General features: G+C 54.7%; 6 protein-coding genes across 10 annotated transcripts in view; 1 reads left to right on the top strand and 5 right to left on the bottom strand.

Moving 5' to 3' along the window:
* Positions 1–14,247, bottom strand: part of RASA4B (RAS p21 protein activator 4B) — a 23,260-nt gene extending 9,013 nt beyond the window's left edge. Inside the window, 14 exon segments of the mRNA XM_036824392.1 lie at positions 189–278; positions 280–299; positions 621–685; positions 1,002–1,152; positions 1,408–1,491; positions 1,493–1,526; positions 2,841–2,932; positions 3,142–3,273; positions 3,858–3,939; positions 5,831–5,960; positions 7,109–7,170; positions 7,690–7,803; positions 9,187–9,243; positions 14,052–14,247. Of these exon segments, the coding sequence (XP_036680287.1) occupies positions 189–278; positions 280–299; positions 621–685; positions 1,002–1,152; positions 1,408–1,491; positions 1,493–1,526; positions 2,841–2,932; positions 3,142–3,273; positions 3,858–3,939; positions 5,831–5,960; positions 7,109–7,170; positions 7,690–7,803; positions 9,187–9,243; positions 14,052–14,116 (1,178 nt within the window). The 5' untranslated portion in view covers positions 14,117–14,247.
* Positions 14,248–32,141: 17,894 nt separating this feature from the next.
* Positions 32,142–36,287, bottom strand: UPK3BL2 (uroplakin 3B like 2). The gene is given in 8 exon segments (XM_036826788.1): positions 32,142–32,250; positions 33,100–33,118; positions 33,121–33,219; positions 33,513–33,583; positions 34,158–34,192; positions 34,194–34,377; positions 34,540–34,696; positions 36,137–36,287. Coding segments are annotated over 8 exon segments (756 nt in total). The 5' UTR covers positions 36,219–36,287.
* Positions 36,288–48,576: 12,289 nt separating this feature from the next.
* On the bottom strand, positions 48,577–53,677 carry UPK3B (uroplakin 3B). Its single transcript, XM_036824332.1, has 6 exons — positions 53,455–53,677; positions 53,155–53,304; positions 52,684–52,921; positions 51,385–51,464; positions 50,522–50,651; positions 48,577–50,050 (listed from the first exon to the last, which is right to left on the bottom strand). The coding sequence occupies exons 1-6, from the start codon at positions 53,534–53,536 to the stop codon at positions 49,891–49,893; spliced, it is 840 nt and encodes a 279-aa protein (XP_036680227.1). The 5' UTR covers positions 53,537–53,677; the 3' UTR covers positions 48,577–49,890.
* A 2,285-nt stretch (positions 53,678–55,962) lies between these two features.
* Positions 55,963–89,879, bottom strand: DTX2 (deltex E3 ubiquitin ligase 2). Of its 5 annotated transcripts, XM_036826592.1 has the most exons (12): positions 89,727–89,840; positions 88,364–88,528; positions 87,672–88,221; positions 77,526–77,882; positions 74,644–75,280; positions 68,735–68,835; positions 63,737–63,877; positions 61,278–61,351; positions 59,979–60,137; positions 59,131–59,292; positions 57,817–57,906; positions 55,963–57,168 (listed from the first exon to the last, which is right to left on the bottom strand). In XM_036826592.1, the coding sequence occupies exons 3-12, from the start codon at positions 87,694–87,696 to the stop codon at positions 56,941–56,943; spliced, it is 1,974 nt and encodes a 657-aa protein (XP_036682487.1). In that variant the 5' UTR covers positions 87,697–88,221; positions 88,364–88,528; positions 89,727–89,840; the 3' UTR covers positions 55,963–56,940. The 5 variants fall into 5 exon arrangements, with proteins under 5 accessions (XP_036682487.1, XP_036682490.1, XP_036682489.1 ...); XM_036826595.1 differs by lacking the exon at positions 87,672–88,221; XM_036826594.1 differs by lacking the exons at positions 87,672–88,221; positions 88,364–88,528; positions 89,727–89,840 and adding an exon at positions 85,269–85,404.
* A 10,159-nt stretch (positions 89,880–100,038) lies between these two features.
* Positions 100,039–107,184, bottom strand: ZP3 (zona pellucida glycoprotein 3). The gene is made up of 8 exons (XM_036826357.1): positions 106,859–107,184; positions 104,738–104,856; positions 103,924–104,027; positions 103,670–103,847; positions 103,457–103,574; positions 100,868–100,959; positions 100,604–100,731; positions 100,039–100,268 (listed from the first exon to the last, which is right to left on the bottom strand). Exons 1-8 carry the CDS (start codon positions 107,165–107,167, stop codon positions 100,051–100,053), a joined length of 1,266 nt encoding a protein of 421 aa, XP_036682252.1. The 5' UTR covers positions 107,168–107,184; the 3' UTR covers positions 100,039–100,050.
* An 18,941-nt stretch (positions 107,185–126,125) lies between these two features.
* SSC4D (scavenger receptor cysteine rich family member with 4 domains) lies at positions 126,126–134,720 on the top strand. Its single transcript, XM_036826963.1, has 10 exons — positions 126,126–126,291; positions 127,729–127,764; positions 128,037–128,342; positions 129,073–129,150; positions 129,936–130,250; positions 131,339–131,416; positions 131,991–132,065; positions 132,181–132,492; positions 133,378–133,446; positions 134,077–134,720. Exons 1-10 carry the CDS (start codon positions 126,126–126,128, stop codon positions 134,391–134,393), a joined length of 1,752 nt encoding a protein of 583 aa, XP_036682858.1. The 3' UTR covers positions 134,394–134,720.
* Positions 134,721–139,046: the final 4,326 nt, after the last annotated feature.

Below are 139,046 nucleotides of genomic sequence, written 5' to 3'. Positions count from 1 at the left end.
CAGGGGCACCCGGAGACACAGGCGTAGAAAGACATCAGCCAAGACACGGACACAGAGACCACGCCCAGGTGGGCAGTGCAGACGAAAGGTAGACCAGGCAGAAAGAGCGCTAAACACACACTTGAAGAAAAGGGCCTGACCCCCCCGCCCCCCCCCACCGCGCCTTCAGGGATCACCCCTGGCCTCACCCTACATCCTTGACCTCCACCTTGCTGGGGTCCAGCTCCACGTACTTCTTCTCCTCAAACACCCTGTCAATGATGGGGCCCAGGACGCGTGCAATACCGCATTCCAGCCACCTGGGGGCCACCGCGAGCCCGCATTGGTCCCGAACTCCCACCTCCAGCTGCCCGCCATCTTCCTTGCAGCTGGCCTCCCTGCCACCTTGGGCATCTATCCACCCGGAGAGAGCCAGGCACACAAGGAAGGTGGCTCAACAAACTGCAGCTACATGAATGAATGAATGAATGAGTGAATGAATGAGTGAATGAAAGTCTTATCCTTAAAGAGCCCTGGACGGGAGACAGAAGAGTCAAGTTTAAGTTTCAACTCTGTCTCTTAGCCTCTCTGAACCTGTCTCCTCATCTATAAAACAAAGACAATATACTATGCAAACTCACCTTCAGAAAAGACTCCATGGACTTGGAGGCCAGAGAATTGCTCCGAAACAGGGTGTTGGCCTCACCTACAAGCAGAGGTTCCCATGGGTAGGGGGTTGGCACAGGGACAAGGCTTTGGGGAGGAGGATGGAGGACCTTGGGGCTGGGGGCTCTGTGCTGGATGCTCAGTAAAGAGCCTCCTGGCCACCTCCTAACCCAGCACCCCACCTCTTGCCTTTTGCTCTTTCCTTTGCTCCTAATCTGACCCTTCTCCCTCCTTAATCGGACCCATCAGCCTCCTACAGGAGGACTTTGAGATTTCTCTCCTCCCAGCATCCCTGGAGTCCTGGGCTCTCGTCCCCCACCATGCCCTCAGACGGGCCACTCCCTCCCAGGCCTCACTGGTGCGACTCAGCCCCAGCTGAAAGAGCAGGTCCAGGAAGTCTTTGGCCAGTCCCTGCCCCAGGAAGAGCTTGAGCAGGGTGGTGGCCACGTCCTGGCGGCATTCCGTGCTTGTCGTCTCCTCGATGAGTAGGATCAGCTGCCCTGGGCTCTGCGGGAGGCAGCAAGGAGAGGTGGGGCTGCAGGACGGCATAGGGAAGCCAAAACCCTTCACTCTGAGGACCGCAGAGGACCATGGGGAAGGGGGGGCACTTTCCCAAGGGACGGAGGGGCCCTGGGCACTGGCTGGTTTCTTTACCATCCTGACAACTCAGATCTCTGCCCTTCAGAGTGGGTTGAGAAGGACAGGGAGGACACACCAGACTGTCCCTGGACCCTCCCACCTTCCCCAGGGGCCCCCCCTCACCTGGGTGCCCAGCTTCACCTCACGACAGAGCAGCTGCACCAGGGCTGGTAGCAAGCCGGAGGGCAGCACCATCTCGTCCCGCAAGCCGCACCTCCAGCTGCAAGGAGCCCAGGTTGCCCCTGGAACAGGGCAGCCTGTGACCTCTCCACCAGGGACCAGGCTGCCCGGGGCAGTGCACCCTATCCCCACTGCCTCCGTTTTCCCTGCAGTCTCTCCGCACGTGCCCTCCACCTTGGTTCCCTGCACTGCCTCTCCTCCCATTTTTTGCCTGGGATGTTCTCTCTGTTTGGAAAGCTTTTCCTGCCTCCGTCCTCAGGGGGAACTCCATCCATCTTCAAGGCTGGCTCTCCCCGCCACCTCTAACTCCGTGGATCCAGGCTTCACCCATGTGGACTCCCCAGCCTTGAGCCTGTCAACTCCCAGAGAATAGCTCCCGCATATATATATTTTACACTGGAAGCCAATCAAATCCCCAAGCTTCAAAACAACCTGCCAGGGGAAACTGAGGCTCAAACAGGTAAGCACCTTGGCCCCATTGACCCTAACTTCCAAGCTCCCTTGCTCTGACCCTTCTAGGGGAGGCCGATGACCAAGGACTTGACAGTCTCTACGGCCCCCCGCTGCCCACAGCACAGCAACGGCTAAGTGACACATGGCTTCTAGAAGCCATCAAGTCTGCCGTGGCTGGTTCTGTGGAAATGCCTTGGAGCTGGACACAGGCGTGCCGCCCAGCCTCTGCCTGTGAGGGTGGGGATGGTGGGGGGGCTCTGGGGCCTCCTGTGGAGAGACAGAGCTGAAGCATCCGAGGTGGGGGGACACTGCTGGTTCTCCCACTTCCGGGCTAAGTAGTGGGCAAAGAGGCCAGAGGGCTTCCTTGATAGGGCTGCCAGATTTACCAAAACAAAAATACAAGACACTCAGATAATTGAGTATTTTTAATATAAGTTTGTCTCAGATATTGGATGGACATACACTAAAAAATTATTCAAGGTTTATCTGAATTCAGTTTTACTGAATATCCTATATTTTATCTGGCAATCCTATTCCTGGAAAATTGGGAGGAGCTCTGGCTCAGGGAAACTGACTCAGAGCTCTGGGGACTTGAACACTGGTCTGAGGTCTGCAGAGAAACCCTTAAAGGGAAAGTATCTGAAGGCTTGTTCTAGAATCTGCCAGAAGACAGAACGCAGGAGACGTGTATTGCCTTGGAGCTCTGAGGACAGGGCTGAGTCCAGGACTGTGAGAAGGGGGACGAGGCGGGATCTGGCCAGATGGAGAAGGATGCTGGCCTGGTGGGCGAGGGCCACAAGAAACCTGGGGCGGCATCACCCACCCCTGACCAGCACACCTGTCTCCCTGCTGGCACCAATGCTCTGCCTCCCAGGGCCCAGAGCCAGCCCTGCCAACCCTGCCACCGAGCCACAGGCACTCACTCTTCCCGCTGACTCTTGGACTGGTCGGGCTGCAGCTGGAACCAGCCCTCCTCCTGCTGGGCCGCCCGGAGTCTCTGGACATTGAACACCACCTGGGGGTGGGGCAGAGGCATTATGGGTCGGGGGGCATCCTGGGGCTGGGATCCTCAGGTCTCTTCCTTGCCAGCTACTGTTCTTTTAAGAGGGGGTACCTTCCGAGGGTCCCTGAGCACCAGTGGCTGGCTCTGGGGAGTCCCGGGCCTCCTGGGGATGGCCGGGATGGAGGCCGGGCGGGTGCGGCCTGAAGGGGCAGGGTGCTCACCTTGCCCAGGAAGTCATTGCGGCTGACAAGGTCCCAGTCCCAGGCCTCCACGCACAGCGCCTCTGCCGCCCCCTCCTCCAGCTCGAATTCAAACGTCTCATTCCAGCGTGGGTAGCGTGACTTCTTCACGATCTGCCCAGAAAAGGGTCAGCGGCGGCGGGGCTGACGCCATGAGGCTCCCCAGGCCCAGCCAAGGACAGACACCCCCCACACTGCACCTTCCCCGCAGGGGCCCTGATGCAGCTTCCTCTCCTCGGTCCAGGCAGAGGCCCCGAAATAGCAGAGGTAAAAACTTCCTGTCCAAACCCCTACTTGGTTCTCAAGTGGGGAAATTGAGGCCCAGAGTGGGTAACGCACTTGTCCAAGGCCACACAGCAAAGTGGTAGCAGGTTGCACTGAGAACCCAGGTCTCGACGCCCTCCCCGCCGGGACTGAGCTCACCACCCTGGCTGTTCCCCAGAGGTGAGAAAAGTCACGTGGGCAGCTGTTGGACTTTGCAGATTAACCCCAGGTGGGCTGTCTCGGCCCATCTGGGCCAGGAGTGAAAGGCAGCTGAGGCCACAGGAGCTGGCACCAGAAGGGCTTGGACCCACTGTGCACTCTCGGAGAGGTGGCCCCACTTTTCTGAGCCTCCTCTGTAAGACTGCAGGCCCAACCTGACCTCCCAGGTGATGGTGAAACCCCCCTGCCCCCTCCCGGTCCCCCAGCCTCCTCACCGAGGTCTCCTGCGTCCGGCCGTTGTAGCGCACTCGGACAAAGGGGTCAGATGCACCATTCCGGTCCTTGGGGGCTAGGTCCCTGTGAGGGAGGAGAGCATCCACTTGTCACCAAGCGTCCCCTGGGCTAACACCCCACCACTGTGGGGTAACCCCACGCCGGGCTGGAAAGGCCTGGGCTCATCCTGGGCCTGGCAAGCTGGGTGGCTGTCAGCTCTCCAGCCATTCCCACCGCGGTCACGCCATGGACCCCTGGGGCGGGGGCGTCCTCCAAGGCTCCTTCTGACTCGGCCGCTGCACCTCCTCTGGTGGGCGGGGCAGGCAAGGCAAGCTCAGCCGTGGGACAGCCCGGGCCAGGGGCGCCCCCCTCCCCCTCCCAGTTTCCAGGGCAACGGCCACCTCCCTGAGCCTCGGTTTCCGCATCAGTAAAATGGAGAAGATAATCCCTTGAATTGAGATGATGGGCTTCTAGAAGGCCTGTCCCCGCAATATCCCCCCTACTTGAGGGAGGCCTTGGTGAGCGGCCCTGACCACCATCCTGCCCTCTCTCCACAGATGGTCCTTTATGAAGCCCAAGGCTGGCCGCGGTGCCCCCAGCTTAGAACCCTCTGGAAGAACCACAAAGCCCAGCCCCGTTCCCTTCCCTGGAAATATTATTTTCTGCTCCTTTCCGTCTTTTCCATTTTATGCCTCTCGTGACTGCTTTTCTTTCCTCCTCAGAACTGTCTAATAAAATTCCAGAGTTTGGCCTTGAGAATCTGCCCAGAAAGACGAGGAGGAAATGTCCTGTCTGTTTCTGCCACAAAGGCAGCTCCTTACAGGGGTTGGAGCCAAGGAGCCTGGGGGATGAGTCCCCTCACACGCCAGACAGAGGGCTGACCGACCACTGCCCCCCACTCCCACCCAGGCACTTGCTAAGAGGAGGCCAGGCTGGCCCAGCCGTCGTGTCCCCGACAGTCTGGGCAGCGTGTGTGCACGTGTGTGCGTGTGTGCGAGTGTGCGTGAGCGTGTGAGCATGAGGGTTACAGAGAGCCCGGCCCGGGCGAGGCTGAGGAAGGAGGAAGTGGGTGAGCAGAGGCGTGGATGGCCCGTGAGGATGACAGAGCGTGAGGGACGTGACTGTGATTCTGCCCAAGGCCAGCCCTTTTCCAGCTGGCCGTGCCTCTTCCACATCCCGGCCCCAGGACAGACAATAAAGCCGGGGGAGCCATAGGCCTCATGTTCAGGAGGGAGGTCTTCCTCCCAGAGTGGCCCGCTACCCCGCGGCTCCTCCCCAGGTGCCGGCCCGCTGGTGTGTTCCTCCAGGGGACGGCAGGGGGAGGCTGGGGGCCCCCGCCTGCTCCCACCCCAGAGCCAGGCAAGGAGCCGGAGGAGGGGGGTTGGAGCCAGACAGGAAGGTGCTTCTCATGGAGCGTGTGTGACTCACACTCGGACCCAGATGGGAGTGGAGCCTGCAGCTAAAAATACCCTGGTAGGGGTGGGGGGTTCCCTGTCACAGGTGACAGGCCCATCTTCCCACCCAAGTCACTGTCGCTCCTGGAGAGAACCCCGCCCCTCCCATCTGGAGGTTTTCAGCCACTCCTTCCACCCCCCGACCCCACCGAGGACTCCCGCCCACCTCACGAGTCGGGCCAAGTTCATATTGAAGTTAAAGCCAGGGGAAGCCCAGTCTTGGCACTGGGGCGGTATGATCAGGGTTCAGGGTCCCCTGTCGCCCATCACCCCCACTGCTCAAGGACGCCTGAATTTCCAGCATTAGAACATCATGCCTTCTCCTAAGAGACACAGCCTCCTGAGCGGGGTCATCTGGGAAACGTCTTCAGGTCAGAGAAGCCAGCCCCCTGTGCCCAAGAGCCCGCTTTCCAGGGAGGAGACATGGGGTCAGGAGGTGGAGTCGGGGGAGAGGAGGCCCAGCAGCCACAGTGGGTTTCTCTAGTTTCGTGGGGCCCACTGCCCAGTCTCCCAGGGCTCACCTGGCCTCCAGCACAGAGCAGCGCAGCCGGCAGGCCCGGGTCCCCGGCACCACTTCCAGCCGCAGGTGGATCTCGCCCTGCACCTCCTCATCAGGGTCGACCTCCGTCAGATGGGCCCATCCACTGAAACCTGAGGGGCCGCGGCTCAGCCAGGGCCCTGGCCCTTCTCTCTCAGCCCCGCCAGGCACCACGGGCCCCTACACAGTCCCCTCGGAAGCCTCTCAAGCTCCCGTGAGGCAGAGGCTGCTGTCCCCAGTGACAGGTGGGGAAACTGAGGTTCAGAAGCTGAACAACAGTGGTTAAAAGAGCCTGGGTCAAATTCCAAGTCCTCACTATTGTGCCACGCTGCATTTGGTGGCCCTGACCCTGACCCATCCTGGGACTGGCCTCTCTGCCTCAGTTTCCTCATCTTAAAACAGGGGGAGAGTGGCTGTCACCCAGGGGTGCTGGGAGGAGGGCCTAAGCCCAGATGGGGGTGCGACGAGGGAATGGCATCATTAGGGCCACTGGCCCCCAAGGGGCTGGCTGGGGCCACAGGCAGGACAGGCCTCAGGCCTGGCAGGGCCCAAGAGGCTCCGTGAGTCAGCAGACGCCCCCGCCCCCAGGCCTGCCCCAGCCTCACAGACGGGAGCAGGTGTGTGCCGGGGAGGCCCCTTGAGAGTCACAGGGGCTCCGGCCAGCAGAGCCGGAAGCATCTCAGAGCTGCTGGTCTGAACCTGCGTTGGCAGATGGGGACTCAGTCCAGGGGGGGCAGCACCAGGTCACACGGTGAGGCTGGGGCAGGGCTGACCCCTCCAAACAATGTCCGCATCCCCAGAATCCTCCAAGGCGCTCTCCAGCCTAGCCCCGCTCCAGGCCGACCCCTCAGGCTTAGGACACTAGGACCCAGGCTGAGGGGACCCCGTGGGGTACAGAGCCAGCCAGATTGGGAGGAGGGGTTCCCACACCTTGGCCACGCAGCGTAAATAGGCCCCTTCCCCTGCCTGCAGAGGCCTCAGATCCCACCACTAGCAGCCCCTCTTTGCCCTGGGGGGATGTGGTCCCAACTGAGGGCGGGGACAGAATGGGGCACAGAGGCCGGGGTGCAGGAGTTAGAGAGGGCCACAGGCCCTTCTGGGGAGGGTAGAAATGGCTTTTCCTGAGCATGGGGGCCTGAAGGAGCCCGGAAGAAGGGTCTCAGAGTGGAGGATGGGCCGGGGACTGGGCAGACCAGTGGGGGGACAGGGGAGGGAGGCCAGGGGAGGAGAAGCAGGAGTGGGCTCCCTCCCGGGATCTTACCCTTAGGGTGAGTAGCCAGGGTGTCCCTGGTAAGGCAGACCTTCCCGATGACGTCGTCCCGGCTGGAGGGTGGAGAGGGAGCCAGAGCTGGGCGGGGCTCGGTGCGGAGCCCAGGACCCCCTCCCGCGCAGTTCAGGGCCCCTGGCGGGAGCAGGGAGACTAACACTCCAGTCACTTATAGGAGCCCACGGAGCCGGACCCATGACCCTTCTGTAGGCCCTCTCATGGGCGTGGGATATGTTTCCGCACGTGGACTGACACACATGCCCAGAAACATGCCAAGCTCTTCTCTCCGGGGGCCTGTTTCCTAGCTTGCATCCCCGTGCATGTGCACACGCCCAGTGCATGTGCACACGCCCAGTGCACGTGCACACGCGTGATGTGGTGGGAGCACAATGAATCCACACACACATACACAGACACCGCACATCCAAACCCTGCACCTTCCGGATCCCCCCGGGCTCCCCCTCCCTCCAGACTGGAAAGAGGATGCCGTGACCAGCAGTCCCAGCAGTGAAATGGGCCAGAGAGGGACAGGTGGCGGGGTCTGGGCCCCAGCTGAGGACTGGGGTTCCACCCACCTGAGGGCATCCTCGTCCATGACGTAGAAGGCCACCGAGTGGAAGGTGGGCGGCAGGTGCACCTGATACTCCTCGCCCCAGAAGGGGCACAGGGTCTTCCACACAGTGGCTGTCCTGCAAGAGAGGACCCTCGGCACTTGCCTGGGCCGCCCGCAGGCCCCGGGCTGGGACAAGGCGGGGCTGTGTGGCTTGAGCCCACCTTTCCCCACATCTGCCTCCATTCCCAGGAAAAACTGCTCTGCTAGGTCCCGGACCCACCGTCCATCACCAATCATTCCCTCCTGACCTTCCTCTCTGCCCTGGGTGGGGCACAGGCTGCGTCTATCAGGCCATTTTCCATTTGAGGAAACTGAGACCAGAGTTGGCAGTAGCTGGCCTCAGGTCACACAGCAGGACAGTGGCAGAGCCAGGACCAAAGCCTCCCCCTGGCTCCTGATGCTGAACAGACTCACTGAGGGTAGAGGCAGGGGGATGGCCAAGTTGACTCTGGAGACAGAGAGTCCTCCTGGGGGCCCTGAGAGCCAAGGTCTGGGTCCTGACCCACAGAGGTCCTGTATGGGCAAAGCCTCACCCAGTTCTGGCTGAACTCCCCAGGACAGAACCTTCAACACATAGGGCTCAGCAGGGTATGTGGGTGTGGGGAAGCTGAAACTCCCCAAGGACCCAGATGAAGGCTCCGGGGATCACCTTCACCCCAACCAGTTCTTGGACAGGTCACTTGAACTCTGGGGCCTTGGTTTCCCTGTCTGTCATTGAGACAATCAGAGCATGCATCTCTCCCCCCCTCATGGTGTCCATGCTCAGGAGAGAATCTGGAAAAAGGTGTTTGCAGTGAGAAGAACTGTGAGTCTGGCAGCCTTGGCTATCCATCAGCAGTGCACACCCAGATGGGCAGAAGAGCTGAGCGGCTTTGGCCATGAACTTGGAGGCACAGGCCTGGGTGAGAGAGGGGACCAAACAGCAAAGACCCTGCCCAGAATCATGGAGCCCATGGAGAAAGGGATGCCCAGGGGAAGTGGCCCTTCTGGGCAAGTTAGTTCTTCTGTAAATGGGATGTGACGCTATCGTACGGAGCTCACTGGAAGTATTAAACGGGGTGGAAAAGGTTCCTCACAGGGCCTGGCACAGACCACATCCCCTAAGTGACAGCGGTTGTTACTAGTCATCATCTGTCCCTCCTGCGGGTTGTAAAGGTTGTAAAGAGCAACAGAGTCGGTGAGAGGCCCTTGGCTGAGCACCCAGCCCAGGCTAGATAACCACTCCATGGGCGTTAAGGTCAGTAATTAGCAAGACTTGTGGGTCTTTCTTACCTCCTAGCAGGCTGTTAGGGCCCGATGGGCTCCAGGGAATCAGATGCTCCAAGCCCTCGCCACGCAAATTTCACACACACACACACACACACACACCCTGCCAGATGTGTGAGCTGGAACGGGGCCGGGGGAATGGCGAGCAGCCCATCTCACTCACCCTCAGGTGGGGGCGGGGCGAGGGCGGTACCTTATGATGGGCTCGTTGTCCACCCTCACGATGCAGTAGGGGTCGCTGCTGCCCGTGCTGCAAGAGAGGGGCGGGGAGGGGCTGACTGATGGGGCGGCCGGCCGTGGGCACCCCTCCTTCCTCCTCCAGGGGCTCCCAGTGACCCCAGGAAAAAGACAGTCAAGGCTGAGGCACCAGGTCCTGGACTGAGACCCAAAGAATCCTCAGGCAGGAAAGTGTACCTCCAGCCTCGGTCTGGGAGGGGGCTGGTGAGGCAGAGGCAGGATCGTGCACCAAGGCTCCCCTGCCCGCTGCTTCTCCAGCTCGGGAAAGGGTGCTTCTCCTTCCTGCCGCCTCCCACAGCCCACCCCCCTGCCCCGCCTCAACCAGGGAAGACAGAAACAGCAGTCACAAAAGCCTACCCTCAACCAAGTCAGCCCCTCACTCTCTCCTCTCAGACTTGGTTCCTCCCGTTCCTCCCGCCTGGACTGCCTTCCCACTCCTCCCAAGACCCCTCCTCAGTCCCCTTCACTAAGAGCCCTCTCCTGTCCCAGAGGCCCGGAGTAAGGTCTCCCCTGCCATCCCACTGCCAGCCCCCTCCCTGGCACGTCTCCCTCCATCCCAGCACTGCTAGTGATGTACTGTCACCAGCTGCCTCCCCTACCTGTCTATGAGCTACCTGAGAGTGGGGACCACTTCTGTGTTGACAGGGCTTGGCACAAGACGGGGTCCCGTGAGTGTTTATTGGATGAGTGAATGAATGAATGAATGAACGAATAAAACCATCGGCCTCAAGCTCCCAGCCATCTGGAAAAGAACGAATGGGCCAGGCAACCCAGGACCGCTTGGTTCCTCCTGTCTCTGTTGGTGGGGAATTGATTCCTGGGGTTGAGGGCAGCCCTGGCCAGGCCCAGGGCCACTACTGGGCAAGAAGTGGGGGCGGCCTGTCTTCAGAAGTGCCCTTCAGGCCTGGCGTCCATAAAAAGGAACTGTTTTTGCATGTTGGAGGTTGGGGAATTCCAAGCCCAGCTTCCCTTCTCAAAAGGGGATCTTCCGGCAGAGGAAGCTACTAGAGACAAACATCTCCAAAGGCTCTCCTGACACTGATGCGAAATGTCTCCTAAGACTTGGTCCCCCCTCCCCGTAGAGTGGGACCTGTAATGCCAGCTCACAGGGTAGGTTCCCTGGGCCCCTGGCATGATGTGAGGCCCAGCCCGTGGGAGGTGTAAATGTTATGTAAATGTTAGCACTGCCCTGGACTCCTCCTTCTTCCGTCTGTAACCCTCTCCCCTATCATTCAAGAGCCCTTTCCTCCAGAGAGCCCCTTGGGAACATCCCAGCTTGCATCCCACTGCCTCAAAGCCAGGGGACTCCGGGCCTCAAGCAATCAGGGCCCCGTGCACCGCGGGAGCTGGGCTGGGTGGCCGGGCCCAGGAGCTGCATGTGTAACTCGGAGCAAGGAGGGAGAGGTCAGGGTGGGCTGAGACCTCAGTGGCTGCCCCCCACCACAAGGCCTCCTCTGCCTCCAGGTCTGGGGCCTCCTGGCAGCCCCAGGGGCGAGGAATCTCTTGCTTTTCCCTGTAAGCCCCGCACTGCCCACTGCTCAGCTCAACGAATGAATCCCTACTGAACAGTGAGGTTTGGGGCTCCTGTTGCAGGCGGGGTCACTGGGGTGGGCAGAGGCCTGCGGGCAGGAGCAGACCTAGCGTGCAGGGCAGCCGTGAGCTGGGTGGCTGGATCAGAGGGGCGGAAGGGGGCAGGGTCAAGAGTGGGCTGAGGCCAGATTTAAGGACCTGAGCCCAACTGTGGCCCCTGGCCAGTTGTTGGGACTTGGGCCTTCTGCCCTGATGAGGCCCTTGGGCTGGGCCCCTCTCCCACTTCTCTTTCTCCAAGCCACTCACAGCCGCTGCTGGCCCAGCCTGGCTCCTTGTGGGGCCTCTATATTTAGGGCCTTGGCAGTTTCCAGGCTGTGGAACGGGGAGGATCAGGGTAAACCCCGAAATAGTCCCGGGCCCGTCCCCAGGGCCACTGGGCGTGGGAGCCAGTTGGCCACTGGTCACCATGAGACTCAGCTCCTGTATGGCTGACCCAGGCCCCCAAGGATGGGAGGAAGCATGACAGAAGCAGATGGGTTCTGGAAGCTGTTGGTGATGGGGTACACAGCTGTGCTCTGTGCCCTTAAGGGGACTCAAAACCCATGAGTGGAAGTGGCTGGGAGGCCGGTGGTCACTGTGTGATGACTCCCTTCCTCAGAACTGTCTCAGTCAAGATGGGTCACCATGGATGAAAGTGAACTCCCCGTCCTCAGAAGCATGCAAGTCCCAGCTGGAAGGGATGCTGCTCGGGAGACAAGCTGGGGCTGATGAGGCCCAGTGGGGCAGGCTCACCGCCCCCCGTGCCTCCAGCACTTGGGGAGGGCCTCCTGTGACCTCCAAACCCCCGCCATGCCTAAGCCAAACGCTCTGCGTGACATTTGCGAGGTTCGGTCCCCACTGAGCCCCCCTGGCAAGCTTGCAACCTGGGTCCAGCTAGGTTGCCCTGTCAGCAGCAGAGTGGGTTTGAATCCTGACTTCTCCCCCTACTGGCTGTGTGGCCTTGGCAAAGGACTTCCCCATCCTGAGCCTCGGTTTCCCCATCTACAAATGGAGCATATCTACCTTATAGGGTTAATAAGAGGATTAAATGGGAAGGTCCTGGACACATCTGAATCTCCCCTACTGTGGACCAGGCGTCCCTTAAGGGACCTGGCATGCCAAGACAAATGAGTCATGGTTCCTGACCTCAGAGTCACGTGGTGCAGGCAGCCCACGAAGGAGCAATTGCTACCAAGGGCTTCGTCCTAACTCCAGCTGACCCAAAGTGCTGGAAGGCATGGAACAGGGGCAAGGAACCCTGCCCAAGGGCACCAGGGAAAGTCCTGAAGAGGAGTAGAAGTTTGGAAGAGGTCCTAAAGGGTGAATAGGAGTTTTCCGGTGAACCCTGAAGGGGAGTCCTTGAAGGCAGAAGACGCACACGTGGGCAAAAGCAGGGCTGTGAAGGCCAGTAGCCCAAATGTGAGGGGCTGAGGTGGCGGAGTTTCACAGCTGGATTTAAAAGATGGTTGACGGGTCAGAGCTGCGCACACCAGCCTCTATGGGGAAGGCAGAGGAAAGGAGGTAGGGGGAGGTGAGGAGGCAGGAGGGCAGGGCAAGGAAAGAGATTCTGGAGGCAGAACCCTCAGAACTTGGTGGCCGCTCCCCTGGGGATGGAGGCACTTGGTGGAGTCCCTCAGCGGTGCAGAGGCAGGGCTGGGCAGGGAACTGGGCACCATGGCTCCCAGGTAGGCAGAGTCCACAGTTTCACCGCCCTATGCTGGTGAAAGCCTAGAGTCAGGCACTAGGGCCAGAGCTGCAGGGATGGGGAGGGAGGCAACAGATGGAGGGGCTGCTCCTCCCAGCCGCCACCAGCCACAGGAGGCCAAGCTGACCTAGATACCAGTGCCCGCGTGGGGGGTGCTTAGAGGCTGGGCCTGGAGGCTGAGACCCTTCTCAGAACTCATCTGCCTTCCCACCTCAGAGACCACATTCCCAGCTCCCGCCCCAACTCCCCCGCACGCAGCGAAACCCACCTTGAGACAGCCCGCCCAGCACCCTCCCTCACCCATTGCCATGGCAACGGCTGAACCTGGCCTCGTCAGGCCCAGGGGGCCTTGAACTGGAACTGCTCATGGCGCTGAGGGTGCTGGGAAACTCACAGGGGCCACCGTGCGCGCGAGGGAGATGCCCTTGCCCCGTCCTCCTGCACCCCACTCCCCAGTCCACCACCTCTCTGCATCCGGGAGCGCCCTGAGGAGCCCGGGGGCGGGGGAGGCGGCCAGACTTTGGACCGTATGCTGCCTCCGGGCTCCCCCGCCCCCGCCCCCTCCTCTAGGCAGCCAGGCCCCTCAAGCTTCGTACTCTCCACCGCTCTTATCTGAGAGGGATTCCCACCTCCAGTTTACAGCAGGGAAACTGAGGCTTTGGGCACAGTGAGCTGCCTAAGGCTCATACAAGGGAGCCAGTGATGGGACCAGACTGCTCAGCTCTGGCACCTATTGAGGAGGGTGGGACCGGGGCTTCGGAAACCTCCTCAGCTCTGGCCAGGGCCCAGGGAAGGTCCTAGGTGTCAGTGTTTGTTAGGAGCCCTAGACTCAAGACCTTGCTCCGCCACTTGGAGCCAGCATTTCACATCTCTGAGCCTCGGTTTCCACGTCTGTAAAATGGAATGGTGAGAACGACCTTGCTGGGTGGTTGTGAGGATTAAAGGCAACGGCTCAGGTAAAGCCGAGGGTACAAGAGCAGCTACGACCCAGCCCCCCATCCTGCACCGGTCCCAGCCTCCTGACCTAAGGTCCACTCTTCAGGCAAGCCCCTCCCTTCCCAAATGCACAGCAGGAAGCCCCAGGACAGCCCGTGCACACTCCCAGGTACTAAGGGTTCCAGAACTACTGAGGAAGACCCCTCGTTTCTAGGGGGGGCACCCCACACCCTCCAGCCACACCCCGCCCCCCCCCCGCCGGCAGTGCATGGAGACAACTCCTTTTCGATGTCTCCCCCACGCCCAGCTCCTGTCCTATCAAAGTCCCTTCCCCTCTTGAGCCGCCGTTCTCTCTCTATTCACTAAGGCCCCTTACAGATCCCCGCCCCCTCCCCAGACCCCGGCCCTTCCCTGTCACCCCCTGTCCGGTGCTCGCAGCAAATCTCACTGTCCCCATTTCCCTGCCAGTCTCCTACTGCAGCCACACTCGGCACACCCTCACCACTGCTCTATTTGTGGGCGGGCCGTGTGGACCCCAGAAAGGTCAGGCAGGCATAAGGGGCAGCGCCCCTCCCCGGAAAGTTGGGGTTCCCTCCTCCGGCCGTGCTCACATATCCTTGGCGGGCAGGTTCTTCCCCTCCACGATGCGGATGAACAGCGAGCTGCGCTTGGCCATCGTGGGTCCGCGACGCGGGGTCCTGGCCCGGGGGGAGCCGGACGCCAGGGTCCAGGGCAGCGGCCGGCGGTGGGGCGGGCGCTGGACTGGGCGCAGGGGGGGCGGGCCCCGCTGGGCCTGGTAGGTAAGCGCGGGGGCGGAGGAATCGCTCCCACTTCATTCACCCCGCCCCCGCCCCATGTGAGGAGGGGGGGGGGCACAGCGCCAGGGCGGACCAATCGGAAGCCGGGGCTCCCCGGGGTGGGAGGGGCCGGCCCGAGCCGCGGCGCTCATTGGGCACCTGGGGCGGTTTAGGGGAGGGGTCTGCACTGAGGGGTTGGGGAGCGCAGGCTGGAGCTGAGGGGCGATGGGCGCCCCTCTAGACTAGTGGAGCCGTAGGGCCCCCGGTGACTTGCGCCACGGGTCCTTGTGGGCGGAGGGCGTGGTCCGAGTGCCTGTACCCAGGCGCTCAAGGGCTGTGAGCCCGAGTGTGCTCTGGGACGCGTGAGCAAGTGCGGGGATGCGCGGGTGGGGTCGTGAGAGGAGGATAGCCCTGGCCACCCGAGGCTGACGCTTGGAGGCCCTGCAAAGGTGTAAATTGAATGGATGAATAATCGGATGAACTTAGTAAACAATAGGAGTGTTTGTGTTAGAGTTGCGTGGACCCAGAAGGAGGTGAAGCAGGACAGCTCAGAGATTTGGGGGATCCAGAGGTGCGGGGGCCAGTCTGAAAGACCTGGATTATTTGGGTGAACCTGCTTGCGAGGAGGGAGCTTTCTCAGTCATCACCTCATTTAAGGCTTTTACATCCCCTCAGTGGGAACCTGGATGAGGCGCTCAGGTTCACAGAGGGGAAATTACTTGCTGGAGGTCACACAGCTCTCCCCTGGCAGGGCTAGGCCTGGCTTCCCCAGAACTCCATGACTGAGGGCCTTTCCACAGGGGGCACGATCTTTCTCCCAGCTCGGTGTCTAGAGCTGAGTTTCTAGAATTGTCCCCCTTCCCAGATCTAGAGGTCACAGTCCGGGGCTGGCACAGCAACGACTGGCCCTGGGCAGCTGGCTCCCGGTGAAGGTACTGCCCCAAGCATGACTGCAGACTTGGGTCCTAGCCCCAGCCCCACTACTCCCTTGCTGGGTGACGCTGGGTGGCTCCCTGAACCTCTCCGAGCTGGTTCCATTTCATCACCTGCAAAGAGGGAGCAGTGACACCTGCCCAAAACACCCAGGACACACTTTGTGTCAGAGTGCCTAGCAGGTTCTATTTCCTGTCACATTTTGTTTTCTTTTCCTATTTTGTTATTTATACACTACATGCATGCTTTTCCAAATTCAGAAGGTATTGAAGGTTTACAATGCCTTCAGTGAAAAGTCAGTCTCTCTTCTCTCCCAGCCGCTCCCCTCCCCTGCGGCAGCCACTATTCCTGATCCCTTGTGCATCCTTCTGGACACAGTCTCTGCCTACAGCGCATCAGCAGACATGCAGTTTGTGTTTTTTTCTTTCATACACAAATAGTAGCTTAGTGGTTACACTGAGAGTTTCACTTATTTTATCTTGGAGAGCCGTGCATATCTGTACACAAAAAACACCCTTGGTCTCTTTGCCGCTTGCCCAGTTTTCTGTTGTGTGGAGGTACCATCCATCATCTCTTTGATGTCCCCTGTTCGTGGATGAGCAGGTTGCCGCCATCATTTGCTTTCACCGAACAATAGCATGGCTCACACGTCATTTTGCACGTGAGCAAATGTAACCAAGGATAAATTCCTAGAAATGGAATCCCTAGGTCAGAAGACATGTGTGGGCGGGACTTCCGTAGGATTTGCCAAATTTCCTGCTGCAGTGGTGGTTTCAGTGTACACAGCCATCAACATACAAGAGAGTGCCAGCTCCCCTGTGTCCTCGCTAGCACGCTAATTATCAATCTGTGATCTTTGGCTAAGTGATCAGTAGGAAAATAATGGTTTCTCAGTGTACTTAGGGCTATTTTTTCAGGTGGTTTATCAAGGCCCTTATCAGTCATCCTCAGTTACTGAGATTTGCCCCCTCTGCCTGTTCATCCTTCAGGCATGTGCCCCCATCCCTGGGTTTGGGCGAGGCCCCCTGGGGAGTGAGAAGAAGTTTGTTGGCTTCTTGGTAAATTGGGGGCTCACTCCCCACCACAGTGGGCTGTACTGAGGCCTGGTTGGTGGGTGGTGGGCAGGGAGGGCCTCTGCCAAATCTAGTGTTTGGGTGTTGCTGCAAGGTATTCTCTTCGGGGCTTCCCTGGTGATGCAGTGGTTAAGAACACACCTGCCAGTGCAGGGGACACGGGTTCCATCCCTGATCCGGGAAGATCCCACATGCCGCAGAGCAACTAAGCCTGCATGCCACAACTACTGAGCCCGCGTGCCTAGAGCCCGTGCTCCGCAACAAGAGAAGCCACTGCAATGAGAAGCCCCACGCACCGCAACAACAGAAGCCACTGCAATGAGAAGCCCCACGCACCGCAACAAGAGTAGCCCCCGCTCGCCGCAACTAGAGAAAGCCCGCACACAGCAACAAAGACCCAACACAGCCAAAAATAAATAAATAAAATAAGTTAATTAAAAAAAAAAAAAAAAGATATTCTCTTCACTGAGCTGGGAGACACACCCCAAAGCCAAGCCAGGGAAGCCCAGGCTAGGCTTCTTTTGTCTGCTTCAGGACCCAGTCCTTGCTTACCTCCAATGCTGGGGAGCTTACCCCCTCTAAAGGCAGCTCTGTCCATTGTCAAACTAGTCCAACTGTGAGCAAGGCCTGGACCCACACCCCCTGAGCTGCCAGAGCGGTCCTTGGGGCCTAAACCATGGCAGTTCTCCCCAGAGCCTTCAGCCTACTCAGCTCCAAGCCAGGCTCCCCTCCCCCCTATGAATTCTAGACCCACGCTGACCTGGTCATTGTCCCGCAGAAACCTCCACTTTGTCACGAGCCTTTCTGGAGTATAGCTTCCAGAGTGGAGCTGGGCCTCCCTTCTGTGCTTTGTGCTCCACAGAGCAGACATGAACAGATCAAACCCTCCCTTCTTCTGGGCACTAGATCTTTAATGATGCTACCCACAATCCCCTTAGCTTTTGGGGGCCGCACTTCCCAGATTTCTGGTTCGAAACAACAGAAACCAGTTCGGACTAATTTAAATAGAAAGGGGTTCATTAGAGGCTATTGAGTATGTCATGGATTCTCCGGGAGAGCCAGAGAACCAGGCCCAAAGGCCACACACAGCCAGGGACAACGCCCCAAATCACATGCCAGAAGCGGCTTGGTGCGGACACCCCCACTGACGCCCTGGCCAGACCCCTCACCTCATGCCAACTCTGGACGCCAGGTGCTGCCACCACAGCTGTTACCCAGCCGCACCCCCTGCGTCCCCACGAAGCTGGGAAGGCTGGGACAGCATTGTCAACATCTGCGCCGGGAGGGGCCTGCCTCCGAAGATGGGGTGGGGGGAGGGAGGAAGGCCCTGGACAGAGGAAGGGGGCTCAGGTGCTGGGCATCCCCAAGGGTGACAGTAGTCCCTGCAGGGTCTTGAACTTCTCCATGCTGCACCCCAGATGACATCCCTTTAGCACCCACTAGATGCCCACCTGGACTCTGGGCACCCATGGTTTTCTCATTTGGTTCTCATGACAACCTGTGAGTAGGTGCTGTGATCCCTTTTTTTCCCGGTGGTTCCCGTGGTGCCCGGCATCCTGCATCACTCCACTTCAGAAGAAAGGGAGGAGCCTCCGTGGGGGCTGCCGGGAGGGCCTCAGGCTGCTGTCCACCCCGACCCCATCCCCCCTGACACGCGAGGCCCTTTCCTCTGCACTGCCTGGTCCCTGGCCCAGTGTCCTCAGAGCACAGCCTCTGAGCACGGGGACTCCTGGGGCAGAATGGGGTCTACACAGAGGATTCAGCCAGGGAGGCAAGCCGAGCTTCCAGCACTTTCCCAGAAACCAGTCTCTGGGGAGGGGGTGAGTCAGAGGATGGGACGGGGAGGGGAGCTCAGCCTGGCTCCACCATCAGTCCAGACCCTCCATCTGTAGGGGGGGGGCTACAGAGGGGCAGCCCCCCGCTGCTCTCATTTCCTATTTCCCTCATTCATTCATTCATTCATTCATCTGCTTATGTAGTCAGCATTCAAGGACTGGTGCTGGGTGCTGGGGATCCATGGGAAAACCAACTGCCCTCAAGGGGTTCACAGCCTGAAGGGAAGAGATGGACATCAAAGGGCAGGTAAGTGCTACAGCAGAGAAATGAATGAGGAATACGGAGGAGGGAGGGGGCCCAGGATCTTCAAAGAGGAAGTGACATTTGAGCTGGCTTTCAAAGGATGCACAGGTGTGCATGATGTGGTCCAGGTGGGAAGGGGATGCTCCCAGTGGACGGGGCAGCCTGAGCAAAGGTGTGTGGGAGTGATGAAGGCTGGGGTGTTCTGGAAACGTCCAAGAGGGAGGTGTCAGAGGCCTATGGTACCTGAGCCTGCAAGGGCAGATGAGAACCAGCCAATGAAGGGTCTTGACTGCTGGGAGGGAGCTCAGATGTTCTCCTGGGCAGGGTTTGGAGCAGAAAAGTGACGTGGGTGGACTTGGGTGCTGGAAATTCAGTGGGTTGACATTTTGAAATGTTAGCATGTGGGTCTCCTTCCCACCCTGAACTTCCTGTGCCCCTAACCCACGTCATTTGAATCGAGTATCCCTGCCCACATATTTTTAGGGACCTACAAAATGTTTCAATTTCTCTTAGAATTAGAAGGAAGAATGAATAGGAATGAATATGTAACAATGAATCCAGCCTGGATTGCATCCATCTCTATACCAAAGTGGTCGTAAAATATAAGTTTTAAGATCTTGACCCACACTAGCAAAAGTGCCTAAGCCTCGTGAAAGTCTTAGTGCTCCTGGCACAGGACAGGAGGCAGCTCTTGAGTTTCGAAGCATGTCTATGAAATTCACGGCAAATCAGTAGCATAGAAAGAAAAAAGTGTTTGAATTGCAGCGTCTGGGTTTTTGAGCATCAGAGGAGACTTGGAAGGGCCGGGAGGACCAGCTACCCCTCCAGCCTCTGCCAGGGATGGGGAAAGAGGCTTAGACAAAGGTGAGCCCCCTGGGTGCTACCCCAGGGAGGGGGTCGGATCCGAATTGGCTGAGATGAGAAGTGAGGGTCTGATCAAGATTACATGGAGAGATAGGAAATTAAAATTTTATTTCTGGATCTCCTGCATGCCTTGCCCATCACACAGGACTATTTTTGGAGCTGCATCAGCCAGGGCTCCACTCCACACCCCAATAAACATTTTAAAATGCACCCAGTGGGGTGTGTGTGTGGGGAAATGAGGGGTGGTCCAAAGGTACAAACTTCCAGTTATAAGATAAATAAGTCCTGGGGAGGTCATGTATAGTGACTTCGCTGTATTGTATGTTTGAAAGTTGCGAAGAGAGTAGATCTTAAAAGTTCTCCTCACAAGAAAAAACTTGCAACTATATGTGGTGACGGATGTAAACTATTGTGGTGACCATTTCCCAGTCCATACCTATATCAAATCATTAACCTACAACAAATGTTGAGTGTCAATGATATCTCAGTAAAACTGGAAAATAAATTTTAAAAAAGGCACCCATACCATGTTCCTCAAAAGAGTAAAGATAGGATTATCATATAATCCAGCAATCCCACTTCTGGGTATATTTCCAAAAGAAGTGAAAACAGGGGTTTTCACACCCTTGTTCATTGCAGCTTTTTTTCACAGTAGTCAAGAGATAGAAGCGGGGCTTCCCTGGTGGCGCAGTGGTTAAGAAACCTCCTGCCAACGCAGGGAACATGGGTTCGAGCGCTGGTCCAGGAAGATCCCACATGCTGCAGAGCAACTAAGCCCGTGCACCACAACTACCGAGTCTGCGCTCTAGAGCCCGCAAGCCACAACTACTGAAGCCCACGTGCCTAGAGCCCGTGCTCCGCAACAAGAGAAGCCACTGCAGTGAGAAGCCCGTGCACCACAATGAAGAGTAGCCCCCGCTCACTACAACTAGAGAAAGCCCGTGCGCAACAACAAAGACCCAACGCAGCCAAAAATAAATAAATAATATAAATAAATTAAAAAAAAAAAAGAGAGCTAGAAGCCATCTAAGTGTCCGCTGATGGATAAATGGATAAAGATAATGTGGCCTATACACATACAGTGGAATATAATTCAGCCTTTAAAAAGGAAGAAATCTGGACACCTGCTACAACAGGGATGAACCTTGGGGACATTATGCTAAGTGAAATAAACCAGTCACAAAAGACAAATGCTATACAATTTTACTGATATGCGATGTCTAGTGCAGTCAGACTCAGAAATAGAAAGTAGGGGCTTCCCTGGTGGCGCAGTGGTTGAGAGTCTGCCTGCCAATGCAGGGGACACGGGTTCGAGCCCTGGTCTGGGAAGATCCCACATGCCGCGGAGCAACTGGGCCCGTGAGCCACAACTGCTGAGCCTGCGCGTCTGGAGCCTGTGCTCCGCAACAAGAGAGGCCGCGATAATGAGAGGCCTGCGCACCGCGATGAGGAGTGGTCCCCACTTGCCGCAACTAGAGGAAGCCCTCGCACAGAAACGAAGACCCAACACAGCCATAAATAAATAAATAAATAAATTAATTAATTAATTAATTAATTAAAAAAAAAACTGACTTTCTTGACCTCTCTTTAAAAAAAAAAAAAAAAAAGAAATAGAAAGTAGAACGGTGGTTGCCAGGGTTCGAGCCTCAGGGAGGGAGAATGGGGGGTTGTCGTTTAATGGGTATAGAGTTTCTGTTTTGCAAGATGATAAACTTCGGAAGACTGGTTGCACAACAATCTGAATGTACTTAGCAGTACTGAGCTGTGCCCCTCGAAATGGTTAAGGTGATACATTTTATGCTACATGTTTTTTGTTTTCTTTTTTACCACAATCAAAAAAATGCAAATATGCCCCAACTTTATATGCATTTCTGTGGCTGTAAAAATATTTGAAAATAATTTTATAGTTTAGCTTTGGAAGCTCTTTGGATTCCAGGAACTCATTTGATTTGCTGCTGGCCTTGATTTCTCCACAAACATAGTGCGTTCTTAGGAATCTTGGGGATTCTTCCAAAGTGAGAGAATGTAATGTGACCTACAAATTGTTTTCAAGCACAGTGACATGTCTTAAAATGCTAAATTTAACAATGGATGAAACTGACATTTAGAAGAAATTTAAGTAAACATTTACTATTTTAAAATTTGGAGGTTTTTTTGTATTTTGGAGCCAGTGCCCTTCCCCTTCCCCAGACTTCAAGGATTGTAATGAGCTGGAGGCCCGTTGCCCACAGGGCCTCCCGGGGAAGCTGTCCCTGCCCAGAGGAAAGGCCTTCTCATGCCGCCCTTCTGTCCTCCCCCCTCCCAATGCCAAGTCTCCGCCGGCACCTAAGAGAGGACTTCTGGGAGGAGACAGGACCCAGGAGAATAGGGCAGCGCAGGCATTGCTGTAAGTTAGAGAGAAAGCCAGAGACAGTGGATCATAGGGAGGAGCAGGGCGGGGGGAGGGAGCTGGGTGCAGGTGCTGAGGCGGGGCAAGGGCACCCCCACACACAGGGGTCAGAGGGGCCCAGCTATGGACCCACAGAGGCTGAGTGCAGAGCTCTAGACCGAGCCCGGGGCCACTGGGGAGCCCTGCCTGGCAGGCTCCAGGCCGAGTGACAGCAGTGTGCCAAGAGGTCTGGACCGGCCAGTTGTGAGATGCCTGGAGGGGGCCGGCTGAGAGTCATTCACAGGCCGGTCAGGTTCTGTTCCCAGCTTCCCCCTGCCAGGCCAATCTCGACACCCCCGCCTGCCCCATTTAGTCAGAGAGCATTAAATACAAGTTTAAAACCGAGGCCCACAGTAAAGCATGTGGGCCCTGGAGCCAGACCACCGAGTTCAAATCCTGGCTCCACTACTACAATAAGACCTGCTGAGTGACTGTGGGCAAGTAACTCAGCCTTTCTGAGCCTCATTTGCCTAATCTGTAAAGTGGGGCAACGGTAGCGGGGCACCTCATAGCATGGCTATGAGTAGAGCTCGCTGATGTCAGCAGAGCTCAGGAGGCACTTTTCTGTGCTGAGACCTTCGGGAACATCCTCTCACTAGTCCTAGCAGGAGCCAGGGGCTGTTCCCATCATCCTCCTTTTACGGACGAGGAAGCCACAGACCGAGCGCCTACTGTGTGCGGGCCGTGCCTCATCGTCCTTGATCCTCACCGCAACTCCGGGACAAAGGGCTGGTGTTATGTCTGCTTTGTAGACAAGTTGCTGCAAAGGCATTTTGACAAAGTCACCCACTCCTAGCATGGCCCCCAATCTCCCTGGGAGGACAGAGAAACAAGTGGAGAAAAACAGAAGCAGAGAGACAGACAGACAGGAAGTCAGAAAGAGAAAATACAGAGACAGAGAGAACGTTCTAGACCCTGACTGAGCTGGGGGCAGAGCGAAGTGGAATGTTGCTCCCTGCCAGTTCTCCCCAGGGACCCCTTGTGCAGGGGCCGGGGAGAGGCTGCAGGTCCCTCGGGGCAACCCAAGGTGGCCCAGAGTGGTCTTGGGCCGAAGCCTAGGTGGGCAGGGCAGGCACACAGCTGCTGACCGGTGTCCCTGAGGTGCCCTGTGGGCATGGGGGTCCCAACAGTGGCCGAGCAGGGCTGCCAGGAGGAGCTCGGAGGTCCCCTTTCTCTGAGGCCTCCCCAGAGCTGCAGTCACTTAAGCCCCTCAGCCCCAGCCCCTGTGGGTGAAAACTGCCCCTTCCCAAAGTGGAAAAATGAGGCAAGGCAAGTGGAAAACCAAGAGTCTTGGGTTTTGAAAGATGAAGGTTGGGAATCCAGAGTCTTGGGGCCAGATCTCTACCCCAGCCTCTCGGAGCAACCAAGGGCACCCCCTTTCCATGGAGGGTAGACATGTTCCGAGTGGACTTCCTGGAAGAGGTGGCACCAGGCTGGACTTGAAGGATCAGGGCTGGGGCTGGGAGGAGTGGGCACATGGGCCAGGCACAGCTCTCAGGGCACCCCTGAGCAGGATGGCCCACGCTGGGGGGCACGGCATGATTCTGAGGAGACCCTGAGCTCCAGAACCCTGGCTGAGCCTCTGCCAGCTCCCAGGGGAGAAGCATGACTATGGGCAGGACAGGGGACTTGGCATGGGGCCAGCACAGCAGGAGCCAGAACATAAACTTGTCGTGGCTTCTGGCGCCACCGCCTCCCTGCTCCAGCTCTGGACAGGCCCTGGCTGGGCTGACAGACACCAGGAGCCTTGGAGCCACGGTGAGGTGAGGGGGTGGGCGGCTGGCGGAGGCGGGTGGGACAGGATGGGGAGGCGGCTCCTAGAGGGCTGCAGCACACCCTTCACCCCTGCTCAAAGGGCTCTCCACCGCCACCACGTCAGCTTCTCCACTTTCACAGCTTCCGGTGCTCTGCGGGTGTTACCGAGTCCGAGTTCGTACTGTTCACTGCAGGGCAGGCCAATAAATCAAGAGATGAGTTGCTGGGGCAAGGAATAGCGACTTTATTCCAGAAGCCAGCAGACTGAGAAGATGGTAGACTCGTGTCCCAAAGAACCATCTTCCCCAAGTTAGAAATCAGGCTTCTTTTATACTAAAAGGGAAGGAGGTGAAGTCCTGGTTCCCGCCAGGCTCCGGAGGGGATGTGTTAATTTCTTCCTTCCTACAGTCATCCACAGGTGGGCCTGGTCACGATGTTCCCGGTGAGCTAATCAAAGGTATTTTAGCTTAACGCTCATTACCTGGGAGGCAGGGTTCCCAGAGATGGGCCATTATGTATAATATGAGCGTATAAGCAACATCTCTTTAGTGATTAACTTGTAATAGAATACAAAGGTCCTTTCCTATTACCTGGGCACTTGGGACCCTGGCCTCTGGGCGCCCTTCAGCCCTCAGCTCACCGGGGTCCCCCTGCCCTACCCGCCCTCAGCAGGACCTCCACTGTCCCTCCTGGCATCCCCGGGACCTTCTGTGTGACTGTCCCCTCCCTCCCCTGCTGGTCTCCACCCATGTCTCTCTGGCCTGTGCCTGAGCGGGGGGCAGCCCGGCTGACGGTGTGCTCCGTGAAGAAGGACCAGCCTCCCAGGGCAGCAGACAGCTCCCCACCCCCCAAGCTCCCCAGGGGCAGAGGCCTCTGTCTGTTCCCTGCTGTGGCCACGGTGGCACACAGTGACAGATACTTGCTGAATAAACATGGACTCCTTTTCTTACAGTAAAACGTACATTTTTTTAAAAAATTTATTTTTGGCTGAGTTGGGTCTTCGTTGCTGCGCGCGAGGGCTTTCTCCAGTTGTGGCGAGCGGGGGCTACTCTTTGTTGCGGTGCGCGGGCTTCTCATTGCAGTGGCTTCTCTTGTTGCGGAGCACGGGCTCTAGGCGCACGGGCTTCAGTAGTTGTGGTACACGGGCTCTAGAGCGCAGCCTCAGTAGTTGTGGTGCACAGGCTTAGTTGCTCCGCAGCATGTGGGATCTTCCTGGACCAGGGCTTGAACCCGTGTCCCCTGCATTGGCAGGCGGATTCTTAACCACTGTGCCACCAGGGAAGCCCAAACACACACACATCTTAAGTGAACAGCTTGATGGATTTTTACACAGGTATACACCTGGGTAACCGTCACCCAGATGGAGATCTAGAACATTTTTTTAAAAATTAATTAATTAATTTATTTATTTATGGCTGTGTTGGGTATTCGTTTCTGTGCGAGGGCTTTCTCTAGTTGCGGCAAGCGGGGGCCACCCTTCATCGCGGTGCGCGGGCCTCTCACTATCGCGGCCTCTCTTGTTGCGGAGCACAGGCTCCAGACGCGCAGGCTCAGTAATTGTGGCTCACGGGCCTAGTCGCTCCGCGGCATGTGGGATCTTCCCAGACCAGGGCTCGAACCCGTGTCCCCTGCATTAGCAGGCAGATTCTCAACCACTGCGCCACCAGGGAAGCCTGAGATCTAGAACATTTGCAGCCTCCAGCAGACTTTCTCGTGCCCCAGTCCAGGGACAACCTCTACCCCAGCTTGATCACCCCTGGTTAGTCTTGCCTGGTTCTGATCTCCCTACGGATGGGATCACACAGTGCAGATTCCTCCGCGTCAGGCTTCTCTCAGTGTAATAAAGTCCGGGAGTCACCCACGTGGTTGCCTGGGTGAACTCTCCACACTTCACCATTGCTGAATAGCATTCCACAGTGCGGATGGAGCTCCCACAATGCCCTTTGCCCATGGACGGACCTCTGTACTGTGTCCAGTTTGGGCCTGTTATGAATAAGGCTGCCATGAGCATTCTTGGATATGACTTCTGGACAAGAGCGCAAGTTTCTCTCTATGGAGGAAATACCATGAGCAGAACTGCTGGGTCCTAGGGGGACATGAGAACACTGAGTCCTAAGCAGGTAAGTTCCTGCTGTCCCTCTGTGGGCATGTCACACCTGTCCCCACCCTCTCCGCAGTGGACCCACCATGTTGCACCGCCCAATAGCAGAAACTCTAGATCCTTTGGTCTTATTTGGGAGAGCTGGACAGCTGTCCTGACCTCACTCCTGCCATCCCTGTGGGCCCAGGGGCCCCTTTCACAGCGGAAGGGCCCACTGGGTTGGTCAGCAAGGAGAGAGCCCTCTCCCCTAAGAGGGCACAGAACTTTCTTCCTGCAGGCTGGGAATGCTTCCCATGGCACTTCGGGACTGCCTACGTGGGGTCTGTCCCTCTGTCTTGGCCACCTTGTTCCCACAGGACAGGGGGCTGTGGTCAAGCTGTTCCTGTCCCTGGTGCCCAGCACGCAGCCCGGGCAGGACGACAGGCAGCGGGGATGCACAGAAAGGTGGGATGGGCGAGAACAGCCTGAGATAAATGTCCCCACCGTGGGGACTGAGCCTGGAGGTATAGGCTCGAGGTCCAGTCCGCCTGCAGCTTGTAACTCGCTGGGGCTTTGCTGTGGGCTTGGCGTCCCTCCGGGGTCCAGGTGGCATTGAGAACCTGCTCTTCCCTTCCCTTCCCTTCACCCCGCCAGCTGCGCCTTAGACTTCAAGCAGCCCAGCTGGGGACAACCACAGCCATATCGGCTGCACTCCCCAGGCCCCAGGAGTCCACCTCCCAAACAGCCCAGGCTGGAGCAGGTCCACGGTGGGAAGAGAAGGGGTCTCCTGCCCTGTCGAGGCAGAGAAGGCCTCCGGTCAATGTCTCTGACGTCCTCAGAGAGTCCTCAGGGGCCTGGTGGCCGGGCAGAAGGGCCAAGCTGTGGCCCTGGGACAGCGGGCGGTCAGGCTCCGTGAGCAGAGGTGCTGCCGCCCGCCCTGCCCTTGGCCCTCAGCCCAGATCCAGGTTCCTCTCTTCCCAGAACTTCATCCCCCGAGTGGTGTTACGTGCTTCGCCCTCATTAACCTCCGGAACCTTCCAGAAAGAAGTGGAAATGCCCGGCCTCATCCTCCCCTGAGGAAGCTTGGGGTGGGGGGGGGAGAAGGACGGGGACCACCCTGGCTGCTGCCCAGATCAGAGGCAGGGTTGGGGAGCTGGCCACCCTGCCTTCCCACCAGGGGCCCTGCAGCCCCCTCTCCTCCCCTCCAGCGGAGTTCTGAGACCCCTCCGTGTCCACCCCAGCTGGATTCCCATCCTGTGTTTTCTACCCTGGTGGCACCTACCACAACCCCCATTTCTTCATCTGTAAAGTGAGGCTAACCATGGGATCGCCCCAAGGATTTGGGGGTTCACGCACGTGAATTGTTCAGGCCAGTTCCCGGCGCCCAGTAGGTGCTGGACAAGGATCTCCCCTCCTGAGTCCCTGTGCCCTCTGCGCGTGGCCTTCGCTCTCTTGGGCCGGAGTGACTGGGTGGGGCGCAGGGATTGAGGAAGCGGGGGCTCTGAGCATCCCGGTCTCTGTTCCCGCCGTTCCCCGTCTGTCTCTCTCAGTCCCTTCATCCCACGAGGGATGGATGGAGAGGCAGCCTCGTGAGCAGCCAGGAGATATTCTTGGAGTCCCGAGATTCAAGGGAAAAAAACCTTGTGTCCCCCAGGGAGCTTAGGCTGATGGGGTCGGACCCGGAAGCAGCCCACCCCCCAGACTCCAGATGAGCTGATTCCTTCCTCCCCCGGGCCTCCTAGCCTCTCCTGCCCGCCTGGCTTCCAGCACCGCCTAGGTCTTCAGACTCTTCTGTGTGAGGCAGCATTCCCAGGAGAGCCCTAGATCCATGCCAAAGAGGGGGTGCAAACACACATTTGTGGGGAAGAGGGGGCAGAACAGTCCACTGGGGCCACCTGGGCTCCTGTGCAGGGGACAACCGGGTGTCTGGAGAGGAGCCAGGGCATGGAGATGGGGAGCCTGGAGGCTGCAAAGGGCATTGGGGGAGGGGCCCGGGGTGACCCCCTCTGTACCTGCCGGTTGGGGTGATGGGCTGTGAACCGTCCCCATCCCTGACACACATAGTCTTCCTCCCTCATCTTTCTGCTTCATTTTTGCCCTTTTCCCTTACTGAGCCCAAACCTGGAACAGGAGCCAGTTTTCTGATTTTATCTTTATTTATTTATGTTTATTGGGAAACGGTTGTGTCCACCTCTGGGCCAGCTCGGACGGTTTTCCCCCAGGGAGTGAGAGAGTTCCCATGGCTTGTCAGAGTTAAAAATAGAGACAAAAGAAGTAGTCAGAGGCAGAGAAACCTAAGAGGGGAGGATACAGAGAGAGAGAGAGAGAGAGAAAGCGCCAGAAAAACAGGCAGAAAGGCAGCGGGATACAGCAGGCCCTCTGCCCTGATGTTTGTCCAGTTATCAGGTTGACAGCAGGTGACATGTGGTGCCACTTCATGGCTCAAGGCCATTGTCCCTGAGTCTGTTGTCCTCAGGTTTGTGCGCCTGAGAGCTGGAGGGCTGAGTGGGTTGATGTGCCGCACCCCGTGGTCAGTGTCACCCCACCAGCCCCTGCTCCCGGCAGCAGTGTCAGCGCTCTCCGTCCCATGACGGCCCCCTTGTTATCTCTGTGCAAGTCTGCCTCTCACTGATGCAGTCCTTGAGGGCCAACACTGATGTCAGTGGCTGTCCCCTGAGTGTGGGAATGAATGAATGAATGAGTGAATGAATGAACACGGAGGGACTGAGTGACTTGAGGTCCCTACCGCTCATCTCTTCCATCCTTTTCATGGATGAGAAAATTGAGGAGGGTCAGACAGGATGTCAGGGCTGGGGCCCGGATACGGACCCTCCTAGGGCCCTGGCAGCTCCGTGGCGCTGCCCCACACAGCTCTCCCTGAGAGCAGCTCCCACGACACGGCTCCGGAGCCGAGGCTCCCTCTCTGCCCCATAGGGATCACCATCAGCAGCTCTATGGGGCCAGCCACCCTGGCTCGGGCCTTCCCTTCCAGCCAGTCCTGGACTCCCAGGCCCCAGAAGAGCCCAGGGAAGCAAGCCCAGGCACAGCTGAGGTTCCACGGGGAGCCTGGGTTGGTTGAGCATGTGGCACCCCACCAGCCCCGGGCTGGGCTCTGAGCTCAGCACTGGGCATGTCCCAGGGAGCTGGCTTAAACTTTGTGGCCAGGGTGTGCCTGTCACAGAAAGTGGAGCACGTCCCCTGTGGGGGCCTGTGGTCCAGGACAGAGGTTGATCGGGGTCTTCTCCAGAACTCAACTCGGGGGCTGGAGGACCAGGGAACCAGGAGGGGGTTTGGGGCTGGGGGCAGCTCTAGGTTTGGCTGTGGGGTACGTAGTGGCCTGAGGGCCCTCGGGGATATCCGTCAGAAGCAGCCAGGATTGCTGTCCTCCACGACTCAGGGTCAGCTCCTGCAGAGGCCCCTCTGCACGCCCAACCCTGGCCTCAGGCAGCCCTCCGTCTGGGACGGGACTCTGTGGCCCCTTTCTCCAGTCTGGAGCCCACAGAGGTGGGGATAGATCTGATTCCACAGGAGCAGCACAAAGGCGGCCTGTGCCCCCTCTGCGATGTTGTGATATAATAAGTAATACATATTTGGTCTTTGTCCCGGCTTCTGGCACAGAGCTCTTAAAACCCTTGGAATTTTCTGAGTGCTGGTGTGAGAGGAGCATCTTTTGTTATCCATAAGGAGCCCCTTTCAACCATGCCTGAGTTTATGCTCATAAGGTGACTCTTGGTGGGCCCCTAGATAGCTTTTTTTTTTTTTTTAATTTTTTTGGCTGCACCACGCAGCTTGCAGGATCTTAGTTCCCTGACTAGGGATCGAACCCGAGCCCTTGGCAGTGAAAGCGTGGCGTCCTAACCACTGGACCACCAGGGAATTCCCCCTAGATAGCTTAGGATGGAACCAACCCATGTGACTAAAGCGCTGGAATTTCAGCCCTATCCCCCCCACTCCTCCTAAGCAACCTCCAGGGAGGGCACTTGGGCTGGTTCAATCATCAATGGCCAATGATTTAATCAATTGTGCCTATGTCATGGACCCTCCATAAAGACCCTAGACAACGGGGTTTTGGAGAACTTCCGGGTGGATGAACACACAGAGGTGCTGGGAGGTGGTGCACCCAGAGAGGGCATGGAAGCTCAGCACCCCTCCCCCATGCCTCGCCTATGCGTCTCTTCTAGTTGGCTGTTCCTGAATTGTATCCTTTATAATAATCCAGTAATAGTAAGTGAACTGTTTTCCTGAGTTCTGTGAGCCGTTCTAGTAAATTATGGAATCTGAGGAGGGGGTCATGGGGAATAAGCTATTTGTTACCAAGTTGAATAGACGTGTGGGCACCCCATACTTATTCCTGGCATCTAGGTGGGGTGATCTTGTGGGACTGAGCCCTTTACCTATGGGGTCTGCACTAACTCCAGGGAGTTAGTGTCAGAATTGAATTCAATTGGTAGGACACCAGTTGGTGTCCAGAGAGTTGGAGAATTGGTTGGTGTGAGAAAAACCCACACATTTGAGGAGTTCCCTGGTGGCCTAGTGGTTAGGATTAGGCACTGTCACTGCTGTGGCCCGGGTTCAATCCCTGGTCAGGGAACTGAGACCCTGAAAGCCACCTGGCATGGCCGAAATAAAAATAAAAAACAAACAGAAAACCCCCACACATTTGGTGTCAGAAGTGCTGTGAGTAAAAAACAGATCATAGTACCCTCTAAGGCCAGTCTTGGCCCCTCTCTGTCCTGCTCTGGACCCACCCAGGTCCAGCTGGCACATGGACCACACCGTCCAGACCCCTTGCCCTCTTGCTTCTGGCTAGGTGTGGTCAGCACGCGATCAGAAGGCCAGAGGAGAAAGGCCGGGGTATTTAGTCCCCCGGCTCCCTCTACCTACAGCCCCCTGCTCCTGCCAGGCAGACCCTTGCCCATGGCTCCAGCTCACTGGCTCTGGAAACACCACCAGCCCTTCAGGGACAGGAGTGCTTATGGCCCCATCGGTGCCCTGGGTTCCGTTAATATGCTGCCCACACCTTTGTAAATGCTTTCAATTGCCCCATTAGACAGCATACCATCTGTTTCCTGCCAGTGTCCAAGCCATACTGGGTGCTGGTGGAGTGCAGGGCCTTAGAGTTACTCAGTTCAACCTTCGCTTTTACATTAAGGGGAAAACAGGCCCAGAGAGGGTAAGTGATCTGTCCAAGGTCACGCAGCCCCAGGGTCGGGGCTCATGGCTGCTCTGGAAAGGCTGTGGAGAGATCAAGGCTTAGCTGGGCAGAGGCTGGAATTCTGTGTGCCCCCCTCCCCTCCCTGCCCCTCCCAGGCTGGTCATGTGACCATTTCCTCCACAGCAGAGCCAGATGTGTGTGTACCGGCTTAATAACCCAGTAGAGCCATTGCATACCACCCAGACACAGGCACCTGGGCGTGCAGCCAGAGCCCTCCTTCCCTGCCCCATGCCCCAGAGGGTAAGGCCTTTCACGTAGCAAGGGGCATCCCCTGGCCTCCTTGCGGTCCCTCACCCCACCCTCTAGCTGTCCCCAACCTGCCCACCCAGCAGTCACCGTGGTTTCCAGGCCTTTGTACACGCTGTTGCTCCTGCCTGGGTCCCCTTCCCAGGTCCAGCTGCCACAGTGCGGCCCCTTCTCCAAGGCCACGCCTGCTCAGGACGCCTCCTCCGGCTCTCAAACCTCTGCACTCCCTCTGTCCCTTGTGCTGGCTGGTTTCCCGTCCTCTCCCACACAGCGGTGTGTGACTTGAGGACAGAACCTTGCTGGGTCATCTTGGCCCCAGGGGGGCCTGGCCTGGAGTGGAGTGGATGATGACAGGTGCTTGGTGCCCTGCGTTAGGTTTGGGGCCCGAGTCTGAGCTCAGGCACCTCCAGGAGCTGCAGCTTCTCACACACTTCCACGCCCCCACCCTGGAGTGAGCACAGAGGTCGGGGTGAAGCCTAGAAGCTCTAAGTCCTCCAGCCAGGAGGAGAGGCCAGCTGCAGGGAGACCACAAAGGGGGGGTGGGGGGACTTCCCTGGTGGTCCGGTGGTTAAGACTCCGCGCTCCCAATGCAGGGAGCCCTGATTCGATCGGGGGTCAGGGAACTAGATCCCGCATGCAGCAACTAGGCCTGCACGCAGAAACGAAGATCCCGTGTGCTGCAACTGAGACCCGGTGCAGCCAAATACATAAATAAATAAATAAACATTTTTAAAAAAAGAAGAAGAGGAGGTGGGGGGGGGGGGGGGCGGATGGCAGCAAGTGCCAGACACGCAGGGCAGGTGAGCATGATCACCTCTTTGGTTTAGCCTCATCAGGCCCAGTGGGACCACTGGAATCATCCTCACTTTACAGACAGGGCCATTGAGGCCAGAAGAGAGGCTTGCTCTGCCCCAATGGCTCAGCTGGCCCAGGACCCTGGGCTTCACCCCCGGTTGCTGTGTCCTCCCAAGAGGAGCTGGGGACAGGGATGCAGGGAGACTGCCCAGGTGTACAATGACACAGCCATTCAGAGGGCTGTCCCCAATAATGGGGACATTTATTTCTGACAGGGACAGGCCCAAGCTTTGGACTAAGGACACCCTCCCCCTCTTCCTTATTTGGAAACACTCTCTCCCAGGGCTCTGAAGCAGCAGGGCGAGCCCCCAGCCCATGCTCTGCAGCCTGGACCAGGGGCGAGGCAGAGGGGCAGATGGGGGCCCCTTGGAGCCTCTCAGAAGCCCCCCTCGGCTGAAGGGCTGAACATGTGGTGGGTGTTATATCTTCTCATGCACACCAGCTCCCCTGGGCCAGAGATGGACATGCTCCCACAGGTGTCATAGCTGGGGGGAGGGAGGAGGGGAGGAGAGACGGAGAGAATGAAGAATATAGGGCCTGATGGAAATCCGATGGCTATTGCCTAGAGCTTGGAGCGCTATTCCTCTAAACCTCACAAATCCAGCTCTGTCTCCTGCCCTTTGTCATCACCCCACCGCAACGCTCCCCTCCTCCACGCCCCACACCCAGGGTGCCTCTAAAGCATCATCTGCCTGTTTCCCCTGATCACAACTGGCCCCTGGCTCTCTCTGGCCTTCAGCATACAGCCCATTTCCTCAGCTGGGAATCAAGGCCTTCCTGGCAACTCTTCTGCCCCCAGACCCTCCCCACCTGCTTCCCTCCCCCTCCTCTCCAAATCCTCGTCAGGGACCAGATGTCCCTTTCCTCCAGGAAGCCTGGTGGACACCCCCTCCCCACCAGGCCCCACATGAAGCCTTGAGCGCTCAGGTCAAAGCTCAGCGCTTAGATTAAAAGCAATTCACCACCACCTGGATGTCTTCCACCTGGAGCATCTGCTCTGCGCTCCCACTCGCAATTCCAGCTCTTGCCACCAGGGGGCAGATGGTGCGCACTCAGAAAATGTGGCCCCCCCCACCCCCGCTAATGCCTCAGCAGGTGTCAGGCAGAGGGACAAGAGAGGGAGGGGTTAATGCACACACACACCCCACCTAGAGGTTCTAGAACCTTGGGGATCCCTTGATCAATAATTGTTACCCCTGTTCGGCCTTCAGGGAAGACCCTTCCAGCAGAACAAGCTGGGCTGGGGGCCTGGGCTGGGGCGTGGGGAAGGGATAGAGGTGGCCCAGGACAGGGACTCCAGCCCTCCCAGGGTAGTCCCGACCCTGTCCACTTACCAGGTGTAGATGAGCAGGGGAGGAGGGCGGTGAGGAGGATGGCCGGCAGGACCGACAGGATGGCAATAATGACCACGGTGCCCGCGCTCTGGGGCCCTGGGGCAGCCTGGAGTGCCTCGGCTGACGGTGTGAGGGGGGCCCCACAGGCAGGTGGGGTGAGAAGGAGGCAAGCGATCTGACCTGAGAAGGGGGACCTGGAACAGCCTCCAGACCAACCGCCTCTCACCCCAGCCCAAGGGGGGCGGGGCATGCGGGCGGCCTGGGGAGGGGCACCTGCAGACAGCAGGATGGTAATGGTGGCTCTGACTGACTGGGGGCTGGCCCATTCCTCCCCACCCACCCCCAGTCCTCAGGAGCCCCCAGGTCCCTGGGCCCCCAGCCCTGGAGTTTGACCTGCACACCTGGCCCCCTACCTTGCTGCAGGCGGGTCTCACTGGACCACTCTGTCTCAGCCATGGGTCCCCTGTCTCTCACCACCAGAAAACTTCACTCTGAACAGGAGACCCAGCATTGGGGGTGGGGGGGCCCCCAGGACCTGAACCCTCCAACCCTGTGCCTGTCAGTCTGTCCCCCTGACTCCCAGGGCCTGGGGGGAACAGCCTAGAGCTAAAGCACAGTCTTAGAGTCCACCGGAAGGGGCTCCATCCCAGCTGTGACATGTCTCAGCTGTGTGGCCTTGGGTGCATCCCTTGCCTTCTCTGGGACCCTTAGTGTCCTCACTTGGGAAATGTGTGTGGAGCAGACTAGATGCCTCAGCACAGAACATCAGCGAATCAAGCCCTGAATGAGGAGAGATGGGGCCAGGGCCCACCACTCTGCCTGGATGGGGAGACTCCACCCACATGGTCCCGATGGCCCACGGGGGCGGGGGCTCAAGTTGGGGGCCCTCTGCTCAAGAAGACGGAAGAATTCACCGCGGACTCCCTGGCCCCAGCCCCCGCCTCCTAATGGCAGAACTGGAGCCAGGAACCCAGGCACTCAGCTGGGAGCCCACCCAGGCTCAGGTCCTGGACACAGGCAGGAGCCCTCCCACCCCAGCCCGGGGCTGGCCGCGTCACCGGTAGGGGCCCGGGCCCGGCAGGGGGTGGTTGCAAGCCCCTTGTCATCGGGGAGCAGTGGGTATCGTTGCCGACATGGAGGACCCAGAGCTGGTTGCCGGGCTGGCCGCCCGGGTAGACTGCGCGGTTGGCCCTCAGTGTGACGTAGTAGCCCGTCTGGGGGAAGTTGGCAGGGACCGGGGTGTCCTCCACCCTCCGTGGGGCAGTGAAATTCTGGTGGCTGAGGGTGGCACCAAGGGTCAGAAGGTGGGGATGCATGGGCTCTACCCCATCCCACCAGGCCAGACAGCCTCTGGCCACGTCCCCGGCAGCACCTACCCCTGCTCCCTTCAGGCCCGCCTGCCCATTCACAGAGAGGAAAGCGAGGTCTGCCCGGCAGCACCCACCATTGCTGTGGGCCAACACCAGCCAGATGGCGTCAAAGTCGGAGATGTTAAGGTGACTGAACTGGCCCCGCGGCTGCTCCAGTGTGAAGGTGGACTGGGTAAGTCTCCCTGCCAGGGTGGCGCTTGAGAGCTGGGGCGCATAGCTGATGCACTCTGGGGCCGGTGCGGGCAGAGAGAAGAGGCTCAACAGGATGACCAAGTCCCCAGCGCCTAGACTGGGGCGGACGGGCTCATGGCCCTGGAAGCCCCAGTCAGTGGGAGGAGTTAGGGCTTTTCCTGGGAGCTCTGGTCAGGCGTGCTCCTTGGCACTTCCGTGTCCAGCCCCTGGCCCCTGCCTTGGGAGCCTATTAGGGGTGGGCACCGTGGGAGGGGGTCGGAGGGAGGCTTGCCCCCTGCGTCCCGGGGGTTCTCAGTGATGGGCAGGGCCTGGGGAAGGAGGGCAGGTGGAGGCACAGGAGACCCTTCCCCAGCTGCACGCACGGTTCTGCTTGGGGAGGCGTCTTAGGTCCTGCTGGGGTGACACTCAGATTTGGGGGAGCCTGAGCCCAAGCCCAAACCCTAGGCTGGACTCTTGACAGAGCCCAGTGACCTTGAGCTCTGACACTCTCCAGGCCTCAGTTTACCCACCTCTCAAGTTCCCCCCCCAGCTCCATCCACACGGTCCAGGTTGGTTTGCTTGATGAGAGGAATGAATGGCTTGGTGGTGGTGGTGGGGAGGGTGACACAGGAAGACCCTAGGCCCAGAGGTGGGCCTTGAGGAAGTGTCCTGGCTCAGATCCTAGGGCGGCCTCTCCTCCCCACCCAGTGCTCTGCACCTCCCGCCCCGCCCCAAGGCTCCCTCCCCTTAGAGAACTTGTCCCCTCTCAGCCCTCACAGCCCTGTCTAGCCTTGCTGCTCTGCTTGGAGGGCTCAGAACCCCTAACTCCTCTCCAGGCCCCCTGAGGTGTCCCTCAGCCCCAGATACTGGAGAGCAGAAGAAAGATGAGGTGAGCTTTATGGAAGTCTCCAGAACCCTCTCCCTCTTTCAGTTCAGTTCAGTGCAATTCATTTCCATTTAATTCAGCTCAACCCCAAAGGTTCAGGGCTAGAACCCTCCTCTCTCAGAGCTCCTGGCTCTAACGCTGAGGCCCAGGGCACACCAGCATACAGCAGGTACTTAATATTTGCTTAAAAGAGAGGAAGACACGGAGCAGCAGAGATGGGGGGGATGGGGCTGTGTCTCTAAGTCCCTCCACTTTGACAGCCTGACAGTGAACAATGCCTGTAGACCCCCTTGGAGAGCTTCTTTTGGGGTAAGTGTTACCCTTGAAGACTTCTTTAAACCTCTCCTCGGGGACTGGGGGGGGGGAGGGGGAGGCACGGAGATGAGAAGCCCAAAGAGAGGGAGGACGCATTCCTTGCTCCCAATCTTGGGGCGGGGGGTAGGGGGACAGGTGTCTGTCTTGTGACCTCTTCTGGTGGGCTGTCTCCCCTGACCCACCTGGGACCCAGTCCCCAGACTCGGGGCTCAGGAGGCGGCCAGGGGAGGTGGGGTCTGTCTTCCTGAAGCCTGAAGCACAGTGGGCACCCCTGCCCTGCCCGACCCTCACTCACCCAGACTCACCCCCGGATGGAGGCGGGTCAGCAGCAGCAACAGTGCCGTCAGAAGAGAAGACTGTCCCCCCCTGAGCCTCATGGCCAGGCCAAGCGTCCAACTGTCTGTCTGTCCGAGGGTCTGTCTGCAGCATACAGAGCCCCAGAGGCTCCGCTGTGCGTGCTGGGCTTGGGGAGGCTGCTTCTGGCACCTCCTGCTGCCCCTCCCACGTGCCCCCTTTCTCCCAAACAACTGGTTGGACAGGCTTAGGGGCTGAATCTGCTGGCCCCAAGGATTTGGCATTGCACGGGAGGGGTCTGAAGAGGAAAACTGCACCCTGCCCCCGCTCCAGGAGGGCCTGGCTAGGGAGGGGCCACGGAAAGAGGAGCCAGCCCTGGGGTCCAGGCAGCCCCAGGGACGGTCCTGCGGCGCCTTGTGGAATCTCCTCGTCCAAACAGTCCCCCAGCCTGGCAACCACGGCTCCCCACGGCCCCCCTCTGCAGAAGGGAGTTATTCTCATTTCTCAGACGAGGCATAGAGCGGGGAAGGGGGCTTGTCCAAGATCACCCAGCCAGCCCAGCCGGGCCAGACCCAGAATTGGAGGATCACCCCCCAAGGCAAGCCTAGGGGCACTCCCTCCCTGCTGTCCCCCTACCGCCTGGCCCCGGAAGGGGGCTCCCCAACATCACCCTCCCTCCTCTCCTTAGCCCGGTGACCTGCCCTCTCTCCTTCCTCCATCTCTGGCCACTGCCAGGGCAGGGCAATGCCTCCTCGAGACAGAAGGTGCCCAGATGGGGCCCAGGGCCGGTGGGCAGAGCGTGTACCGACCACCTCTCACCTGGACCGGAGCAGCAGCCCCTCCGGGGGGTCCCCTGCCCCAAGCACCAGCCCCCACCCCCGCCAGCCCAGCTCCATACCTGACTGGAGCCACCCTCCTAAAACTCAAACTCCTTTGGGGAGCACTTAAAATTCTTTTTAAACAATTAATTATAAATATTTGTTAGTTATTAAAACGCATTTAATTTATATCTCTATATAATCAAATATATAATCTATTTGATTACCAGCCCACCTGCATTATCTTCCTTTCCCAATACACTTAAACTGTGCAAATTGTTTATTGCAGTGAACTTCAAAAAAGGAAAATATTCCTACCCACACTATGTAATTACCTAGTAGGTTTTTTGTGACCAACTCTTTACTCGGACGAGCTAGTTCCAGACTTTTCAAGATTGAACATTACTGTATTTCACCAGTGATTGACTCAGCCCCAAAGGAACTGGGGGCCAAGAGCAGAGCGAAAAACTCGGGAAGGCAGACGAGGTCGGGGGAGTTCAGGTGTGCGCCTGGAGAGCCTCAACCAAAAGGCCACTGAGGGACTTCCCTGGTGGTCCAGTGTTAAGAATCCGCCTTGCAATGCAGGGGAACTAAGATCCCACGTGCACCGCATCGAAGAGCCCGCACACCGCAACAAAAAAGATCCCGCGTGTCCAATGCAACCAAAAATAAATAAATAAATAACTATTTAAAAACAAACAAACAAAAAAACACAATAAAACCAAAGGCCGCTGGGACCCCTCTTCTAAGGCTTCTCACCTCTCACGTGGCTCAGGCCAGGCTCTTCCCGGAGGGCCCTCGCTGCCTTGCAGTACCCAGCGAACTCTTGTCCTTCAGTCCTACCTACCCCAGGGTCTGGCACCACTAGAAACTGTCCCCTGGTTGGCTTTGGTGGGTCCCCTAACGTCCTCCCAGCACCTGGCATGGGCCTCCATCTTACAACCATTGCAATAAAATGTATTGTTGTATCAAATGCATCCCTGTGCACACCTGGCCCTCCTCCCGCTGGAAGCTCCTCAAGGCAGGGACCGCCCCTCCTTCCTCACGGGGTGGCAGGGAGGAGGGGGTGGGCTCGCAGGGGCCGGCACAGGGCCGTCCACAAAGCAGCCACTTCAGCGTGCTGGCGGTTACGTGGATGGGCTTGAGATGCAGGTCATCCTGCGATCAACGTTTAGTCATGGGACACGGAGGTCGCACGGGTAGAATTTTAAGCAGGTGTGTGGGCCTCTGAGACAGCAGGACCAGTGCTCCTGGACCCAGATGTGGAAGAGAGGGGGACACGAGCAGGTCCAGCTGGGGCCCAGCCAGCAAATCCCGGTCAGACCCAGCCCTGGAAAGGCTTCTTTATCTCGCCAGCCTGTTATTACAGAAATGGTCACACCTAGGAGAGTTGAAAGCATATAGTACAAAGAATGCCCATACATATAGCCTCCACCCAGATTCAACAACTGTTAACATTTTGGTATATTTGCTCTCAAGCCTCTCCCTCCCATATATGTATATATTTACTATATATACACACACACACACTATGTTACTCTCTCTATATCAATATATACTTATACGTATATATAATATATACATATATGTATATATAATACATATACTTATATGTAAATATAATATGTATACTTACAAAACATATGTAAATATAATATATACTTATAATACACATATTTTTTAATATAATGTTTATTGATAAGTATATAGATTTACTTTTTTCCCCTCTTTTTGTCTTTTGAAAGGCAGTTGAAAGCAGACATCATAACATGGGAAGAGCTTCATCCTTCTGAAAGTACATTCTTGCCCATCGACTTATCTCAGATCCCCAGAAGCGGGCAGGGCAGGCACGATTATTAATCTCATTATACAGATGAGAGAACCAGGCCCCCACAGGGAGAGGAACTTTCTCAGCCCCGTGGATGGTCAGTGGCAGGGCTGGAAATCAACCCTTGGTCTTCTAATACCCAGGCAGGACTCTGTCTTTCCCCTTTTCATCTGTGTTTAATTGGGAGGCCTTGCAGGAGCAAAGGATTACGTTTCCTTCTCAGTTTTTGTGGCACCATTCGTTACTGCTCTGCACAAGGTCCTGCTTTTATTTTTTAATTTTTTCTCTTCGTGCCCATCTCTATCCCACTCCTGCCCTCCCCGCCCAGGCATCCAGTCTCCTCAGTTTGGTATGCGTCCTTGTATCTGTTACCTATGGCTACTCTGATATATATTATAGTCTTTGTCTGTGGTAGCGGCCCACAGCTCCTAAAGGAGCATCCTTTGTTCCCTGAAATAGCTCCAGGGTGATAAAGGTGAAATGGGAGTTTTTTTGCTTTTTATAACAAGCCCCTTTCAAGCACACCTGAGTTTATGTTGATGTGGTGATTCTGGAAATCCCCTACATAACCACAGGAAGGGGGCGGCTGGTTGCCAGGGGAACCAGCCACGTGATTAGAGGGTTAGAACTTTCAGCTGCATCCCCCCTACCTCTGGGAAGGGGAGAGGGGCTGGAGGTTAGATTAATCATCAACGGCCAATGGGTTAATCAATCATGCCTGCTTAACGAAGCCTCCAAAAAAACCCCAATACTGAAAAAAACCTAAAATACTGAAAAATCAGCCCTTTCCCTACTGATTTGAAATGCTATTTTTAATCACACACCACAGATGTAGGCAATCCTCAGTGTCCCCTCTCAGCTTGATCTGGGACAAGTTCCCATGGGTACCAGGGGTGTCCATACCCACAGCCCACTTGGGGCCCCAGCTGGCTCCGTTTGTCCCCCCAGGCCCAGGTATGAGGGCTCCTTCCCAGACCCACAGGGCTTGAGGAGTCCCTCCTGGTTCTGCATTCAACCAGGGCTGCTGCAGGTGGCCTAGTGTGAAGAGAGTGGGACCAGGATGACCAGAGGGGCCAGGAAGGGCTGGGGGTGGTGGTGAGTGGGACACACCAAGCCCTGGGGAATAGTCTATTCCCAAGGACCTACCTGGCTGTGTACCTTTGGGGTGACTCATGGGACAGGGTGGGGTTCCGAACAACCCCCCTCCCCACACACACACACACAGGGCAGCCAGGTAATGCTCCCAAAGGCCCACCTGGCCCTGTGTTACCAAACAAGGCCCCAGCTCCATGGCAACCATCACACCTTGCCCCGCGGAGGCGAGGCGCACAGGGAGAAGCTCTGGGCTCCCGCTCCCCAGCAGAGCGAGACACCAGATCTGCAGCCTTGGGTTTCAGGCAGAGAGGGAGAGTGCAGGTGACCTAGTCCCTTCCCCTGCCACCAGCTTGACCTCGGGGCCACTCACCAGACCCTAGCAGACACCCGTCTGTGCTAATTTCAAGGGGAAAAGACCCTACAGTTCACTGACCCCACCCTGCCCCGAATCTTTCTACTGCACAGTGTTCCAGCCCCTTCCAGGTCTGCTTGTACACCCCTCATGACAGGCAGCTCACCACCTCTCCTGTTTAGTTAAAACATCGTAAACCCAGAATCATAAAGCAGAAAGCTCTTTTGGTAGAATGCTGCCTCGGAGTGAAATCTCACAATTTAGGGCCAAGAGGCAGCCACTGTGGCTCTTCCTTGATCCATGCAAGCCCAGGACCAATTCCTTCCTGCTCTGGACGCTGGGTGGCTGAAGGTCAGAACGCTGAGTCCTTTTCAGTTGTTACATTCAGTGCAACTGACACACTGTTTATTGAGGGTCTGCTATGTGCCAGGACCACTGTGGGCACGGGCTGCGGGCAGAAGCTCCAGAGGAGTAGCGAGGGCTGGGAAAAGGGTGGGCACTTTATCTATGCACTCCTCCAATAGGCCATGATAGATCCCCTGCTCTGTGCCAGGCTCTGGGGGAACCTCAGGGAACAAAAAACAATCTGACATCCTGGTTGGGAGGGACAGAGAGTAAATAAACACATTCAAGTATAATGGAGTGTCTGGTAGTGATACAGGCTTCAAGGAAGCAAAAGCTGGGAGGTGAGAATTATGGAAGGTGGGGGCTGTTTTAGGCAGGGAGAGCACAGAACCCTGACAAGGTGACATATGAACAGAGCCTGAATGGACCAGGAGAGGGAGAACCATGGGAGAGCCTGAGAAAGTGCTCTCCTGGCAGAGGAAGCAGCCGGTGCAGAAGCCCCAGGACAGCTGTCTATCGCTCTGTAACAAATGTCCCCAAAGCTCTGAGGATGAAAACGGTAACCACTTTAGCATCTCTCAGAATCCTGTCGGTGGAGACCGGGCTCTGCTGGGTGGTTCTTCCGCTGCATATGGAATCAATGGAGTCGCTCATACGGCTACGTCCAGCTGGGAGCTTGGCTTCACTCACGTGTGTGGGGTGGCTGGAGCAGCTGGGAGCTGGCTGGGCCTCCCCATCCTCTCATCCTCTGCCCCCACCCTTTTCCTCTCCATGAGGCCACTCATCATTCAGTGGTCCACACTAAGTTTCTTTACATGGCAGCAAGAATCCCAAGAAGGCAAAAATGGAAGCTGGCAGGCCTCTCAAGGGCAAGGCCTGAACATCAGACGGCATTACTGCAGCCAGCCTGTGGCGAGAGCAAGCCCCAGGACAGCCCAGGTTCAAGGGGAGGGGAGGGGATGCCACCTGGTGGGAGGCACAGCATCCATACAGGGAAGGGTGCAGGTACCAGTGCCCGTCCTTGGAACAATCCACGTAGGCCCCGAGGAGGGAGCCTCTTGACGGCGGTGGGTTTGCTGGGGTCAGTGTGGTTGGGGGATTAACTAGGGAGAGAGGGAAGGGGTAGGAGGTGAGGTCCTCAAGGTCCGGGGGCAGCACAGATGGTGTGGGGCCGTGCAGGTCGCTGTCCAGACTCTGGCTTTGACCTTCAGAGAGATATGAGTCTCGGCATAGCGCAGAGGAAGGGTGTGGCTAGGAGGCCTCGGGCTGCTGTGGGGAGAACAGACTGAGGTGGGGGAGGCGGTGGGGGGGGTACTTGTCTCCTGGGGCTGTTGTAATAAGGGACCACAAACTGGGTAACTTAGAACAACATTATTCTCTCGTGGTTCTGGAGGCCAGAAGTCTGAAATCAAGGTGTCACAGGGCCACGCTCCCTCTGAAGTCTCTGGGGAAGAACCCTCCCTTTCATCTTCTAGTTTCTCATGGCCGTGGCCTTCCTTGATGCCCCCTGGCATGACTCAAGTCTCTGCTTCCATCTTCACACACTGTTCTCCTCTCTGTGTGTCTGTCTCTGTGGCCAGATCTCCCTCTTCTTAGAAGGACCCCGGTCGTATTGGGTTTAGGGCTCACCCTAACCCAGGATAATCTCACCTTAACTGCAAAGACTCTATTTCCAGATAAGGTACATTCATGGGTTCCAGATAGACATGAATTTGGGGGGACTCTATTCAACCCAATAGACGGGGGCAAGGGCTGTGGCGCGCCCAGTGAGGAAGCTGCTGCAGTCGTGCAGGGGAGAGACAAGCGTGGTGGCAGGAGGACCCTCTCTAAATTCATTCCCCCTGCCCCCAACCCCGGCTCCACGGAAGCCTCCCTCAAGAAGAAGCCTCCACGCTTTAGTTTTTCTGAAGCTTGGAAGCCCTCTGCCCTGGAGCCCCGGTGGCTGAGGCCAGCCAGGGCTGCTCGCTGCCGGCAGTGTACTACTGGGGGACAGAGGGTGGAACCCAAGTCCTACCAGGCACCCCCAGTGTGCCCACACCTGACCTTGGGAGCAGTGAGGGGGCGTTCATGGAGACATTGTCCCCCAAGGCCCAGCTCAGGTAACCTCCCTGTTCTGCCCAGGGCTCACCTCTCCCTGCCGCTCACTCCACTCTGACCACTGAAGGCCTTCCCAAAACCCAGTCTGCTCCCCCTCCCTTGGACCAGCTCCTCGGGTGGTGTTCAGGGCCCTCCACGCTTACCCCAGGCCTCGCCTCCTCCCTCTTAACCCCCCGGCTCCACACCCACCTCATTCCAGCCAGCTGAGCCCCACTGTGATGCCGTGACCCAGCTTTCCAGGCCTCCTCCTCCCTTCCCTGATTGCCTACCTTCCTCCCTTCCATCCTCAATGAAGTCACCAGCTCAGATGCCACCTCCTCCAGGAAGTCCCCCTGGTGCCTCCACACCTCCCCAGGCTGGGCCGGATGCTGCCCTTGGGTCCCACCACTGCCTTGTTCCCCATCACAGGTCCTGTTCCCTACCCTGTACTTTCTGTGCCTGGTTTTGTCTGTGCCCCCAACCCCGCCCTGCAGAGGACCCTATGCAGAAGAGGCACCCAGAGATGTCTGATGACCTGAGCCCACTCTCAGCCCCCTACCCCTCCTGCCCATCCCCCTACCCCATCCCACCCCTGCCCTGGGGGCTCTCCCATTGCCCTGGCCTCATGGAGTTGGGGCTCAGACAAGGACAGGGCTCCAGGCACAGGGATTGGAGGGCAAAGCTGAGCCCGGAGCTTCCATGAAACACTGGAGGAGACTTTGGGCCACCTCCACCAGGGAGCGGGGGTGGAGGGCTGAAGACGGGGAGGGAGAGGCCAGGATGATTAATGGGACATTCCTCTCTGTCCCTCAGGGGAGGAAGAATGGTTGTCAAGGGCAACACATTCTTCCCGTGGATAACTCCAGCCTGTGTCACCCACAGGGAGTGGGGTTTCAGGGAGGTGGGGACTGGAGTGTCTGAGCCCAAACTGCTTAGAGAGCGTCACTCATCTTACAGGGGAGGGGAAACTGAGGCCAGCGGAGGGGGGCAGGGCTGCCTGCGAGGCTCATCCAGCAGTTGAGGCATAAAGGGTGGGGGTAGCCCTGGGCTCCTGTCTCACTCCCGGGCTCTGTCCCTAGGAGTCAGGGGTGTCCAGGCTGGGACCAGTGGTGGAGGCCGAAAAGGGAGGGCCAGGACGCGGCTGCAGTGGCCTCTGGCTTCTCCACAGGGAGGGGAGGAGGAGGCCCGGAAAGCTGGGTCAAGGGGCCAGCGTGATGGCCCTTCCTGCCTCCAGGCCTCTGCACACGCTGTTCCTGCTGCCTGTCAGCTCTCGTCACTGACCCCTGCCCTGTGCACTCCGCCTCCGTCACCGCTCACGTCCACAACACCGTGATGGTGGGTGGGTGGATTAGCCTGCTCCAGCCGCCGGGGCAAAGTGCCCCAGACCAGGCTGCTTAAACAACACTTCCTCACAGTTCTGGAGGCTGGAAGGCCAAGATCACATCAGCAGTGTTGGTTTCTTCTGGGGCCTCTCTCCTTGGCTGGCAGACGGTGGCCCTCTTGCTGCCTCTTCACATGGTCTGTCCTCTGCAGTATCCCTGGTGTCTCTGTGTCCCAATCTCTTCTTATAAGGACACCAGTCAGACTGGATTACATCCCACCCTCAAGAACTTACTTAATTACCACTTAACTTCATGACCTCTTTAAAGACCCTCTCTCCAAATACAGTCACATTCTGAGGCACTGGAGGTTAGGGCTTCAACATAGGAATTGTGAGGAACACAGTTCTGTGTATAACAGGGTGTGTGCCTCCCCCCTCCCCCCACCCCCGGCCCCTCCGTGAGTGGGACACTCTCTAAGGACAGGGACCGGATCGGAGCCCTCTCTGTGGCCTGGAGGGTCTCTGGGCTGGGTCTCTGGGTCTGTTGTCCTGCCCAGCAGCTGCCCCCTCCCTCCTCCACTCCGACACCTCTCTTCCCCCTCCCCTCCCCACCTCCGTGGGGACACGGTGGGGCGGCCAGGTTGCAGAGTGAGCAGTGAGGTGTGGCTGTGTCCCTCTGCTCCTGTTTCACGCTGGCCCCTCCCGAGAAGGTGGTGCCCGCCCTGCCCTCTACCACTGGCCTGGCGGCTTCCTGGGCTGGGCTGGGCTGGCCAGGAGCTGGACGTGCCCTCTACGCCCTCCAGCTTCCTCCTGCGGACAGTAGAGAGAGGCCGAGCTCTGCAGAGGGTTCTTGAGTCGCCATCCTGAAGAGGCAGCAATGAACAGCCCCTAAGGCTGTGACACTGGCCCTGGGGCCCTTCCTAGAAGGCAGATCATCACAAACCCCAGCAAGGCTCCGAAAAACTCCCAGCATGAAATGAAATTGTGCTCCCCCAGTGCCTGGGGACTGGCCACCTTCCTGGGCATGACAGATGATTGCCATTCTGACTGCCCAGCTCCTGCAACACCCTTATTCTGTCGGGGACATGGCTTTCTTGCTGCCATGTCCCCCCACCAGCGCTAGCCATATGATGTCTTTGTAAGAATCCCAAAAAGGTGTCTCTTCTCTGCACGGACTCGGCCCCCTCACCCCACCCAGGAACCCCACCTGTGGCAGAGCCTGAGTCTGCACCTCCCACTGTAGCAGCCAGAGGGTGGGACATGCCAGGCTCCTGGGCAGCCAGGGTACCCACCGGTCATGCACCCGCACCAGACAAAGAAGCAGGTGCCCTGGCCAGCCGATTGCGGTCAGTGTGAAGACGCCTTTTATAAAGCATTCAGGCAACAAATACTTATTAAGCAACTACTGGGAGCCGGGCAGTGTGCTAGCTGTAGGAGTGCCCCGGTGAGCAAAGCAGACGTGATCCCTGCCCTCCTGGAGTTTACAGTTTAGTGGAGGAGACGCAAAAGTTCACCGTTTTAAATGTCTAATTACAAAATGGAAAGAAAATGTGCTGAGGAAGAAAAGAACACGGCTCTAGGAGAGCTGAGAGAGTCAGGAAGGGCTTCCTTGAAGAAGCGACAGTGAAGCTGAGGAATGATCTAGAGGAAGGGGAGCGAAGTGGAGGAATGGTCTACATTGAGGGAAAAGCAAGTGCAAAGGCCCTGTGGCACGGGGGCTAACGGAGGGTGTGTGTGGCATGAATTCAGGCATCAAGGGATGGATCATGGGGCCTCAGGACTGAGGTGATGAATCTGGATTCTGTTATTGCAGCAGGAAATCTCTCTGAGAGTTGTGAGCAAGGGTGTGACACCATTAGGTGTATAATCTGGTCCCTCTGGATGCTGGGAGGAGAATGGGGGTGGGGATCAGGAACGCTGGTATGGGGAGACCAGCAAAGGGGCAGCTGCTGACACCCCGGCAAGAGACCAGGGTGGCCGGCCTGGGGACTGCAGGGATGATGGAGTGAAACGGGTGGTTCAGAGATACAGAGGAATAAAGTGAACCCAGAGGGTGAGAGGGAGGGAGGGGTGCTGCCCTGTTGCCTGGTTTCCACCTGCTGTCATCCTGATGCCTTTGATTTCTGGCCTGATGAGTCATTTGCGAGTCATCGCCCCCACAACCATTGCTGTTTTATTCCTTTTTAACAATGAACTTGTTTTTAACCACTGAGCCATTATGTTATGGGCCAATGGATTTGGAGGCACTTCCCCAAATACAGCCCTGGAGAAAATTTAAAACATCATTTAATGAAAAATTCTCCACAAAGTAGTTCTCACTATGCGCCCTGCTCAAGGCTGTAACGAGCAGACCCTCGCCGGGCTGGCGTCTGGCTCATGACCCTCTCTGAGGCAGAGGCCCTGCCTGGCACGGCTCCCCGGGGTCCAGCGTGACGGTGCCTGTGTTGGCGATGACCGGTCCTGCCAGCCACCCCTTCTCCGTGGGGACTCTGTGGCGCCTGGGCACGCCTGTCAGCACAGCCCTGGGGCAGCATGCCCACAGCTGGGCAGGCTCACAGGGTGGCCTCCCGCTGACCAGCGTTGGCTTCCATCTTTGTAAAACATTAACAATTTGTGGACTTCCCTGGTGGCGCAGTGGTTAAGAATCCGCCTGCCAATGCAGGGACACGGGTTCGAGCCCTGGTCTGGGAAGATCCCACATGCCGCGGAACAACAAACAAATAAACAAATAAAATTAATTAATTTAAACAAAAACAATTTGTCAGTGTATTTGTGGATTCACCGACCTAAGATGACGTTCCCAGAACCCCCTTTTCTGGGGATCTGCTCTAAAGCTGGGGTGATAGAACCACTTTCAGAACATAAAGGGCCCCATTTTGCATTCATACCCATCCCCACATCAGAAACCCAAGCACAGGGACTTCCTTGGTGGCACAGTGGTTAAGAATCTGCCTGCCAATGCAGGGGACACGGGTTCGAGCCCTGGTCCGGGAAGATCCCACATGCTGCGGAGCGACTAAGCCCGCGTGCCACAACTACTGAAGCCCACGCACCTAAAGCCCGCGCTCTGCAGCAAGAAAAGACACCGCAATGAGAAGCCCGTGCACCGCAACGAAGAGTAGCCCCCGCTCGTCGCAACTAGAGAAAGCCTAGGCACAGCAACGAAGACCCAACGCAGCCAAAAATAAATAAATAAATAAATAATAAATTTATTTAAAAAAAAAAAAAAACAAACCCGAGCACAGCCTCTCCTTTTGGCTTATCCCCCAAGTCTAAGAAGTGCCTGATTCCTCCAGCCACCTCCTGAATATTTCTAGAATTCAATTCTTCCCCTCCAACCTGCTTCGTCTGCCCCAGCTGAGTCAGGGCTGATTCCATCTGCCTGGAGGTCACCCTCCCTCTTACTGGCCTCCTGGCCCCCAGTCCCTGCTGCCACGGCCCCGGGCACCATCCGTGCCACCGCAGGGCAAGACCATTTACACCTGATCTCCCTGAGTCGTACCCTCTCTTCCTCTCTCCTTCTTTCCTCTGACTTGACTGACTTGCATTTGCCTCCTGAGACTCATCTCAGCCCTAGGAAGTCCCCTTGACCATCAGGTGGGGTCAGTTGCCTCCCCTGGGCTCCCTTGCCCAGTCTTCACTCACCATGTTGCAATGTCTGTTCAGAGCCTCTCTCCACGGTTAAGCCCCAGTGGCCCTGATGGGGTGACAGCAGCTCCTCAGAGGGTTTGAAGATGCTGTTCAGAAGTGAGGGGCAGCCCCAGGCATGCACAGGATGTCGCAGCTCCTGGGACCCACACAGATTCTGGCACTAATAACAAGCCACAAAAGGACCCTGGGACATGAAAGAGCCTGGGGCAATTCCTGCTCCTGGCTGATCCTCCAGCTTTGGGCAGATTTGTTCATTTTTTTACTCAGCAAACACCAGTGGACCCCTCTTCCTCCCCACCATATCCCTCCTGGGCAGGCCCCAAGCTGGGCATCCTGGGCCTCAAGGGCCTCCCTGTCTGGTGTTGGAGCCAGGCCTGGGCAGGACAGTGTGAGACTGGCTCCTCTGGGGGTAGCTGGTGCTGGGGAGGGCACTTTTAACCATCCTCCAATTCCAAGAATCCAAGAGGGTCCTGGGCTCTACAGTAGCAGAATTTCAAAAGTGGCTGCCTGAAGGGGCTGGTTCCCATGGCCAGGTGTCACCCAGGACACCAGGGCCTGAGCTCCCGACTGCATCTGAATCTGCTTCTGTCTGCACCTAGAACGGGTCTTGTGGCTGGTGGGGATGAGGACAGGGTGGGAGAGAGACCACAAGGGACCAGGGGTGCATGGGTTTTCAAAGTAGACCCCCCTAAAGTGTTTGCTTGGGAGGGAGCACTGCTAAATCCACCTGCGTCAGTGGGAGGCTTCCTGGCCCTGCCCCCCACTGTGGGTGGGTTTCCCTGGGCCCATCAGGAGATGGGGCACCCTCAATGTATAGTTAGGGCTGGCAATCAAGGGCATAGGCTCAGGGCAGCCCCGGGTCTGGTGTCGGGGCCAGGCTGGACAGAGCAAGGCCAGGCTGGGCCCCGTGTGTAAATTCTCCTCTTCCAGAACCAGCACAGGCACTACTAGGATGGAGGAGCCAGACTGCGTTTATTCATCTCCAAAAAGCAGGACCCCCCCCCCCCGCTGGCCACCGCTGGGCACCCTCCTCGGGGGGCCTGCCTGCTGGGAGCCGCGGTCAGACTAGAGGGGCCGGGAGCGGGTCCAGGGACATGGGGTGCGGTGATAGTGGACAGGGCGCGGCGGGGAGGGTACTGAGCCTCAGTTTTTCCATCCAGAAAACGGTGGCGGCTGTGCGGATTGGACGATACATCGTAGATCCTCAAGCGAGAGCATGACTGCTCATCCCTCTGGCTTGGCCGAGGTGGGACCTGGAGCCCTGACCTCCAGAGACCCTCCGGAGTGGCGGTAGCTCTACGACTTCGGGTCACGCGGCGGGACTCGCTGCAGTTCAGAGGAGTGCGCACGCGCGGGACCCTGCGGCTGCGGTAAACTGGCGCCCCCTCGCGGCCATAGTGGGAACCACCGGCCTTGCGGGCGGGCGGGCGGACGCTGCTGAGTTAAGTGTATCCTCCTGGGTGATGGGGGCTCGCGGACCCCAGAGAGTCCATTGGGGTGATCGTCTGAGGAGTGTGAGCCCGAGGGTATGTGACAATGTGAGGGAGTGATAGCCTCCCAATAGTGACAGGTCACATCAGGACACGTGGTCATCTGAGGCGCAGAGCAGTGAGTGAGCTCCCAAGAACAGCACCGGGCTCTGCGTGAGGGCCCATGTCTGACACTGTGCAGGGCATGCAGCAGGCGCTCAATAAATGTTTGTGGCGTGAGAGTGAGTGGATAAGTGTGTGAGCCATCTGCGTGTGCAAGGGGGTTAGGAGTGGTGGCTGGAAAGTCAACATGTGTCTACACTGTCAGACCTTACAGCTGGTGAGTGCCACCCTCAGAAAGGGCCCCCGTCCAGGGACAATGGAAGAACCTCTAAAGGCTCCACTGCAGCCCCAGCCGCTGGTGGATGGGACAGAGGGACAGAGGGAGGCCTCATATACCCCAGGATGGGCCCAGCCCAGCTCCCTGCACAGGGCAGACAAGGCCCCCTGCAGGCCTCCTCCTGGGGCCTGGAAACTTCCTGTCAGGGCAGTCTCTCCATGTCACCTTCCAGCCTCGCTCGAGGCAGGCAGAACAGAGGCAGATGGCGGCGGAGGCTGGATGCCCAGGCTGACCACAGCCCTCCCTTGAGTGCAACTTCACTGCCTGGAGCGGGGGAACTGGGAAAGCCCAAGGCAGGGCTGCTAGTGGTGGGATTTCAGGCAGGGTGCGGAGGTGCGATGGGGGAGGGGCACATGGGTGCAGGTCCCCCACGGCCCCAGCCCCAGCCGTATGGGCCAGGCTAGGGGCTGAGGCTGGGGAGGGGTTCCGGGCCAGGCTCGCAGCCCACAGGCAGCATGGCAGCCTCGCTGGGTGGGATGTGGTGGGTCATGTAGCGCGTCCCCATGAAGGAGCCGATTCGCAGCTGCTCTGGGGCCTCCTCCGGCCACCACAGGCTGGAGCTGGATGGGGAGAGGAAGAGGTGCAGCTGTCTCCCTGCTGGGTGGAGTGGGCTGCCGAGCTCCCCACTCCCAGAGCCCTCCCCCTGCAGCCTCTGATCTCCCTTTCCTCCCTTGTAGAGCCAGCTGGAGGTCTGCCTCCTCCAGGTGGCCACCCTGACTACCTGGGTGTCAGTTCGCTGAAATGATAGAGGGCTCATTGGAGAGAAAACAAGGTCAGGGAGGACAAGGGCCCGGGCAGAACGAGGTGGCCCCTTCTCTGAACCTGTTATCAGAGGAGCTGCTGGACCACCTCCCTGACCTCCCAGGTGAGAGATATTTGGGGGGGGGGGCGGGGAATTCCCTGCACATCCCTGGAAGGGGCACTGCCCACCTCAGAACCACAGGGCTCATGGAGGGCTTCCAGGTGCTGGGACCAGTGAGAGGGAAGGGGTTCAGGGTGACAGAGGGGCCCTCGAGGGTGTCACCACTCACAAGCGCACGCTGGAGGCTGCCAGGAAGGCCAGGAGCAGGAGGCCGGCCAGAGAGGAGAGGATGGAGGTGATGATGATCATGTCACCACTTCGCCGCCCTGGCCACGTGTCAATGGAGCCTGGGGACTTCCCTGCACACACAGTGGCTCTCAGAGGCTGCCCCTGGACCCCAGGGCGGTCACCTCCCCACCATGCTCACACCCAAGGCTGACTGCCTTACATCCCCAGCCAGCCTCCTGAGCCCATCCATCTGTCCCTCTCAGCTGGGCATCTGTGCTCTGCCAGCCTGGACCACCACTCATCGCTCCAGCCTCTGCCTTGGTCTCACCTTCTGGGCTGTTCCCACCAATGTGCCTGCCCACTGCCCCGCCTGTGGCAGGCAGAGTGGCAGCAGAGCTCAGGACTGCCCTGCTCCTGGAGCCTGGCATTCAAGACCCTCACATGACAAGACCCACCAACACCACCAGCCCGGCCTCTCAGCCCATCTCCCAGGCGCCCACACGTGGGACACTCCAGCCTTTCACGTTTAGTTTCCTTAGGGCTCTGCTGAGGGAGGCCTCCCGGGACCCATGGCCCTGATCGACTCCAGCCTCCTTCTTGCCCTGGCCCTTCCCCTCCTCCCGGCAGTGCTGGGCACAGGGTTGGCTCCCTGAAGGAGGGGAAGACTGATTCTGTCTATGACGGGGCTGGGGCCCGGGGCACCCGAGGGTTGGCAAACATTTCGGGGTGGACAGAGCCGGTGCCCCAGCCTCCAGCACAAGGTTCTGTATTGGGGGGGGGGCTGCCTCTGAGCCCCCAGTCCCACAGCAGCAGGGGGAGGGGCAGCTGAGCACGACCACTGGAGCGCCCCTCCCCCAGTGCTACCTTGGCGGAGAGTGATGGGGTCGGACCACCTCGTCTGGGCCTGGGGTGAGCCCTTGGAGTCCATCAGGAGGAACTTCACCCTGGAGAGAGGAGGAAGGGTGAGGCTCCGAGCCTCGACTGCCCTGGGCGAGGCACCCACCTTGGCCAGGCCCCAGGCAGCTGTTGCTGGCTGGCCAGGCTGTGGGCCTTTCCATGTGTAGGGGAGGGTGGGGCCCATCAGCACCGGCCGAAGCCTGGCCCTGCTCTAAGAACCCCCTGAGATCTCTCTGGCCACAGTGACCTCTGCCAGCAGCCCCAAACCATCTGAACCGTCGCTCTCCAGACACCCTATCTGGTTTAGGTGGCCCCGATTACTAAGTGTCACATGCAGGGTGCCTCAGGGTGGCTCAGCGTGGCGCGTGGGGGGGCCTGGCCTCCCAGAGAACTGCTGGCTGTGAGGAGTCTGTGAGGCCTTGGAAGGCCCCCCTATAAGAGCGGGCACCCCAGGCAAAGGCCAGGGAGGGAAGGCTGTGATCAGGGCGCACTCGGAGCCCAGGATCACGGGAGGGGGCAGGCTGAGCTCGGGGGCACCGGGAGCCGTGCGAAGCCTCGGTTGTATCTTTGTCCGCAGGTGGGGGGCGGAGCTCTGGAAGGTTTCCGAGCCGCGAGGAACGCAGGCAGGCTGGCACTGACGGGACGGCTCCGGTGGCCGTAGGGATGCGGCGGCAGGTGTAACTGGAGGCCGCGCCAGGGAGTGGCCACGGGGAGGGGGAGGGGGACCTGGCCGGGCTGGGTGAGAGGGCGAGGGAGGCGTGGGTGGAGCCTACGCCCCGCCCCACCTTCCCTGCGCCCCCTGCCGGTTCCCCCAGCCGCACTGGGTCTCCCTGAGGACCTCTGGCCTTGTCCCCTCGTCTGACACCTGCTCTCCCACCCCGGCTCCACCCTCAGCCCCAGGCTTAGTCTCCCGCCAGATCTACCTGTGGGAGGGACAGTGGGCCCTGCAGCATTCCCCTCCCCCATTGTGGGGCCTGCAGACTCCTCCCCACCCCCCCACCCCACCAGCTCTGCGATGCCCACCTCCTCCTCCTCGTGGGCCTCCTGGAAGGGCCACATTCTGTCTGCCCTCCCCAGCTGGTCGGACCCCACAGAGGAAGAAACCCAGGCTTGTGAAGGGGAGGGGCTTGCTCCACCTGCAGCCAGGAAGGGGCAGGGCCAGGACAGAGGCCTGGGGAGAGGCTGGGGTGGGGGGGCAGCCCTGGTCCCCAAAACCCCTCCTCTCCCAGCACAGCCCTCTTCCAAGGTCCAGGTTGGGTGACCCACCTGTAAGGTCCAGGGCCGGGGAGGGGGGCGTTGCAGTAGCGTGGCTGCTGGAGATCAGCAAGGCAGCCGGCGTCATTGCCCACCCTAAGCACCAGGGCGCCCCCCCTGCCGCCCACTGGGTCCTCACAGGGCAGCTGGTCCAGGGTCAGGGGCAGCGTCATGTAGTGACCATCCGTCAGCAGCCTCGGGGAGGCTGGGATCTCAGCCAGTGTCTGGGGGTTCTGGAAGTCCCTGGAGGCTGCAGGAGTGAGGGACAGATTGGGGCTGGAGGGGAGGAGCAGACCGGACCTCGCCATAGCCCCTGGCTGGGTCCAAGGCCTCCAGCCCTGGCCCTCCATGCCTCACATGAGACTTTGTCACCCGTCAGAGCGCCCTCTAGATAAAGCCCAAACTCCCAGTCCACACCCAGTTGTGAGGGGCTCCCAGGGCCCCTGCAGCTCTCCTCAGCCCCAGGCCTGCACCAGGACATACCGTTGCTGAAGGCCACCACCAGCCAGACGGTGCTGGCAGCACTGGCACGCCCTTCCAGGACACAGCGCGGCTGCTCCAGGGAAAACGTGGTGGCTGTGACCTTCCCTTCCAGGTCCCAGGCTGTTATCCGCGGCGTGTAGGGGACGAGCTCTGTGGCCGTGGAGATAGGGGTGAGGGTCCAGGGCCCACTGCCCCTGGGGCTGCCTCTCCCAATCGGAGGGGGCGGGCTCCCAGGGTCCCAGCAGGTGCCCCAGCCCCTTGGATCTGGCCAGGGGCACCCACCCCGGGACCCCCACTCACCCAGGCTCACGCAGGGCTGGGGCCACACCAGCACCACGAGGAGCAGCAGCCAAGGGTGCAGCTGCCTCCAGGGGAGCCCCATGATGGCCTGCAGAGCACCCACGCACCCACAGCCTGGGGCTCCAGCCTCGCCCCCTCCCCCAACAGCGTGGGCCTGGAGGAGCTGGTTAGTCAGGCTGCCCCGCTGGCCGCTGGCTGAGGGCTTGAAAGACCTGAAAATGTAAGTGCACCCTCACTCCTCCTCCCAGCCCAGCCCACCACAGGGAGGGTGCTGGGCAGGGCTCCGGTGTGGGGCAGGCCAGGGCCAGTTAGGAGGGCAGGAGCAGGGCCGCTGGAGCTCAGGGAGAGAGGCCACTGGACCCCCAAGATGCAGGCCAGGTCACCCCAGAGGCCCATGTCTGAATTTGGGTCCCACCCAGCCTCCCAGCCCTGGGGAGGAGGGCTGATCTCTGGAAACATGGGCTCAGGGCCACATGCCAGAGATTCCTGCACCCCAGGTGCCAGGAGCCTCCCTCTGGCCTTCCATCCCCACCCAGGGAAGGAAGTGGGCAGCCCCAACCTGTCTGGCTCCAGCCCCATCACCGCCCCGGCCATGCCACCATCGCTGCACCCTGCCCTTCCTCCCCGAGGCCACATCCTCCCTCACTCCTCAGTTCCATTGTCCAAAGGAATCACATGGACTCAGAGAAAGGATTGTAGAGCCCTTGACAGCTGGCAAGTCCCGTACTTCAGCGGTCCCCAACCTTTTTGGCACCAGGGACCGGTTTCGTGGAAGACAATTTTTCCACAGACGGGTACCGGTCTGCGGCCTGGGGGTTGGGGACCCCTGCCCTACTTACATTACTCCCATGGGTTCTCACTATATATGTATGTTTTTAATTTTAATTATTTATTTTTTAAATATTTAAATTTTTTTTTTTTGGCTGTGCCACACGGCCTGTGGGATCTTAGTTCCCCGCCCGAGCAGGGACTGAACCCAGGCCCTCGGCAGTGAAAGCGTGGAGTCCTAACCACTGGACTGCCAGGCAATTCCCTATGTTTTAAAAATTCAGATATAATTCACATACCATAAGATGTCGTTTTAAAATGTACAGTTCAGTGGTTTTTGTTTTCTGGGGCTTTTGGTATTTTTGGGGAGGGGTTGTTTTTGTTTTGCTTAAACAAGGAGGGATTTATTTTTATTTACAAGAATCCTGGAGGAGGACAGCTGCTGGCATGGGCTTGATCACATGACGATAGGGTCAATGTCTCTGAGATTCTCTTGGCCTTTTTCTCATTGTAGCAAGATGGCTGCTGTGGCTCCAGGCATCATATCCTCAATCAAAGTAGGAAGCAGGGAGGGGCAGGGAGGTGTTATCCAATCTACCTCTTTTATCAGAAAAACATAAGCTTTCCTAGAAGCCCCTGTAGACCTCCTCTTAAACTTCACTGGCCATAAATCACCAGATTCCAGAACCTTTTCACCACCCCAAAAGGAAACACTGTGCCCATTAAAACAGTCACTCCCAATTCCCCCTCCCCCTGACAACCACTAAGTTACTTTCTGTCTCTCTGGATTTGCCTCTTCTGGATATTTCATATAAAGTGAATCACACAGTGCATCCTTTTCTGTCTGGCTTCTTTCACTTGGCATAATGTTTTCAAGGCTCATCCATGTTGTATGTGTTAACAGTTCATTCTTTTTTCTGGCTGAATAGCATTCCGTTGCATGGATACATCACATTTTGTTTATCCGTGCATCAGCTGATGGACATTTGGGTTGCTCCCACTTTTTGGCTATTATGAGTGTTAACCGTGGACATGTTTTCAGTTCTTGGATATTTACCTGGTAGTTTTAATTGCGGAGTCATATCGTAACTGCTTTTTGAGGTACTGCCCAGCTGTTTTGCAAAGTGGCTACATTTTACATTCCCACCGGCTATGGATGAGGGTTCCAATTTCTCCACATCCTCACCAATATTTATTCCCTGCTCTTTTTTTATAATAACCACCCTAATGGGTATGAAGTGGTATCACTTTGTGGTTTTGATCTGCGTTTCCCTAATGACGTTGAGCATTTTTCATGTGCTTGTCAGCCATCTGTATATCTTTTTCAGAGAAATGTCTATTCAAGTCCTTTGCCCATTTTTTAAAAATTGGGGATCTGTCTTTTTATTGTTGAGTTGTAAGAGTTCTTGATATTTTTTGGATACGAGACCCCTATCAGGCGTAAGATTTGCGAACATTTTCTCCGATTCTGACTCTCACTGCGCTGTAATGGTGGGAGCCGAGCATGGGGGCGGAACTCAGGTGCCCACCCAACTCCTGTGCCCTGTGAGCAGTGGAGCGAGTCTCACCGTGGAACCAAACAGGATTGGGGTCCAGCTTCTCTATGGAGGCCTCCCTGCCCTCCCCAGCCAACTTCTCCACGAGGCAGTGGGCACAGTGCCCAGGGCCCACGATACTGCTAGGAGTCCACAAAAATGCTTTAATTTCTTTTAAAATCAGAAAGAAAAAAAAAAAAGGAACTTCTAGATGAAAGAAAATGCTCTAACATATATTCATCTTTGTACCAGCGCGTCCTAACATAGAATTCCAGTCCTTTTCTTATGAAGAGAAGGGCTTGTGAAAGCAAACCGCCTCCCCCACATCCGTTACCGTCACTTCAGTCCCAGGCCACCTCGCCCCCGCCAGGCAGACAGCAAGCCTGCGAGTACTGGATCCTCCTTCTAAGAAGGCTGGGAAGGATGAGAGCTCTGAGGATGGGGTCAGAGCAATCCTGTCCGGGATTCCAGTCCCGGCTCTACCGCTAGTCACTGTACCCTTGAACCTGTTTCCTCACCTGTAAAATGAAGACAGCAGCACCTGGCCCATGTGAGCAGCGCTTAGAAAGCCAGAACCCTGGGGAAGGAAACGGGAGGGGCCCTGGCGGAGCTGCTGGACTGCGCACTGCAAGGAGAACGGGGACGGGGCCCGGGGAGCAGCTCAGGGCAGTGCCCGGCTCCTGGCCTCACTGCAGCCTCGGTTTCTTCATTTAGGGGGTAGGATGGGCAGCCTGTAAGGCCCCTTCCTGTTGTGATGCAGCAGGACGTGTGTGCTGGCCTTCACACATCAGATTTTACACACACACACATACACACGTGCACACACACGCAGCCTCTCCACTGAGAAACCCACCAGGGCCCGCTGACTTTGGCTATAGGGCATTTATTGCAAACAGAACGTCTGAGGTATGAGAAGCTGACCCAGACCCAGGCCCGCCCCTGGCTGGGGGCGCAGCAGGCAGTCTCTCCTCACCCCCTGCAGGGCCCCCGGCACCGAGGGCCCAACGTGGCCCACCGAGGACGGAGGGGCCCACGCACTGAGGTAGCTGCATCCGAAGCCCTCCCAAGTATGACTCCCAGGCTCGCCCAGTTCCCACGCAGACCCGGGCCTGGTGGGGACGGGGGACGGGGCCAGGCAGGCAGGAGTGGCCTGGGCTCGGGGGGAGCACGCCTGCGCCCCAGGTCACTGCTGCCCCAGGCAGTCCTCAGTCACCCCCTGGGCGGCCAGCTCGGCCAGCACGTTCTCCAGGTAGTTGGGGTCGGGGTAGCCGTGGCCTGTCACGTTGCGGTCCATCTCTGTCTTGTGGTGAATCTCGTTCCACACCACTGTGTCGGTCTCCCCCGTGGTGCTGGACGTCCCTACTGTGAAGATAAGTCGCCTCTTCCAGGCCACCTTCAGCAGCTCCAGGACCTGCCCAAGGGGGAGCGGATGGTGGGGAGGCAGGAAGAGGGGGAAGGGGAGGGAATGGCGGGGAGGGGGGAAGAAGAAGGCCGTGAACAAGCGCTCAGAACAAACCCCAGCTCCCGGGGCTGGCCTGGAGAGCAGACACCCACCCGACACCCCCTCACCTCCCTAAGCCTCTTCACACCCTCGGAGCTGTCCCCACCCCAAAGCCACCACACCGGCTGTTCTGTCTGCCTGGCACGCTCTTCCCCAGCCTTCGGAGAGCTGGGAAGTCCCAACTCAGGTCTCAGTGCAGAGGTGGCTCTGCAGGCCGCCCCCCCCGACCCAGGGTAGAGCGGCCCCAGCGCCTCCCCATCCCGTCCTCCCACTGGAGCACCTGTGAGGTCAGCTCGTCTCTCCCTGGACCCCGGACACCTGGGACGCCTAACCCACAGCAGGTCCCCGGGAAGGGGTGGCCCACACCCCAGCCGGCCCCCAGGCCTCGTCCCCCTCTCCCTGTCGCGGTAAGAAGGCGAGCAGAGACAGATCTGGTGTGGCCGCTGAGCTGGGCCCTCCCCACCCCACCGCCTCCCACTGCACACAGACAGCTGGGCCCAGAGCTGCCAGCCGGGGGGAAGGGGGGGCCACTCCCAGGGGCATCGGCCGGGCCTTCACCTTGCGGCCCTGGGCGTTGTCCGGAAGGTAGCACTGGCGGGGAAACCCTCTGGCAGTGAACGGCTTTCCAGGGTTGGGGTGTTCCGGGCCCTGCAGGAGGCACACAGACGCGGGGAGTGGGAGCCGAGGGGCCCTCTGGCTGCAGAGGGGCTCGGACACGGGAGCCCAGCCTCACCCCTTTGCGTTCCAGGTGGGGCTACTGCTGCGCTCAAGTGACCAAATCAACTGCCATCTCACATCTCGCTCTGAAGACCCGCCGTGAACACGGCGCCCACCCACGACTGCCCTCCCTGAACCCGGGCCGCTCAACCTGGCATCAGACACTCCGGCTAACTCCCTCCACTTCCCTGAAGAGCCCGGACCCCTTAGAGGCTGGGACGGAAGCACCTGCTTCGCTGGCGGCCCTCTGGGCACTGGGCTCTCGGGACCGGAGGGCAGGGCCCACAGCCTGACACCCTCACTCGGGCACACAGCCCCTCCACTCTCGCTCTAGAAGCGGCCGGAGTGGGGCCCGAGACAGTGGCGGCAGGCTGGACAGAGGCTGGGGGCTGGAACCGCACATGGCCCTTGCTCTGCCCTCGGCCACACGGTGACACGCCGTGTACAGCTCCCAAGTCCCCTCCCGCTCTGTGGCTCTACTGCTGTCTGGAGTGTTTCTAAATTTCACTTTGAGCCACGGAGAACTGTAGGGAAACCAGCGGAAGCACATAATTAGACAAAACCGAGTGACATCCCGTCAGACTCCTGGCCCCCACTACCCTGTATCTTCCCAACCTGCCCAGGCTCTGAGATCCACCCCCGCCGGTCCAAGGCAGAGACCTCAGGGGCCAGGGCTCCCGTCTGGGTCCCCAGTGAGCTTGGGTTCCTGTCCCTGCACACCCCACGCAGGCCTGGATCAGGCCACTGAGCGGGTCCCTCAAGAGCAGTCAGGCCAGCCAGCCCTCCCCACCCTGTGCTCTGCCCCTGTGGGCTCGCCAGCCAGCCAGCCCAATAAAAGCGCTCTTCCTGCTTAGACGCTTGCTGGCCTTCCACCCAGTACAAGTCCAGCGAAGATGCCTCTGCCTCCAGGAAGCCCTCCCTGGCTCAGGAAAGGGCTAGGGCCACCTCTTTGCTTCCACAACCGTAGGAGCTGGCTCTAGCCCCCAGCACCAGTGCCTCCTGGTTGCTGATAGCCTGACTTGGCAGCCTAGGCACCTTCACAGTGACCCGGGGTGCGCAGACTGCTAGGAGGGGGTGGGAGAGGAAGGACAGCACCCGAGAAGGGCTGATTCCAGAAAGATCCGAGGAGTCTCCTCTTGTGCCGGGGCCCCTTACCTGAATGCCATGGGGAATGTTGTAGACTATGAGGATTGTCCCACAGTCCTCGTGGCCGGGGAGGGACACCTGGAACGTGAACACCTCCATCTTCCCCCGGGGCTGGGTTCCAGTTTTCTCCCCATAGATGGTTTTGCAGGAAGGACACTGCAAGCTTCCATCCTGGGACAAGGCAGAATGCCGTGGACTGAGCCGGGGCCCCTGAGAGGGCACCCAGGCCAGCCACCCCGCTGGCTAGATGGGAAAGAGGCCCACAGGGACACGGGTTTGGCCCCGAGTCACACAGTGGGTCCCAGGCGCAGTGCCCAACTCCCAGGCAGCCTCCTCGCAAAGACTTGATTCCAGAAGCTTCCCTGGAAAGATAAGTTTTACCCCAGAAACTCATGCAATTTTCATTTAAAGGGACAAGGTACCCAGAGACTGGCATCAGGTAAGAAAATGAGGTTTATGAGCAAAAGCTCGCACAGCTGAGTCACGTTTAAGATGAAGAGGAAAACCCTGTGAACGATGGACTGATGAGCTGGCACCTTGGCTGGTCCACGATGGCACGGGGACACTGTGCAAAGGCCAGGCCCCAAGGCCCACCACGGGCCTTCGTTCTCTCCGTCCCCCTGACCTGTCCACTCCAGCTAAACTACGTCAAAGGCAGGGCAACCAGGCATCACCTGCCACCCCCAGTCCCATCCTGCTGCAGAGCCAGGGCTGCAGACATCTCAAGGCTGCCTCCGAGCGGGCCCTGGGCCCCTCACACGGCAGCCCCCGTCACCTGCTTAAGTGCAACATGACGGGGACGGGCTGCGGGAAGGAGACCCCGACCCCCACCCCTGGCCCCGGCGGGCCGTGGGTACCTTGTTCCCGTTGCAGTACATGGCCAGCAGGCAGAGCAGGTGGAAGGCGTGGCTGCACTTGGCCAAGCGGCCCACAGCCACCGGCCCGAAGGTCGTGCTGTCGGTCACGTCGCTGTAGCCGGACGCCATGGACAGCTTCTCCATACAGATGATGCAGTCCTGGAGGGAGACCCAACCCGGGGAACGCTCACCCACGGCCCCCGTGCCACAGGGGCGAGTCCTGTAGGACCGGCCTTCATCTGCTGAAGTGCCTGACCCCAGTCTAACTCAACCCGACAGCTGTTTGTTCCGGAGGCTGGGAGCACAGAGGTCTCACCGTCACCACAGCAGAGGGGACGGCAGGCGGCACCAAGCGTGGGGGCGGGTGTAACAACTGAAGCACCGGCGGAGACGGCGGCCGGAGCAGCCAGGCAGAGGTAAGTACGGGCGGGGCCCTCAGCGCTGGGCTTTACAAGGGAAAGGGAACTTGTCAGACGCACAAGCACGGGAACGGGCACTCGGGTAGAGAGAAGAGAACGTTCTGAAGCAGGAGCCAGCGTTTCCACTGGGAGGGGCGGTGCACCTGCAGGGCATGGGGCGACCAGGGTGCAGGAGACAAGAGGAGGTCGGAGGAGGACCAGATCCCGGGAGGCCCTGACGGCCACGTTCGGGGTTGGGGCTTCGTCTTACACGTCGGGGGCCCGGCTGAGGGGCTGTGAGCAGCGGGTACTAAATCATCATGGCCACGTGTCAGCTGTGTAGATGGCAGCTTGGAGGGGGGGTGGCGGGGGGGGGGGGGGGCAAAGCAGCCCAGCTGTGCTGGGTGAGCACAAGGGCAGAGACAGACAGACAGCTGTGAAGGGGGAGGGCAGAGCAGGCTGGAGGGCGGGGCCGACGTGAGGATGACTTTCAGGTTTCTGTCCAAACCTTTACCCACCAGATGCTTCCTATGCACTCAGTTTGCAGGCGAAAGAGACAAGAGAGTCCTCGGCTCTGGACTGGCACGAATGACCTTGACCCCACCCCTCCAGATTCTCCAGCACTCTCCATTCAAATCGGAGAAAAGTGGTGCCATAGCCCCGAAGCGAGGCTCAGCAGAGAGAGGTCCAGGTGCAGCCGTGACGGGGGTCTGGCAGGCCGGGTTAACCACAGGAACCCTGACCGGCCCTCCCAACAGCCAGTGGGGCAGGACGGCTCTCTGGACGAGGCCAGAGGCTCCTCAGGAAGCACCTTCCAGCAGGGGACAGGCTGGTGTCCTTGTCTAAGCCACCCCTCGTTTCCAAACAAAACCGAAAGCAGCGTGGTTCCCGTGACACGCACCTCATCCAGGGCCGTCTTCAGCTCTTCTGTGTAGTTTTTTATCACCTGCTCTGGCTCTGGCTTTGGAGGCCCTCCTAGAAGAGAGAAGAACATAAGTGGTGTCCCGAGGAGGACGAACTGGAGATGCTGGAACGAGAGAGAAAGGACGACAGGGAGCGGTCCAAGTTGCTGGGAGGGATGTTAGGGCGGCTCAGATGGGAAGGTTAGCGTGCAGGAGAGGAGAGACCTGGGCCAGGCGCAGAACGTTCCAGAGCTCTCCAGAGCTCCCACCCGCTGGGGGCCCGGCCCCAGGAGCCCTGGAGGAGACGGAAGAGGGGCAGAGACAGCAGCTGGCCACAGCCCTCAGGAGCCACGACGGGGCCTCGGCCACGGCCCTGCACACCTTCACTCAGAAAACCTGTCCGAGGCTTCAGAGGACATGCGGAAGAGTCAAACAGCAGCTTCTAAAACAGACACTCTGGAGCACGTTCTGGCCGTGTTATTTTACTCAGCTTTCATCATTCTTGTAAGAAAGTCTCGGTAAGAGAAGTAAGTTTTCTGAGTCAAGTGTGTAGTGCGTGCCTACCCCATGGGGGCATCTGTGCGCACACCAACTGCAGATGACGGCTACACGGCCACAGCAAACCACAGTCTTCTTGGGCTTGTCCCTGGACTGTGGGGTGTCAGTGACGCGCCTCCTCGATTCCTAAGCTGCCCACAGTTCTGTCCCCGCCCCCTCCTCTTGAAACCTCCCACTCCTCTGTGTGCACCTGTGCAGGAAGCCCGGAGGGGAGGCCCTGCACCAAACAGGCCCCACCCCAAGGAGAAGAAACGCCCCCAGCTAGAGAGAGAATCAGCATGGCAGGGGTTCTCCAGGCAGAGGCAGCCGCAGAGTCACAGAGGGACAGCAAAGCTGAGCAGAGGGGAGGGACCAGGGAGACCGGCGCGGCCTGGGGAGAGTGATCCCGGCAGGGCTTGTCATCCTGTCTCAAGGTCAGGGGGAGCTCCTGGTCCTAGACCCTGAGACCAGAGGGGCTCTGGTGTGAACCCAAGCTCACGGCCATCAGCCTGTGGCTGCGAAGACTTACAAGCCTGAGCTCCCTCTAGACCAGAGAAGGCCAGGTGACAGTTATGAGGGGAGGAGAGGGGCGGGGACCTGGTGATGTCAGGTTGGATTCTGGCTCTTGGGCTGGGACCAAATCAGGTCACCTCTGAGTCTCGGTTCTCTCATCTAAAAAGCGGACCTAATACCAACCAAAGCCGTGACCACTGTAAAGGCATTAGCTGCTATGACCTGGAAAACAGCTAGAGGGAGAGGAAGACCACGCACCCCATACACACGCACACACACCCCCATACACACAGACTTCTAGGACCCTGACTCTGGTCGCTGGGGAGAAAGCCAGGCAAAAGCACAATCCCCACCGGCACCAGGCAGCCATCCTGCTGGCTGGGACTCTATTCAGATTGAGGGGGGAGGCCTTCTAGAAAAGCCTGGTCTAGAAGGCCACGTCGACTAGGGACAGGCCAGTCTCCAGCTGGACCCTGGGATCCCTCCGGTGAGGCCTGGTTCAGCACCCCTTCCTCTCCTGCCTGCCCGTGCCCAGGCAGCCTTTCAGAACTGGAGGTAACTCTCCAGGAGCCACTTTTCTCAAAGGGGGCCAGCCAGGTGACCGCCTACCCCACAAAAGGGACACCCGAGCCCAGGAAGGCCAGAGCGTCTGCTGAGAGCCTTGTTTTCCCTGGGCAAACCCGAGTGCCTCAGGAAGCTGCCGCCCTCTGAGGCAGAGTAAGAAGGGAGAGCAGGGCAGGAGCGACTGCTAGGGGTGGGGTGGGGCTGGGCAGGGTTAGCCCCGCCCCTCCCTGGCCTCCCTCCTCCCCTGTTGGGCGGGGGTTAGACAGGCAGTGAACAGGATCAGAGCAACCACCGTACTACTACTACTACTACTACTACGTGCCAGGCGCTTTCCGAGCGTATTTACTTCCTATTCCTCCCACAACCGACCTGCCGTGTAGGAGGTGCTCCGCTCATGAACGGGATGCTTGTGTGAGCTCACAAAGCCCGTGAGCGCTGGACACCCAGGACTGGCGGAGCCAGAGCCATGCTCCCTCTCACACCATCCAGAAGGTCACCGGAGCGGTCACACTTCTCTGGCCCAACGATGCAAGCAGAGCCACCATCGGCTTTAGAAATGGCAGGTTTAGAACTTACTACCCACAGGCCCCTCCACTTGAGTTTTGTTAAAACTCACAGCAACCTTCCAACGGTTGTGAAACCCCTTCCTCCCTGGCCGTCACACGGCCAGGGCAGTGGTCATCGGGGGACCCCTCTGAAGTAGCCCCACATGGGCTGGCCCTTCGAAGGAAGCGGCAGAGGGCCGTGGTGGTCAGAGAAGAGCGATCGGTGCGGAAGAGTCAGAGGCAGCAAGACTCGGAGGAGGCTTAGCAGAGGCCAGAGAGTATTTGTGAGCAGGAACTACCTTTCATGGACATTTTCCTCAATCTCTTAACTGAGCTGTGACTTTTAGAGGCCAGACAGGAGGCGGGAGGGCTGGCGGGCTGGGGTGCGCGGCTAAGACACACAGGGAGTCCAATGGCTGACATCAGAATACTCGTCATGCCTACACGGGGTGCGAGATCAGACATGCAGAGAGGGGAGAAACGTTAGAAGGAGTCGTTCAGCACGTGACCTCCACAAACCCCAGCTGTGTCCAGCTGGCACTGTCAACGGCCATCAGGACCTGCCGATCTCCCCGGGGAATCCGGCTGCTCGAGGCTGCCAGGGCCTACCAGGGCCGGCAGGGCTAAGCTCTGGGTCAGGAACCAGTGAAATGCCTGGCTGGTGGGAGTCCTGGCCCCAAGCTCCAAAGGGGTCTGTACAAGCAACCCATCAGCCCGTGCCTGGAGCATGCAGGGGGCGAGTCTGTTGCATCGGGAGGGCAGGGGGCAGAACGCCACCCCAGGAAGCCTCCTGAGCAGTTCTGGTGGGCGCCTCTCTGTGCCAGGCATGAGGAAGGAGAGCAGAGGGGCGACACAGAAGGGCGCAGCCAAGCTATGGAAACGCAGATGGGCTGGAGCTCACGGTCCTCCCTCTGTGCTCCCTCGGCCGCGCCCCCTCGGCTCCTGGTCACCTTGCCCCCACTGGGGCACTGCCTGTTTTGCACGCCGCACCTGGCCCGTCTAGGTGCCTTCGGCGCCATCGTTGGGGCGGGCAAGCGGGAATGCTGCCCCGGGCCTGCTCCCCCACCGAGGCGTCCCCATGGCCCCTGCGACCACTCCTCTGGAGCAGTTAAGGTCCCAGGCCGTGGCTTCCTCCTCTGGTCCCCTCTGCCCTGGGTGGGAGCACAGGGGCAGCCCACAGCGGGAGGGAGCCGCAGCAGGCAGCCACGCCGAGTGGACTGTCCAATCCTGTCACTCCTTCCTGATGCCTGCAGGAGGGAAGCCTCGCTCCTCAGCCTGGCGCTCCACAGGCATCCTAGCCGGACCCTCACCCGCGCTCCCCAGGGACCTGGAACACAGCACGTCCTCCTGCTGGAGTCCCCGTTCCTGCCACACTCTCAGCCACCCTGCTGTCCACAGCACCCTCTACCCAATCCTCCCCGTCCCTAGTCAGGCTCAAAAGCACCTCCTCCCCCAGGGAAGGGAGCGCTGGGCTTCCCCTCGGGCACCTCCCTTAGGGGGGCTTTCTAGGTGCTCAGAATCTGTCAAGGGGTCTGGGCACAGCGGACAAGCCAGGTGGACCTGCTGCCCACTCCAGAGGCGATCCAGAGCGGTGAGGAGAGATCTGGCCTCGGGATCCACTGGGTCCCACTGTGGCCTCCACCAGAGAACGAAGGCTCTCAATGGGGCAAATGCGCCCAGTGAGGGACAGAAGCAGAGGCCGGCAGCCTGGGCAGCACAGGGTGCGTTGTGGTGGTCACCCCGCAGGAGGCACCAAAGTGCACATCAGAAGACCGAGGCTGGCCACTGGGTGCCCGCTCATCAGGAAATTCGATGCCACCAGCATCCCAAGGTTGTTCCCGGGCTCAAATTGTGGGTTCCCTTGGAACTAAACATCAGGTGGGCCAAATGACAAGCAGGACAGGGGGCAGATAGATGGGAAAAAAGAGAACAATTCCTTAGGAGAACCCTGGAGCTTTGTACTTGCCCCAACATGCACCAGTTCCCGCCCAACAAGCAGACCCCTCTTCACTGGCTGCCCCCCCCGACTGCCCATCTAAAACAGCCACGCCCCCCTCCTACTCCGTCTCCTTCACTCTGCTCCAAGAGGTGCCCGGTCCCTGCCTGCTGGGGAGCAGACATCCCTGAGGCCAGCACGTCAGCCCCGCAAGAGCCCAGCGTGAACAACGCTCCTGCCCTTTTCAACGCAGGACCTGCTCCTCCGAATTCAAGCCACAGACAGCGAAGTCTTAACTTAGACGCCCACAGACCAGCAGCCCATACCCTGCAGGTCTGCCTTCTTGTGAAAAAGTGTGAAAATCACCCCAGAGCTAACACTTCACAGAAGCGGCGTCCAGTGGACAGGATTGGGCGGTGGGGAGGGAGGGGGGGGGGACCAAGAGTGGCCATCACATCTTCCCCAATAGCAAGGGCTCAGGGACAGCCCCCCCAAATTCCCCAAATCACCGTAACAGCTCGGATAGCCATGGCTTTTCCTGCTCTCATCTTGATCTGCCGGCGCCCCTGGCAGGTCCTGCACATGGGCAGGTGTGCAGACACCCCCTTTCTGATGTGCAGCGTTGGCCTTTCGTCTAGTGACCAGGGCTCAGGTCCAAGCCTACCCTCCGCTGGCCCCGGCCTTACCAAGCTGGGCTCAAGGCCAGTACCACTCCCCACTGGCTGACTGGTCTTGGGCAGGTCTTGGTAGAGTAAAATGCAGACACTCCTCCTCCCTCGCAGGGTGGGAGCCTGGCCCCAGCCTCGGGGGCCCGCTCCTCCCCACCCCCCTGAAGGAGAGGCCCTGGCCGGGCCGCAGGCAGCAAAGCCATCACCTGAGGTGCCTGGCCGACACGGAGGTGGATCCTCCACCAGCGAGAGGGGCGCGCAGCCCTTCAGCAGTACATCCGCGGGCTGGAGACCTACCTGCAGACCCCTGTGCCCAGGTGCTCACCTCAATGTGGCGAGCCTATTCCCAAATCCATAATCGAATCCGTAACTGCAGCCCAGCTGAGAGGTCTCTCCAGACCCTGCTTCTTGGGGGTGGGCGCAGGATCCCTGGTTCCCTGGTGCCCCACACAGCGGCCCCAGCTTTAGGTATGAGCCAGAGCCACGTGTTCAGGCGGGGCGGCGTCTGGCACCGGCTCATCTACTCTTTCCTCACTGGGATCCAGTTCCTGAACCTTTGGGGTCTGTTTCCCTGACAAGTAAATGGAGATTAAAATACCTGCCTGCCTCCAGGATCGCTGTGAGAGCCCAGGCAGCAAGGGACACAGAGGATGTGGCCTGCAGAGGGTCCAGCCTCGAGAGCTCCTCAGCACCCAGACCACTTCTGAGCTGTGTGCAGAGGTGATCACGGCATTGGTATTAAAGCCTCAGGGACCGCAGAGCTGAACGGAGCTGGGCGCAGGCAGGTTGGGCCCATTCCCCCACAACCTCTCTCCAACAAAACCAGCACCACACACACGCGCACGCACACACACACACACACACAGGCCTGAATCACCTGTGGCATCGGATGCCACGAGAAGACCTAAACTGGGCAGGGACTTTCTAGTCACCACATTTTTGCTCACTGTTCTCTCTGCCCCAGCAAAGGGCTGATGGCTGAGCAGGTGAGAGACTGAAAGCCTCCCCTCCTGGGGCTTTCCCGGCCCCTCTCTCTTGTTTTCACTGCCTCTCTGACTGGTCCTTCCAAGTCCTTCAAGGGCTCTTCTTCCCGGCATCCCGCCAGGTCTCCGTAAGCTCACTCCCTGGGGGGCACAGGCCGCCCCACTCCACCCCACGTTGCTCTTCTGAACTGCTCGTCCAAACCTCCCTGGATCTGGGACAGCTCCGCCTGTCGACAGCCACAGCCATCGCCCCACCCATCGCCCCATCGCCTCACAGCGAAGAGCCCAGACTCTGAGGCCAAGAATGCCTGGGGCTGAATCCCAGCTCTGCCAAGGGCTGGCTGGCTGGCCCTGGGAGGTTTTCGGAGTTCTCTGAGCCTCAGTTTCCTTAAACGTAAAATGGGAATCAAAGTTCCTCCCCCACAGAGTTGCTATTGGGATGAAATGAGTTACCACACATGCAAAACCCCTAGTCCTTCCTCCTTAATTATGATGATTTATTATCTCTGTCGGCAGCTGAGGCCACACCAGGCCTCATTCTATTCCTTCCCTCTCATAAGCAGTCCAACCACCAAGTCAGAAGCCCTTACCTCCATCTACTGCCACGGCCCTAGTGAGTGGCTGGCCCGCCTGAGGCATGAAGTCCAGGTCCACAGGGTCTCCCTGCCTCTAGGCCTGGTCCCCTCCAATCCCCCCTGTGCTACCACAGTGACTCACCCAACACACAGTCTGGTTAGCTCACTCCTCTGCCTCCATCTTTAAGTGATGGAGGTTCACCAGACTCCTCAGTGTATCTTCATGTACGATTTTACATTTCCCATAAGTTAAAAAATAACTTTCAGTGGCTTCCTAATACCCGCAAGAGGAATTTTAAAAACAGTTTGGGGCTTCCCGGGTGGCACAGTGGTTAAGAATCTGCCTGCCAATGCAGGGGACACGGGTTCGAGCCCTGGCCCGGGAAGATCCCACATGCCACAGAGCAACTAAGCCCGTGCACCACAACTACTGAGTCTGTGCTCCAGAGCCTGCGAGCCACAACTACTGAGCCCATGTGCCACAACTACTGAAGCCCGCACCTAGAGCCCGTGCTCCGCAACAAGAGAAGCCACCGCAGTGAGAAGCCCACGCACCGCAACGAAGAGTAGCCCCCGCTCACCACATCTAGAGAAAGCCGGCGCACGGCAACAAAGACCCAACGCAGCCAAAATAAATAAATTAATTAATACAACAGTTCAAAGGTGTAAGGTTAACAAAAGATCTAGTCAGAAACAAAAGCACTTACTCAAAATGTTAACTCCAGCCAAAATAGCTCTATGAGTTCCGCAGGGGGCCCCTTTAGGGAAATGCCTAAAGCATCTCGGGACAGAAAAGTAACTCCTGAACCATAATTCAAGGTGATGTGAAAACGTAAAAGGTGGGGAAAGGTCACAGCAGGGCACCCACCGTCATCAGGCATGACCCCCCCGCCCGCCCCAACACCAAGACAAACGAACAGGCACCCAGGCTCACCCGCTGGGGGATACGCCATCACTGAAAAAAGGCACCGCCCCCCAAGGAGCCTCTCTGGGTTTCCATGAGAACACACAGGGTAACAAGACCCCTGCCCCCCAATCTCCTCCCCCTACCCCACGCATTCTCCTCTGCCCCCAAGTCCTGGCCCTGCCAGACACAGTCTGTTCTGGAACCTGGACCAGGGAGCAGCCTGCCTACCTGCGAGAGCTTGCTGGACCCTGCTGGGCTTCGGCATCTGCACGGGCACCGTGGCGGGGACGCTCCTGGGGCTGCTCACTGGACCGCCGGGCAGGGAGGCACTTGGGGAGAAGAGAGGGCAGAGCTTAATGTGCGGAGCCGACTTAGCAGAAACAGGAGCCGGAGAAACACCGAGTGAGGAAGACACGGGTGCTGCCGAGGCCCCTTTGTGGTTTCACTTCCCGCAGCTGCCTCTGTGCAGTGAGGGCTTCTGGTGTTTTCTTTTTTTTTAAAGAGAAGATCCCGATGAAGAGTATCTGGAAGGAGGAACAAAGAGATCTGACGTTCACTACTCTCAGACCCAAACTAACCAAGAAAGAGAATCTGAATACTTAAGATATTAAGCCAGAGGCCGGCCCGCCATCCTTCCCCTGTGAAAATCAAGCGACAAAAGTCAAACTCCAAGTTGGGCCTTGGGGAGGGGAAGGAACGCTAGGCAGGGACGGGGCAGCGACACGAAAGAACACTGCTGGGGATGAGCCTCATCTTTTTACAAGGTATTGAGAATGAAGCTCTGGCTGTCAAGAAACGTTCTCCTGGACAATCAGAGACTCTGAAGACAAACCTAAAAGAACTATGAACTCACCAAAAGGAGGGCTCTGTGGTTCCCCGCAGAGCGGAAGTCCAGCAGAAACCACTCTGAGTGGTCCAGACCAATACCACCAGTAACAGGACCAACCAACATCAGGAACCCAAGAGAAGATGCTCCGAGAAGGAAATAACACCCCTTTTGGGGTTCCTGCCAAAACGGCGTAACCTCTGTCCAATCATGAGAAAACGTCTGACGAACCCAAATTAAGGGCCATTTGACAAAAGTAACTCTTCCAAAGTGTCAAGGTTATGGAAGATGAAGAAAGACTGAGGAACTGTTTTACCCACAAGAGGAGGAACAGGTGGAGGAGGAGGAGGAGAAATGACAACTGGATGCAAAGTGGGATTGTGGGACAGAAAGAGAACAGCAGAGGAAAAACTGATGAAAAGTGGGAAAGTCTTTAGCTAACAGTCCTGCACCAGCGGTGAGCCTCTGGTTCTGACAGCCGCACCATGTTTACGAAAGAAGTTAACGCAAGAAGTCAAGGAAGGGGGATGGGGAAACTCTGTACTATTTCTGTGACTTTTCTGTAAATCCAAAATTAGTTCAAAATAAAGGGAATTATTTTTTCAATGAAGGTCTTGCTTCCCACAGTGACTAATTCCAGGTCTCTCACTTGGTTTTAAGCCGTTATATTTTTAAACGGTAATAAATCCATGCCATTATGGTTTCAGGGAGCCCTGCCCTGGGGACAGTTGGTGTAGATGGCCCGACATGCCTGCTACCTCCTCCCCCTCCCGGTGACTGCGTCCTCCAATCCAGCACTGCTCATGTTCAAGGTGATGCAGTGGGAAGGGTTATGAAACCCTTCCACGCAGTCCCTCCACTGGAGCTCCCCAAGGACAGGCCCTGGGCATGTTCCTCTCTGTTCCACTGGGCCCAGCCTGGATCCAGGAGCTGGGAAGGTGCTCAGGAAATGATGGACGCCTCCAGTCTGCTGTGCTACCCTTACAATGGTCGGCAAACCAGCAACCACCTGGTTACGGCAAATGCTTCTGGAAGCTGCCCAGATCCTTCCCTACTGCCGGCCTTGGGTCACGGGTCCCACTGGTGGACACAATAGGGAGCTGCTGGTTCTGATCCAAATCAGAAAATTTCACACTGGCTGGTACTGGTTTTCATTTCTGGACTATTCTCCCCAAACAGAATAACCTGTGCGGCCACGCTTCCTGCCACCCTTATCTACCCTCAGCCCCAAGAGGACAATGGAACTGGATCAGGGCGCTCTGATAATGCGGGCGGGGGGGGGGGGGGGGAGCGGGGAGGGGCTAGGCGTGCAGGACACTAGGGCTAAGGTTTTAGTCCCGCTAAACTCTGTTTAATTTGAAGCCACGCCCCACCCCCTTCCTGAGCCTGTTTCTTCAATTCTCAAGTTCTAGAAGCGAAGAATTTGAGAAGATACAGCCCTTGGAGGCATCCTTCATCTCCCAGGCCAACCCGACAGGGAGCACTAAGCTTGAGCCCATAACCGGGAAGCTGGAAAGCCGAAGCCTGGCTCTGCCACTGCACTGGGCTACCCAGCGGGCTGGGCATCACTGGCCCAGCGGGGGTCCGAGAAGTGGGATCCTCCCTTGCTGGGGAGAGGCACGTATCTGGGGGAGAAGGCCTAGGTTCTAGAGCAGAAAGCAGACAGGCAGTAAGGCTTCCAATGAGCAGCTCACCCTGGAACTGGGACCAGGAACCACGACTAAGTTCAATCTGCCTAGGGGTCTCACGATGTTGTCACTTCCCCCATGACTTTCCCCAGCTCCTCCCCCATACATTTCTCTGCTGTGGTCAGAAGGAACAGAGCAGTAAAAGGATCCAGTGGGTCCCAAGATGGGGACTCTCAGGGGTGGACAGAACCTCAGAGGTCGCTGATCTCCCTGCACCGTCCTCTAAAGGGCTCAGACTGGCAGAATGGTCCCAGATGTGGGGGCACCATATGCCCATGAAGTGCCCTTCCGAGAGTTCCTTCCCACCCGTCTCACGCACCCCTCCCGCCTGCTAGGTTCCTGGCTCTACCTACTAGGCCCTCCCTGCCTTGCCTGTCTGGGACCATCTCCAGGAGCTTCCAAGTGGAGCTGGGAACACGAGACAGGAAGATTTCTAGTCTTCTCCAGACAGGACTGGACAGTCCCAAACAGGAGGCAGAGCGAGAAGGCCGGACAGTGAGGCACACAGAGCCTTCCTCCAGCTCCCCACAGGCTGCCACGCACCGGGGAACCTCTGAGCATGCGCAGAACAAGAAGCACACGGTGTGGAGCCTGGCGACCCCCTTCCAGCCCCCGCAGCGCTTAAACGCTGGGTGCCTTGGTGCATGTCGAGTCCCTTTTCTGAGCTTTACTTTCTCTCCCTGTAAGGTGCGAATAATTCCCAAAGACCCCCAGGGTGTCTGCGAGGCTCGATCTGCAGCACGATCCAAATGCCCACTGTTTCCCAGGTCTCAGCGGAGCAAGGCGGCTCTGGGAGAGCTGCAGGGCCCTCACCAAATCCTGAAAACCACAGCCCTAACAGAGCAAAAGGAAACTTCAGAAACTGACCCGCCCAATTCCGTAACCTTCAGAGAGGAAAAGAGAGACGCAGAAAGAGAACAGAGTGGAGCCGAGGGCCTACAGCGAGTCAGGGGCAAGGACCCACTGGAACCCAGGACCCCAATCCCACAAGTCTGAAGAGCCTGGCCGATACTGGGTGGGAGCGGGGTGCTTTCAGAGGCTGGGAGAACAGCAGCAGCAAGAACAGAGCTGACGAAAGCAAACTTTCTGCTTAGGGGTCTCACGATGAGAGCCGTTTTCCTAGGCCGGGTTAGTGCAGGGACAAAGCACCCCGAGGCCTAGCCACACCAAAGCTGCAATAGAGGGCTGGTCCTAATCACCACCCCGAGTCATCAGAGTGCTAAACCAGCCGGCACACCCTCTATTAAAGAATGTGTGCGTGACACATTTTGGAAAGTTTTCCATCCAACATCACTGAAACACAAGTTTTGGTGCTTAAAGGGATAAACTTCAGCTACTAGGAAATTTACTTAAACCCAGCAGCTCAGTGACAAACCATGTATCTTCTAGATGGATTACTGCCTACTCGGAAAGGCTCCTGGGGCACCAGGCAAATCAGTCAGCCAAGGTTTTACCCAGATTGAGCAAGAAATGATTTGAAACTATGTGGGTTACAAAAAAAAAAAAACCCACATGGGTTCCACAAATTTTGATTTCACTCACTCACATGTCCTTCCCAGCAGCTACCAGTAAACACTTTCTCCTCCACACACGCGGTAACCTTCACCTGATGCTGCTGACATTCACTTGGCTTTGAGAACTATACCACAGCCGCTAGAAGACTAAGGTGCCAGGTGTTTTCAAATCCTTCCGGCCCTGCTGGGTTAAGAGGTCAGGGATTTATTAAACCCCCTCTGGCTCTACAACAGCCATTAGAGAAGGGTTAACTGCAGAGGACCACACTACAAATTAGACAGGAAAACACTGGCCCCTGCGAGTGAATGTCACCCCTCCCAGCTCCTGAGGAGCTGCAGGAGGTCCAGGTGAACACCCCCTTCAGGCGGCAGGCCCTCCTTTGAGGCTGTTTCACCTGCCAGAGCCTGCCGGCCCGGCTCCCTCCTGGTTTACAACGCAGGGCAGCAGGGTAAGCAACGTGCACGACCCAGCAGCAAAGCTAAGGCCATCTGGCCCGGCAGCCTTCCATTCTGTAATTGGCCTGGACGGTACTGGCGGGACCCACCTCAGCAGCCTCTTGGGCCCTCAGGCTGGGGAGGGGAGACCCCAGAGAATTATCAGGGGAGACTGATGGGCGCCCCATACCAGAAGAAAGCAACAAAGCCCATGAAGTCGCCTGGCTCAATCCCAAAATCCCAGCTCTAGAACCATCTAGAAATTTGCTGCAGTTAATTTGTAAGAACATAAGCCCCAGGAGGCTAGGCAAAGCCGACCTAGTCATAAAAGCAGCTCCAGCCTTGCTGATAACCCTTCTGGGCTGGCAAACGTGACATGTTTTTCTCTAAAACAGACTGACTCACATACTGGAAGGGGCCTCACAGAGCACTGGGAGGGACTGGGTTGGCACAGAGCCCAGCTTGCTTATGTCTCTGTGCAAGCCCACAGAGAAGGCCCAGGCCATACCTCCCTGTGCTCCCAATTCCCAGAGAGATCTCAGATCCACGTGCCCCAACTCCTGGAGGACACGCAGGAAGACACCCGGACCCAGGGGGCCCATCCCCTCCTCTGTGTACTGGCGGCTTCTGCACGCACCCCTCAGGACGCCCTCTGCCTTCCTCTCACTCTGCCTTTCAGACAGCTTCAAGAACTCCACGTGGGGAGTTCCCTGGTGGCCTAGTGGTCAGGATTTAGAGCTTTCACTGTGGAGGCCCGGGTTAGATCCCTGGTCGGGGAACCATCCCACAGGCCATGCGGCGTGGCCAAAATACAAAAAAATAATAATTAAAAAAAATTTTTTTTCAAAAAAAAAATACTCCACATGCCCCACATGGGGCCTGGGTTTGATCCCAGCTCTGCCACTTCCTGGCTGTGCTGCCAACCTCGTCAGCCTCAATGTTCTCCCCTGAAAGCTGGGGACACCCCCTACCATATGGCCATTGGGAGGATTCACGAAATCACCCACACAGCCTGCTGAACAGGGCCCGGCTATAACACGTGCTTGGTGAGTGACAGCTGACACTGTCTTATCGAAGCTGGAAGGGTCCTCTGAAACCTAACAAGAAAAAATACTAGAGGCCTGAGAAGCTGCCAAGGAGGTCTCGGCCACACGGGGACGCTTCGGCCCTCCCCGTGGTCAGGGGAGCCGGTGGGTGGCCAAAACTGGGCTCACAGCCTTCCCTGGATGAGACCGTGGGCTTAGGGAGAGGGCTGAACCTTCTATGTCTGTGACTTCAGGGCGGGGCACACAGACAGAGTCAGAGAAATGTCCTCAGGTACCCGGCCCCAGCTACGTGGCACACAGGCACAGCCAAAAGAATCTTTAACTGCTCAGAGAGCCCGATTCTCCTGAGTCAATGAAAGGATCACTGGTTTTAACCCATGTGGCAACTACCAGCACTCAAGTGCCAGAAGTCAGGTAGGCTCCCTGGGACACAAGGCTGTGGACAGCGTGGCACCTCAGCACCACGTGACACATGCAAAGGAGATGACGTAGCAGGGACAGCCGAGGAGGCAGGTGCCGAGTCTGCAGGCATTTGGGGGAGTCTTCCCAGCTAAAGAAGAGCAGAAACCCAAGCCCGCTGACAAGGCATGCGGGTGGACAAAACGACCGTCCGCGTAACACAAGATACCTGGCTGCGCCGGCAGCGGACGGTCCTGGGGGCTGGTGAGGAGATCCCAGGTGGGAGAGGCTGGAGCGGTAGAGGGGCTGGTTCCCCAGGGAGGGCAGCGCCCCAGCCCAGAGGTTGGTGGTGCTCAGCCTGGGCGCAGACCTGGCCCCAGAGAGTGAGGGTTTGTTGTACGGAGCAAAGGCCTGGTGGGCCCCCAAAACAACGGCGGTCCTGTGGGGTGGCTGGGGGACTGGGTAGGCAGGAAGGCTGGTCATGGAGTGGCGGTAGCGGCCTGACACGGGGCCGGCTGCACCGCCGCCGAGGCACTGATGGCAAGAGCAGGCCACTCCCGTGTGGCCCGGTGGAGCGATGACAGTGGTCACTGGGTACGGGGGCCCTGCCTGGCGCCGCACGCTCCGGCAGAAGCTGGAAGTCTTGTTGGTCTGCGTGTGGGTGGCGTAGTTGACGGTATAGTTGTACCCCAGGGGAGCCAAGTCCATGAGCTGGTTGCCCCTGGCCACCTGCTGCTCCAGGTAGTCGCAGACGCTGGCTTCATACGCCGTCCAGGAGCCGTCGTCACTCAGCCACTCCCAGACGATGCCCAGGCCCGGGGCCGAGTGCTGGGGAAATAGGTGCCTCCGCACAGCCCGCATGGTGCCTGTTTTAAAAGGAGCGTTGCACATATAAAGTTCATCTGCTAGCCACTCACCACCTCCCAAAAAAAGGGAGTTTAAAAATTCTTTTTTTCCTACAACCAAAATAAAACATGATCACGGTGTATATATGGGTCATGTTGCTGTCTGACCTAAAGGCTGACATTGATTATTCTCTCCAAATTTGGGGTGAAAGGTAGAGAGCTCTCTCTATGCAAAGAAACTGTGGATCAAAGGGATCAAGTGGCAGACAGGGACCAGCGCTTCTCAGCAGGAGTGAGGGATGCTGGACGCTTAGGTCAAAGACCAGCTGTGGCTCAAAATATTCCTAAGGATGAAACCTATGTAGCCTGACTTAAAAAACTGAAAACAAAATGTCTGAAGAAAATTAAATCATCCATAATCTAACCACCAAGAGGAAAGCACACGACGTATATTGTATATTGTAACATATTCCTTCCGGTCTGGTCTCCTAGGCATGTATATTTAGGTGTAGCTGACAATCATACTGAAAAATTTTCCTGTTTTCATGTATTATGCCATAAGTATTTCTTATGTCTCTAAAACTTTGTAAAACTCTTTATTAACTGTTACACAGTTCTCTTACATGGATGTACATAGATTCCCTTGGACTTCCCAGGTAGCAACTATTAGGAAACACCTGTGGTTAGCTTATACTAATAAACCAAACCTGATGATTCAGGAGAGAAAGAAAAAAATCAATTTGGGCCATGCTTCCAACAGTACTTTTCAAAAGGTGATCACTGCGATTACCTTCTACCTGGTCTCCCGACCTCAGCAGCCAGTGGGATACTCTTAACCCCCAAATCAGATTACGTCACTCCTCTGCCCAAATCTTCCCAGGGTTCCTCCTTTCAGAAGAAAAGTCGAAGCCCCTCAAGGGATGGAAAAGCCCTGCACGACCTGCCCCTCCCTCCTGACCTGCCCCCAGCCCTTCCTGGTGACCAGGCCACCTAAGCTCAAACTTCAAAACCTGGTGGCGCAGTGGTTGAGAATCTGCCTGCTAATGCAGGGGACACAGGTTCGGGCCCTGGTCTGGGAAGATCCCACATGCCGCGGAGCAACTAGGCCCGTGAGCCACAATTACTGAGCCTGCGCGTCTGGAGCCTGTGCTCCGCAACAAGAGAGGCCGCGACAGTGAGAGGCCCGCGCACCGTGATGAAGAGCGGCCCCCACTTGCCACAATTAGAGAAAGCCCTCGCACAGAAACGAAGACCCAACACAGCCATAAATATAGATAAATAAATAAATAAAGAACAGCAAACTTAAAAAAAAAAAAAAAGAATAACTTTAAAAAACAAACAAACAAACAAAAACCTCTCCCTGCGCTTTACACATCCATTCCCTGATAAACACTCATTGCTACCTAACTCATACACAGTTCACGAATCATTTATCTTGTGCGCTGCCTTTCTCAGTGACTGCGAACATCATGAAGGCAGGGACTTTTATCTGCATCCACTGCCTGGAAGCCTGAGTCCTCACACCCTCGAGGAGGCTGCTACAGGGATTAGAGCAGGAGTCTTCAGGCTCGGCACTAGTGACATTCTGGGCTAATAATTCTTTGATGGGGGGCTGTCCTGTACATTGTAGGATGTTTAGCAGCGTCCCTGGCCTCTACCCACTAGATGCTGGTAGCACCCCGCCCCATAGTCCTGACCATCAAAAATGTCTCCAAACGTTGCCCCCAGCTGAGAACCACTGATTTACAGGGATAGTGCACAGCTCTGGGAAGAAGTTGGTGGCCCCCTTCTCAGTAATACTGAGCAAAAGACACACATACACACACACACACACACACACACGAAAGAAACATGAGTGCACAGGAGAGTGAAGTAACTTGCCCATGTGACACAGCTATCATACAGGAGCTGGAACCCATCACCAGGCCCTCTTAACTAGCATGGTGTGCCACCCCCACGCCAGCTGGCCTGCTTGCCTGCCTGCTGCCAGTGAGACCCTCGAACCTCTGCGGGCGGAAGCAGGCATTTCTGGTTTGGGAGACAAGGGGGAAAGGGGCTGGAACGGCCTCTGCACTGTGTTCCCAAGGCACCCTGTACCACTAAGGAACATCTCACACTGCTATCACTCCCAGCACCCGCCTTCTGACTGTGTGCATTTCAGGGGCAGGATAACGCTGAGAGTCAATTCTGTGACCCCCAACACCTAGCATGACGCCCAGCCCGAAACAGGCACTTGGACACATACTTGAGGCAGGAAGTGCCTTACCAGTGTCCTGGCGGAACTGCGTCCAGCTGGGGAGGTCGATGATATAAGGAGCCAGTGAGGGGTCAGCTTGGCCTAAGGGGATGCTGTGGGCCAGGCTCCCCAGCCCGAAGCGCTGGCCCTTCTGCTGGACAAACTGCTGCTCGATGTAGCTGCAAACAGTGGCGCTGTAGGGGTGCCAGGTGCCCAGCCCGTCCTGCCATTCCCACACGGCCACTGCCACCGGGCTGGTGTACACCTGAGCCAGGGAAGGGCTTGGGGCCATGGCCATCTTCCCCAGGACTCCCTCTGTTTTCCCCAACGGCTTCAGACCACTCTGGGCTCGAGTCTCAGGTCCATTGCCCAGCGCTTCCAGGAGACCTGAAACAAGACAGACACGCAGTTACCGACGAACACGGTGGCCCTGCCAGAATCAGTCTCAGTGCGGGAAAAAAAATCATGCTTTTCCACAGTCACTTTTTTCCCTAATACCTTAAAGGCATCGTGAACCAAGTACCTAATCCTGTCTCTTTGCTCAGGCAGCCAGGAAGAATTCGGAGTCAGTCAAGCAGCCTCCTTACCTCTGCAAATGTCCAGGAAGACATAGTGGGTGAATTCTGGGTGCTAATCATCAGTCCTGCTTCTGTCCTTTTACCAATAATTTCCCTCTGGCCCAACTACTAAGTGTATCCTTTTATACTATACGTATTTTCATGAGTCACCCCAATCCTTTATGGACTGAGGCCATCATGACCCCTTATACCTTTGTGAGGACGCCGCACAGGTTTCCAAAGCAGGTTTGTTTGTGGGACACATATTAACACCTGCTATGCTACAGATGAAAAAAAAACTATGTCTCGGAAAGGACCAGGGGCTCAAGGACAGCCAGAGAGGCGACTCTAAGCGTGGGTGGGTCCTAGCTCTGCCCAGGTCTCCAGGCTGCCCTGGTTTCCCGCACCATTAACCACAGAGGGCAGACCCTAGATAGACATTAAAATCCTATGGATGCTGAAGCCCTCCCTCTCTGGCCTCTCTGCACCCCACTCCCTGGGCCTGGGCCTTGCTGACTAGCGGTCAGGTCCAAAGACTTTACACCCATCTCCCAAGACAGTCTTCTCCCAGTCACTCCCGCCCAGTTGCATCACTCAGGGTTTTCCCAGGCCATCCGTCACATGAACTTCTCCTCCACGGCACCGACCAGAACCTTAACGCCCACACACACATATGGTGGTCCCTGTCTTTCTGCCCCCTCAGAAGGCAGACACCCAGCGAGTTGGCCTTGTCCACAGCCACCTCGCCAGCCCCAGCACAGGCCGTGTCATGTAGCATGTGTTATACACGGATTAGCTCAAAGCACGACTGAATGGAGGCAGATGAAGATTCTACGTGCCTACAGCTGTTTGAAGAAGAAAGGGGGTCTGTGGAAGCTCCTAGGGTGAGAGAGGAACGGGGCCAAACAGACGGACAAGGCGGTATTTCTCCCACTTTATGGACAGGAAAACAAAGAAGTCAAGGTCTTACTGAAGGTCACACATACACTGCTAAGTGGTAGCACAGAGTGCAAACCCAGATCAACTGGCTCTAATGCCCATTTTCTTAGTGGGGAAAGCTCAGCATGAGCTCTACCTTGGGCTCCGCCCTAGATAAACATTAAAATCCTATGGATGCTTAAGCCATCTCTAGCCTCTCAGCCTCTCTGCACCCCACCTGCTTAGAGAGGGGGGAGGGAGAAAAGGGAAAGCGGTGGGGGGGAGGGGAGGAAGGGAGCGAGGAGCCAGCGTCTCAAGCTGCGAGCACCCTCAGCTGTTACGTCCACGTAGGGCCCTGGTGCCAACAAGGTTCCCAGTCACATCATCTGCTCCGATTCCCACACAATCCCCTTAAGTACAGACATCGAATTTTGCCCCTGTTTTGCAGACGAGAAAACCGAGGCCCCGGTGGTTTTGGTGACTCGCTTACATGGCCACTAATGAGGCTGGGACCCTGGGTTTTCGCTGCTGTCCCTGAGATTGCACTCCAGCAGGGTTTCAGTGAGAAGGCCGAGAACACCTGCCCCACAAGCAAGGCAGAGCTGGAGCAGCACGTGACAGTGAAGAGGCACGGGCTCTGGCGTCCACACGCCACGTACTCACTGCACTCTACTCACTGTGTCACCTGGTGAAGGTACCTAAGCCCTCCAAGCCCGATTTCGCTTGGAAGTGGACATATCAACCTCTATTCTAAGTGCTTTTCTAGGGGATTCAGATGGATAGGTGCGTATAAAGCACCCAGAACAGCGCCAGGCACACAGCCGATATCAGCAAATCTTGGCCTCCCTCCCTTTCCCTGCCCCCCTCCACCCCAGCACCTCCCACCCCTCAAGTCTGGGGGAGGAGTGGCGGCCCAGGGCGGCACTGAGCTACATGGTCTGAGAACACGGGCGATGAGTCAGGCCTGCAATAACTCTGAGCACACATAGGGGGGCCAGGGCTGCCCCTGAGCTGCCAACCGCTCCAACAGAAGCACACATCCCGCCCTGGAGGATTAGACCCGGGATGCCCTCGAGATGGCTGGCAAGCTTATTAGCTCAGCGCCTGTAATTAGAGGCCTCTGGACCCACATCCAGGTACAAATCACAGGACTGGTTTCAGGGCCAATTACTCCTGAGCCCAGACTTTCCCCCTGGCACCTCCTGGCAGCCGTCACTCATCTCTCGGGCAGCAGGGGCCTCCCATGTACCAGCACACGTGGTATGTTCCAGCGTGTCCACACATCCCCAGATGAACCAACTCGGAGAACTCTGCCAAACAGCCTGAAAACTACACTCGAGAATTTCAGCTAAGCTTTTCATGACCGTGTTCGGCCTACAGACCACAGGCACACGACGGTCCAGGCTCTGTCAGGGTACTAGAGACCCAGAGATGAGAAAGACACAGCACACGGCCCCTCCATGACCGGCCACTGTCCCCACTAATACCAAGGCCTCCACCTTTTGTCCACCTGCATCAAATTCTAGCAAGTGCCAGAATATTCGGAGCCATTTCCCACCTCCCAGACATTGATCCTGCTGGTGCCCATGTCCAGACTTCCATCCTCCCTGCGCCTAAGCCCCCAGCAAACATGCCCATCTTTCCAGACTCAGCCACAGCGCCCCACTCGAGCCTCACCTTCAACAGAAAGTGCTGACCCCATCCTCCTGTGCGTCCTCACTGCATTCTCCATTTATCCAAACACACTGCATTTACTGGTTTCAGTATCTGTCCCCCCTCTCACCACCCCCCAGAACAGGAACTCCCTGAGGGCAGAGCTGGGGTTGACCCAAAGCTGGGACTGCAGCTCTTCAAATGCCCAGTATCCCAGAGGGTCTAAAACACACACGCCGAAAGAGAGGAGCACCGTCTGCTCCAGGGGCCTGGGGCACACTTGGGGCGATGCCCAGAACGCCCACTGATGTTCCCCTCGAACGCAGCAATCATGCACACGCTGCGGCCGTGTCAATGCACCCATTCTCTGTTACAGCCTCAGCCATCCCCAAGCTTCAGTTCAAAAACCTAATTTGGGCTTCCCTGGTGGCGCAGTGGTTGAGAATCTGCCTGCCAATGCAGGGGACACGGGTTCGAGCCCTGGTCTGGGAAGATCCCACATGCCGCGGAGCAACTGGGCCCGTGAGCCACAACTACTGAGCCTGCGCGTCTGGAGCCTGTGCTCCGCAACAAGAGAGACCGCGATAGTGAGACGTCCCCGCTCGCTGAAACTAGAGAAAGCCCTCGCACAGAAACGAAGACCCAACACAGCCATAAATAAATAAATAAATAAATAAATTTATTAAAAAAAAAAAAATCTGATGCTTGAATCCCATCCCTAAATATACTTATTTAAACAAAACAAAACAAAACAAAAAAAACCTCATTTGTTTCGGCTCCTAATGATGGGGCTATTTAGGGTGTTCTTAATTATGAAAATTGTTATTATTCTAATTGGCCATGGGAAAACAGCCTTAGTCTGGGGGCAACCTAAACACTTCATGATAATGGAATAAGGGAATTCTTAAATAAATTATGGTACACCCCAATGATGGAATACGAGTCTTGAAAAATCTTTTTAAAAGGCTTTCAGACCTAGAATAATGCTGCTGACAAATTAAAAATACCGGATATGTAACCATATACACTATACGCTCTCAAGCGGGTGGATGTGCCATTTACTGAGCACCTACTATGTGGCACGCACTCTGTCCGGTGCTCTTGCCGTCCAGCTCTCTCAACCCTCAACTGCCCCTGAAGGTAGAGATTATCCCCATTTTACAGACGTGAGAACCAAGGCCAAAAGCAATTAAGAATTTACTCAAGGTCAGACGGCCAGTCTGTGACACGAGGTTCTTATATAAGCTGATTTTTAAAAGGCGGGAAGGAATAACTCTGACACTTAACTAGGAGTGATGGAGTTATGGGATATTTATTCTTTACCTCTTTCTGTACTGGCAAATGTTCTACAGTGATCATGTTACTTATTATGATCCGACCGAAGTTATCTTTAAAAAAATGTATCAACAACTTTGACCACGAGAAAAACCATCCTGCCTTCTCTTGCATTCTCTTGTCAGATTTAGCCACAAACGCCTGCGCACAGCCCCACGGCTCCGAGGCACAGAGGGACGCTGCTGTCCTACCAGAGAGGGGTTTCACACAAAGGAGAAAAGGTGCATGTGTCCAAGAGTCTTTCTATTCCCGGGGGATTTACAAAAGCTTTAGAACAAGACCTGAGATGACGCAGGAATCTGAGTGAAACTCATCCTGCCTGATTGTGGGCCTCTGGGTAGGGGAAACCACACAAATGGATCCCCTTACAGTTGCGGCCTCCGGGAAGAAGGCCCCGAGCGTGGTTTTTAAACTGGTGCCCAGACTGGGCGACTGTCAATTTGCCAACATGTGAGGACCCGTTTCCTCCCCTCAAAGCCCACCGAAATACACAGTGGCCTGGCCCAAGCCTGAGCTGGGCAGTTCACTCTTGGCTCCACGCTCGGTGACCTTGGGACAGTCACATCCCCTTTCCTGGGCTCCACTGCTCAGGCGGTTGGATGGGTTTTCCAGCCTCTTATAAGCAGCAGAACCCTTTTCCAAATGTGACCGTACGCTGCCCATCGATATGTAAAATGCAGAAAAGTGGGGTGCTCTTATTGACACAGGGGCTGCCCTTCATTCCTACTTCCTGAGAGGTCCAGGAAGCTGTTGTGTGGGACAGAGGCGTTCTGAGGGGCACGGAGTGGAGACCAGTGAGACCGGGTGGACTTCAAACCCTATTTCCATGCTGTGTCTCTTTCGGGTGCTTTCCAAGAAGCATGGGCCTGCAACTCCACACCCCACCAGCTGACATGGTGCACATGACCTGTAAGCAGAGCATGACCTTCAAAGACTTGTTACGGGGCAGCCGGCCACCCGGGCACTGTCAGAAAGCCTTCCCACGGAGATGGGAAAGTCCAATACTGCACACAAACACACCAAAGCAATGTTCTACTTTGCTAGACATGTTGTTTTTAATACAAATTTAAAACAATGACCTATTATTTTTTTGCCTGTCAAAGCAGTAAAAATAATCTCAATACTCAGTGCTGGCGAGAGTACACTGAGATGTCATACTTCTGGGATGGATAAACCCTTTCCAGAAAACAGTTTGGTAATATGTATCAAGAGGTTTAAAAATGTTCACTTGCTTTGACCCAATCATTAAAAAATCTATCAAAGGAGATGAGAGAAAAACTTCAACATAAAGATATTCCCCACAGCACTATTTTAACTCGGTAAAAGAGAAGCAGAGAGAAAACTCAGTAGAAACGTACCAAAATGCTAACAACGGCTGCCTTTGAGTGCAGAAACTATTAGAGACCTTTTGTTCAACTTCCTTATATATCTGAACTTTTCACATTTTCTAAAGTGGGAAACTATTACTTTTGTTTTCAGAAACAAATCTCTACAATGCCCACCACTTTCAAAAGATCGTAAATATGAAACAAACCCCACCACTGTCACTTACCATCATTACTTCAGACGGCTGCTCCCGTCCCAGTGGAGTTTCACTAACAGGCCTGTCAAAGTACCACGGCACCTCCTTGCCAAGAGACACATGTCCCACCCCTGAGTTCCAAGAAAGTGCAAAAAACACACCATCCAGGTGCCCAAACTATTACCACAGGGGAGCGCTGCAAGGTAGGGCTTTTGTCTAGAAAAGAGATGGCTTAAGCCGGTGCCACCTAGACCTGACTAGGCTTCTGAGAGATGGAAGGAACTACACATGATTCGTCCCTTGCACGTGGGGCTGCTAGAAGGGAAATGACAACTCCTCTCCTGGCTGGTGCCTGCCTAGGGCCCTCCAGAGGCAGGTCAGAGCCGAACGTCCCAAATGGGGTTCAGAAAGCCACACAGTGGCCAGGGGGCAGGCCCCGGCGACCAACAATTCCCCAGTGGGCAACCTCCTCCACCAGCACCAAGAACCTGCTTCTCCTTCTTTGCCAGGAGCAACCTGACCACCCACAGGTCGTCAGAGCCTACCCTGGGGCCAGAACGGGGAAGCAGCGGAAGCAGTGGCAGGCACAGTGGCCATAATCACACCAGTGGCCACCAACCAAGAGCTTACTATGGACCAGGCACCCTGCTAAGTATCTTATAAGTGTTCTCGTTTAATCCTCACATTCCTGAGCAAAGGGTATCATCTCCATTTTATAGATGAGAAAAGTGAAGCAAAAGATAAACAACTTGCCTGAGAAGCCACAGGTATAAGCAAACCCAGATCAGTTTGCAGAGGGATAAATTGATGTGGACAAATCGGCCTGCCAGATGTGTCTGCTTGACCTACTACACAGTTTTTAGTTTTTACAAATTGAGCCAATGTTTAAAAACTGGAATATCCACCATTAAAAAAAAAAAAAAATCCAGATTTCTAGCTTCTCTTGAAAACCAGAAAAGCTGGCAACATTTGCAGGCCTGACCCAGATTCATTGTGCAGCCAGCAACAATGAGCTGCACCACCGCGGTGGCTGGTACTACTCTCCAGGTTACCACAGTTACCGCAACTCCCCAGGGCAGAGCCGGCAAACTTTTCCTATAAAGGGCTGGAAGGTACATATTTTAGGCTTTGTAGGACTCTGGGTGTCTGTTGCAACTACACAACTCCACCACTGTAGTGTGAAAACAGCCATAGGCCTCACATAAACTAACTGGCGTGGTTGTGTCCCAATAAAACTTTATTAACAAAAAGAGGCTGTGGGCTGGATTTGGCCCACGAGCCACGGTTTGCTGACCTCACTGTGGTCCCACCGACCTATAGTTGAGAAATACTTCTTTGAACCTGTTTCTCTATTGAAAAGTGGGAGAGTGCTTATGCCTCTGGCCAGCCTCCCCTATGACATGCCTGCCCTCTGTAGACACGTCAGTCTTTGCCCAGCACCTGAGGGTGAAATACAGCATCCAACAGCACGGCAGCGAGCATGTGGTAAGGGCCACCCCCAGGGAACCCCAACCTGCTTCCCAGAGCCAAACCTTTCCCTGCATGAGGCAACTGGGCCCTGGCCTACCTCTCTCCTCTCCCCCCTCCCCCGTGACCCTCTCCTCTGCTCCCACGGCTTCAATAATCCCACGCACGCAGAGCATCCAGACCTTTCTTCAGATGTCCTGCCTGAGTCCCTTAAGCCCTCTGCTCCAGCCATCAGCAGCTCCAGTGAGAGCCCAGAACCCACCAGGCTGTTTCGTGCCCCTCACCCCTCACCAAGAGCACCCATCCCACGTGTCCACTTACTCAATTCTTAATTCCCAGCCTGAGACTCTCTGCCCGGTGAAATCTGTCCTACATCCACTCCTGCCCTGCACGGAGAAGTGGCCTCTTCTAACCACCAATGTCCATGTGACATCTGAGTGCAATTATCTACTTGTCCCCTCCACTAGGGCACGGACTCCTAAAAGGCAAGGATTATGGTCAGGAAAAGATTTTTCCAGCGAGGCACAGCACGCTGACTATACACGAAAAGATACATTTCACTGTGTTAAAATTAAGAATGGTTGTTCAACAAAACATGCCTCAAAGAAAGCAGAGAGTTACAAGCTGGAAAAAGATACTCACAATAAGTAGGAAGGATTAAAATCAAGGATATATAAAGAACTCCTACAAGTCTATTTTCTTTTTAAAGCGCCAGGAACCCCACAGAAAAATTACAAAAGAGTGAACATATAATTTACAGGAAACGCACATGCCAATAAACTTATGAAGAGATGTTCGACATCAGGGCTCAGGGACACAGAAATCAAGATCCCAAAGATCCCATTTTATACCCATTCCATTGGCAGAAATAAAAAAAAGTCGGCCTATATCAAGTGTTGGCAAGAGTGTGGAGCAAGTGGAAGGCCTACATTCTGCTGCTGGTGGAGTGGAAACTCGTACAACCACTTCAGAAAAAGTCTAGTAACAACTATGAAAGTTGGACATTTATTCACCCTATGACCCAGCAAAATACCACCCCTCAGCTCATACCCAAGAAAACCTCTTGCATATGTGCAACAGGAAACATATACGGAAATGTTCAGAGCAGTCCGCTCATGACAGCAAAACTGGAAACGAGCAGGTACCCATCAACGGAAGATCAGACGCATAAACTGTGATTTGTCCACACCATGGAATATTATTCAATATTCAAGACAAATGAACCAGATGACATGCAATACTATGGACAAACTGTAGCGATATTTTTTTAAGTGCCTTAGGAATACACAGGTACCATAAAACTACATAAAAATGAAAGTGAGGGGATAATGGTTATCTCAGGATGAGAATGGGAAGAAAGATCAAATGATTGGATGTGTATTTTGTTTCAAGATCCTGGCTTTTATTGTGGATGGCTGAAATGCAGGAACTTACGACACATTAAAAATAACTTTGGAAACAAGTGAAAGCAAGCCGGGCATGAACGGTGATCAGTGTGTATTAATCTAGTTCTCTGTTTACCTGAGGTGAAAATTAAAACAAACACACAGAAGGGACTGTTTAATTCTCTGTACTCCAAGTGCCAAGCACAAGCCCGGGCACACAACTTCCTAAGTGTGTGTGCAATGAATGAGGGACGCTCCTCCCTCACCCGTGGCCCCATTCCTGTCGGCCTCTTCGGTACCTTCGACATGTCTGAAGCCAAACTCACCTTCCTTGCTAACGCCCCTCTCCTCCTGGATTCCCTGGCTCTGCGCTGGCCCTCCTCCGCCTTCTCCCCCACAGCCCAGCGGCTGCCCTGGCTTGCCCTCTCCTCGCCTCCTCAGACCCCACTGCTAGCATCTGGTTGGCACCTTTCTGCCTCTCACCTTGACAAGCACTCTCTGCCAACTGGCTTCTCCAACTCCTGTCTCTCCTCGTCCACCCCAGAGACAGGTGTGAGGTTGAGCTTCCCGATACAGTTCTGACCCTCTCTCTTCCGCACCTCCCCTAGGGCTCTAGAAATAATGTTCACGTTCCCTGGGCTGACGCTGAACACCCATCACAGTCTGGTCCCTTCCTATCAACAGTAGCTGCCAGCGCATCTCTCTTCAATACCCTCCTCCATCTACACCTTCCCCTCCCCGATCCCTCCTAAAGAGCGTAAGTGATGAACTGCTACCCCATATACCGCCAGTTTCCCCAACTCTGTGCCTCGACTTTACCCGGAATCCCATCCACTTGGCCACCCATCCTCAGCTGACCCACACTTTCAAGGCCCCATTTAAACACCTCCAGGATGCTGGGATGTGCCCACTTGAAAGAAAAATCCCCTCTTACCAACTTCCACGGCATTCTGTCTGTCCTCTACAGTTCTCTCTCTTCCACAAGACCAGGAGCAGCCAGAGGGCAAACTCCCCCGTCTACCTCCCCCTACCAGAAGCTGGCAGTGGTGTACGGAAACAGTCACAAAGAGAATAATCTTATCCATTCCACGCTTTCTAGCCAGGGTGCTCATTTAAAATGCCCATCCTCGGACTTCCCTGGTGGTCCAGTGGTTAAGACTCCGAGCTTCCAATGCAGGGGGCTCAGGTTCGATCCCTGTTCGGGGAACTAAGATCCCACATGCCGCGCGGCACGGCAAAAAAAAAAAAAAAAAGCCCTTCCTGGAATTCTACTAAAATCCTTCTGTTCCCCTGAGCCCTGGCATGACCCACAAAGGCCCCCGCTCAGCCCCCTGCCTACCTTTCCAGGCTTCTCGGCCCCGCATCCGCACGCTGTCGCTTCAGCCACATTGAGCTGCTTACGGTGACCCAGACATGCCAGGTTTCTTCACGACTTTGCGTATACTGACTCCTCTGCCAGGCTCTGCCCCCTACTTCCTGGGTCCTACTCCTTCTTCACAACCTTAGCTATCATCTTCTGGAGGCTTCTGGACCTTCCCTCCTGGGCAAGGGTGGGGTGGGCTCCGCCCTGTGATTATCCACTCCTCAACATGTATCACACTGACAACACCTTGTCACTGTCTATGGTTTATCTTTTCTACCAAACAATGAGCTCCTGGAAGACAGAGCTTTTGTGCCTGGTCACCGTACCCCCAGCACTGAGCATGGGGCTTGACAAAAAGGAGGCATCCAGTAAAGGTTCAAGTAACAAAAGAAACTAAAATTTCCAGTTCAAATGCAGAAACCGTGACTCGTGTCCTTCATCCCATAAAGCACGTCTGAAGGCGGAAAGCATCTTCTAAGACTGGTTAAACAGGAGAAGCTGCTGGCAGGAAGCCACTTGAATTTATCTGAGACAGTTGGCAATCAACAATCAACTCCCAGGGCTCACTTTCATCCTGGGGACCTCAAATTCCACCCTCCCCAGTGCCCAGTTTCTCTACTGAAAACCAGATTGGGAAGGCAGCAATGTAAAGTCCCCATGGCTCTCACCTTTTCTCTCTGGAGAGCTGGCACAAACTGTGCCTTCTTGATGGAGAGACCAGATCCTTAGGAGGAATGACTTGTTTGAGTTCCCATCTTGTTATAAAATGCCAACAACAAAAACCGGGCAAATCTGAAAGGCTTGCTGACTCAGCAACACAAATTCCAAGGCACCTTTGCCAACAAGGAAGAAGATGATCAGGTTTTAAATTGAGAAACAGCAGTTAGTGAAAACGAATGCACAGATGTCCGGTCTGTGTGCTGTGGCTGGGGACTGGAAACCACCAGATTCATTTTCCAACAGCCTGGGCAGAGCAGAATGTACAGTAGTCTCCCTCTGCCCACTCAATAACCAAGGGGATGGCTAAAAACAACAACAACAACAAAAAAAAAACCACAAACAAACACACCCTAAGCCCTTCCACAGAAAGGCCTGAAAGGACTTCGTAAGCCAGTCTGCAGTGTAGGTATCCAGGAAATCAACACACCAGAGAGGGAAAAAAGTTTGGCCAAGGTCACATGGCAAATGAACAAGAAGCCTAGCTATAGTCATACTGATGGTTTAAGCAAAGCCTGATTTTGGCTACCAGAAAGACCACCTTCTACAACTCTAGAGGAGCTAGGATAGCATGCAGAAATATTTTGAGTTTCTTAAGGGTCCAAGCGTCTCTGCACGAACTATTTCCACTGCTACTGGCACTTAGGGAAGAGGAACCAGTGTGGGGGACAGCAGCTGGCTGAGAAAGGATAGTTTCAGGGGGAAAAAAAAAAAGCCTCCTAAATCCTCTTCACAGCATATACATTATGCCCTCCTCACGAAAATGACCCAGGGTCCCAGGAAATAGGCACTTCCTGGAAGGGAGACCCTACATGAGGCGAGTTAGGAGTTAGACTAAGGAGGCAAACTCCCCTAAGTACAGCCCCTGGCTCCAGTGAGCCGTCCACCGGGAGGCAGACCCCAGCAGAACCCAAGCGCTAACTAGGGCAGCCGGTGGCATCATCACCACCGTCTCCTCCAAGTCCTGTGGGAAAGGGTACACTCCCACAGACGGACCAAACTCTGTGTCTGCGCCCCTCCCCCTGCTAGCCCTTCGGCTTCCACCCCGGCGTTCACCCTCCCACCAGGTCCGGTCCTAAGCTCCCAGCGTCTCCCAATTCCCCCAACTCCCTCCTCCGGGACATCTACCCGAAGGCCGATCCCCACAATCCCCCCCCCCCCCCGCCCCGTCACCCCGTGGCTCTTCTCCGGCCCGGCCCAACCTTCCCTCGCGCCCACGCCCGCCCCCTTCCGGTCCCAGATCGGCTTGGTCTCCCCCGCGTCCCCGGGACCCCAGCCCTGGCGACGAGCAGGTGGCCTGTCCGCCCCTCTCACCGAGGCTGAGGAGGGCGAGGGGGCAGGCGGAGGACACCGCCGGGCTCAGGCTGCAGCCCCCGCTGGGCCTGGGCACGGCTCCGGCTCTGCCTCCCAGTCTAACGAAGAGGCAGCCAGAGTGAAACAGCGTCGCTTCCTTGCGTCCCAGTGCGCATGCCCAGGACGTTGGGCCTTCTGGGAAACGTAGTTCCAGCGGAACAGCGGGGGGCGGGGCCGAACTCGACGTGCACCTGTTTAGGGGTATGTATTCCCGAGAGAGCTTCGTGTCTAGTTGGGGAGACAGACACTTAAACACACAACTACAGGACTCCCCTGATGGCGCAGTGGTTAAGAATCCGCCTGACAATGCAGGGGACACGGGTACGAGCCCTGGTGCAGGAAGATCCCACATGCCACGGAGCAACTAAGCCGTCGCTACAACTACTAAGCCTGTGATCCAGAGGCCGGGAGCCACAGCTACTGAGCCTGCGTGCCACAACTACTGAAGCCCGCACGCCTAGAGCCCATGCTCCACAGCAAGAGAAGCCACCGCAATGAGAAGCCCGCGCACCACAATGAAGAGTAGCCCCCGCTCGCCGCAACTAGAGAAAGCCCGCGCACAGCAACGAAGACCCAACGCAGCCATAGATAGATAGATAGATAGATAGATAATAAAAAATTAAATTAAAAAACCACACACCTACAATCTAGTAGGATAAATGTGATAAAGGAGTGAGAGCATAGAAGGGGGTGCCTAATGCGGTGGGAGGGAGGTCAGGAAGACATCGCAAAGGAGGTGATATCTGAATTGGATTTTGAAGCCTGTATAGGGGTTTGCCAGGTGGAATACAGGGAATCCCTTGCAAAGGATGAGAGATGTGAAAGTGCCTGACGTATTCAGGAAGCAGGGAAATGTTCTGTGTGGCCAAGGCAGAGGGTACATGGACGGCGTGAGGACAGAGAAAATGGATTAAGGTGTGGCAGGATATGGGGAAATGTCTGGGTAAGATTATGATGGACTCTATATGTCATGCAAGAAATTTAGGCCCCTGGAGTCAATTGAAGATTAAGCAGGGGAATGAGAGTAGGCATTGCATTTTAGAAGGATACCCTTGTGGCGGGTGGAGGATAGAGAAAGGAGTGGGGAGACCAGTCTGGAGACTGTTGTCCAGGTCGAAGGTGATGAGGCCTAAACCAGACTGGTGACTAATCTTTTGGGATCATAGACCTCCTGTAGAAAGCTAAAGAAAGCTATTCCCAGAAAAATGCTCAGATGTGTTCACACATGTGTATACACGCACATTTTGCATACAGTTCCAGGGGATTCAGAGTCCTCTGAATCTTGGACTCTAGTTGAATATCCTTACATAAATCTAATGTCACTCATACTTTAACAGGGATTTGAGGAAGATTCAGATTGCTGGAGATGGGGAAAGAGCCCTCCCCCAACATTCAGTTCAAACACTTTATTTTATAGAGGAGGAGAGAGGGGGAGTAACCCATCAAAAGCTAGTGAAGGAAGAGAAGGAACAACTGCAGCAGGCCCAGTTTCTTGTACCCTAGGCTGGGACCCCTTACCACCCGGAGCTGACTTAGAGGACATAGGCTTTGAGTCTGGGGAGGCATCAAAGTCAGGTTCTTCTAATTATGCCCAGAGCCAGCTCTCCATTGAGAAACGAAGGGTAGCGTTTTACCTGTGATTTATACTAGATGCCCGCCGTGGCTACAGATTAGGATGGGACCACTTCCCTTCCCCTCTCAGAGCCTCAGTTTTCTCAGCCATAATCATTAACAACATGTCTAAATCACCTAGTAGGTGCTTCCCTCATTACTCCCATTTTAAAGATGAGGACACTGAGGACTTCCCTGGAAGTCCAGTAGTTAAGACTCCACGCTTTCACTGCAGGGGGCCTGGGTTCGATCCCTGGTCCGGGAACTAAGATCCCACATGCCATGCAGCACAGCCAAAAAAATAAATAAATAACATAAAAATAAAAAGATGAGGACACTGAGGCACAGAACTTAAGCAATGTGTCCAAGGTCACATAGTTGACAGCTGAGAGCTGGTCTTTTTTTTTTTAAATAAATTTATTTATTTATTTATTTATTTTTGGCTGCGTTGGGTCTTCGTTACTGCGCCCGGGCTTTCTCTAGTTGCGGCGAGCGGGGGCTACTCTTCATTGCAGTGCGCAGGCTTCTCATTGTGGTGGCTTCTCTTGTTGCAGAGCACAGGCTCTAGGCGCGCAGGCTTCAGTAGTTGTGGGACGAGGGCTCAGTAGTTGTGGCTCATGGACTCTAGAGCGCAGGCTCAGTAGTTGTGGCGCACGGGCTTAGTTGCTCTGCAGCATGTGGGATCTTCCTGGACCAGAGCTTGAACCCGTGTCCCCTACATTGGCAGGCGGATTCTTAACCACTGAACCACCAGGGAAGCCATGAGAGCTGGTCTTTAAATCGAGGTAGTGTTTGACTCCAGACTTGAGCACCCCCATATGGCTGGCCTCACTGCAGGAAAGGTGGGGATGCAGATGAAATGGTCTGAAGCGTTAGGAAAGCCTTTCAACACCCAAAAGATATTTTCTTAAGTGTTTCCTTTTTCCTCAGTGAAACACTGGAGTGTTTGTCCAAAACCCCACTGCACACACACGTAGACACCCAAACGGATAGAACAATGGTGAGAGGCTGGCTGGGAAGGTTTTGGAACCTAGGCTCTAGAGAGGGGAGGACCTCTAAACCCAGACTGTTGGAGCTCTGGGGAAGTCTCAGGGGCTCAAGGTTGAGAACCAGTGTGGGAGACCAGGGGGAAGGCTGAGGCGGAGAAGTTCCACAGGGGCAGGAAGTAGGACACGGTCTGGAAGACTGGGTGCATGGGAGTGTCCTCCCATGAGGTAGAGCATGCTAGAAAAGTGGGGAGGTCAGTCAGTCAACCTCACGCATTGAGTGTGAGGTAGGGGGCGGGGTCGAACAGCCAGGTATGAGGCTCTGGAGAGATCTGGGCTAGAGATGGGGATTTTGGAGTCACAGGCGATGAAATTGAGATCACCTGGGAAGACCACAGAAGAGGCGCAAAGGTCAGTCCAGGGCTGAGGAATGCTGACTTTTGAAGGACAGATGAGAAGCAGAAGTATCTGGGGAACAGGCTGGACCGGGGGACACCAGGTGAGCATGATGGCAGAGAACCAAGGGGAGGGTTCCACGAAGGAGGAGCTCAGTGGTGACAGACACTCTGAGAGGCCCAACCAGCTGGTCCCCTGGTGGGGAGCCCATCCCAGGACCCAGGGTTCCTCCCTCCCAGTCTTGGGCTCCCTCATTTTTCAGTCAACCGGCTGACGTCCAGAAAGTTCCCAAACTTCTGACTTAGGGACAGGAAGGCCATTGGTGACCGCACAGTGGCTTCCATTGAGAGGCAGGAGCTGAGGTCATGGAGGTTAGGAATGCAGTCTGGAAGCATAGGCAGCTGTTCCAAGAGCAATCTTTGTGTTCCACACATGGGAGGAGGAGATTGAAGGGGGTGGCAGAGGATAAATCCACACGTGTGGAATGATGCCACTTACGTTAAGGATGCCCGTGGCCATGTGCCCTTGGGAAGACGCTAGCCAACACGGTGACACCCAAAGGGCGGGAGTAACAGGTGATAGTCACTTTCTTTGTACTTTTCCTGTAGCATTTCACTGTGTCCCAATGAATAGTTTCCATTTTTATAACCTGAAAAGAAAGACTATTTTTATTTGGGGAAAAGTAAAGAGTTCTGGTCGTGAAAAGAAGCTAAATAGGACAACAGCAAGAGGGAGAACGGGGGACAGGGACTTTGAAGTTTTAGGCAGGAGAGAGTGAGTGTGCTGTGTTCTGAGGCTGCAGCAGGATGTCCCTCAGGAAGCTGGAAATGAGGGAAACTGGATTGGCCACTTGCAAACTGAACTTTAAGCCAATACACATAGCAGAACGGGACTGGTTAAATAACCCTGGAACGCTAGGTAGAAAGAATGAGGAAGACTCACAGGTGCTGATGCAACTGGTAGCCAAGATCTATTGTTAAGTAAAAAAGGAACTTCCAGAGCAGAGGGTTAGAGTAGAATGGGCACTTTTGTGTGTGTGTGTGTGTGCATTTTAATTTTTATTGGACTATAGTTGATTTACAATGTTGTGTTAGTTTCAGGTGTACAGCAAAGTGAATCAGTTATATATATACATATATCCACTTTTTTTAGATTCTTTTCCCATGTAGATCATTACCGAGTATTGAGTAGAGTTCCCTGTGCTATACAGTAGGTCCTTATTAGTCATCTATTTTATATATGGTAGTGTATATATCCCACTCTCCCAATCCCAATCTCCCAGTTTATCCCTCCCCCCACTTCCCCCTTGGTAACCAGAAGTTTGTTTTCTACATCTGTGACTCTGTGTTTTGTAAATAAGTCCATTTGTACCATTTTTAGATTCCACATATGAGATATCATATGATATTTGTCTTTCTCTGTCTGACTTACTTCACTCAGTATGACAATCTCTAGGTCCATCCATGTTGCTGCAAATGGCATTATTTCATTCTTTTTTATGGCTTAGTAATATTCCATTGTGTATATGTACCACATCTTCTTTATCCATTCCTCAGTCAATGGACATTTAGGTTGCGTCCATGTCCTGGCTATTGTAAATAGTGCTACAGTGAACACTGGGGTACATGTGTGTGTTTTAAATGCACACACAGGCTTGGAGGCATAGACATTTTCTGAGAGGAAACCTAAGATGCTCCAAGAAGGTAAGGGATGAGCTGAGGATTTTTATTTTATTTAGTATGCATTCATGCTAATTTTTTCTATCACAAAAATATGAGAATGCCCCCCAACACATACACACAGTAGAGTAGGTTAGGTATGCCTGTGGGAGCTGAAACATCCCAGGCGGAGGCTCTGTCCTAAATCGTCTGCCCAGAAGGGAAAACTTTTTTTTTTTTTAAATTTTTCTTGTGCTGATAACTTTTTTTTTTTTTAATATTTATTTATTTGGTTGCACTGGGTCTTAGTTGCAGCAGGCAGGTTCCTTAGTTGTGGAATGTGAACTCTTAGTTGCGGCATGTGAACTCTTAGTTGCGGCATGCATGTGGGATCTAGTTCCCTGACCAGGGATTGAACCCGGGCCCCCTGTATTGGGAGCACAGACTCCTAGCCACTGTGCCACCAGGAAAGTCCCAGGAAGACTTTTTTTTTTTTTAAGGTCTCACAGGCTAGCATTTGTGCCACCCACGGGCCTTGAGGGCTCCCAAGCAACTGAGAATGAATGATGTGGCCCAGGAAAGAAGTGACCATAGAAGGCGGAGTGGTGGTGGCCAAAGGAACTTAGATTAAAAAATAAAGTTCTTCAATTCCACTCCAGGTGTCGGGTTTACTGCTTCCAAAGGTTCCAATCTTGGAACCAGCCCCTGGCTCACGCCGGAGCAAGAAAAGATCAACGTAAACCTGGGAAAAGGCGAGACACTGGAGCCCAGCGACACCACTGAGGGGCTCGAGCACTTTCTGATGTTTTGCTCGGAAAGGCAGAATTTTGCCGCTTGGTTTCTCAGCTAATGGGCCTCTGTCTGACACTCTGCAGGGCTTGTCTGATTAGAAGCCACAGCTGCCTTGCTCATTATTTCTGATTAATTGACAGCACCTGGCATCTCTGGGCGATGGCCTCGCTCAGGACCCAGGTGTGACCTACACAGCCGATAAAAGCGCAGTGGTTTTGCAGCCCTGAGGAGGGAAGCAGTCTCACCTGAAAGCACCATCGTATGTAATTCCCAGTCCCTGGGAGCACAATTTGATGAACTGGTTTGTCCTTCTTGCTAGTTCCCTTGCTGCCGGTCTGAAATAACTGATGTAAACGCACAGTTAATTCATTGGAGAAGTTTGTTTTAAATCTAAGCAATCCCACTTGACCTCTAGCCTCCACCCCACAGTTATTGTTCTTATTGTAAATTAATGCTCTGGCACTCTGGTGTTAAAAAAAAAAAGGACAACAAGCCTGAGGCGGGAGATAGATGGACCCCAAGCGGAACAGTTTCTCCCCTGTGGACAGAAACTCCATAAAGCAGGATGATGGAGGAGGCTGGGCCCTGCCCAGATAAGAGATAATAGACCACATATTCCTTATTCTTGAAGTCAAGGAGACCTCCCTGACTACACATGCACAGAAAGGCTCCTTGGAGGTCAAAAAGGGAGGGGGCGCCACCTCATAGTAAGTGACGTCAACTACCCATAGGCCTCTTCGCTGGAATCCATCTTGGCTAAGAGATACGCACGCACACAGGGGAGGACCCTGAGATATACCAAATATGGACTCAGAACCAGGTAAAGCAACATGATTGGTCAAAGGAAACCCGGAAAAAGTGCCCCATAAGAGTGATTCAAACTGCCACGAGTGTGTGACTCTCTCTCTGAGCCCACCCGTGTGTCTATCCACGTGTATGTTTTTTTCTCCTAATAAACACTTTACTTGCTTCACTACTTTCCGTCTCTATGTGGAAATTCATTTCTACGCAGCTGACGGGCCAGGGCCTTGTCACTGACTACTGGTCTAGGGGCTAGGATTTGGTGCTCTCACTGCCGTGACCCGACCTCAATCACTGGCCAGGAACTGAAACCCTGCTTCAAGCCGCTACAAGGCCGAGGCCACCGGAGATCAGGCCCAAAATGGAGTCAGTTGTGCTAAGCCGCATGTCAGCAAACCAAGACTTATTACCTAATTGCAGTTTCAGCCTCTCCCAGGAAAGTAACCTTTAACCAGTCAATCTGGAATTACCTGGCCAGCACTAGTGAAGGAATTCGCACCATAGACCCTTTCTGTCCCCCATAGGAAGGTGACTTTGCCTGAAACAATAATCCATTCTTTGCTAGAAACTTCCTTTTCCCACCCCCTTCTGCCTATAAAAGCCTTTCACTTTGTACAGCTCTTTGGAGCTCCTTTCTGTTTGCTAGATGGAATGCTGCCGAACTCATGAATCGTGGAATGAAGCCAATACGATCTTTAAATTTACTCAGTTGAACTTTATTTTTAACACTCATTTGGAATCTTGAGTTGCTCAAGAGAAGGGATCAGTTGTGGTGTGTGGACAAGCAAGGTGTCCTAACCTGAAGGCTGAGGGCAGGTGGTCCCTTGGGAGACACAGTGTTATCTTTCTGGTGATATCCAACCTCCCCCTGGAAACTTCCATTAGCCCCTAGGAGCTGCTCAGAATCCATTGATAAAAATACCTGATAGGGCTTCCCTGGTGGCGCAGTGGTTGAGAATCTGCCTGCCAATGCAGGGGACGCGGGTTCGAGCCCTGGTCTGGGAAGATCCCACATGCCGTGGAGCAACTCGGCCCGTGAGCCACAATTGCTGAGCCTGCGCGTCTGGAGCCTGTGCTCGGCAACGAGAGGCCGTGATGGTGAGAGGCCCGCGCACCGCGATGAAGAGTGGCCCCCGCTTGCCACAACTAGAGAAAGCCCTCGCACAGAAACGAAGACCCAACACAGCCATACATACATAAGAAGAATGTAAGCAGACAAGAATAGCATTAAAAAAAAAAAAAATACCTGATAAGTCTCACACCTGTCAGGAAAAACTGTAAAAGACCTTGAAATGGGCAAAAAGTTAATATGGAAGGGTGTTAGAGAACACCTAGGTATCTGATTCTATAAGAGTCTGTGCCTTTCCTAGTCTTTGACTAAGGTATTTTACAAAACCAATAGTAATGCAAATAACTCTTACCCATAGAGATGCAATTGATTTCTGTCTTTGAAAGCCAGTTTTGCCTCTATCAGCAAATTCATGTCTGCATTCCTGATCGCCTTTGTAAATCTGTTTTTTGGATTCTCCTTTGAACCAGTTTTTTCCATCTTGCAGTTTCCCTCAATGAATGAGTTCAAACAAGATCTCTGACACATTTTAATTTTATATTTGTAGGATGATTTTTTTTTTCATTGTTCTTTAACATAGCTCATATCTCCCTTTTTACCCCTGGCTATCAGGAAGGCAAAATTTTAAGATTAAGTTGTCTTATTTTTTAAACTTTTTACCGTGGGGGCACACCCATAGGCTGGAGCTGCAACCTGGTCCAGGTGGGTCGAGTGTGGGGTTTCCCAAGAGAGCGAACAGGTGCACTTGGAGCCCACAGGATGTGCTATGTGACTCTGGGTGCAGTTTTAAACACTCAAAGTGTTGATTCACCGAGAGTTTCCCAGGATATAATAGGGACTTTCCCCAAATGCCCGGCAAAGAGGCGGCCTGAGCAATGGGCCTGCCATCTTCCTCCCTTTCCCACGGAAGCTCCACCTTGAGGCGGGAAGGCAGGGTCCTCTGACATTACTGCTGGAGGTGGCCTCTGCACCCAAGCTGAGGGCACCTACCTCCCGGAACTAGCTGGGGCTGACACTTGAGGTTACGTCCTCGGCACACTTCCTCCCCACACCAGACGCAGCCACTTCCTCTGAGGACAGCAGAAGTTGAATGAGAAATGAGTTCCCAAGATGTTGCAACACCCAGGACCATGAGGGCAAGTAACAGGTGGGAGGTCGCAGCGAGGACCGTCTCCCAGGGGGTCCTGGGAGTAGCCTTTGCTTGGAGACCAGCTCTGAACACACGCTGCATTCCAAGTGTCACATGAATCCTCACCATAATCCTGAAGTCGAGAACTCCCCCATCTGGAACAGGATGATTCTTAGCAGGAGGAAGCGGGCTCAGGCAGGGGTGGAGCTGGGTGGGATGTGAGACAGGCCATCTGGCCCAGGGCTCCTGCTGCGTGACCCAGGATTCCACCAAGTGCTCTGTTACTCAGTCTTCAGACAGTCCCATCTTACAGATGAAGTGACCTGCCAGCCTGGCCGTGGCAGGGAGCCAGGCTGGCTTTCTGTCAGCCTCCAGGTTTTACTCTGCTGCTCGGTCGATCTCCCTGACAGGGACGGCCCATCCATGGCACTCAGCCCTTCAGTGGCTCTTTTTCCTGTTATCAGCCCTACGTGGCCAGCCTCTCCACTCTCCCCCTTACAGGTTCTCACCATCCTCTCCTCCCTCCACACCCACCTCCCCCATTTTGCCCAGCTAGGACCTGCTCGTTCTTTGAGGATTTGCTCCAGGATCACCACCTCCAGGAAGCCCACCCCTCTACCCCCGAGTCTTTTACTCCTGTACAGCACACCTGATGGGGGCGGGGGACAGGATTCCTTCTTGATGGAACTCTCCTGGCCCAGAGTACTTCACACACCTGAATCAGTTGGGGATTTTGTTGAGATGCAGATTCTTAGGTCTGGGATGGGGCCCCAAACTCTGCCTTTCCCACAAATCCCCAGGTGATGCCCAACGGTGTTCACAAAACCATGCTTGGAGGGGCAAGGACCTAGGCCTTCCTGTACTTCTGAGGCCCAGAATCACACAGATCTTGCTCTGAATGTATTTAAGTGCCATTTGACTCCAATCAGTTTACGCCTAACAGCCCTGCCCAGCAGGTACCAGCCCCGTTTTGCCCCCGAAGATGCCCAGGCTCACAGCAGGTGACTAGCAAAGCTGGGATTCCACGGTGAAGGAGATCTTCACCCAGTGAGAATGAGTCGCAGCTGGTGGTGAGGTTGGGCAGCTAAGGGCCAGCCGATGGTGGGGACATCACAGCCCTCAACAGCGGGAGCACGGCCACTCCCTGGAGAGGGGCCACAAGCTTCCTGGGCACCACCGGGGCACCATTCCCTTGCTGAGCACTCCCAGAGGCTGTGGCCAGGGCCTGGGGGAGAACGGCAGCTTCTGGGGGGGGAGTGATGAAAGTGGGGGAGGTCGAGAGGCAGCTCCCCTCGGTCACAGGAAGCCCTGAAGCACCCACAGCTGGTGACTTGGCCATGGTACTCACCCCCCAGAAGGGCTCCCCTACAACGACTTCAGGTCCCACGTGACCACTGCCCTAGACCATCACCTCTGGCCTTTGGGCTTCTAGCACGTGGACACGTGGCTTCGTGCCTGCTGCCGTTAGGGAAGGCGACTAGAAGTCCTTTCCTCCCTGCCCCCAGCCCTGGCATCAGATCCATAGGGCCCAGAGCCAGGACCCTCTGCCCCCCTAGAAGCAGGGCTGGCAGGGCCCACCCTACTTTAGCCCCCAACACCTCTCATCTTGGCCTCCTTGGAGATGTGGGATTATACTTGCCCTGGGAAGACAAGTCCTGGTCTGAGGAAGGCCTGAGGAAGCCCTACCCTCTCTATACACAGACTTGCTAAAGACACAACGGTACTTCGATTTCGCTGCTTGAACCCGTGACCCTGTTACAGTTGACCCTCCGCCCCTACACAGCCCCTCCCAATTCACCCCCATCTAGTTACTGTGCCACACCCCAGAGGCCACTTTCTTCTTTTATTGGGAAGCAGACGCAGGGCACACAGGGTGGGAAGCAGTCCGACGCCTCCCCGTGAAACCCAGGACGATGGTGGCCAGAGTCAGGGACACCACAGTGGCCAGGCCTAAGCCCAGCATCACCGAGGGGGGAGAGGAGGTGGACCCTTCCACACCGTGGTCGCTAGTCTTCCCCAGGAAGATCAGTGGCCCCACTGTGACATCTGCTTCTTCTGTCACTGAAAGACAAGACATCCAAGGGTCACCCTAGTCCCTACACAGGAGTCAGGTTAGGGGTTTGGGGTTGCTCAGTGGGTTCTAGACCAGTAGGTTTAGTTCTAACAGCTGCATTATTCTCCCACACCCCTGATTATGTGTCATGACTCCAGGATGACTGCAGAATGGCCCCGGCCGACAGCAGGGCGAGGGCTGGGGGCCTCTCCCACTTAGCCCCGAAATGGCATCCCCCTAGGGGTAAGCAGCCTTAAATGGGGAACAAGTGTCGCCCTAGAGTGACATCCAGTGCCCTAGACGGAGGGGAGGGCAATAGCCCTGGGGCCCTCTGGAGACCTACCATGCCTGCGACTACGGGGAACAGATTGTCCCTCCAGGTGGGTCAGCCTCCTGGAACGGCCCGATACGCCACAGCGCCCCTTGTTACAGCATCGACAGATATCAACAGGGCCTTCTACCGGGGACCATCTGAGAGGGAAAGACACAAGGGTCAGACGGCTGTGTGGTCTGCAGGAAGCGGTTTGCTGACAGTAGGCACCTTGGGGGAATCAACAGGAGCGTGGCCAGTTTGCTACCCCGGTCACGTCCAATCTGGTCTCCTCACCTATTGGAGGACTTGCTGAAGGAACAGGCCTTGCTTATTTGGTCCGGGACTCGGTCAACCGGAGTGACCTTCAGGTGGCAGGTGATATATATCTGGAAATAAGAGCAGCTGTTACGAGGTGGAGTTCTAGGCAGTGCAGTGACTAGTAAGCCAGTTCTTCTATAACCCTTAACCCTTGAGGGGGAGGGGAAGCCCACTTTAGAGATGGGATAGTGCAGGCTCAGAGGTTAACTTGCCTCAAACTTCAGAGCAAGTCGCAAATTGGATTCTAAATCGGAACCATCATCTTTATTCCTCTGGTCTTTCCCATACTTTTCCAATCACTTAGCATGCCTAAGCCCCTGGGCCCATTAAGTCAGAACCTCAGGGACAGGAAATCAAATCCAAAGGGGCCAAAATCCCACCCGACCAGCTGGAGTGGGGGGAATTTTGACAAAACCAGAGCTCAGGTCAGCCTGCGTCCTCTTGGGAGAGGTCTCCACAGTCAGAGGTCCCCCTTCATACTTTAGGGTCTCAACACACACATGCACACACCCCCCAAGTCCTGCAAAGAAACCGAGGTGCCACCGCCTTTCCTAAAGCCTTCTGCAGAACCACAAACCTCGGCCACCACCTAGTGGCCAAGTGTGCCTGCAGGGTAACCGTTTCGGAAACTTGAACCATCCAGGTTGCACTTCTGGCTGCCTGCCTTCCATCTGCACACACACCCCAGCCCCCTCACCAAAGAAGGGCTTCCGGGTCCCTTAGTGTTCCTATTCCAGGAAGGGAACTGCTTTGACCCTCAGCTTCTTCCCAGAACATATTGCTGATGCTAAACTGGGGCTTCGGATCCCAGGGTGGTTCCTCGTTAGCTTTCTCCCTTGTGCCATAGCCGCCATCAGCCAAGCCACCCGCCCACCCCCCCTCCGAGAGCTCAAGGCTGCCTTCCATTGATAGGATCGTCCTCTGACCTTAGTCACCCCCACCCCATCCCTGGAGAGGCAGATGCCGGCTCAAGAGTCACCCATGCTGATGGCCACCACCTGTGTGAAGCCTCATCCCCTCCTTCCTCACTCCTGGACCACCTCTGAGGTCGACTCCCTACCCCAACCAGGATCTTCTACCCTAGGACCCACAGGGTCACCGATCTGGGCACCGGGACCCTTCCCGAGTCTATTTTCTTTTATCCCCAGCCCCATTCAACCCAGGACCTGCCAGCAGAAAGCTCCAGGACATCTCCCAGTAGCTTCAGTTGTGCCCTTCCTTCTGTCTGTCTACCATCTGTAGCAGATGACGTCTGTTCTCTGGACAGAACTTCTGGGTGAGGTGAGGTAGCAACAGCGAAGTCTAAAAATTCACACCGCTCATCCCTCAATGCCAGCCAGCCACGTAAGCCTCTGGTTTGGCGGTTTGTAAACCTAGCTGCTTATTAGACGCGCCAGGGAGCTTAAATGGCTTTTGATGCATTTCTAAATAAAGAGACTAGTGGCTAGGTATGGTGAGATACTAATGGTAGAACCTAGATAGTAGGTACATAGCTGTTTGCTGTGAAATTCTTTTGGCTTCACTTTTGAAGACTTTAAGAAACTGGAAAAGTTGATGCCAGGCCCCACCCCAGTTAAATGAAAATATATGGGATGTATCAGTATTTTGATGATCCTTAGGTGGTGAGTACAGAGCCAGAGCTGAAAACCCCTGCTTTAGTCACTAATCCTTCCTGACCAGCTATTCCAAATTTCACATCCTCCCAATCCTATCTCAGGAAACTTGTTTAAAAACTTCTTGATTTTTGTCTGGAAGATTCTACCAGCACTTTCTGGCTAGAGGCCAGTCCTACCTGTGCTTCCTGCCCAGCCATCACGAGGGGTCCACATTTTAGTTCCCTCCCCCCTCTGCCACCCTTAGTGTCAAGTTGAGCTTCCTAGCTTAGTGGTTCTCAAAGGGTGGACCCCAGAGCAGCGGCATCAACAGAACCTGGAAACTTATTAGGAATGCAGATTTCAGGCTCCACTCCAAACCTTCTGAACCAAACCCTGGGTGGGGGGCCCAGTGGTCTCTTTCAACAAGCCCTCCAGGTGACGCTGATGCACTCAGGTTTCAAAAAGTCACAGGTCTAGCCTATGATCAAGTTCGAGAGGCTACCTAGCATGAAAAGTTCATACCTGCTTCCCTTGCCCTTCTAGAAAGCCTCCAGGAAGGCTGACACCTGCTCTTATTAAGTCCTTTACTCAACCCATCTGGGTTCTGGCCCCGCTGACCTTGGTGAGGACAAGGTCAGTGACTTGGTCACCAGACGCTGCATTGTTGGTGCTCGTCCGTTGTGAGCTGTCAGCTAGGTCTCCTGCGTTCCTATTCTCCTAGTTTGTTCTGTTTCCAGGATCCCTGAATTTCTCCATCCTTCATGGATTTTCTACCGGTCTCTTAGGGCCTGTGCCTTCCCAAAGATCTCACTAGAGCCCATGGCTTTATCTACTTGATAAGTTACTAGGATAGGGCAGAACTATCAAATCACTGCTTAAGGGGACAGCTAGTGAGTGACCACACCGGCTAGTAAGCCTGGTCAGCCTGACCCTATGAGTTCAGCCTTATTCAAGGCTCTTAAGCCATTACCGTGTTTCTGGAGTCATTAGCAAAATGGAACACATCCACTGTGAACTGCAGGGTCTCTGGTCTGGGTCTGGGTGTTTTGAAAGCAGATGAGGCATCGGTGAGACCGTCCACGAGACAACTTTAAAGAGAACAAGTGAAACACAGTTAAAGATCGAGGAGGGTGACACAGGTCGTGTTGCACAAGGGTTCCCTAGAGAGGTAGCCCAGCCTTACCCGTGGAAGTCCACGATGGTGTGATAAGGGGAGGTGCTCCAGTCCGGTGTCAGCGTGGCCACACAGTGGTCCACGAACACTCGCAGGGGCACGTGGCTGCCGGTGTGGACTTGGGCCTGGAGGTGGGCTCTGTCTCCCAGCTGGAAGGTGGGCGTCGTCTTCTCGGCGCTCCAGTTCTCTGCAAGGCACGGCCAGGGTGAGGGCCTGCCAGAGCGCCCCCTGCTGGCTGCCCTCTCCCAGCACTCCTTGCTCACCCTCCATCAGGCGCAGAGAGAAAACCAGCTTCTCCTCCGAGAACATCGTGGTCCTGAAGGGCACCCAGGTGGGCAGGATGGCCCAGCTGCTCACGTTGCCCTGCCTGGGAAGAGAACAGCAGCTGTCCACCCCTGGCCCGGGGCTCCAGGTCCCTGGGCTGCAGCCCCTACTAGTGACACACTGCCCTCCTCTGCGGTGTGTACGGCTCTGCCCAGATGTGTCTGCCCACTGTCCGAGGGCCCCCTCTCCAGGATCTTGTTCTGGGAAGCCCTTCCACACATGCCTCATCCCTTGTTTCCTCGTGGTATCAACACCATCTCCCCTCCCCCCTCCCAGATGGGCGGGCAGGGTTCAAGGCCTTCGCACTCCGCCCAGCACAGGGCCAGGTGTTGTAGTTATAAACCAGTCGCCCTGTCCTCCCACCTCGATGCCCCAGTTCATAGGCACATGCTTCGTGCTGGGGCCTCCCCACCCTCACTCAGCCACTGGGGGAGAGCCAGAGGGAGAGAGCAGGTTGTGATGGCCAAGGTCAGAGCCTGGAACCCAGCCCTGCGCTACTGAAAGACCACTTCTGAACTCTGAGGGGGCCAGGCGCCGGGCAGCCTCGCAGCTTCCGCCAAGAGGCAGCTGTGGCCCGGACCAATTTCAGAGGCTCAGAGAAGAGGCAGCAGGCCCTCCATTCGCACCAGGACCGAGGGCAGCGACCACAGCCCGAGCACCTCCCCTCCTCGCAGCTAGATGCTGCCGGGAGGCTGACGTGCTTGCCGAGGGACCTCTGCGCCAGGGGCAGCGACAGGCCCATCCCACACGGACCTGGGGTAGCGGCACTCGATGGGGACCTCCGCGCGGTTAGTCCTCAGGATGGACAGGTTTCCCACAGGGCGGGGGTCATGGAACAGGAAGGTGCTGTACACCAGGGCGTCGTCGGTCACCTGAGGGAAAGGGGAGGGGTTAACCCTCCCAGCATCACCTGCCCTGATGCGCCCGCCCGGCCAGGGGCGGGAGGGCCGGCCGCTGGAGGTGGAGAGAACACAGGCCCTGGGCTCAAAGCCTGCTCCGCCGCTGACCCGTGGGAGAGCCTGGACAGGCACCCCCTTCGCACCTCTTTTCACCCCAAAACGGTGACACCACCGCAGGGAGTCTGGATCAGCTCCGTGTCATCACCAAGCAGCGCCCAATGACCAGAGACGTGGGGTGTATGCTCCCTTCTCAGACTGCTGCCCTCACCCCCACCCTAACACACACACACACACACACACACACACACACACACACACACACACACACACACACACACACACCCCACTTCCTTTTCCAGGAGAGGCCTGAGGCCAAGAGAGCCTCCAGGAAGAGGCAAAAAACTTCCAGAAATTTTAACTCACTGCCACAGCAGTTACTACCTAACTCGCCCTCCCTCTTCTGACTTATCCTCAAGCCCATTTCACACAAGGGGAAGCTGGTTTTTAGTGGTTGCCTGAGGCCGGAAGAGCACAAGCAGGTGCTTCTGGGGCAGTTTGCAGCACCTGCCCCCACCCCCGACCCCAGCCCCGCAGTGAACGGCTGCCTGGCCCTGCCCTCGGCCCGCTCAAACTTCAGGGGTGAATCCTAACTGTCTGTCAGCGAGGCCCCCAGGTGGAGCGGCTGCATATTCGTGCGGCCCAGTGCAAAGTGAAAACGTGGGGCTCCTTGTTCAAAAGGAAAGAATTTCAGGACAGCAGAGCATCACTCAGCCGAGTGTGGGCCCCGAGAGCCGGCTCATGTGGCGCGCCCGGGAAGCCGCCCCGCGGCATTCTCATCTGGCGAGACTGGGCAGATTGTCCTGGGGAGAGGTGTCATCAGGCTGTGCTCCGCGGTGGAGTCAGCTGGGGATCTTAAAGCTACTGATGTCTGTTCCCACTTCCATTCCGATTTAAGGTGGGCTGTGGGAATCAGGAGTTTTAACCACTCCCCAGGTGATTCTAATGCCCCAAGGTTGGGAGTTACTAAATTAGGATCATTCCTTAATTCCTGCAGCTCCGGCCTCCCCACGCTCTCCCCAGGGAAACAAGGCCCGGGAGGCTTCAAGGACAGCCCCGGGCACCACACTGAGACCAGAGCCCCAGAGGAGAACTCCGGGGGCTGATCGTGCTCCAAGGCCAGGTGGGCAGCGGGGCACGACAGAGGGGAGGACAGGCTCTCTGAGCGGGAGAAGTCGGTCCAGGGAATCGTGCACCAGCTGGGCCCTGCCTTGCTGAAAGGCCCCTCCTCGGAGTCTGAGGCTCTGCCCCTCCCCCCTCTCCTTAGGAGGCGTCTGGCCCGAATATTACTCAGCTGTCTTCCTGTACACGCCCCCTACTTGAGACCGCTCCTATGGGACCCACTTTGAGCCTCTTCAACACAGATGAACATGATGCCCTTTGGCCCCTCCCTCAACATCACTTTTAGTTCAAGGCTTCAAAGCCATTAAACATGAATGAGGGATGCCAAAATTCTGGTGTGTTTTTTCTGTGATGACTTCTGAGCTTTCTGAGGTGTCAAAGTTCATCTCTTCCATACAAATTTCTAGGGCCCCTCGCAAGTGCTGGGCTACCCCCAGGGGATCCTATCACACCCTCCTCCCCTACATTGGCTACATCTCTCCTGGATGCCCTCCAGGGGTTCATAAATCCTCAGGAATCGGAGCGGGGGTGCCCAGTCTGGCCCAAAGTGCACTGCCACCTCTGGACTCCACCCCACCTCCCCAGCTTAGGCAACTAGAGGCAGGAACTCCCCCACATCCCCATGCCACGGAGGCCCAGCTTCAGGCCTCAACTGCTCCACCCACCCTACTCCACAAATGAAAGGAATTCACCCCAGCCCCGCCTCATACCGGCTCTGCATCCACACTCCCCATCACCGGCCCCCTCCCATGTCATCCCACCGAAGCCGGGGCTGCCGAGGGGGCCCAAGCCTCACCTGCACACTGTTGCCACACGCATGCAGCCCAACCTCAAACCTGACCACGGTATCCGTGTCCATAGAGACCAGCGGCTCACAGTTGTCAGGGCCCAGGGTAAGGTCTGCAGGCCTGATGAGCTTCCCGGTGCCAAAAAGGTCTTTGCTGACAGTAACCACCAGCTGATCCTCCTGACACTCCACCATCACGGCGGGTGGCTTCGATGGCATGAGATGTTGGGATTCATCATGCCAGACGGGCTGGGGGTTGCACAGCTCCAGGCTTCCCCAGAGCAGAAAGCAGACAAAGAGCCTATAGCTCGACCCCATGATGCCGACGAAGCCACTCCCACTGGTAACCCCTGGGCAGGCACCACCCTGCCGTCTTATACCCCGGATGATGGTTACTCACACCTGGGCCAGTTGCCTCCCTTGCACAGCCAATCCAGCGGGCTAGGCCTCTGCTGCTCAAAGTGGCTCCCGGTCCTGCAGCATCAGCATCACCTGGGAGTTTGTTAGAAATGCAGACTCTGGGACTTCCCTGGCTGTCCAGTGGTTAGGACCCCACGCTTCCACTGCAGGGGGGCCAGGTTCGATCCCTAGCTGGGGAACTAAGATGCTGCAAGCCGTGTGGCACGGTCCCCCCCAAAAAAGAAATGCAGACTCTCAGCCACAGCCCAGGATGACTGAGTCAGGATCTGATAGTTCGCTATCTCCCCAAGTGATTTGTATTCACATTAAGGTTTGAGAAGCTGGGCTGGCAGCCTGGTCAGTCATAACTTCTCACCCCTTCCCTACTCCCACCCCTATGGGTCCACCCTTTGCAAGGCCTTGCCCTCATTGCCTAGAGAGGGAGCTAAGACCTATCCTGGATTTCTGGGGGGGACCAGGAGAAAGGCTTTGATTGAAGGATGAGGAGAATTTTATCAAAGACGGGAGCTCTTTCAGAGGAGAGAAACGGAGGCATCATTAGGAGAGCAGGGTATGTTGTGAGCCACTGCTTAACTTTATGGGAGGTAGGAGGGAAGGGCGGTTCAGGCAGAGGCAGCTGTGTGAACAAAGTTGTAGACGGGGCACTGGGTGGGCTTGGGGGAAAACCCCAGGAACTCAGAGATGCTGGAGCCTCAGGTCCCCAGGGGGCAAGAGTGGCAGTTTAGGGGGCTGGGGAGGTGGGTGGGGCAGGATCGTGAAGGTGCTGGGCTGAGATGCTGGACTTTGTCCTGGGGGGCGGGGCGGGGAAGGCCACAGAAGGGTACTGAAGCAGATGCTCCATCTGGCGAGCTCTGGCTGGGGAGGGGTAGGACTGGAGACAAGGGTCAGGGGGCTACTGCACCAGTCCTGGCGGACGAGGTGGAGAAGGACTGACAGACAGGGTCAGCCCGTACTCATGGCCTACTCGGTGCCAGGCCTGGGTGAGACTCCTTCAGGAGGGGAGAAAGAATACAAAAAAAAAAAGAATACAAAAATATTCATGGCATTGAATTCCCAGGGGCAGAAGTGTGTACTCTCTAGCAAATGCTTGCTTCTAACGTGATTGTACCATACATCTAAGTTGCTTAACTATACTTCCTTGGTGTTTTTTTTTTAAATAATCTACTTGTAGGAAAATAAATAAATGCAGGGGAGAGATTGCCCGCCCAACTTCCTTTGACCTGATCGACACGGGTGAGGGGAGGGGGGAGGGGGGGAAGCCAGCAGAGAGAAGCAAGTGAGAGGTCAGGTTCCAAGCTCGCCTGGGTGGCTTACCGCAGCAGAAACCCTCCCACCTGGGTTTCCTGCCCAGCAGGCCCAGAGGGAGGGAGCCAGCTGTGGCCCGAGGCCCCTGAGGGACAGCCAGCCGGAGAGAGGGGAAGGGGCCCCTCGGAACTTGTTACCCACAGCCGTGGGTTGGTTGTGGTGGGCTGGGGATGAGCCTCCCTGAAGCCTCACATCCATCAGCCCCTCTCCCTCTCTGCCTTGGAGTTAACCCCCCTTAGAGGGCTTCAGGGAAAAAAAGACGGGAAGAAATTTGTGGCGGGGGGTGGGGGTGAGGCATGTACTGCTAGGGGGAGTCTGGGTGAGGATGGGGGAGAGTCTGGATGCACACGGGGTGGTGGCGAGCATGTGTGTTCCCCTCGTCCAGAAGGAGGACTAGGGACACCTCCATCTGGGAGCATGGCCAGTCCAGCCCGCAGGAACCCAACCCAGACCGGATTCTGAGTCTTTTACATTTTTCTGAGAAGTGCTGCCCCCTGGTGGCCAGAATGCACCAAAGCAGGGCCACCAGCTCAGAGCATTTTCCTTAAAATTCTTGAAAGCCCAGATAGTGGTTTCTAAATACTATTCCTCTTTAAAAGCAGGACCCAGCTCTCCTTGGAGAAATGGCTGATTCCAGGGCTAGGGCCAGGAAAGACAGGGTGAATCTGGAACATCTTGTCATGCCAGAAAATGCCCACAAAGTGGTTAAGGATCTGCCTGCCAATGCAGGGGACATGGGTTCGATTCCTGGTCTGGGAAGATCCCACATGCCTCGGAGCAACTAAGCCCCCCCTCCGCGAGCCACAGCTACTGAGCCTGTGTGCCACAACTACTGAAGCCCGCATGCCTAGAGCCCCCGCAATGAGAAGCCCTCACACCGCAACGAAGGGTAGCCCCCGCTCGCCGCAACTAGAGAAAGCCCGCGCGCAGCAACAAAGACCCAATACAGCCAAAAATTAAAAAAAATAAATAAATAAAAATTTTAAAATGCTCGCAAAATGATGAGAACTTGTCAAAGGAACACAGGAGTCAAATTAATGGGGTGGGGAGGGGACTGGCCAAATTGGGGACAACTGTACATCAGAATGAATGCGGACAATAAGAACTACACATTGAATAAAATAAGAATTCGTGAGTGTCCATGCTGATGCTAAACACATATATAAAAACCCACGAATGAGAGAACTTTTCCCATAAAAGGGAAACTTCCTTACAATACAATGCCAACAAATGATCATAGAAGGAAGATAGATTCAGAAAATAACAATTTGCAATCATCACAGTACTAATAGACTCAGGCAAGAAGCATTAGTGCCTGTTAAAAATCAGCTGATAGTGGGCAGGGGAAGGATGGATTGGGAGTTTGGGATTAGCAGATGCAAACTATCATATACCCGTCAGGACTAAGATCCCGCAAGGCGCACAGCGGGACCGAAAGAAAAAAAAGGGTAAACAACAAGGGCCTACTGTGTAGCACAGGGAACTATATTCAATATCCTATGATAAGGAATTCCCTGGTGGCCTAGTGGTTAGGACTCCGCCTTTTCACTGCTGAAGGTCCAGGTTCAATCCCTGGTTGGGGAACTAAAATCCTGCAAGCCACACGGCGCAGCCAAAGTTAACTCTTCTAAAACGTTCGCTATCACCTATTAAAATTTTAAAATATATATATATCTATCCCATGATAAACCAAAAAAATTATCTGATGCTGTGATGAAGATGTTAGTTAACCCTATAATCATTTTGCAGTATAAAGTCAAATCAACATGCTGTACACCTTAAACTTATACAATGTTATATGTCAATTATATATTGATAAAGCTGGCGGGGGGAAGCTCTGGAGATGTATGGTGGTGATGGTTGCACAACTATACTGAATGCTATTGAACTGTACACTTAAAAATGGTTAAAATGGTCAATTTTATGTTATGGATATTTTACCACAATAACAATAAAAACAAAACAAAACTAGTTGATGGAAGTTAGAATACATAGTCTCGAAGTTTCTCCTTAAGGATTGTTTATAAATTACAAAGGAATAAGGGCTTCCCTGGTGGTGCAGTGGTTGGGAATCTGCCTGTCAATGCAGGGAACATGGGTTCGATCCCTGGTCCAGGAAGATCCCACATGCCGCGAAGCAACTAAGCCCGTGAGCCACAACTACTGAGCTTGCACTCTAGAGCCCGCAAGCCACAACTACTGAACCCGCGTACCACAACTACTGAAGCCCACACACCTACAGCCCGTGCTCCACAACAAGAAGCCTGCGCACCACAACGAGGAGTAGCCCCCGCTCGCCGCAACTAGAGAAAGCCCGCACGCGGCAACGAAGACCCAACGCAGCCGAAAATAAATAAATAAAATAAATAAATTTTTTAAAAAATTACAAAGGAATAAGTGGCTACTTTACAGTGGATAAATCTGGCAAATAGCACTTTAGCCACATTGTCAAAGTTAACTATTAGTTGAATAAACATTATTATTTATTTGGTGGGATAAAAGGACATCACATGCCGCCTGATGTAAGGAGATGATACCCAGGGTTTAGAAAAAAGTTATGTATGTGTAAATGTGTGTGTGTGTAAACACACATGTATGTGTATACATACGTGTGTATATGTGTATGGGTATATATGTACATATACACAAAATTACGTGTATATACATATTACATACATACAGAGATAGAAAAAGCATATGTAGCAAAATGTTCATATTTGCTATATATGGGTGAAGGGTAAAGAGGATTTCAAAATAAAAGGTTAAAAATAAACCCTTTCTAGGTCAGATTCAAGAGAAAGAGAGGACAAAGGGATTTGTTTTCAGAAGAAGGCTGTTAACCAGTTTCCAAAAGCAATGGCTGAAACAAAGTGTGAGGTTAGTAGGTAGAAAACAAAAAGATGTGTAAGTCCTTTGAGAAATAATTTATGAAACTTTACTGAAAGTCATCAGAGAATACCTAAACAGAGAGAGATTCCATATTCATGGATGGGAAATGCAACCTCAAAGATATCAATACTCCCAAAAGTAATTTATAAGTTCTATCAAAATCTCAACAGGTTGCGTGTGTGTGTGTGTGTGTGAGTGAGTGTGTGTGTGTGTGTGTGGAACTTGACAAAATGATTCTAAAATTTATATGGAAGGGCTAAGGGCCAAGGAAACCAAGACTTTTGAAGAAAAAGAACAATGTGAGAGACACACCCTAACAGATACTAAGACATATTATAGAGCCATGGTAGTGAAAGCAGGGTGCTGGTAGGACAAGAAAAAAATACAGTGGAATAGATGAGAGAGCCCCAAAACAGCCACTTGCATAAGTGGAAATCTGATACATGACAGAAGGAACAGACGGACAACTCAGTAAGAGAAGCTGTGACAAGTGTTATCCATATGGAAAAAAACCTGGATTTCTACTTCATACATAAAAATGAATTCTAGAGAGATTAAAGAGCTGAATGTGAAAGAACAAAACTTTAAAACTTTTAGCAGGAAATACAACCTCCCAGGGCAGAGTGAGATGAAGGGTATTTGCTAAATATGACCCCCATGCCCTCCCCCCACAAAAAAGCACAAATCGTAAAAGAAAGGTGACTTTTTAGGGCACTTTCATAAATAATGATAAAATAGCTATAATAATAATAATTACCATTCATCATTTACTCACAATACACAGGGACTAGGTTCAGTACCCTAATCCTTATACCCACCTAGGGAAGTGTCATTGAGCGCATTTTACAGATGTGCAAACTAGGACTCAGAGAAGTTGTACCCAAGGTCACGATGTACCAGTGAACACCCAAACCAAGTTCAATCCCAGATCTATCAGACTCTAGCTCCTGGTCTTTTGTCTCTAACCCTTACTGTCTCTCTGACACTTTATAGTAAAGTTAATAATATCAATTGGGTGTGTTGGCGGCGAGATATACCCATCTAAATAACTCTAATACAAACAAGTGTTAGGATTTACATGCCTCTCCCCCAGCTATTCATATCAGGTATTCAATAGGTGCTTTAAAAATAGGACTTTCTTCCTATCACCCTGGGAAGACAAAATAGCTGGTGTGTGATTAAGAATAAGAAACCAAAATTGTGGGACAGGTGGAATTTGCCAGACGTACCCACACACAAGCCACTGACACTACAGCCATGGCATTAATTCTGTAGCCAGACTTTATTTTTTATTTTTTTATTTTTTTATTGTTTTTTGTAGCCAGACTTTAGCTGGAGAGACCACGATGGGGTGAGATTTGGCACATTTTTTGTGCAGTGAAAGAGATGAAAAGAGATTTAGGGGTATAAAAGGAAAGCAGCTCTGGGAAACTTTTCACTATTTCATTATTAAATGTCAAATGGTATACAAAATTTACAGCCCACTTGACTTAGTACATGACTTTGATTACAGCTAAGGAAAATGAATATTTTGTACAATGTTTCTGGCTTTTACTTACAGAGTGTTAAAAATTACTTTAAAAAATAAAGTGTTGGGAATTCCCTGGCAGTCCAGTGGTTAGGACTCTGCGCTCTCACTGCCAGGGCCCAGGCTCGATCCCTGGTCGGGGAACTAAGACTGCACAAGCTGCGTGGCACAGCCAAAAAAAAAAAAGGTGTCTAAAGGGAAAATGAAATCCACTCCTTCACACCCCCAACTATTGTTAACAGTTTGTGGTGAATCCTTCCAGACAATTTTTATATGCATATAAAATCACTTAAAAATACACTTACTAAATGCAATGTGGTATCCTGGATTGGATCCTGGAACAGAAGAAAAGACAGTGGGAAACCTGGTAGTATCCAAATAAAGTCTGGAGTTTGGTTAATATTAAGGTATCAATGTTAATTTCTCAGTTTTGACAAATGTATTGTGGTTGTATAAGATTCTTGTTAATGTTAGGGGAAAACTAGGTGAAGAATTTATAGGAACTCTGTGTACTATTTGGGCAATTTTTCCGTAAACCTAAAATTATTCCAAAAGAAAAAGGTTATTTTAAAAATGCGCTTAAAATGGGGATCATATTCTACACTGTTCTGCAACCTGCTTTTTCTCAAAAGAAGCAGAGGACATCTTTAATGCTGAAAATCACTTCATTCTTTCTGATGGCTGAATAGAACCATATATGGAGGTACCACAATTTATCCAACTAAAGTTCTCGTGCTGAACATGTAGATGACTGCAATTTTTTTTGTCACTGCTACAAACTAGAACTTCCTTGTCCATCTATCTTTCCATGCCTGCTTCGATATTTCTGTAGGATCAATTCTTAGAAGTGGATTTGTGGATCAAAAAGTATCTGTGTTGGGACTTCCCTGGCAGTCCAGTGGTTAAGACTCCTCGTTTCCAATGCAGGAGGCACAGGTTCGATCCCTGGTCAGGGAACTAAGATCCCATATGCCACGTGGTGTGGCAAAAAAAAAAAAAAAAAAAAAAAAAAGGTATGTGTGTTGACACTTTTCATAGCTACTGCCATCGAACCCAGCAAATTTATGTGGATATGCCTGTCTCCTCCACACCTGGCCTTTAGACTTCTTACCCCTGATGTCCACACTAAACCAGCAAGGCGGGTGGGGGGGGACTATAATCCATGTTCTATTCCTTATCCAGCAGGTCCTGTGTGGGGCACATTCTCTGCCAGCTCTGGGTATGGCTGTGTTGCCAACACTGAGATCTTAGGTCAAAGGCTTTATACTGTCTGCCTTTCTCAGTGGTCATGTTACCCAGACTATGTTCCTTGAACCAGAAGCAAAAGACTGAACACTTTCCAAGAGGCTGTGTGTGCTTGACTGACTGGTGTTTAGACCACCTACTCAACTTCTACAATCAGGGGGGTGGTACTGGCGTTACAGGACCATCAGACTTTTCAAACAGGATCATGAGGGTGGAGAGTGATGGGAGGACTGCTGATTTGGAGAGGGTGATCAGGAAAGGACATTCCCAAGGGAGGTACATTTGAGCAGAGGCTTGAATGAGGTGAGGGAGTGAGTTGTGCAGATATCTGGGGGGAGACAGCTCCAGGACAAGGGCAAGTGCAAAGGCCCTGAGGCAGGAGCAGATTTGGTATGTTCCAGGAATGGCAAGGAGACTGGAGGGGCTGAAGCCTAATGAATGAAGGAGGAAGTGGTAGGAGGTGAGCTCAGAAAGACCAATTCATGAAGGACCTTGTGAGATTTTAGATCATATTCTAATGGGAAGTCATTCAAGCAGGAGAATACTGGATGCGATTTACCTTTCAAAAGGATACCTAGTCACTATGCGGATAATACATTTAGAGGGGCAAGCATGGAAGCAATTAGGCTACTGCAGTGGTCCAGGCAAGATATGATGGTGGCGTGTATCAGAGCAGAGTTACCCAACCCCAGAACTATTGACATTTTAGGCCAAATAATCCTTCGTTGTGGAGGCCTGTCCTCTGCCATGTTTAGCAGCATCTACACAGTTGTGACAACCAAAAACATGTGTAGAAGTTGTCACATGCCCCCTAGGGGGTGAAATCATTCTGGTTGAGACTTGTATTCATATTGTGTTAGAGTGACTTGGAGAAGGTAAGAACAGGTTGAGCTCCAGATATATTTTGAAGATAGGACTGGAAAGATTTGCTGATGGAATGGATGCTGATGGTAGGATGCAAGAAAAAGAAGAATCAAGAATGACTTCAATGGATAAATAAAACGTGGCCCATCCATACAATGGAATGATTCAGCTTTAAAAGGAAGGAAATTCTGGACTTCCCTGGTGGTCCAGTGGTTAAGAATCTGCACTTCCAATGCAGGGGGCACGGGTTCGATCCCTGGTCAGAACTAAGATCCCGCATGCCTCATGGTGCGGCCAAAAAAAAAAGGCATGAAAAAGGAAGGCAGTTCTGTCGCATGCTACAACATGCATGAACCTTGAGGACATTATGCTGAGTGAAATAATCCAGTCACAAAAAGACAAATACTGTATGATTCCACTTATATGAGGCACCTAGAGTAGTCACATTCACAGGCCCTAAAAAAGTAAAATAGTGGGTACCAGGGGCTGAGAGGGGCAAATGGGGAGTTATTATTTAATGGGGACAGAGTTTTACTTTGGGGAGATAAAAAGTTCTGGAGATCTGTTTCACAATAATGTTAATATACTTAGCACTGCTGAACAGTACACTTAAGAACTAGTTAAGATGGTCAATTTTCTGTTAAATGTATTTTGCCACTTAAAAATAAAATAAGATAATTTAAAAAAATATTTATTTATGTATTTGGCTGTGCCAGGTCTTAGTTGTGGCATGTGGGATTTCTAGTTGCGGCATGTGGGATCTAGTCCCCTGACCAGGGATCGAAACCGGGTCCCCTTCATTGGGAACACGCTACTGGACCACGAGGGAAGTCACAATAAAATAATTTTAAATATTGCATAAAAAAAAGAATGCAGTTTTTGTCCAAGAGGGTCTGCTTGATTCTCAGAATGTGGCAGCTGCTGCCAGAAGTTTCCTCTGGGCCATTAGTTTCCCAATACAAGGCACATCCCTTGGGAGGCTTCTGCCTTGGCAGCCCTTAGGCCTTAGGCTGCTTCTGAAAGAAAGTGCTGGACAAACATAATGGTCCCCAGTTCTGGTCATACCAAACTCTCCCTCAACACCGGTGCTTCCCCAAACATGCTCCCTGCCGTTGTCTACGGGAAGCTCAAAGAATGAAGTTTCAGTGACTCTAGGGGGAAGTATTGGACACTTCTCTTCTACGCTCTAATTTCACTTTTGCATGTTCTGTGGGAACTGCATTTTGTCACAGCGCAAATGTATCTCACAATGAGACCTTCATTTCCCAACAACGGGTTGCAATGGATTCCCACTTCAGCCGTCTTGCCTAGATAAACACACCAAAAGTAACCTAAATGTCCATCAACAGAGGAATGGATAAAGAAAATGTGGTACATATATAATGGAATATTACTCAGCCATAAAAAAGAATGAAATAATGCCATTAGCAGCAACATGGATGGACCTAGAGATTGGCATACTGAGTGAAGTAAATCAGACAGAGAGACAAATATCATATGATATTACTTATAAGTGGAATCTAAAAAAAGGGTACAAATGAACCTATTTACAAAACAGAGGTAGAGTCACAGATGTAGAAAACAAATTTATGGTTACCAGGGGGTAAGAGGGGGAAGGGATAAACTGGGAGATTGGGACTGGGAGAGTGGGATATATACATTACCATATATAAAATAGATAACTAATAAGGACCTACTGTATAGTACAGGGAACTCTACTCAATACTCTGTAATGGCCTATATGGGAAAAGAATCTAAAAAAGAGTGGATACATGTATATGTATAACTGATTCACTTTGCTGTACACCTGAAACTAATACAACATTGTAAATCAACTATACTCCAATAAAAACTTTTAAAAAAGAAAAGAAAGAAAAAAGAAAACAAAAACAAAAACAAAGCACACACACCAAGAAAGAATAGTGACGTAGGCACTAGTCAGATTTAGTGTAACAGATTTCCTGCGAATAGGTGGGACTGTTAGAAATGCATTAGGGGAATTCCCTGACAGTCCAGTGGTTAAGACTCTGCTTTCACTGCAGAGGGCCTGGGTTCAATCCCTGGTCAAGAAACTAAGATCCTACAAGCTGCACAGCACAGCCAAAAAAAAAAAAAAAAAAAAAAGTACATTAGGATATCTTTTCATAACTAACCTAAATGGAGTCATCAAAACTTTTGGGTGTCACCATCATCCTGGGGGCTGAAGAGCAGAAAAGGTACTCCACTCGGGAAAGACATTCCAGAATGTGGGGACCCAGTGGGATTACACTCATACACCGCACACCAGATTTTCCTACTATCCAGCCAAGCCCGGCTGCTTCCAAAGGATCTTTGAGAAGACAAAACAGTGAATCAACCCCTGGGCACCTGCAGTTTCTCACACCAGGGAAAACCACTTGTCAGAATCCATCTTCATACCTCAAGCTGATGATTTCAAGAAATACTAAAATTTTTTTGCTTTTATTTTGCACTGTTAGTCTGTTTTGCTTTTGTAAGTCAGCTAAGACTTTTTAAAAAATGTTTTATTTTGAAATACTAATAATAGATTCACAGGAAGTTGCAAAGAAATGTATAAGGAGGTCCCGTGTACCCTTAGCTCAGTTTCCCCTGATGATTACATCTTACATAACTGTAGTACAATATCAAAGCCATGAATGTGACATTTATACGATGTGTGTGTATAGTTCTGTCATTTTATCATATGTGTAGACGTCTGTTACCATCGTGGCCATCAAGACACAGAACAATTCTGTCATCACAAAGATCTCTCTCGAGCTGTTCCTTCACACCCACTCCTCTCCCCTACACAATCCCTAAACTCTGGGCATCACTAATCTGTTTTCCACCTCTATAATTTTGTCATTTCAAGGATATTATATAAATGGAGTCATAGGGTGTGTGACCTTTTGAGATCAGCTTTTTTTTTCACACAGCATAATGCCCTTGAAATTCACTGAAGTTCTTGCATGTATCAATAGTTTGTTCCTTTTTATTGCTGAGAAGTTTCCATGGAGTGACTGTACTATGGTTTGTTTAACCCTTTACCTAATGTAGGACATTCTGATTGTTTCCAATTTCAGGCTATTACAAATAAAGCTGCTGTGAACATTCTTGTGTAGGTTTTTGTGCAGACATAAGTTTTCATTTCTCTGGAAAAAATGCCCACGAATACAATTGCTGGGTTGTATGGTTAAGTGTATGTTTAGGGTTTTTTTGTGTGTTTGTTTGTTGTCTTTGTTTTTGTTTTTTTGCCGCACCACACGGCTTGCAGGATCTTAGTTCCCAGACCAAGGATCGAACCCGCGCCCTCAGCAGTAAAAGTGTGGAGTCCTAACCCCTGAACCTCCAGGGAATTCCCTGTTTAGTTTTGTTTGTTTGTTTGTTTGTTTTGGCTGCATTGGGTCTTCATTGCTGCACATGGGCTTTCTCTAGTTGCGGCCAGTGGGGGCTACTCTTCGTTGTGGTCTGCGGGCTCTAGGCGTGCGGACTTCAGTAGTTGGGGCGTGAGGGCTCAGTAGTCGTGGCACACGGGCTTAGTTGTTCCATGGCACATGGGATCTTCCTGGACCAGGGCTCAAACCCATGTGCCCTGCCTTGGCAGGCAGATTCTTAACCATTGTGCCACCAGGGAAGTCTACCTGTTTAGTTTTTAAAGAAACTGTTAAAACTATTTTCCACAAGCCCTGGTCTGGGAAGATCCCACATGCCGCGGAGCAACTAGGCCCGTGAGTCACAATTACTGAGCCTGCGTGCCTGGAGCCTGTGCTCCGCAACAAGAGAGGCCGCGATAGTGAGAGGCCTGCGCACCACGATGAAGAGCGGCCCCCGCTTGCCGCAATTGGAGAGAGCCCTCGAGCAGAAATGAAGACCCAACACAGCCATAAATAAATAAATAAAATTCTTTAAAAAAAAAAAAAAAAACAACTATTTTCCAGAGTGGCTGGATCATTTTGTATTCCCACCAGCAATGTATGAGGGATCCAGTTTCTCCACATCCTTGTTAGCATTTGGTACTGTCACTATTTTTATTTTAGCCGTTCTGATAGTTGTGTGGCGATAGCTTATCCTGGGCTTAATTTTCATCTCCCTAATGGTTAGTGATGTTGAACATTTTTTCACGTGCTCATTGCCGTCCGTATATCCTCTCTGGTGAAATGTCTCTTCGTGGCTTGCCCATTGTCTAGTTGGAGTGTTTGGTTTTTTTAATGTTGAGTTTTGAGAGTTCTTTATATATTCTAGACAGGAATATATCAATATCTGTTCATATAGGTGGTATATCCATACAGTGGAATATTACTGAGCTATAAAAAGGAATAAAGTACAGATACATGCTACAATATGGATGAACTCTGAAAACTATTCTAAGTGAAAGGAGCAGGACACAAAAGGCCACATATTGTAGGATTCCACTTATAGGAAATGTCCAGAATGGGCAAACCCATAGGGACAGAAAGTAGATTAGTGGTTGCCAAGGGCTGGAGGGAGGGGGAAAAGGAATTGACTGCTAATGGGTACAGGTTTCGTTGGGCATAGTGAATATGTTCTGGAATTAGGTAATGGTGATGGATGTATAACTCCGTGAATATACTCAAAACCAACAAATTGTATACCCGGAGCTTGTTCAAAGTCTCCTAGAGAGGTAGAATGGATGGAGAAAAAGGCTAGGACTGAGCCTAGGGCTCCGGTCCACTTGCCAGTCATGCTTTGCAATGGGCAAGTCACTGGATCTGGCCACTGAGACTTGAGGGGATTTCTCTTCTGGGTTTTCTGGGGAAGTCTTCTTAGCTTTTAAAATAGGACACAAGGTGGGGATGTTTCCTCTTTTCTGGCTCTGAACATTGTCATATGCATGAGCTACTCAGAATTGAGGCCACCATGTTGAGTCATGAGGGAAACCAGCCAAAAGAAGGGGCCAACTTGCTGAAGATAGCAGAGTAGACTTGGGTCCCTGATGATGTCACTCCACTGAATTAACCAATCCTGAAATGGCCTTACCTCTGGACTTCTTTTTTTTTTTTTTTAATATTTATTTATTTGGCTGCACTGGGTCTCAGTTGTGGCATGCGGGATCTTCATTGCGGTGTGCAGGATCTTTTAGTTGTGGCATGCAAACTCTTAATTGTGACATGTGGGATATAGTTCCCTGACCAGGGATCGAACCTGGGCCTGCTGTATTGGGAAAGTGGAGTCCTAGCCACTGGACCACCAGGGAAGTCCCTGGACTTCTTATTAAGTGAGATAAAAACTCCTCTTTATGAGTGACTTTGATTTGCATTTCCCGTTACTTGCAGCCAAAAGCACTGTAACTGATAGAGTATCAAACACTTTTGAGGGAACTCTACTCAATATTTTGTAATAACCTATATGGGAAAAGAATCTGAAAATATATATATATATTCATATATATCTGAATCACTTTTCTGTACACCTGAAACTAACACAACATTGTAAATCAACTATACTTCAATTAAAAAAAAAAACCAACATTTCTGAGATATCAAGAAACACAAGGACTATGGCAGAAACTGTAATTGTTCCCTGATACTTTCTGTCCCTTCTTACATAGTAATAGAATTCTTAGCTGGGCTATGGCCATGAGAAGATGTTCTAGCCATAAGAGAGCAGAAGGGATGTGGCTGTGCCCCTTAAGGGAAGGAACATGCCTTCCGTGTGTCTTTTCTTTCTCTTTTCATTGGCTATTATGGACTGAATGTGTCCCTCCAAAATTCATGTTAGAGCCCTAACCCCCAATGTGAGTATATATGAAAATAGGGCCTTTAGGAGTTAAGATTAAATGAGGTCATAAGAGTGGGGCCCTGATCTGATAGGATTAGTGTCCTTATAAGAAGAGATACCAGAGAGCTCTCTGAGATCCATGTGAGGACACAGTGAGAAGGCAGCTGTCTATACCCAGAAAGAGGGCTCTCACCAGGAAACAAAACTTGCCAGAACCTTGATCTTGGACTTTCCAGCCTACAGAACTGTGAGAAAATAAATTTCTATTGTTTGAGCCACACAGTCTGTGGTATTTTGTTACGGCAGCCAAGCTGACTGATACACTGGCTGAAATAAAATCATGATGGCGGAGGATGGAGCAGCCATCTTGGACTATGAGAAGGAAGCCCTGTTGAGGGTGGCAGAGGAAGAAGAAAGAAGAAATCTGGATCCTTCACAATCGTGAGCTCTAGATCTCCTGCCAGCACTTATAGGTGAGAGATAAAAATAAATCTGGATATTGTTTAAGCCTCTGTTATTTTCTGGTAGGTTATACTACTGTTCAGCATATGTTCACTCTCTCCTCCTCCCCATTTTTGGGAGAGGCATACTTCCCCTGCCTCATTGATAGATAACAGCCTTGGCCATATGACTTGCTGTAGACAATGGAACATGCATGAGCAGATGGGATGTGTGTCGTGACCCAGCACAAGCTTTAAATGTGCTTGCTTGGTCTTTGGGGTTTCTGCCTTCATCTCCAGGAGGAGCATGCCCCAGGTAACCACTGCTCCTTTAGCTTGGGTCCTGGAATGAGGCACACACAGTGCAGACCTGAACGCAACCCACAGCCTGAAATAGAGCTTTCAGAGCCAACGTGCAGAACCATGGGAGAAAAGTAAATGTTTGTTGTAAGCCATTGCAATTGGGGGGTTGTTTGTTACACACTCCGTCACAGCAAAAACTGATGAATACAGTTTCAGAGCTCATATTATAACTAAAACAAGGAATGAAAAAATTGTCCCTTGAATCTCATGATGTGCAGGTCACCATTGACCTGAGGAAGGGTTGTCTCAGTGACGTGCTAAGGACCAAAAGCAGATTGGAGCCATTTGAGTAGTGAGAGAGAGGAAAGGAAATAAAGGTGGGTGAGCAGACAGCTCTTTGGGGAAGTTTGGCTGTGATGGGGAGGAGAGGGGTAGGGCAGCAGCCGGAGTGGGGCGTGGAGGCCAGTGGCAGCCATGCAGATGGTCTGCTCAAATCTCCCTCCGAGAAAGGAGCTGATGAGTTGTGAGGAATGTAGTCAGCTGACAGCCTCCATTTGTAGCAGCTTCAGGATCTACTGCAGCCTTTGAGCCAAGGGCACACTCTTCCAGGGCATCCCCAGCCAGTGACAAAGCATGGTAGGGAGGGACTTCCCTGATGGCCCAGTGGTTAAGACCCCCCACTTCCACTGCAGGGGATGTGGGTTCGATCCCTGGTCAGGAAACTAAGATCCCACATGCCGTGCAGAGCGGCCAAAAAAAAAAAAAAAAAAGCATGGTAGGGATACTAGGGCTGGGCCATTTCTACCCTGAAGACCCAACCAACGTAGGTTGAAAGGGTTTTCTGTTGTTTGCTTTAAATGACAGAAACCAGTTTGCTTAGAAGCCCCATGGGAAGAATCCAGTTGGGAAAGAGCAGCTGAACACGGGAGAGAGAAGACCCACAGAAGGAGAGAGGGAGGTCCCGGGAAGGTAGAAGGAGATGGGGTCTGGAATGCGGGGGAGCAGTTCCTCAGGCCCGGGGAGGAGAGGACGGCTGAGCGTGGACATGTGAGGGGGTGTAGGTTTGGGAGCGAGGTGATGGCAGACTTCCCATCAGAGAATTTTCTTTTTCTGAGAAGTGGGAAGCAAGATCAGACTCCAGAGTCAGGGAACTAAGTCCTTCAAGGTTGTACGGCTGTGTCTCCATTTTCCTCTCTTGGCCTCAGTTTTCCCATCTGCACGATAAGCAGTTTGGGTTAGACCCCTGATCCCCAAACTTGTTTGAGCCTCAGTAGATTTTCAAAAACACACTTTTGGGGGGATCCCATCCCTCAACTCCTGAATTGGAATCTCTGGGGCAAAAAGTGGTAGGGGCAGGAATCTGTTTATATTTTTAAGTGCACCCAGGGGTGATGTGAATGCACATCCAGGTTTGGGAACCACCCTGTGGAGGCTCTAAGGACCCCTTCAGCTCTGAGAGTTTGTGGTTCCAGCCAGAAGGTGCAGAATTCCAGCACAGCATTTGACTGAAGCTATAAACTACAGAGTAAACCACACGCCGTTACCTGTCACCTATAACTACAAAAGCGCCCAAGTCCCAAAGGTACCGGAACTCAAGAGGAACCATAATAAGGCAAAAGATCAGCAGCAAAATCAGAGGCCCTGCCTACATGGGAAGCCTACCTCATGCACTCTGGTTCCTGCTACCAGGTTTCCAAACCCCCAGGTGGGATGGGCTTGGACATGGTCAAGGGGAGTCCCAGGCAACGGAACTGGGTTCCGTTGAACCAGTTGAATCAGGGCTGTGGCAGGAGAGAGAGGGATGCTTTTGGCTGCCCTGCCAAGGGGTGGAGGCCTATCCAGGCCTTTCTGAAACCTGAACCCTGGGGTGGGGGAAGGGGGAGGAGGGGCTGCCTGGCCCTGAGAGTCCACGCCTGCCCCCCAACCCCAGAGCTCCTCCTCTGCCCGGTGCCCCTTCTGGGGGCTGCTCCAGACACTGCAGGCCACTTTCACTCTCCCTTTGCCTCCCTCTGCCCCTAAGGTCGGGTGGGGACAGGCTGGGACCACCAGCTAGCTCCATGGACGGGGGACTTTGCCTCTGCTCACCTCCCAGCTTTGGAAAGAAAAGAAGAAAGGTCTGTGTTGATTTGCATCTGGGGGATCCTTCCCAGTCTTAAACTTCTGGAGGCAGAAAAAGTGATTTGACCTCGGACTGACTACAGAAGAAGGAACAGAAAGAGCCTAGAACCTTCCCCCAGGTATGAATTCTTCCCTTTTGCTGGTGTGTGTGAGTGTGAGTGTGTGTGACTAGTTTTCCACTGGACAGATGTGGAGTTGTCCTTAATGATCTCCGGGGCCCCTTCTGACTGCTTCAGTGCTGTGATTCTGCAGCCCTAACCTTCATTCAGTCTCCTTAGTACCCGCCCTGTGCCAGGTGCTACCGTTGGGTAAGCCCTGGTCCCCGCTCTCGAGGGTCCCCAGTCTAAACGGGGAGACAGTAATCATAATAACAGCTACCACACTTACGGTGGGCCAGGCTCTGGGCTAAACTTTTTACAAACTTTAGCTCATGTATCCTAGCAAGAACTGTAAGAGGTAAGTGTATTACTAGCCCCATTTTACAGATGAGGACAGCGAGGCGTGGCACGATGAGCTCACACAGCTAGTAAGTAGATGGTGGAGCGGATGCTTGTAACCACTGTGTATGCTGCCTGCCCTGAACAGTGAAGAAACAGTTCAGGGCAACAGGTGCACTGCTACAGGGTAGGGAGGGAGCCACAATCCACGAGGGCAGGGAATGGTTAAGCCTCATTTTGACCAAGGTTCCCAGGATGTAAGGCAGGAGCAGTTCTGGGGACCAAGCTAGGAGCTAGAGATAAGGCAGGCTCCACAAGGCCCACTGAGAGCTCTTGGGTCAGCCAGGACTTGAGATCAGTGGCTGTCAGGATCAGGGGTCCTCCTCCCTCACTCCTGGGCCAGGGTGGCAGGGGATAGAGCGGGGGGACTTCAGGATTCCCAGCCAGGTTCCCTGGGAGCTGTGTGTCCCCATACTTACAGAGCAGGGGCTTCCCTGACCTGGGGGGCCAGTGTTCCAGCAGCCTGAGAGGTGGGTGGCCCCAAGGCCTGGGAGGCAGGGGAAGGCCCAGGTCACAGTGGAGTCCCCTCAGCAAAGACCGGACCATGGGTCCCCCCTCCTCACAGCTCTCGACTCCCATATCCCAGCTGTCCCCAAGAGGACAAAAGCTGATTATTCCACTGGGGGCTGTACTGGGCCCCATGAATGGAGTATTGAAAACCCTGTGTCCACATCCAGATAGGTTTTCATTCTCTTCCCAACCAGACTGTTTGTATGCCAGGATGGAAGCAAAGCCAGGGAAAGATGGTGGGGGGGCGAGGGGGGCGGGTGCGTTCCGGCTGAGAGGGGCACCCATGTCCCCCGGGAACCTGGGTCTCAGTATATCCCAAACAGAACCATCTTCTAAACCAGTCCCCAACCATCCAATCATAGCCCACACACTGGGATGCTGGTTACATGGTGTGAATGTTTACTGAGCTCTGCACTTACGATTTATGCACTTTTTGGTTTGTAAACATCAATCCAAAATTTAAAAAAAAATTCCAAATGGCATTTACTCTCCCAGCCCTATACCATTTTTGCATATTTGTGACTGGTGGGAACCATATTTCCTTGATGTTTTTTCTTTTTTTTTTTTTTTAATTTTTATTTATTTTAGCTGTGCGGGGTCTTAGTTGCGGCACGTGGGATCTTCGTTGTGGCATGCATGCGGGATCTAGTTCCTCGACCAGGGATCGAACCCGAGTCCTCTGCACTGGGAGCGCAGAGTCTTACCCACTGGACCACCAGGAAAGTCCCTGATGTTTTTTCTTTAAATTAACTTTTTTTTTTTGCTCTTTCTGATTTCAATTAACTTTAGGGAATTCCCTGGTGGTCCAGTGGTTAGGACTCAGCGCTTTCACTGCCATGGGCCTGGGTTCAATCCGTGGTCGGGGAACTAAGATCCCGCAAGCTGCGGTGCAGCCAAAAAAATAAATAAATTAAATTAACTTTAAAGGGAAACTTTATGTTGTTCCAGATAAATGAAGAGCCAGAATCCTTTGCCATAAATAGAAGGCAGTGTAAAAGAAAAAATAAATGAAAATGAAACAGTAAATGTCATCTATCTCCCCCCAAAATGATGTGGGTTGCCCCCAGTGGCACAAACACCCTGCTTTGGGATGTGTTGTCCTGGAGGAAAAACTCTGAGCCTTTGGCACAGCCAGGCAGACCTGTCTCGGTTTGGGATCAGACAACCCTCCAACCTCACCTCCCACCCCTTGCTTTCATACACCCTCTGCCCCAGCCAGACCTAAGTCCTCATGAGGAGTTTCCGTCTGTGTTTCTGTCCTTATCCTCCAGCTGCTGCCTCCACGCAGTATACGAAACCCAAGTGGAAATGTCACGCCCCCACCCCTCACCGAAGCTCTACCTGGGCCCTTCCAGCTGGAAGAAATGAAGGGGAACCTTTAATTCCAGAAGTTCCAGCTGTGACTTCTCCACCACCCCTTAATGGGACCCTTGGAAAGGTCATCCACTGGCTGGACGCATAAGGACACAGAGATGCAAGTTGGTCCCCAGCCTGATGAGAAGAGCAGGGGATGGAGGCCTGGAGACAGGAACGCGGCCCCTTCCCCCCTCACCCCTGTCCTGTCCTTCCTCCTCCTCTTGCCACTGGGTGAGTGCTCCCCTCCCCGCACTTCCCCTTTCTGGCTCTGAGTTTTCCCAGTTGTAAAATTACGGTGGGAGGTGGCCTCTAAAGGAGGTGGTTTCCAACATTCTCTCCAGCTCTGACATTTGCCCAGGTTTGATGAAAGCTAAGGTCTGAGTTGGGGGAGTGGAAGGCTCAGTGCTAAAGGTGAGGGCTCAAGGTACACAGAGCATGGGCAGTTAGGATATTGGAAACAGGCAAGGAGGGAAAGGGCACGGGCTCACCAATGGCTGTTGGAAAGCCAACTGGTGGAACAGATGCAATCAAACAGCCTAGGGACTATCCTAACTTAGGAAAGAAGAAACTGACTCTTAGTTTCTTCATCTGTAAAATGGGTACACTAATACATGCCTCAGAGGTTGTAAGGATTCTTTCTCTGAGCTAAGGTATGTGGATGTGTCTGAGAACTCTGTGCACAAATGAGGGGCTATTATGGGTATTCAATTTCCCATGCTAGGCCAGTTTCCCTCTCAGTCCACATGCTCAGAATTGTGTGGTGAAGAAGAGTGTGGCTGTCCGGGTTAGAATTCCAGCTCTACCTTTTATTTGCGGAGTGGCCTTGAGCAAGTTACCTAACTTTACTAAACCTGAAGTTTCCCCTTCTGCAAAATTCAAGCTGCCTCATAAGTTGTCCTAATGAGTAAGTGAGTCAGGCCACATAAAGCAGTGAGCACAGTGCCTGACCTACACATATGTGAGAGCCGAAGCAGAAGGACTTGTACAGGTAAATCTTTGGGGGGAAATCAGACTGAATCCCAAAGGTAATTTACACACTTAAGGCAGAGCTACTGAGCATCTGGGGAGTAACAGGCTCTGGGCAGGGGGCTCTGGGGCAGACCGAGATGAGACAGACATGGCCACATCACCAGGCAGAAGGCCTGGAAAAGGGTATGTATATGGTGCCCAGGTATTCAGAGGAAAAGGAGAGCACTTCTAGCTGAGAGCTCCAGGAAGGCTTCCCATAGGAGGGGGCTCGATCCGCAGGGCTGTAATGAGCAGGGCTAGCAGAGGAGACTGCAGGGTTAAAGACCTGGAGACAAGACTGATGGGAGACTAAGAAGTAAGGAGAAGCTGATCAGAAGATCCTAGAAGACTTTGTAGAGAAAGCTTAGGTTCTGGGACTCCTGCAGGAAAAGGGGAGTCTTTGGGGAATTCAGCAGTGGAGTGGGATAAGCTGATCTGTGTCTCAGGCAGATCACTCTGGGGCAGCCCATGGACCAATGGGCGAGGGATGAAGCAAGGAAACCAACTGGGGCAGTCAGGGGCTTTGGAAAAGCAGGGGTAGTGAAGAGGAGGGGGATGATGGTGAGGACCATGGGGGGAGGAGGGGAGGCTGTGTTCCCAGGGCCAGGCAGCCAAGGGAGGGGGCTGAGGGGGCCAATGCTCTTCCTCACTCTGTTCCAGCCAGCGCCCTACAGCCCACCTCACTGCCCTTTCCAGGTAGGTGCCCCTGCCCCTCCCCCCCGCCCTTCCCCCTGCTTGCGAGGTACTCAGATGCTCAGACAGAAGACCTCAGGGAATAATGACTAACCAGCCCTCCATTATTCTAGAGGCCCCCAAAGGGATTGCTCTAGTCTCCCCATTTTACAGAAAGGGAGAAATAAGTCCCAGGAGGGCCTGATCCCAAGGCCCCCACAGCTTCAGGGCAAGGCGGAGGCATCCTCTAGGTTGGGCCCACTGATCCCCCCGTGCCAGCTTAACCCTCTCCACAGAGCTGAGGCTGGTGGGGGGCCCGAGCCGCTGCCGGGGACGCCTGGAGGTCCTGCATGGCGGCTCCTGGGGCAGCGTCTGCGACGACGACTGGGACGTGGTGGACGCCAATGTGGTGTGTCGTCAGCTGGGCTGCGGCCTGGCTCTGCCTGTGCCGCGGCCCCTCGCCTTCGGCCAGGGCCGAGGCCCCATCCTGCTGGACAACGTGGAGTGCCATGGGCAGGAAGCTGCGCTGAACGAGTGTGGCAGCCGAGGCTGGGGCATCCACAACTGCTTTCACTACGAGGACGTGGCTGTCCTGTGTGACGGTGAGCAGGACAGTCTGCGATCCGGAAAGACAGACAGGCAGGCAGGCAGCAGGGCTTCCCAGCGGTAAGAATGTTCCAATGAAGAAGACCAAGCCAGCAGCTGCAGTGCATGGTGCTGGGGAAGCGCCCCAGCCTGGCTGTCGGGAGCCTGGGCCCCAGCAGTGCTCTGGCTCATTGTATGACCTCTGCTGAAAACCAGTATTACTGCTTCCACGGAGGGCCTTGATTATCCCAGCAGAGCCCCCTTCTCATTTTTAAAACCAGACAATTGGGGTCAACGCTGGCAGTAAGGCCCGCTTGGTGTAGAGCTGCAACAAATCTCTGAGAGGCTTTGACCTTGAGAGCAGTAGTTCTGGTTTTCAAGAAAATCAGCTGGAGGGCTCATTAAAACACAGATGGTGGCCCCATCCCAGAGTTTCTGATTCTGCAGGTCTGGGGCGGAGCCTGAGAATTTGCATTTCTAACAAATTCTCAAGTGATGTGATGCTGCTTTAAGAACTAAAAGAACTGAGAACTAAACGAAATCCTCTAAACCTACTGCTTTCAGGACTCAGGTGGCCCTTTCTCCTCTCATACCCCAGATTTCCTAGTTTTGACCCTTTGTGTGGCCAGAGGCCCTGAGGGCAGGTACCTTAACGGTCCATGCCCTGCCCCTCACATACCTGTGTTTGTGAGGATGGAAAACAGAAAACTCCATATCCTCCTCCCTTCCACCCTGCTTCTTTCCCAGAATTCTTGCCCACGCAGCCCCCAGCAAGGAAAGTGTTAACCAGTAGGGCACCCCCTACAACTCCCCAGAATGGAAAAGGTAAGTAAAGGCAATGTGGGGGACCACCTGGGTCTTAGGAGAGGGATCCAGGGAGGAATATCCCAAACCCTACGCTAGGCAGTGGGAAGTGAGGGATTACTGATGGGTGAGTTTGGTCATTCCTTCATCCCGCCCTGCCCCTGCACCCCCTCAGGCCACTCACCGTCTGGATAGGGAAAGAAGATTCATTCTAGTGGGATGACACAAATAGTCAGCACAAGGTTGGAGAAAATAAGAGTGGTGGGGGCTGAAGCTTAATCTAATGGGAGAGTCCGATATACACAGAAATGCTGATAATGATGTAGAACAACAAAATGAAAAGTTCCCTTAAAGAATGACAGATAAAAAGGCAAGAAAATCCGGAGGAGGAAGAGGATCCCATTCATCAGAAATCAGGGAGGGTTTCCTGGAGGAAGAGTTGTTGGTGCTGTACCTGGAAAGATGAGAAGGCTTTCACTGCTGTAGTGTTATAAATGAGGAATCAGCACATCCTAGATGGTTAGCAGAGCATGGATTGACAAGGGCAGGGAGGGTTGCTTTTAGGCAGGAAATGACACAGTCAGAGGGCTCTGTCCTCAGATCCCACAAAGCACCCCCAATCTAGACTCTGAGGAAGCAGTGCTTTGGGGGTAAGTGGGTGAGCAGCTCCTCCTAGGTTTTAGGTCCTGGGATACCATGCACTGTGGGTATGCGGAGGGCCTGGGGCAATAAGGAAGAACTTTGGGTTGGAATGGGCAGCAAAGCCATGTGGGAGATGCTCCTTGTCCCTCCACCCCCATTACCAGGTGAGGGCAGCGTGCGCCTGGTGGGGGGCGCGGGCCCGTGTCAGGGCCGAGTGGAGATCCTGCACGGTGGCCTGTGGGGTACCGTGTGTGACGATGACTGGGGGCTGCCGGACGCCACCGTGGTCTGCCGCCAGCTAGGCTGCGGGGCGGCCCTGGCAGCCACCACCAACGCCTTCTTCGGCTACGGCACGGGGCACATCCTGCTGGACAACGTGCACTGTGAAGGAGGCGAGACCCGTCTGGCAGCCTGCCTGAGCCTAGGCTGGGGGGTGCACAACTGCGGCCACCACGAGGACGCCGGCGCGCTCTGCGCAGGTGCGGACTTCGGGGGCGGGGCCGGTGGGCGGGGTGGGGCGGGGCCGAGTCCTGAAGCAGGAGGAGGTGGAGTGGGGCCTGGGAGGGCACCGGGATGTTGACTGTGTTGGTGTTAACCTGAGCTCTTTCAAGAAGGCCCCCAAATTAGTGTTAATTTCTCAGTACTGCTATAGAAGTGCCTCCGAAAATCCTAGTAGACTCCACAGGTATGTAATACTGCAGTATTACCCCACCAATACTCCAGAATTGTCTAACAGTACTCCAAAAATGCCTTCGGAATTTTCCACCACTTTCTAAGTACTCTTTATGGAATACTTCAGAGTAAAGTAATAGTCTTCTAGGATCGCTCCAGAGATACTCCAGAATTCTCTCATTGAAACCCAGGTATGTCCCCAGAATTTCCTAGCCATCTGTAATCCTGATTCTCTTATAATAGTAGTTCCTCTCACCTGGTCCCTCTCCCATACTGAGAGGTTTTCTGAACAACTAGGAATAATAGGGCTGTTAATGGCATTTCACAAATGGACTCCATTCTACCAGATATAAAGTGCTTGCCCATGCCTCACAGCAAACCAGGGGGCATCATTCCCAGTTTACAGATGGGAAAGCTGAGGCCCAATGAGGCAGAGTGAGCCCTGGCAAAGCCTCAGCTAACCTTGCTGCATGATCTTGGGTATGCCCCTTGCCCTTTCTAGTCTTATTATTTTATCTGTAAATGGGGATAGTGAGTTTTGTTCTGCAAGCCCCTCAGGACTGTGCATGGCCCTCCCTGGTGGGCAAGGCCTTCTTTATCTCCCCATCTTGGACACACATTGGGCTTCTGGGAACATTGGAGAGACATGAAAGCACATCTGTGAAAGCCTGTATAAACCGTGAAGTGTACACCTAGGCAGCACAAATAAATTACAAGAACTGGCAAAGTGGGGCAGACTTCCTTGGACCCCAGTTGGGACTGAGCCCCCAGCTCTGAAAGTAAAATCTGTTGTCTTCTCCAGGGAGACCCTCCCATCCTCTCCGAGAGCCCAAGGCTGATCAGGAACCAGAACCTTGGCCTCTGACCCTACTCCCTTCTCTGACTCCTACTCTAGTCCTGGGGCACCTGACTCTCACGGCACTGCCACCATCGGGCACAAGAGCGGACTGGGCGTGGCACACAGAGCCAGAGGGTAAGGAGCCCAGCCCACCAGGCTGGAATGGTAGGGGCAATGGTAGGTGTGTAGGGCTGGGAATTGGGAAGACTGTTCTGGACCCAGGGGGAGGGGGCCCGGGCTAGCAGGCCAGGGCTTTTGGCCAGATGGTAAAGAGGTAGGTGAGAGAACAGATGGGCAGCTGGAGCAAGGGTGAAATCCAGGGCTCTGAAAAGTTCAGCAGGCTGGGAGGAGGCACTTCTTCAAAGCTCTGAAATAAAATTTGGGTTGGGGCCGAGGTTGGAAATTGAGAGGCCTTTCGAGAAGTGAGATATAACTTGAATGAAGGGTAGAAGTAGATTTGCAATTAGGGCTGGACCTATCATTGGGATTGAAATTAGGATAATGCCTGGAAGTAGGATTTGGTTCATTCCCTTCAAGCTTCCTGAGGACCCCACCACAGCGTACAACATGGTGACTCTAGGATTGAGGCTGAGTGGGGTGCAGGTGTGGTTAAGAGTTGGGGCATCTCAGTAGACGCGCCCTGTGCCCTGCTGCAGGCCAGAAGCCCTCTTTGTCCCCTTCAAATGCTCTAGATACCCTGTCTCTGCAGCTACAGGAGTTGGTGCCCTGCCTTCCAGGGAGCCGGCACTGTTCACCACAGCGGCCTGGGCGGCGGGGAAGAAAAGTAAGTGGCAGGGCCAGGGTTCCGTTGTGGGTGGAAGAGGGTGGGGCCGGGGCTCTGCCCGGGAGCCGGTGGCCCCAGCCCAGCCCCTCTGGCCGCGGGCCTGTGCGCCCCGCAGGCGGGCGGCTGCGGCTGGTGGGCGGCCCGAGCCCGTGCCGCGGCCGCGTGGAGGTGCTATACGCCGGGGGCTGGGGCACCGTGTGCGACGATGACTGGGACTTCGCGGACGCGCGCGTGGCCTGCCGCGAGGCGGGCTGCGGGCCGGCGCTGGGCGCCACGGGCCTCGGCCACTTCGGCTACGGCCACGGCCCCGTGCTGCTGGACAACGTGGGTTGCGCCGGCACGGAGGCCCGCCTGAGTGACTGCTTCCACCTGGGCTGGGGCCAGCACAACTGCGGCCACCACGAGGATGCGGGCGCGCTCTGCTCAGGTGAGGCCGCTGTAGGACCACGTATGCACAGCGACACGGGCGGGGCAAAGCGCCATCTGAGGAATGTGGTGGGGGGGGGGGGGGAGTGCCGCGCGCAGGCGCTTACTGCGGCAGGGCGGGGCCCGCTGTGAGATGGGCGGGACCGGCGCAGGCGCGTACTGCGGCGCGGGCGGGATGAGGCAGGCTCTGGGGAATGGGCGGGGCCTCGCGCAGGCACGCTCAGCAGCGCAGGGGGGCGGGGTCTGTTGGGAAGTGGGCGGGGCCGCGCGTCAGAGTTCGCCGAGGCGCTGCGGCGTGAGCGCAGCGGGAGAGGACTCACACTCCGCAGACAGAGGCGGAGCCCACCGTCGGCGCGCTCTGCGGCTGCGCGGCATGAGCGGGGCCGGGAAGGGAGCGCCCTCTGCGGCAGTGAGGGGCGGGGCCCGAGCTGAGAGGCCGAAGGCCGGGGGTAAAGTGTGGAAGAACCTGTAACAGACGTGGCTGGGGACGTTTTGTTCTGCTGCGTAAAGGACCCGAAAAACTCTAGTTAGCAGGGAGAGTTGATCAGCTTTCGGGGAGCAAGCGTTTGACCCTTGGGAGGAGTCAATGGAAAAGGGGTGTTTGCAGAGTCTGACACATTTAAAAATGCGTCTCTTTATTGATTGCTTTGGGAATCGGTATTTTCGCCCTTGTTTGGTGCCCTGGTAGCCTTGGCCACAAAGGGTTCTGCTTTGGGCCCCAGGGTGAAAGAAACACAACCCACGTTTCTGTACCAAGGAGCGGGAACCTATTAAGTCCTTTCTGACCCTAAATCAGTCCTCCCTTGGAGGGTAAGAGGTGACCTGGCCTCAAGGGACTTGTTCCCCAGTGTGACAGCCACCTGTTTCTTTGTCCTTGCTGAGCCAGGCCCAGAGGAGCTAGTCCAGCAGGATGGTGCTGAGACCACCCAGGTGCCCACTCCTCGACCCAGGGACGGTAGGTGTCCACCGTCCCTAAGAGTGAAGTGGAGGCATCAGGATACGAAGGACCAGATTTGGAAGGAGGTCACAGCCCGGGGTTACACAGCAGATTTGCACCAGGTCCTGGAGCCTTTGTCCTTCTGCGAGAGTCTCAGGCCTCATTAATAGAGGCATGATGTCCAGAAAGAGGGAGGTGGGTTTTAAGCTAGAGTCATCTAGAGATTTCTAGAGTTGGGACCAAAATAAAGGGGTGGGCTCCTGTCCTCAGGAGAGCAATGAAAGAATTCAGGCTTTAGTCTGGGGAGTCCAGGGAGGAGGGGAGATGATGATGATAGAGAGCAGCCCTGGGTCTGAGGTATTGGGATTGTGAACAGAGAACTAAGGAGAGAGCAGACATGAAGCTCCCAGCATGCAAAGAGCACCCCACAAAGGCTTGTACACATTCTTCTGATCTTGAGATGCAGTCTGGACCGATGCCCTTCTTATTTTAATCTCATTTGTCTGCCTTCGTCCAGTGGTTCCCAGGGCAGTGCTGTGTCCCAAACCACCACCCTTTGCCTCCTGTAACTACCCCTTACCTGGCCTAGCTTGGGAGTGGCCTGGCCTGGGCCAGCCCCTTCCAGCCCCAGACCTTGTCTCCCCACAGGGCACTTACGTCTGGCCAACGGAGCCCACCGATGCGAGGGCCGTGTAGAGCTCTTCCTAGGGCAGCAGTGGGGCACTGTTTGCGATGATGCTTGGGACCTGCGGGCAGCCGGCGTCCTGTGTCGCCAGCTGGGCTGTGGCCAGGCCCTGGCAGCCCCTGGTGAGGCCCACTTTGGCCCAGGCCGAGGCCCTATCCTCCTGGACAATGTCAAGTGCCGTGGAGACGAGAGTGCCCTGCTGCTGTGCTCTCACATCCGCTGGGATGCCCACAACTGTGACCACAGTGAGGATGCCAGTGTCCTGTGCCAGCCATCGTGACCCAGCCCACTCTGCAGACCACCCCTTCTGGGAGCCTACTGTGGCCTGCCCCTCTTCCTCCAGGAAGTCCTCCTCCTGTGACAACTGCAGTTCACTCTGCCCTTCCCTCCCCTTGCCTGGGAGAGAGCCTGCCCAGATGGTGTGGTCCTGCCTGAGGGAGCCTGGCTCTATCCCATCAACTTAGTGTGTGACCTCACCTGTCATCACCTACTGTGGGCCCAGTTCAATGAAAACTCCTACTTTCTGCTCAGCTAAAACAGAAAATGGTGGGAAGGGAAGAACTCCTAACTTTCCTCTTTGGTGGGACTCCTGTTACAGTACCCTTAACCCAGCCTTCCTTAACCCTGGTCCAGGAGGTTCAGGTGCTCTCTGTAAATGGGGTATCTCCCTTCCCCCTACCCATCTTGGGATCCTCAAGAAGACGGGAAGGCAGGAGAGGCCTACAGCTCTTACCTTAGACTGGCCTGGGGCTGCAGAAGAACCTGGGTCGTTGCCCTGGCCTGCTCTGTGAGGGCCTGGACTCAGATGGTGCTTGGCTGGACAAGGGGACTGGAGGGGCCAAAGCAGGGACAGGGGCCCCTCCCTGCAGCTGGAACCAGCAACTCGATTTATGCTGCTCCCACCACAGAGCCTCCACTTTGCAGGAGCAAAGAACCCTGGGGGCCTGTAGCCACCCGTTCATAGGTGCCAAGTCAATAAAGCATTGTCCCCCCTGTCTTTTAACCGAGGTCAGTGGGCATAAGTGCGTTGTTTGTGGCAGCAGGGAAGACTCTGGTTAGGACTCTCCGGAGGAAACCTGCCTGGGGGTGGAGGGCAGTTCGAGAGCATCATCAGAGAGCTTTCAGCAGGACCATCACATCCTGGAGATGCTGACTCACAGTGTCAGGCCAGGAAGGCCCCTAGAGGGTCCCCTAGCCCATCCCCATTTTCCTTTTACATACACAGAATCCTAAAGGAAGGGGTCTGCTCAAAGGCACATAGCAAGAGTCAGTAGAAGAGAAAAAATTGAGAGGAGGCAGAAAGGATGATGAAGGAGAGTAAAGCAGCATTGGGGCTTCCCCAGGGGCTGCTCTTGAGGTACCTCACCTGGCGCCCCAGGGCCAGAGAGAAGTGAGGGATCCTGCCAGAGCTTCTCTCAGCCCCACGGTGGCTGACTCGCCAGTAGCAACTGTCTGACGTCAAACCCCCGCCCTCCACATCAGCCTGCAGGCTCTGTATGAGTTTCCTATCCCTGCCGTAACAAATTAGGATAAATTTAGTGGCTTAAAACAACAAATTTATTATCTTACAGTTCACGAGGTCACGAGTCTGAAATGGGTTTCCCCGGGCTCAATTCAAGGTGTTGGCAGGGCAATATTCTTTCTAGGGGATCCAGTGGGGAATCCTTTTCCTTACCTTTTCCAGCTTCTAGAGGCTGCCTGCATTCCATGCCTGCTCACAACCTCGTTCCAGCCAGCACTGCATCACTCTGACCCCAGAGTCCATCATCTCATCTCTTTTTCTGATTCTTCCACCTCCCTCTTCCATCCTCGAAGGCCCTTTGTTATTATATTAGGCCCACCTGGATAATCCAGGATAATCTCCCCGTCTCAAGGTCCTTAATTTAACCGTGTCTGCAAAATCTTTTTAGCTACGTAAAGGAGCATTTTCACCAGCTCCAGGGATTAGGACTTGGACCTCTTGGTGGGGGGGGGGTGCGGGGCGGGAATTATTCTGCCTCCCACAGGCTCCAAACCCAAGTCCTGGCTGCCAGCCAGAGTGAGGCAGACACTTAAGCTCCAAACTCCATCAGCTCTTGGCAGTATTGGTTTTGTCTCCATGTGTCAGGGAGCTCTCTGTGACCCACTGTGTCATTGGAGGGATGAGGGCTGGAGGAGTGAAAGGAATGAAAATGCTGAAGAATTCAGGGAGTCGGGGCAGAGGGACACGGATGCTGTAGCTGCCCTCAGCCCCTAGACCTCAGTGCAGCACACTCAGATTCTGCTTAGCCTGTGGTCATTGCCACTCCAGCCACACCCACACTCGAGTGTGCCTCTCCATTGTCTTGAGATGTGTCACGGCTTCCCACCCCTGGACTCCCCTTCCCCATCTAGACAAAGTGCTTTCATCAATGCTCAACTAAAGGGAAGTATTAGCATCCCTTTTTACAGACAGGGACAACTGAGGCTCAGAGCGGGGAAATGACTTGTACAAGTTTGCAGAGGAGACCCAGGACCAGAAGTTAAGATTCTTGATGCCCATTACTGGGCACCAACATGTCCAGTTCTTCCCCTTCCTGGCATGTGGTAGACTTGTACTTCCCTGTTCTCTTGAAGCGAGGCATGGCATGTTGACACGCTTTGGCTGATGAAATGTGAGTGGAAGTATCTCCCCCAGGCAGAAGCCTTCAAGGACCCAAGCACTATCTGCCAAGTTCCCTTCCTTCAAGGTGACCAGTGACATTCCAGGTGGTGGAGGCTCCATCAATCTGGGTCCCCACCTGGAGAAAAACTTCCATTGACTCAAGATGGGCAGGTAGAGTGAGTGAGAAATCTGAGTTTGGGGGTGGTTTATCATAGCAGCGTAACCTAGCCCATCCTGAGGGAGACACTGAACCTCCTAAATTTTTCTCTGTCCTGTGGGGTCTACCTGAAACCTGTTTTCCAGGCAGTTATCAAAGCTGTTCTGCTGTCTGTTTTCTGTGGTTCTGTGTACACTTTGGTGTTCTGTGGGCCAGAGCCTACTGGGTTTGGGAACACGCAGATAAATAAGGGCTTTTGCCCTTGAGAAACTCACAGAATAATCCAAATGCTGACTTGAGCGCCCTGTGCTCTCCTGATACTCAACCTGTGCCACTTAGAACTTTGTCACCTACACCTCAACCTGGGTTTCCCTGTTTAGGAAGTAACACTACCAAGCACTAGCTTAAGCTGGAAATCTGGGTGTTATCCCCAACAGTCCCCACCCTTGAAAAACTTATTAAAGTCTACTGATTCTACCTCCCAAACACTGTTGGAATATGTTCGTTTCTCTTACTGTTTCTTCTCTTACATTTCTTTCATGGCCTCTTCACTGTCTCACTGTCTCCAATCCACTCCCCATACCACAAGAGCAGTGAACTGTCTAATGTTGACAAATCTGATTGCGCCACTCCCCTGCTTAAACCCCTTCCATGGCTTCCCAGTGTTTTCCTCAGCACCCTAGCTCAGTCTACAAGGTGCTGCAACAACCTGGTTCTACTTGTGTTCGACATCATCCCTTACCACTTGCTGCCAGGATCTTGCCAGGCTGAACTACTTTCAATTCCTCTAATGTCTGGGCTTTCTTCCCATCGGGCCTCTGCACATGCTGTTCTCTCTGCCTGGAATACACGTCACCCTCTCCCCTCCTTCCCCTTGGTCAACTCTTCTTTAGCCTCATGTCTCAGCTTTCATTTTCTCCAGAGGCCTTCACGGATACCCCCCTCCCCCACCCACGGTCTGGACTAGGAGCCCCCATCACACCCGGTACCTCCCCAGTGACAGCACTCACCCCTACATCACAGCAGACTGCTGACTTGGCTGTGTCTTCCACCAGCCCAGGGGAGCTGGGAGGGCTGGGGCTGGGTCTGTTGTGCTTGACTTTGCACGTAGGACCTTATACATGGCAGGTGCTCAAATAATATTTGTCCAGTGAACGGAGGACATGAACAAGTATTTCTAGAGCACCTGTGTGCTAGTCTGAGCACCGTGCTGGACTCTGGGGCTGCAGAACAGGAAGAGATCTAGACCAGTTACAGTTTGCATGGCCCAGAGATTACCTTCAAAAGAAGACCCATGATAAGCCATTGAACAAATCAATAGCCAAGAGAGTTTGAGCTAGTGATTAGTGCTACAAAGAACATGAAGCAGGGTGTTATGGGGAGGCATTGGGTGGTCATGGAAGGCCACTGAGGTGGTGAACCTTGAGCTGGGCCTGAGTAGTGAGGGGGAACCAACCATGAGCCTTTTGTTGATCGTGAAAATGTTTGGGGCAGACCATTCCAGGTCCTTCACTGGGGATTTAGCCTGGCCTGCAGAAGGACCAGCAAGAAGGGCATTGTGACTGGAGCAAAGAGAAACGTGCTAAGAGATGAGTCAGGAAAGCTGGTAAGCGCCAAACCACTCAGGATTTTCTAGGCCACCGGGAGGAGTTTTATTCGAAGAGCAATGAGAATCCATTGGAAAATGAAGAATGTAGGCGGCCCAGATGTCAGCCTCTTGAGCACTTCCCACCTCTTTTAACTTGCTGAGTGCACCTTGCCTCTTAAGATCTAATCAAAAGGACCCATTAAAGTAGGATACCAGGATCCCTACCAAAAGCCTCAGGAATTCTTAGGGAGCTTAGATTCTGCTAAGTACCCCTGACTTTTGCTGATTTCTAAATCTTCCATCTGCTTTTGCCTCCTTTGTGACTCTCCTTTTACCTGTTCACTGACCAAGCCCTTCACTCCCAAAGTTCCACCAATTCCAGGCTGTGCATGGTGCACACTTGGCTGATGATTTGGAGCAAGCATTCAACAAACAGCCAGAAATTAGATACCCTGTTTTTAAAAATCCCTTGTATATTCACATACACACACTGCCACCATTACCACCACCGCACACACATGCACATTCCCACATAATTGTTACTGATTTTCTCTACTCTAGCCCT

The sequence above is a fragment of the Balaenoptera musculus genome, chromosome 15 (genome assembly GCF_009873245.2).
Source record: "Balaenoptera musculus isolate JJ_BM4_2016_0621 chromosome 15, mBalMus1.pri.v3, whole genome shotgun sequence".
NCBI classification, from domain to species: Eukaryota; Metazoa; Chordata; class Mammalia; order Artiodactyla; family Balaenopteridae; genus Balaenoptera; species Balaenoptera musculus.
Note: the sequence above shows the minus strand (reverse complement) of the source record. Positions and strands in the feature narration are given on the sequence as shown.

Coding starts and splice junctions, on each gene's coding strand:
- UPK3B (XM_036824332.1), bottom strand. CDS start 53,536: ATGGGGCTCCCCTGGAGGCAGCTGCACCCTTGGCTGCTGCTCCTCGTG. Junction 52,922..53,154: donor GGTGGTGGCCTTCAGCAACG/GTATGTCCTGGT, acceptor TCACTCCTGCAG/CCTCCAGGGACTTCCAGAAC. Junction 50,051..50,521: donor GCAGCCTCCAGCGTGCGCTT/GTGAGTGGTGAC, acceptor CTCCCCATCCAG/CTCCAGCCTGTGGTGGCCGG.
- DTX2 (XM_036826592.1), bottom strand. CDS start 87,696: ATGCGGGGCCGAGAAGCCTGGAAAG. Junction 75,281..77,525: donor GCAGTTCCGCCAGGACACTG/GTAAGGCACTTC, acceptor CTTTTAAAACAG/GCACCATGCGGGCTGTGCGG. Junction 61,352..63,736: donor GAGGAAAATGTCCATGAAAG/GTAGTTCCTGCT, acceptor TCTCTCTTCTAG/GAGGGCCTCCAAAGCCAGAG.
- ZP3 (XM_036826357.1), bottom strand. CDS start 107,167: ATGGGGTCGAGCTATAGGCTCTTTGTCTGCTTTCTGCTCTGGGGAAGC. Junction 104,857..106,858: donor CGTGTGGCAACAGTGTGCAG/GTGAGGCTTGGG, acceptor CCTTTCCCTCAG/GTGACCGACGACGCCCTGGT. Junction 100,269..100,603: donor TCCCCGTAGTCGCAGGCATG/GTAGGTCTCCAG, acceptor CTTGTCTTTCAG/TGACAGAAGAAGCAGATGTC.
- SSC4D (XM_036826963.1), top strand. CDS start 126,126: ATGGGACCCTTGGAAAGGTCATCCACTGGCTGGACGCATAAGGACACA. Junction 129,151..129,935: donor AACTCCCCAGAATGGAAAAG/GTAAGTAAAGGC, acceptor CCCCATTACCAG/GTGAGGGCAGCGTGCGCCTG. Junction 133,447..134,076: donor CACTCCTCGACCCAGGGACG/GTAGGTGTCCAC, acceptor GTCTCCCCACAG/GGCACTTACGTCTGGCCAAC.